This window comes from Lachnellula hyalina (assembly GCF_007821495.1).
Source record: "Lachnellula hyalina strain CBS 185.66 chromosome Unknown contig00054, whole genome shotgun sequence".
Lineage (NCBI taxonomy): Eukaryota > Fungi > Ascomycota > Leotiomycetes > Helotiales > Lachnaceae > Lachnellula > Lachnellula hyalina.
The window spans coordinates 35,310-174,778 of NW_022157168.1; the positions used below are offsets into that span (position 1 = coordinate 35,310).

At 47.8% G+C, this 139,469-nt stretch overlaps 33 protein-coding genes and 1 non-coding gene across 34 annotated transcripts in view; 14 read left to right on the top strand and 20 right to left on the bottom strand.

Moving 5' to 3' along the window:
• The window catches only part of LHYA1_G005264 (uncharacterized protein), a gene marked incomplete at both ends in the record, with an annotated part of 892 nt that extends 193 nt beyond the window's left edge, over positions 1-699 (bottom strand). The window contains one exon of the mRNA XM_031150213.1: positions 1-699. This exon is cut by the window's left edge and continues 119 nt beyond it. Within this exon, the coding sequence (XP_031005939.1) occupies positions 1-699 (699 nt within the window).
• A 12,220-nt stretch (positions 700-12,919) lies between these two features.
• On the bottom strand, positions 12,920-14,526 carry LHYA1_G005265 (uncharacterized protein; the record flags this gene model as incomplete). The annotated part of the gene is made up of 3 exons (XM_031150214.1): positions 12,920-14,226; positions 14,276-14,442; positions 14,489-14,526. The coding sequence occupies 3 exons, from the start codon at positions 14,524-14,526 to the stop codon at positions 12,920-12,922; spliced, it is 1,512 nt and encodes a 503-aa protein (XP_031005938.1).
• Positions 14,527-15,695: 1,169 nt separating this feature from the next.
• Positions 15,696-16,115, top strand: MRPS8 (37S ribosomal protein, mitochondrial; the record flags this gene model as incomplete). The annotated part of the gene is made up of 1 exon (XM_031150215.1): positions 15,696-16,115. One exon carries the CDS (start codon positions 15,696-15,698, stop codon positions 16,113-16,115), a length of 420 nt encoding a protein of 139 aa, XP_031005937.1.
• A 1,452-nt stretch (positions 16,116-17,567) lies between these two features.
• Positions 17,568-18,699, bottom strand: lys12 (Homoisocitrate dehydrogenase; the record flags this gene model as incomplete). The annotated part of the gene is made up of 2 exons (XM_031150216.1): positions 17,568-18,613; positions 18,675-18,699. The coding sequence occupies 2 exons, from the start codon at positions 18,697-18,699 to the stop codon at positions 17,568-17,570; spliced, it is 1,071 nt and encodes a 356-aa protein (XP_031005936.1).
• Positions 18,700-19,388: 689 nt separating this feature from the next.
• LHYA1_G005268 (uncharacterized protein) lies at positions 19,389-21,543 on the top strand (the record flags this gene model as incomplete). The annotated part of the gene is made up of 2 exons (XM_031150217.1): positions 19,389-19,485; positions 19,532-21,543. 2 exons carry the CDS (start codon positions 19,389-19,391, stop codon positions 21,541-21,543), a joined length of 2,109 nt encoding a protein of 702 aa, XP_031005941.1.
• A 3,391-nt stretch (positions 21,544-24,934) lies between these two features.
• LHYA1_G005269 (uncharacterized protein) lies at positions 24,935-26,454 on the bottom strand (the record flags this gene model as incomplete). Its single annotated transcript, XM_031150218.1, has 2 exons — positions 24,935-26,191; positions 26,242-26,454. 2 exons carry the CDS (start codon positions 26,452-26,454, stop codon positions 24,935-24,937), a joined length of 1,470 nt encoding a protein of 489 aa, XP_031005940.1.
• Positions 26,455-36,916: 10,462 nt separating this feature from the next.
• LHYA1_G005270 (Clavaminate synthase-like protein) lies at positions 36,917-38,095 on the bottom strand (the record flags this gene model as incomplete). Its single annotated transcript, XM_031150219.1, has 1 exon — positions 36,917-38,095. One exon carries the CDS (start codon positions 38,093-38,095, stop codon positions 36,917-36,919), a length of 1,179 nt encoding a protein of 392 aa, XP_031005919.1.
• Positions 38,096-38,890: 795 nt separating this feature from the next.
• Positions 38,891-40,348, top strand: LHYA1_G005271 (uncharacterized protein; the record flags this gene model as incomplete). The annotated part of the gene is made up of 1 exon (XM_031150220.1): positions 38,891-40,348. One exon carries the CDS (start codon positions 38,891-38,893, stop codon positions 40,346-40,348), a length of 1,458 nt encoding a protein of 485 aa, XP_031005920.1.
• Positions 40,349-43,969: 3,621 nt separating this feature from the next.
• Positions 43,970-44,859, bottom strand: DSK1 (Diatom spindle kinesin-1; the record flags this gene model as incomplete). Its single annotated transcript, XM_031150221.1, has 2 exons — positions 43,970-44,224; positions 44,287-44,859. The coding sequence occupies 2 exons, from the start codon at positions 44,857-44,859 to the stop codon at positions 43,970-43,972; spliced, it is 828 nt and encodes a 275-aa protein (XP_031005921.1).
• A 35-nt stretch (positions 44,860-44,894) lies between these two features.
• Positions 44,895-45,515, bottom strand: KIN13B (Kinesin-like protein; the record flags this gene model as incomplete). Its single annotated transcript, XM_031150222.1, has 2 exons — positions 44,895-45,224; positions 45,273-45,515. The coding sequence occupies 2 exons, from the start codon at positions 45,513-45,515 to the stop codon at positions 44,895-44,897; spliced, it is 573 nt and encodes a 190-aa protein (XP_031005922.1).
• A 2,816-nt stretch (positions 45,516-48,331) lies between these two features.
• Positions 48,332-49,432, top strand: LHYA1_G005274 (uncharacterized protein; the record flags this gene model as incomplete). Its single annotated transcript, XM_031150223.1, has 2 exons — positions 48,332-48,991; positions 49,274-49,432. 2 exons carry the CDS (start codon positions 48,332-48,334, stop codon positions 49,430-49,432), a joined length of 819 nt encoding a protein of 272 aa, XP_031005915.1.
• Positions 49,433-53,772: 4,340 nt separating this feature from the next.
• On the bottom strand, positions 53,773-55,985 carry nog-2 (Nucleolar GTP-binding protein; the record flags this gene model as incomplete). The annotated part of the gene is made up of 3 exons (XM_031150224.1): positions 53,773-54,759; positions 55,084-55,834; positions 55,888-55,985. 3 exons carry the CDS (start codon positions 55,983-55,985, stop codon positions 53,773-53,775), a joined length of 1,836 nt encoding a protein of 611 aa, XP_031005916.1.
• Positions 55,986-56,214: 229 nt separating this feature from the next.
• On the top strand, positions 56,215-57,108 carry LHYA1_G005276 (uncharacterized protein; the record flags this gene model as incomplete). Its single annotated transcript, XM_031150225.1, has 1 exon — positions 56,215-57,108. The coding sequence occupies one exon, from the start codon at positions 56,215-56,217 to the stop codon at positions 57,106-57,108; it is 894 nt and encodes a 297-aa protein (XP_031005917.1).
• Positions 57,109-58,941: 1,833 nt separating this feature from the next.
• On the top strand, positions 58,942-60,976 carry LHYA1_G005277 (uncharacterized protein; the record flags this gene model as incomplete). Its single annotated transcript, XM_031150226.1, has 3 exons — positions 58,942-59,203; positions 59,260-59,435; positions 59,501-60,976. The coding sequence occupies 3 exons, from the start codon at positions 58,942-58,944 to the stop codon at positions 60,974-60,976; spliced, it is 1,914 nt and encodes a 637-aa protein (XP_031005918.1).
• Positions 60,977-62,182: 1,206 nt separating this feature from the next.
• Positions 62,183-64,015, bottom strand: LHYA1_G005278 (uncharacterized protein; the record flags this gene model as incomplete). Its single annotated transcript, XM_031150227.1, has 2 exons — positions 62,183-62,888; positions 62,940-64,015. The coding sequence occupies 2 exons, from the start codon at positions 64,013-64,015 to the stop codon at positions 62,183-62,185; spliced, it is 1,782 nt and encodes a 593-aa protein (XP_031005913.1).
• Positions 64,016-71,513: 7,498 nt separating this feature from the next.
• On the top strand, positions 71,514-72,988 carry anmK_1 (Anhydro-N-acetylmuramic acid kinase; the record flags this gene model as incomplete). The annotated part of the gene is made up of 2 exons (XM_031150228.1): positions 71,514-71,780; positions 71,831-72,988. The coding sequence occupies 2 exons, from the start codon at positions 71,514-71,516 to the stop codon at positions 72,986-72,988; spliced, it is 1,425 nt and encodes a 474-aa protein (XP_031005914.1).
• Positions 72,989-75,547: 2,559 nt separating this feature from the next.
• LHYA1_G005280 (uncharacterized protein) lies at positions 75,548-76,250 on the top strand (the record flags this gene model as incomplete). Its single annotated transcript, XM_031150229.1, has 2 exons — positions 75,548-75,601; positions 75,681-76,250. The coding sequence occupies 2 exons, from the start codon at positions 75,548-75,550 to the stop codon at positions 76,248-76,250; spliced, it is 624 nt and encodes a 207-aa protein (XP_031005925.1).
• A 487-nt stretch (positions 76,251-76,737) lies between these two features.
• On the bottom strand, positions 76,738-78,585 carry dph2 (2-(3-amino-3-carboxypropyl)histidine synthase subunit; the record flags this gene model as incomplete). The annotated part of the gene is made up of 1 exon (XM_031150230.1): positions 76,738-78,585. The coding sequence occupies one exon, from the start codon at positions 78,583-78,585 to the stop codon at positions 76,738-76,740; it is 1,848 nt and encodes a 615-aa protein (XP_031005924.1).
• Positions 78,586-79,069: 484 nt separating this feature from the next.
• On the bottom strand, positions 79,070-81,622 carry LHYA1_G005282 (uncharacterized protein; the record flags this gene model as incomplete). Its single annotated transcript, XM_031150231.1, has 1 exon — positions 79,070-81,622. The coding sequence occupies one exon, from the start codon at positions 81,620-81,622 to the stop codon at positions 79,070-79,072; it is 2,553 nt and encodes an 850-aa protein (XP_031005927.1).
• A 7,725-nt stretch (positions 81,623-89,347) lies between these two features.
• On the bottom strand, positions 89,348-90,439 carry LHYA1_G005283 (UPF0676 protein; the record flags this gene model as incomplete). Its single annotated transcript, XM_031150232.1, has 2 exons — positions 89,348-90,346; positions 90,401-90,439. 2 exons carry the CDS (start codon positions 90,437-90,439, stop codon positions 89,348-89,350), a joined length of 1,038 nt encoding a protein of 345 aa, XP_031005926.1.
• An 896-nt stretch (positions 90,440-91,335) lies between these two features.
• Positions 91,336-93,035, bottom strand: LHYA1_G005284 (uncharacterized protein; the record flags this gene model as incomplete). The annotated part of the gene is made up of 3 exons (XM_031150233.1): positions 91,336-91,977; positions 92,224-92,274; positions 92,325-93,035. Coding segments are annotated over 3 exons (1,404 nt in total), but the record flags the coding sequence as incomplete, so codon positions are not given.
• A 4,413-nt stretch (positions 93,036-97,448) lies between these two features.
• On the top strand, positions 97,449-99,229 carry mfs2_1 (putative efflux pump; the record flags this gene model as incomplete). Its single annotated transcript, XM_031150234.1, has 4 exons — positions 97,449-97,670; positions 97,727-98,142; positions 98,200-98,954; positions 99,048-99,229. 4 exons carry the CDS (start codon positions 97,449-97,451, stop codon positions 99,227-99,229), a joined length of 1,575 nt encoding a protein of 524 aa, XP_031005928.1.
• Positions 99,230-100,069: 840 nt separating this feature from the next.
• On the top strand, positions 100,070-101,172 carry FUM13_0 (NAD-dependent epimerase/dehydratase; the record flags this gene model as incomplete). Its single annotated transcript, XM_031150235.1, has 2 exons — positions 100,070-100,366; positions 100,426-101,172. The coding sequence occupies 2 exons, from the start codon at positions 100,070-100,072 to the stop codon at positions 101,170-101,172; spliced, it is 1,044 nt and encodes a 347-aa protein (XP_031005931.1).
• A 322-nt stretch (positions 101,173-101,494) lies between these two features.
• On the bottom strand, positions 101,495-103,150 carry gpi17 (GPI transamidase component PIG-S-like protein; the record flags this gene model as incomplete). The annotated part of the gene is made up of 2 exons (XM_031150236.1): positions 101,495-102,826; positions 102,872-103,150. The coding sequence occupies 2 exons, from the start codon at positions 103,148-103,150 to the stop codon at positions 101,495-101,497; spliced, it is 1,611 nt and encodes a 536-aa protein (XP_031005930.1).
• Positions 103,151-103,998: 848 nt separating this feature from the next.
• On the top strand, positions 103,999-105,919 carry FAT1_0 (Fatty acid transporter protein; the record flags this gene model as incomplete). The annotated part of the gene is made up of 2 exons (XM_031150237.1): positions 103,999-104,748; positions 104,795-105,919. Coding segments are annotated over 2 exons (1,875 nt in total), but the record flags the coding sequence as incomplete, so codon positions are not given.
• A 6,648-nt stretch (positions 105,920-112,567) lies between these two features.
• Positions 112,568-113,766, top strand: LHYA1_G005289 (uncharacterized protein; the record flags this gene model as incomplete). The annotated part of the gene is made up of 5 exons (XM_031150238.1): positions 112,568-112,892; positions 112,945-113,022; positions 113,083-113,465; positions 113,551-113,667; positions 113,719-113,766. The coding sequence occupies 5 exons, from the start codon at positions 112,568-112,570 to the stop codon at positions 113,764-113,766; spliced, it is 951 nt and encodes a 316-aa protein (XP_031005944.1).
• A 630-nt stretch (positions 113,767-114,396) lies between these two features.
• Positions 114,397-114,495, bottom strand: LHYA1_G005290. The gene has a single exon. It is a non-coding gene; the product is annotated as a tRNA-Val (tRNA).
• A 1,293-nt stretch (positions 114,496-115,788) lies between these two features.
• Positions 115,789-117,503, bottom strand: LHYA1_G005291 (uncharacterized protein; the record flags this gene model as incomplete). Its single annotated transcript, XM_031150239.1, has 2 exons — positions 115,789-116,841; positions 116,895-117,503. Coding segments are annotated over 2 exons (1,662 nt in total), but the record flags the coding sequence as incomplete, so codon positions are not given.
• A 6,165-nt stretch (positions 117,504-123,668) lies between these two features.
• LHYA1_G005292 (UPF0590 protein) lies at positions 123,669-124,998 on the bottom strand (the record flags this gene model as incomplete). Its single annotated transcript, XM_031150240.1, has 3 exons — positions 123,669-123,975; positions 124,103-124,737; positions 124,795-124,998. Coding segments are annotated over 3 exons (1,146 nt in total), but the record flags the coding sequence as incomplete, so codon positions are not given.
• Positions 124,999-125,609: 611 nt separating this feature from the next.
• LHYA1_G005293 (uncharacterized protein) lies at positions 125,610-127,416 on the bottom strand (the record flags this gene model as incomplete). The annotated part of the gene is made up of 3 exons (XM_031150241.1): positions 125,610-125,758; positions 125,811-127,013; positions 127,170-127,416. The coding sequence occupies 3 exons, from the start codon at positions 127,414-127,416 to the stop codon at positions 125,610-125,612; spliced, it is 1,599 nt and encodes a 532-aa protein (XP_031005946.1).
• Positions 127,417-128,862: 1,446 nt separating this feature from the next.
• On the top strand, positions 128,863-129,797 carry LHYA1_G005294 (uncharacterized protein; the record flags this gene model as incomplete). The annotated part of the gene is made up of 3 exons (XM_031150242.1): positions 128,863-129,031; positions 129,387-129,432; positions 129,572-129,797. The coding sequence occupies 3 exons, from the start codon at positions 128,863-128,865 to the stop codon at positions 129,795-129,797; spliced, it is 441 nt and encodes a 146-aa protein (XP_031005950.1).
• A 287-nt stretch (positions 129,798-130,084) lies between these two features.
• On the bottom strand, positions 130,085-133,421 carry SPT5 (Transcription elongation factor SPT5; the record flags this gene model as incomplete). The annotated part of the gene is made up of 3 exons (XM_031150243.1): positions 130,085-130,755; positions 130,802-133,058; positions 133,176-133,421. 3 exons carry the CDS (start codon positions 133,419-133,421, stop codon positions 130,085-130,087), a joined length of 3,174 nt encoding a protein of 1,057 aa, XP_031005951.1.
• A 607-nt stretch (positions 133,422-134,028) lies between these two features.
• On the bottom strand, positions 134,029-136,432 carry LHYA1_G005296 (putative WD repeat-containing protein; the record flags this gene model as incomplete). Its single annotated transcript, XM_031150244.1, has 4 exons — positions 134,029-134,241; positions 134,396-134,676; positions 134,726-135,335; positions 135,404-136,432. 4 exons carry the CDS (start codon positions 136,430-136,432, stop codon positions 134,029-134,031), a joined length of 2,133 nt encoding a protein of 710 aa, XP_031005948.1.
• A 393-nt stretch (positions 136,433-136,825) lies between these two features.
• LHYA1_G005297 (Uncharacterized protein) lies at positions 136,826-138,058 on the top strand (the record flags this gene model as incomplete). Its single annotated transcript, XM_031150245.1, has 1 exon — positions 136,826-138,058. One exon carries the CDS (start codon positions 136,826-136,828, stop codon positions 138,056-138,058), a length of 1,233 nt encoding a protein of 410 aa, XP_031005949.1.
• Between the last annotated feature and the right edge of the window lie 1,411 nt (positions 138,059-139,469).

Sequence of the window (139,469 nt, forward strand, 5' to 3'; positions counted from 1 at the left end):
CCTCCACGTCTCCAGCGCTCTATGTCGTCTTTGTAGAAAATGCTCCGCCACCACCGAAAGCGCGCTGTCTTTCAGAAGAGTGTTGACTCTGAACCCAAGCAAGTGCTCTTTCGCATCCGCCCATCTATGCTGCCGACACGCCGACCGCCAAGAATCAGCCCACGAAGCGCGCAGGCGCGTGAAATCGAGTTGGAATTTCATATCTGCGCTCAGCAGGGTTCTCGTAACGAGGGTCCGCTCCTCCTCGCCCACGAAATTATCTACGAGGTCGAAGAGCGTCTCGTCCGTGCCCCACCAGCGCGTCCAGTTCATAACTGGGATGGCGGTGCAGCAAGTGCTGCTCTGCACAAAGTGGTGAAGGTATCGCAGGTGTTCGCCGCCGGGTTTCCAGTTCCTGAGGAGGATTTCTAGGGCTTGCGGTTCGAGTTTCGGGGTGTTGGCTAACAGGTGCAGACTCGAGGCGTCGGGACGCGTGCTGAAGAACATCAGGGAGGAATTCACGAGGAGGTCTTCTTCGCCTGTGGACCTGACTTGATCTCCTTCTATGGATGTGCCGTGTGGGGGTTTCATAGCAGGTGGCACCGTGTGACTGCCTGGGGCCGGACTGGAAGGGGTGAGTGGTTGTTGGAGAGTTGATGAATTTTCGGTTTGCGAAGACCACTTCGATTGGGAAGATGAATCTGAGGACAGACTCGCCATTCCACTGGTTGTTACCACTGCTTCAGTGGTACTGAGATATAAAATAAAATATATGTGGTCCTAGAATAGAAGCTTTAGAAGCCTCCCTCTACTCAAGCTCAGGTTTTTGATGAGCTGTTCGATCCAAACTTTCCAGTCAATTGCCCTGGCCATTCAACCAAAAGAGATACAAAGCACCAGACTATATAGCAAAGGTCAGCATCTGAAAACTTCTAGCACGATACTTACCTTACGATACGTTGTTATGTTATCTATCTATCGCCTTGCTTGTGAAACCATATCCCCACGCTGTACGTACTCGTACAGTACATGGCATCTCACGATAGATAGCCCCTCGCCTCGCCTCGCACGTCACCTCGCCTCGCACCACCACCTCACCTCACACTCCAAACACAGCACAGCACAGCACAGCTCATTGTCAATATACATTGTTGAGATGCAAAATTAAAAGTACCTACAAGGTACCTACCTACCTTGCGTATTCCCTCCTCATCAATTTCCCACCGCTCGAATACCATACCATACCATACCATGCCAGGCCATACCTTTACGTCCCACAAGAAAACGCATACGCATGCCGTAGTACAGTATACAGTACCCCGAAAAACGATATCCCGAGAGTACGGTATGTACCGTAGCCCTGTGGATTCCGGCACCGGGGTGATCTGCTGCAAGTTAGTCTGCAACTTTATCTCTGTGCTGTCAGTTGTCGATTCGCTACCCGGCATTCGTCCTTTCATACTCTACAAGGCACCTACCTCTCTGGTAGTCTCCTATACAAGTACCGTGTATTCTTCCTCCCATCCATGCAAGTTAATCTGAAACATAAGGCAGCTAGGGAAGGGGAAGCAAGCTGTTGTCTTATCTCAGTATAATTACTTATGTTTGTCTACCTTCTCCAATGAGAAAGCCGCGTGGCGGGCCATGTCGATGGATCCTCGACAAGTCGTACGAAGCACTGTAAGGAGGTACGGTCATAAGAGAACTTGCCTCTGGGTTCTACCCTAGATCTCGTACGTAGATCTCCGAATCAAATAAACTTTACCGGACTTATTCCATATGCAGCATGGGGAATCCCCACCCCACCCCACCCCACCCCATCCCCATCCCCATCCACTTAGCACACTACGCTACACTACTCACTCATACAGGAAAGGCTATTTAAGTGTACTGTACCTACCGGGCCATCCATCCTCGCCCGGACCTTTCATCTAGAGCGGCCGAGGCCGCCGTGCATCAGATCAGATCAGTGCCAGGTCTAGGTCGAGGTCTAGGGCCGGGTATCAGATCCGCCTAGATCCCATTGTATAATCCATCCTGGCATGACTCCGTAGTCTTACGAATACCCGTCTGTAGAGTCATGGATACCCTTACTCCTTACTCCGTACTTCACCTGTCATGTCACATCACCATGTGGCGTGATTTAATTATAGGCTGACGGCCCGCCTGGCTGGAATTAAGGTTCACGTTTCACCACAATTATTAATCGATCCAATCGCAAGTACCTGGTACTTAGTTAAGTATGGTGACACATTGATTCCTCTGTCACCAAAGCTGCTCTGCTACCACCGAAGGGGAAACTCTGCGGGTACCTGCTTCCCTTCCCCGAGACAAGAGTCACAGAGATCTAGATCTGGCTGCGTCGAGTTATACTTTCCCTAAATCCATTATGATTCGTCTAGATCTTTGTTCTTCTCACTTTGACAGCTGATCGATGAGTAAGCAAGATATTGAACTCATGACAAGCTCTTCTTGCTTGCCACTAGATTGCAGTCAAACAAAAGCACTATCTAAGATAGGGAAGGGTCAATTTCATCGTTGAAACAAATTCGCTAAAATTTCAAAAGCTCCCTCCACGCTAATATCAAGATCAACTCCTTTTCAATGTTCCATATCTGTACGTATACTAATCAAAAAAACATAATCCCAAAACGAAGCACTAGTGATTCAATGCATGCGATCGCCATGAGAGATCTACCTTCAAATTTCGCTCCTGGAACTCCCCCAATATTGCCATATATTGCTGCTGGAGCCTGTTTCTTGGCATGTGATCCCTGGTGTCGTCTTTTCGTGGGTGCTTGGCAATCTCAGCATTCAAAGCCCCCAGAAGTCGTTCACCGACGAGATGAACCGTAGCGTCGAGAACAAGTCTGACTGCCGATAGAGACATAGCCTTTCCAAGACGAATCTCAACCTCCTTGGGGTCGATCTTTTGTTGAAAGTCTTCCCAAGATGGTGACGTGTAGAGGGACATCCACCATTTCAAAGTGTCCGGCAAGTAGCAGCGATCGGGATTGATAGTAGAGAATGTCATCAAAAGGGCCTCGGTAAATAGCATCATTTCGTTTTCTTGAGCCTCCTCGCGGAGCACGTCAAAGAGGTTGTCATCAGAACTCGTAGATTCGAAGATGAAAACTCCATCACTGATCGCGCCGTCCCGTATTAGCAAATCATGAGCAAAACTTTTGAAACCTTTCAAAGATCTCCACTTGCTCAACAAGGCTCTGACGGCACGCCGAGTAGCAGACTGGGGGTCTTTCTTCTTGAAACCAACAAGGTAATCCCGAGATTCTGATTCAGTACCAGGGGTGGCGAAATGCAAACCACTAATTGATTGTGGTCCTGAGGTGAGTGACGAGTGTGTTGAGACTTCGCTGTCCACGGAGCCTAGCTTTGTTAGAAGAATCAAGTACTCCATTGGAAAAAGTCCTACCTTCTCTGGTGTTTTGAGGGCTATCTTCGAAGTCTTCGAAGTCTCCAGCAGGATAGTCCGAAATACTTTCGAGTTGAAGGTATTTGTGCCGGTAATCTTGAACATTTAAGCTCGCGGTACTTTGGTGTTTGTTAGATTGACCGTTGCCTTCTCCAAGTATCTCCAAGGCGTGTTTGTAAAAAGAGGGATGTAAGTTGAGTGTCGAGTGATGGAACTCTCCAAGAATCTTCAGGTAGCTTCGTCGGCACATTTCTACTTCGTTCGGACCATTTGGATCATCGGGAATAATAGACGGAAGATCACTATCCAACCCTAAGAATCTTATTCTTTTGATGAGGCGTTGCAAGAGGCGTTCTGCAATAACCACGCGCGCGCAGTCCAGAAACAAGTGGCCGGCAGTAGAAGAAATGACATTCTCCTCGTCGAATAACAATTCCTTGGCATCATCCAGATTGGTCGCCTGGCAAGCTGCGTGCCATTCTAATAACCACGGTGCGTCGGGGTGGGGGCCGTTGACCAAATGTTGGACCGATAGATCGGCGTGCAGCAGTATCTTCCCAACGTCGGGCTGCTCTTCAGAAGGAACAAGATCCTCGATCAACTGAAACAACAGAGGTCTGCCATCGTCCGTACAACGCATTACATGTTTGCGGTGCTCTTGGTCCTGAAGAAGTTGCGTAAGCGCTTTCAGATACTCTCCACCGGGTTGCCACTTCCAGAGTAGGACTTCAACGGCCCAAAATATGGCTTGCGGCCCTTGTATCAAAGACAAAACCTCGGAAGCTTTCATCTGTCTGGAAGGTAACAGTATACCTGCCTCGGAAAATAAGGTATCGAGTGATTGCGAAGTTGGAGAAGACGAAGACCCCACGCTGCTTGTCGAGGCGGGAATGGGAGAAGGAGAGACCTCTTGCACCGGGTTGGCTTGACCGGCACGCTCTTTCCTTGTTCTATACTTTCGAAGCGTCCATTGGTCGATTCTCACACGGTATGCGCGTGTTCTACGAGGACTTGGTTAGTATATACTTCATCTCGAGGATGAAGGACTGCATACGTCGCGCGGAAGCCATGGCGGGCTTTCAATATATCTCGCACCTCCTCTACAGATCTCCCTTCGTCGATATGCAGCTTCTTGATCTCAGCCTTATGCGCAGCCCAGTCGTTGGACATGATTTGAGGCAGGGAAAAGGCAATCAGACCTAGGGATGGGGATTAACCGTTGGGTTTGATGCGGGGAAAGGGCATGGAGGACAGTGATGGCGATGATGATGGCGAAGGCGACGGCGACACCTTCCCAACCGGACAAGACTTGTTCTTGTACATGAGTGATGTCGGCCCAGATGCTCACACAGTAGCAGAAAGTAATAGTGCAGGGTAACAGGGTAATATTCCGGCCGCGGCTGCGTTCCGGGGGCGCTTGTGCATGCACGTAAGTGTGAACAAGGAAATAGCCAACCGACAGACAGGATGGATCTGGTGGGATGGGGGTGGGAAAAGGTCCAGTAGTGAGTGAGTGGTCAGCGAATTCAGACCAGCTAGGATTGGTAGGATGGTGGTGATCTTACGGAGGGAAGACTGGGACTGGGTAGTCTGGTACAGTACGGTACAGTAGCAAGTACAGTAGCAGTCGCAGTAGCAGTAGCAGTAGCAGTAGCAGTACCTCCCTTCGTAAGCAGTGAGAAAACGGCACGACTCTCAGTAGGGGGGAAGGGGAAAGGGGTGGGGACGGGATGTCGATCCGGTGAACCCCGGTGGACACTCTGACCACTCTGACCACTTTCACCAACCCTGCACCTGTTTACTTGACAAGGGGCATGGCATGGCATGCATGGTACAGTACGGAGTCTAGGAGTATGACATGGAGCAAGAGCAAGGAGCAAAACGAGGCCCGAAGGTCACGGGTCACGGGCTGGCTGAGCGGCGGCGGGGCGGTACGGAGGTACGGAGTACGGCATGGCATCTTCGGCCATCCATACCTACCCTACCCATCTACACATCCATGCCCGCGGACACCAAGCCGAAGAATCCTAATTTAAAGGGGCGACCCGTCCCGTATAGTAGTATACTTCGTAGTATAGTATAGTATAGTACGGAATACGGAGTACGGTACGGTACTACGGATATATGGCGGGTATTGCACTCGCGGCCACTCACTCGCACGGCGCATCAGGAGTCCCGAGTCCTGGACCGTTATTGCTGTTGTTCCATATATCTGAACCCCTTTTAAACTTCCACGCTGTTGCTAACTTTACTCGTAAGGCATTGTATTGAGAACGGCTCGCGAGACATCCTGGCCTTATATATGTAATAGCTGCCCAATTGGGCGCAACGTGCTTCAACTTACACAGGTGGCACGTCACATCTACCGATTCGTCGTGGCCTTGCTTGTACTTGTCTTGTACTCCCCTCGGAAGCTTCTCCTTGGTACCATCGTCCTTCTACATGGTAATACACCATAACATCACATCTCAGAAGGCAGCCATCATCCACGTTTCCCAAGATGACATTTCCTCTTGTCCAACATACAAGGTAGCTTATACTTGTCTCGTTGTATTTATGTCCGCGTTGTGTTCTATATCAGTCTCGGGGGAACTCTATTGCACCAGAGCCGCTGGTGCCACGTCAACGTGGAAGTACAGTACTGTACTCTGTACTTCGTATACTCCGTACTGTTGCAGTCATTTGTCATAGCTTACCATCCCATCATCTCGAACAAACGCGCGGAACATCCGGTAGCTACCGGTACAGTAGGGAGCTCAGGAAAGCCAGGCAACCGGCGCTCACCTGCAATCCAGCACCAGCTGCAATGGTACCCGGAGACTGAGTCCGTTGATTAAGAACTTGAGAAGTCCAAGATGATGCCGTGTGAAGATCCTAGATTCGAGGACTGTAGTTATTTTAAAATTGCTTTTCCACGGCCGGGAGAAGCCGCAATATATATGGGTCGCTCTAGCAACTTCGTCTGTGCGTACACCGTCGAACCTTACTCTTAGTTTAGGACTTAAGCTTTAGCTTATATATTGTGGCTATCGAGTCCCAAGATCGAATTATACAAAGTATGTTACGTCCCAACCCGGACACGAGGACACGTCGAAAGACATCGACCGTGTCCAAGTTTAATGCCTCAGCTCTCGAACATCTCTTCGCATGGAAGTCCTGCCGTCATCCGACCATCTTTTCCCATATCCATGCTTGTTTTTATACTTGTAGCGGCTGAGTGCACAATTTCATATTCGGCAAGGTGAGCACAGTTGTCCCGTTCGCTAGCGTGTGAGAGAATCATATATTCACGTGACTGCTCTTGATTTGAAGAAGTGAGTGGCAGCTAGTGATTGTGCGGATGGATGTGAAGATGCTACGTGGAATCAATCTATCTTGCGGTAGAATCTTGGTTGCTAGGCATCTATTCAAGTCTGGAAGATTGAGGTATGCAAAAGTGTACCTTACCTCGTCTACTGTACTATCTATACGTACGGCCGTATAAACATTTCGAGCTTCAAGTATAGTATCAGTCAGACATTGTTATGATATCCCGGTCCCGATGCTGGCTTCGATACCCATTTGCTCGAGCGAGCGCCAAACCTTCTAAGCGCGAGTGCAGCACCTATATTAATTCCAAGGATGGGACAGGAAGTGGTGGTGGCAGCAGGTTACTCCAGTACCAAGTTGGGATACAGGTGCAGGTGCAGGTGCATGCTCGGGGGTTAAAGTGCAGTTGACCCGCCTCAGATTGGCTTGCGAGTTGCCATAGTCGGTACTGTATTGTACTCCGCATCTTCCAGCTGAGCCAATTAATGTTCTCGGACTTGGTAGATCGAGGTCGAGCTGGGCTGGGCTGAGCTGGGTGCTGCAGGCGTTGTTACACGAGCAAGATAAGGCAGGGTCGTATTTTGCACTTTTGCTTTACAGGCTGATTTCTTTCTTTGATAAGAATGTCCATCTGAAATCCCTTCTGGACTTCCTTTCCATTTGCACTTTTCGATCCGCACTTCTGTCATCTTTCTCCCCTTCGGTTTTATACCTAATGTGGTACTACAACCTGGCCAAAGCGTGTTTACCCCCAAACACATCCTTCATCTCACAGCCTGAGTCGATCTTTCGATTTCTTTCCCGTGTGTTGTGATTCGGCAGCCTCATGTATGGAGATTCGCTGAATTCTGAGAAGGTTCGCCGAAGAGACCCAAAAAGATCGCGTACGGCACAAGGCTGAACTTGAGAATGTCTACATTTCTGAACATAAGCCTCTCCAACACGTCAGTGAAGCTTTGAGAGAACGTCCGTCAGGTTCATTGCATCGCAAGTGCGTACGACTGGCCGTTTTCACAAACAAGCGACTCGAGATGAGACAGGGAGAGCCATGCTCTCTAGGCACTCTTTAAATACTACCGCAACCGCGGCATTCTGATATCTGAAGGGTTTACTTCAATTGCCGGTAAAAATCCATCTATATCCTTCCTCCATTGATTGCTAATGCGTTTCTTCTTTCAGCACCGAGGTACACCGTACGATACAAAACTTGACGAATGAGACTTTCGAAGCCGTACAAAGGTGTGATATTTCGGTTTCGGAAGTATTCTAAGCCTCGGCAACCATTTAAAACAAGCCGCATAGAGAGTGTTATCTCTGCCGTCCTCGAACCGTCAACTCCCTCTTGCGACAAGACCATGACGAAAATTCTTTTTGCGGACAGTTGCGGTGCGGTGCGGTGCCGCATATCAAAAGTCTTGATAGAAGTTTCTCAACACAAGGCTTGAATTCCAAATCATTGCAAGGGCGAGTTGGGTACCTCGAAGCTCTTTTCTCGTTCACAGACGATGGATACCGTTTTGAGAATTGGCTTTAGACCGTCTAGGAGATATGTTGTTCATACTCAACCAGAGGCTTGCTGCATATTGCGAGCAGGAAACTTTGACCAAGTCAAGGCACTTCGAGTTTCAGATCTTGCTATCCCCAGCTAGGGATTATAAGCATATGGGACAAGGAACAGCATGCGAAGCAACTAAACGGGATGATACGAAAACAGTCCTGTGGGAAGAGAATGTGATGCGATACCTGATGCGTCAGGTGGGATTGTATTGGGATGTGCGTTTGCCCAGATGCACCGCGGAGAATCTTCTCGAGAGTCAAGGAAACCAGTTGGCCATAGAGGACCTCAACGCGGTTAACTCGCGTAGACATATTCCATATGGGTTAAGAAATATACATATCCGCTATGATTATGACGAACGGAATGGAACGAGATGATTAATCGCACATGCTTCGCAATCCCTTGTGTGGGTGAGAGAGGTTGGATGCTGCACAAGGCAACCTGGATGCGCCCTCACTCATTGCGTAGGCTCAAAACGAGGCAGATAGACAGTGTTCGCCCTCTGTATAAACATAAACATTTCCCGGAAAGCCTAAGACAGCTCGCCGAGGGAAGTAAAGCAAACCAACCTTCCTGGCTGCAAGATGGCCGGTCCTTTGAACGCGTTTACCGCCGAGAGTGAGGCGAGATGAAGCACGGTTTGAATGCCTTATTCGCCCCCGAAAAATATTATATTGTACCACTTACGATACGTAGATCAATGGCGTATCTTGGGTCGGGCTGATGATGCTTGGTGTGGCCGCGTGGCAAGGTACGGAACAGAACCACAGACTGTGATAATGAATCAAGAATGATGAGTTCCGAATATCCTATCCCGACTGAAAGTAAACAAACGTGCTACAGTAGTCCGCAGAAATTCATTTACCAGATAGCTATAGCTAGTATAAATATGTTAGCTGCAATCTAAACCTGAAATAACGAATGAAATTTATAATAGTAAATCTATGGTATATAGTATAATTTCCAGCTGCAACAGCGTAGCGTTGGGGAGCGGAGAGAAAATCTTCTCCCACATCTTCGGGTGGCCAGGGGGTGGGCACTTTCTCCAGCATGTTGGCGTGCCAGGCGTGGTCGGCGTCGGGGTGGTGAGGTAGGTCTCGCTAAGCCCCTAAAAACAGATTCCCATTAATTTGTTCCTTAAAGTCTGTGCTATGGGTACCTATAAGTGGTTAGTACTTCGAGTAGCTACTGTATTGGAGTCCCTAACAGAACAATAGTAACTTAAATGAAATGAGTTTATGATAGGTTTCGGAGGCATGGATGGTCGCGTGCGTGTCCCTGGTGAAAATAAATAAAGGTGGGGAATTGTGGTGGATGGCATGGCATACTCGATCCTGTACTGTACATGGTTCGCAGCTATTAATCCCATCCCATCCCACGCCCTGCCGTGCCCTATTTGCCGTACTCCGTAGATCCCAACTCACCCTTGCGAATGCACCCTATCAACCTCCTGTAAGTCATACGGATTTAAAGACGCGCAACATAATGGCGGTCGCTGCCGCGCCAACGTGGCAATGCAGAACGGGCGATCTGGAGACTGGAGTTCCAGTAATGTTATTTCCAGCAGACAACCACTTGATGATAAATAGCAGCGGTATCCTCACCGCCATCCCGATTTTAAAATATCGCGAGAGAAGCGGTATGGGGGGTGTGTCTGATGGTTGAAAGAGACCTGCTCGGCAAACTTCACCTTGGTTGCCTCGTCGCTCCTAGGCAAGGTTTGTTCTCAGGTTGCTTCGTCCTGCACAGCGCATATAAGATAACGGCATTACAATCATTGCAATACTGCGATCAGCAACATGCCCTTCCCGTTTGCAGGGTACCTTTACAGAACTCCTAGAACGTCTGCAGCAACTGATAATTCAGCATCGAAAGCATGAACTGTGGAAGCCACGCTTTACGAGTGCTATGCCGTGTTGACTTTTGCCTTACTTTCCTAGATAACAGAGCCGAAGTCCAGAATCCTGCAACGGGAGAACAGTAGGTACTGAGACAAGACGAAATTTATTAGTCGTTCACCTCTCGATGAAAGAATTCTGTAGAGCTTGTTCCTGCATATAACCTTGTCCCCGGCCTTGTTCCTCAGGGGGACCTTACCTGGTGGATGTGGACGGTTACCTGGTAGATGCCGTACAGTACAGCACAGTACAGTACTCGGTAGAGGCTGGAGTAACTGACTGCTCGCCTTCGTACTGTACTGTACTGCAACGAGCCCATGCCACCATACACACCATACATGTGACGCATCCTGTTCATTGGCCGACTTTTGAAGATGATCCTCCGTCCGCCCTAATCCCCGTCAGGAAGCCTTTATAATTGGTTGTGTAAAGCACGGATAAGCCGACTTGCCAGGTACTTCTATCATATTAATATCTGCTGCGATAAGTATTAAAAAAAATGCTATATAAACTAATGCACATTAAAAGTTGGGAAATAGTAGTAGATACGCTACGCGCTCTCTAAAGGTGACTTGATTTTACTAATTGTTCTAGTGGGGCCGTAAGTCACTTTTCGAGTTGACTAGTATACGCGTTGACTTATATACTTTATACTTTATTGGATCCTTTCTTAAATAGGCTAGCATAAATCGACTTATCTTTCCTTTGGGTCGACTCAAGGGAAGCCTTTTCTTTAAGAGATTTAAGGTAGCTAGTGGCCTAAAGACCCGTCTGTTTATGAGGTGCATATGCAGGTCACTAGACGGAGATGGGGTATTTAGCGTGGGGAGTTTTAGGGGTTTCCGGGGAATTTTCTCGTATTCCCCCAAGCTCTACTACAAGTGATACGGTATGTTAATATCCTGATGGTCCTAATGATCCAGGATCTCAACCGTGTTTTCAGACTAGGACGATGATGACCTCTCCTGTCTCCTTCGATTAAGGTTAAAACACTAACATTGCGGATGATTCTTGATTCGCAGCGGCGCGGGGTTGGGATCGGCAAATACTGTATTCCGCCGAGAAATGTGAGGGAGGGGCGGCGAGGGCTGTCACGAACCCGAGTTATTTCCTCCAGTCTTCGACAGGGTAGTTTACAGGAGGACAGGGGTCTGGTCTGCAGAGGGGACCAAAGTTTTAGGGGGTTTGTAGTTCGCCATTTTGCAACCCAGGGTCGATGCCTAGCTACGAAGAACATCATAGTGTCAAAGGCTGCTAATACACACACAATGAGAGCGAAATGTATTTCAAGCTGCCCATCTGGCTGTGAGTAAAAAAATTTGCCATTTGCACTATCATTCTCTCTTGCGCCCGATACGTGTGTATATATTAGCTTGATGCCCCCTCTGATATCTCTCGCAATTCTTGGTTGTCTTCCTCTTCATTCATCTAAAATACCTTGATCTACAGTACCTCCATCCGCAGTACTCTCAGACCCTCTATTTCTCCCAAGCCTTTTGCCAGGACCAAACTTAGTCCAAAGATACTCGTTACGGCCACAACACTCCCACAGTAGACGATGGCGTCCACCAACACAGAAAACAGCGGACAGTATGTCTCGTCAACGTAAGATGTCCCATTACCATCATCCTCTCATCCAGTCACCCTTCCTAACCACGAAGACTAACATGTACCTAACAGATATGCCCATAGTTCATCCGAGCATGTCTCGCCGAGCGAGTATTCCGACATAATCAGCCCTCAGTACACACCCTCATCGTCCCAAGCCAGTGCATATGGCAACTCTGCCACCCCAGGGCACACTGCCAGGGCTGCAGACAGTGCATCGAGCAGTGCTCGAACGCCAGTGCATTCCACCCTCACTCGGCAATACCTCCGCGCCCACGATGCGCAACAAACAACCCGTCGGGAGAGAGCTCACGCTCGTGCTGCTCACCACCAACATGGACGTCGCCATGCTACCACAGACAACGCCAACGCCAACGCCGACATGACACCAACCGAACGTTTCGAAGCTGCGTCTGACTATCCTTATCAGCAACATAGCAATTATCAGCCTCTGGTTAGCAATTCGGTACACTACCAGCAAGTGGACACTTCCCAATATCCGATCACAGAGCCACGTGACTCTTATACTCCTTCATCCACATTTGTCGCTCACACTGGCGTCAACTCGACGTACCGGTACCCCGCAGGGGTTGACAACCAGGATACCACGTACTGGACACAGACTATACTATCGGGAAAAGACACCACGGACTGGGGTTATGACCTCGCTGGTGTCGGGAGACAATTCGAGTATGAGGATCAAGCTTGACAGAGATATACGCGTTGTGGAAACGGCGCTGTATAAGAAGCAGGAAGGTGGCGTTTGAAATATTATGTGTATGTGATGACCCACTTAGGTAAGATAGATATGGCGTTGTATAGGGAACCTGGACACAAGAAAATGGGACTGTAAATGGAGTACTTGAGGGTCAACAAGGACGGGATCTGATGAAGAAAAATGTATCTTGGAAGGAATAAGGAATATGGAGTACTTGAGGCGGGGAAAAGGACGGGAATTGATGGGAAAATGTATCTTGGAAGGAAATAGGAATATGTACCACTCGTAAAAAATACCGCTTAAACACTAAAGGCAAAACTTAGCTCGCTTCTTGGGCACTCCATCTCTCCACCAAGTCATCCAAATCATCAATTCATATCAAATCATTCAAACATACCTCCCCGCCCTTTCCCCCTTCAGCCAATCCTCTTCTCCAACTTCTTCAAGAACCCCCCTACACCCTTCTCCAACTGCCCTGCGCGCTCCTCCAACTTCCCCCTCGCAGGCTTACTCGGCTTCACCTTCCCGATCGCCTCGCCCTCCGTCGGTCGGTAGACTTGCTGATGAATACTGTAATCACCGCCTAGGGGCACTGTATGGCTCAGACTCGGATTATAGTTAAATTGCGAGAAACCGCCTGGTGGGGGTGGCGCGCTGGGTGTGTAGGGTTGGCCGGGGGAGTAGAGACCTGGTGTTGACATCCCTGGTGGAAGACCCGGGGATCCAGGATAGTTTGCGTATTGGGTTACTGGGGGGGAGGCTGGCTGTGCTTGGTATGCTGGCGGCCCGGGGGGTGGAGGCAGGGAGGCGGGAGGTGAGGGGATCCTAGATGCGGGGGAGTGGGAGTATGGGGGTGTGGGTTTTGGTGCGGCGGGTGGTGGCGCGAAGGAGTGCGCGTAGGGTGATTGGAGACCTGCTGAGGGAGGCGCTTGGCTGAATTGTGATTGCAAACCTGCTGATGGTAGAGGCTGGCCGAATTGTGATTGTAGACCTGCTGATGGAAGAGGCTGACTGTATGGTGATTGTAACCCCACTGAGGGAGGAGGCGCGCTTGCTGCTGGCGGGCCTGGGAAATAGCTTTGTTGTGATGCGGCTTGTGGTGGACCGGAGAAGCCTCCGGGATTTTGAAATGGAACGCCATAGGTCTGGCCCTGGTCTGAAGTCGCGGCTGCTACGAGAGGGTTTCCGGCTCCATCTTCTGGAGGTGGTGTCTTGACCCGGTGTTGAATAACTTCAGGGGCTGCTGGAGCTGCGGGGTTATATGCCATTGGGGCAAAGTTGGAGGCTTCTTGGCTTTGTGGGGTAGCCGAGATTGGAGGTCCGGGGAAAGATGTGGGGGCCGCAGTTCGAGAATCTCTCGTACGACCTTGTTGGTACGATGGATCTGTGATGGCCACATTCTCCAACTGCTGTACCACTGGGCTCATTTCGTTCTGGTGTGGGGGAGGGGCAACGGGTTCATCCAGAACTGCTACTTGCTGCTGAGGTAGAACCCTCCGAACCCCGTTTAAAAATTGGAGAGCATCCTCCTTTGTCCAGAAATATATATCCACAGTATGAAGTTTATACATATATTTCCTATCGTTCTTTGGATCGAATGTGGGGAGGTGCCATTCTTGGCTATCGGCTGGAGCATGGGCATAGGTTTGACTTGGGCCATCAACAGTCAATGTGATTAAAGTGCAATGCTTATACGAGTATTGAACGTGTGCGCCGTCGAGATCTGAATATATTAGCAAACTGATGTCGTGGCTCCGACGTAGAATACTAACGTCCATTAAAAGCATCTTGTTCCGGTGTCCCAGCATTATTTGCAACCTCTATCCGTGCCCTTCTCTGCGAAGCGTTTTCAAACAGGTAAACGTATGAACCCTTATCGAATCGATGATGTGGAGGTTTGGCTGTAGGAGAGCCATAGTAATAATGTAAATCGGCGAAGCTGTTTCCTGTCAGAAATGTAAGGCTGAGGGATGAACCAAGCTTACAGTGTTGCCACAAGTTCTTCTCCAGGCCGTGCTGCCATCGTGTCTGCAACCCAGCCGGCGATTACTTGTGCGGAGAAAGAAAGAGATAGCAAGATAAAATACTTTGTCTGCGTTTCAAAGAGGGAAAATTGAGAAAGATATACTTGTAGACGAGAAGTAAAAAGAGCGCGACTTACCGTGTGTGGGATGGAGGGGTCGCGATCTATCTTTACTGAGGTGCACCTTGTTCGGCGGTAAGCTGCATTGACGTTGACCAATGAGGCTCTACGAGTATAAATAGTTTGGAGATATTAAGCGCGTGAGAGAAGTATCCACAGCGGCGGCTCCCGAGTTTCTTCAACACCACGACTCAGACGGACCCCTTGGAGATCTCTCCGTACAATTGGACGCGAGAAGTCTTCAAAACTAACTCTAATGAGGCTCAATAAATTGGGAGCGTCGGCGCCATTTAGAGCACAAAGGGCCAGAAGTAGCCACGTTTGCCGCAACCCGGCGTCAAAATATATGTTGTGTTGTTTGTTGTACAAAGCAGAAGCTTGTATTCATGTGGTTACACTGTGTAACATTCCGATGCCAATACAGAGCAGGTGGATGCGCTCCGCAAGGATTGTTAGTGTGAGCACGCAAAATAAATTATAGTAAAAGCAGAAGTCCTGGAAAACTGGCAAGGAAAGTACGAAGGAGAATATCACCATCACGTGACAACTATATCCTTTGATACAAGCACTATTCTACTTTGGATGAAACGGGTGAAAAGACTTAGAAGAACAAAGATTTAGGTACATCTCAAAAGTTGAAGTTGAAAGTAGATAAGTATAGTTAATTCTTGAAGGCTTTTGACCTCTTTCCTCTCCTCTCCTTCAAATTCTCGGCTCCATGGAAATTCCGATCCGATTGCCGTTCCGTCGGAAGAACTTTATTTTTTGGGCGACTCTACAAACATAACCTCTTCGACATCAAGCCAACAGCCAAGATCAATTGCGAGCTCCACGTTCACTCACTCGACATCTAAACACCAAAGCAATTAAAGGTACATCATCTGCCTCTTCCCAAAAGCTACCAAACCCAGCAGCTAACGCCAACCAGCCGCGCAATCACCATCAACTCGAATCTCCCCATCTAGTGCCTATCCCCCCTCTGCGCCCGCGCGGGCCCCCAACTCCCCACGCAAGGCCAACAACCTTCCATCCTACCTACCTACCCTAAAATGTCCCTCGTACACCTCGCCAACGTGTGCTCGCACCTTCAGAACGCCTCCAAAGCGCGGTTGGGTCTGACATCCATCCCCTCGACCAACCAACTGCTCACCCTCTCGCTGGCGCTCCAATCCGCTGGCTTCCTATCTTCCGTCACCCGCGCAGGCCTCACTCCTCCTCCCTTGAACTCTGCAACTAAATACGAACCCGAGCCTGTCACGCAGGAGAATGTTAGTACTAGGAGGCTTTGGCTGGGACTGAAGTATTGGAATAATCGAGCGGTGTTGAGCGAGATGAGTATGGTTAGTAAGCCGACGAAGAGGGTCTGGATGGATGTTGAGGGCTTGGGACGGATTGTTAGGGGGAGGGAGGCTGGGTTTGTGAGGGGCTTGACGAGGCCGGGGGGAGTGTTTGTTTGTGTCTACGGATAGGGGGCGTAATGGAGGCGAGGGAGTGTGTTGAGAGGAGGGTTGGGGGGATGCTGCTTTGTCGGGTTCTGTAAGGAATAGATGGATGTATGGAATAGAGTGGCAATTCGAGACACGCTAGGCAAAAGAGATGAGTGGAAACGGGGAGGGAAAGGAGGTGTAGGATATGAAGAATGCATGGATGGCGTTTGCATATTGATCCGGAAGAGGAAGTGTATATAATATATGTGTAGAAAGCCATGTACAGCACGCAACATACTTTCTTAGTTGAGAGGCACCAACACCACTCCCATTCGTTTACAGATCCGATTGATTAATATTCCTTGTTTACCATCACATCTAGATCTCATTTTCCCAGCAATCAAGCCCCAAGGGCTACATTCAAATCTTAACTGAGGAGCCACACCACGAGTTCCTATGATCTTGCATATTACGGTAGAGCGAGAAGTTGGGAATAGCTTTACATTTTCCTCTTGATCTTGTAGAATGCAATAAATCTTGAGTACTACTCGGAGAGTGCAGCGGTCAAGCAATATAATGGAATTGAGAGCGGCCAGTCAGGTAACTCTCTCACCTTCAAACCTAAGCATTAGTAAGGAAGGATTTCAGATTAAAGAAGGTAATTGTAGTTGAGCAACATATTCCGATTACTGATACACATCCGTTGCAAAGAGGAGAGTTCAATGCCTTCAAATACTCCTTTAACTTATGCGAAATGCAATCCATATCATATACTCCGTACACTGCCAAAACAGGGCAGCCAGCCACCAGTGAATTGTACCTTATATCATCGGAAGTGTTCGGAATTTTCTGAGCTGGCTACTAAAAATCTTAGGGAATTGGGAGTTGAAGAACAGAGTATGATTGCTGATGAACGTGGTAATTGCTGATGAACGGGTAAAGAGAGGAAGAGTTGGGAATAGCTTCATTTCCGATTTGCGAAGTGCAACAAAACTTTTCGTAATACCTAGATAGGCAGTGCATTCACGGCAAACTATCATCCCAAGTACTGAAAATCCTCTCTTCCAATTCTCTCACCTGGCAATTGGGGTTGGAGGGCGGTGGGCAAGGAACAAAGTATAATTGCTGATGAAGGCGGTAAAGAGGGAAAGAGTTGGGAATAGCTTCATTTTCTCCTTCACGATTTGCGAAGTGCAACAAAAAAGTTCCAATACCTAGATAGGCAGTGCAATTACTGAAGAATATCATCCCAAGTATAGACAATCCCCGATTCACTTGTACCTGGCAATTGGGGTTGGAGGGACCAACGAACAGAGATGCAACAATATATTTGGACAACGTCAAATTCGTTGAGCCTTGCAATCAACGGAGCGGTAGGCAAAGGAAACATTGAGTTTTGCGCAAAGCACTGTAAAAGTCAATACTGGAACTTTTCTCCGAATTTCAAAACTTTTCTATTCCCAACTATATACAACGACGTATATACAAACACATCTATAAACGTCTCAGGATATCTGCAACCACCTCAGTAGTCTTGGCGGTCCCTCCCAAATCTGGACTCAGAAGCTTTCCCTCCTCCAAATTCCCATCAACAGCAGCGTAGATCTTGGCAGCAGCAGTCTCTTCATTCAAGAATTCCAGCATCAGAGCCACACTTCTCAACGTCGCAATGGGGTTGGCAATATTCTGACCCATGATATCCGGTGCGCTACCATGACATGGCTCTCCAATTGCAAACCCTTCTCCAACATTGGCACTCGGGACAAGACCTAGAGATCCAACAAGGGCGGCAGCTCCATCAGACAGAATGTCTCCGTACAAGTTCGGCGCAACGATAACATCGTACGTCTCTGGTTGACGGAAAAGCTTGTAAACCATAGAATCCACAATCTGCTCCTCAACACCAACACTCCCGAACTTCGCTGCAGCCAGCGCCTCTCTCGCCGTAGACCTAAACAGCCCATCCGTTTGACTCAACACATTCGACTTGTGCGTAATCGTTACCAGCGGGCTCTTGTGAATACTTTGCGTACCCGCATCCCTAATCTTCTGCCTCCTGAGTGCAATCTCACCAGCCATTGTGGCAATTCTGAAAGAAGCCTTCTCGCTGATCCTCTTGATAGCCTCCGCGACCTTGCCCTCGGGCGTATCATAAGTCTTCTCCTCCTTGACATACAAATCCTCCGTATTCTCCCGTACGATCACCATATCAATCGGGTTCCTCGCCGTCATGACGCTCTTGACCGGTCGCACATTGGCATACAGATCAAGGCGTTTGCGTAAGGCGACGATAGGGGAAGAGTAGCCTTTCACAGCTTTCGAAGGAGAGGAAACGGCGCCAAAGAGTGCACCATCGCATTCGTTCCTGAGAATTTCGACAGTCTTATCCGGGAGAGCAGCACCGGTTGTCTCGAATGTTTCGAAGCCTGCTTTGAGGTCTACGAATTCGAATTTGAGCTTGAGGGACGCGGGGAGAGCTTCGAGGATGCGACGGCCGGCGGGGATGACTTCTTTGCCAATGCCATCACCGGGGATGAGGCCTGTGAATGGTCAATTAGTTGAGTTGTAAAGCCAACATTGGGCAGTAGGGAGTATGCTTACCTATGCGTAGAGTTCTTGCTGCCATTGTTGCGTGGTTGGAGAAAGAGAGGGATACTGCGATGTCGGCCCAAATTTCTGAAGCTCTTGCTGTTGCTATCTCGGCATGTCAAACCCCTGGTTGGGCGTGGTAAAAGTAGATTTTGGCGTGTGTATATATCTTCTGCTCTCCAAAGATTAGACGGACCTATTATATCGACCCATATCCTCTATACGGGACGCTTCGGCAGCCGGAGCCCCTTTTATTTCTGCATCAAATCTCCCCCGCCAAAAGATGCCGAATTGATTCGCGACGGTGAGCTGCCCCTGCATAATAAAAGTCTCCAGATGTTACTTTCGAGACACCCAGTGTACGATCCACGAACTTCTTCCATCTGAACAAAACAGCCTCTTCTATTCCCCCATTTTTCCAAAGCTTATTCCTTCATCGCATCAGCGAACTCCATATATTGCATTTCGCGTTGTTTACGATATACCGTGTCGCGTACTATTTACCCGTTTGTTGTTTTATCGTCGTTCGTACGCTCCTGGAAATCCGGCCATCACTTTTCCAGGAACGCAAACATAACGCTGCATATACTGTTACTTCCTGGATAGTAGTTACCATCTACTACAGACTCGAGGCTTTGTTACAAATTCGGCATACGGAATATTCATAACTTCCTTGGTACAAGGAAGACACTGTTACATTTTGCCACCTAACACTATACTATCCAAATGTCGGGAGGTGTCCGCAACCTACGCGCCATGTTCGAGATCAAAGATCCGGCAGATCCTCCAGACCGAGGACGTTCACCAGGTGCTAGTTCATTGGGTGAGTGATTTCACTGAGCTTTTTGTACCAGGCTGATAGTCTTCAGGTGGTGCCAGCAGTGGCACCTCGCCTCGACCACTATCGAAAGTCCGGACAAGTTTTGTGGCAGTTGGAGGAAGTGGGCAAGTGGGCTTGGGATTGAAGAGGGATACAAGCGGTGAACCGAGCATGACAAGACGGCGAACAAGTTTCAGTATCGATGAGACAGATAATCCTAAGGCTACCGCCGAAAGGAAACAATCAATTGCTACCGAGTTGGATGCCAGGAAACGCAGCTCGTTTGTGGAGGAGACAATACCGGAGACGGCGGTAGAGACCCCTGCAATCGAAGTGGACAGACAGTTGGGACATGGCAGTGGACTGGTCAAGACAAATAGTACGAAGCCGGTTGTGCCTAAGGAGGAGAAGAAGGCAGGTCCTCCAGCACATACAAATGGGAATTCGATACCTACGATAGCAAAGACAGTGGAGAAGCCAGCAAGCAAGACGGCAAAACCGGCTCCTATAGCTACGGCGAGAACATCTGCGACGGTTAAAGCATCCCCAACAAAGACACCACTTCCCAAGTCACCACTGCCCAAAACGCCAACAACGCCCAGTAAGAGAGAGGCTCCTAGAAAGGTCACGGAGATGAAGGTGGAGAAAAAGGTGGAGAAGAAACCCAGCAAAGCTACATTGGCACCTCGCCATAGCTCGAAACCACCTACAAGTCGAGCAACGACAGCTTCATCCGCTGCAGTTAGTAAGACAAGAATTGCAGCCTCTCCACCGCCCCAGACAGGTTTCAAGAAGCCAAGACCAAGGTCACCAACCAAGCCAATCAAGCTCCCAGCATCTCTCACTGCACACACGGCTTCATCTGGATCGAAGACCACCAACTCGCCTCCACCGCCAGCTCGTCAATCACTAAGCCGTGCCTCCGGCAACGCTCAGCATACAAATGCACTACATGCGCACCAAGCTGCATCCCGCTCCCCGAGTCGAGCAAGCACCGTCTCAAAGTCATCCGTCGGGACCCGCAAACCCTCAACCCTCTCCAGCAGCGGCAGGCCATCTCTCGGCCCTCCTCCAGCTCAAAAGAGACCAGCCTCGCGTCAAAGCCTGGGGCACCAGCCTGCACCGGCCGACGACTCTTTTCTTGCGCGTATGATGCGGCCTACCACTTCTTCCGCTAGCAAGACATCAGCGCAGCCTACGACACCTCCGACTAAAGCGCCGGTTGTTCATAAGGTTGCGAAGGATGGACCGCCGAAGATAGCGAGTATGGCTGCCAAGCCGAAGGAGATTGTAAAAAATGTTGCGAAGACGGCGAAGGCGGTGGAGAAGAAAGTTGAGGCTGCTGTGCCTGTCCCGAAGGCAAAGGAAGAGCCCAAGTCTATTGCTAAGACATCGGCTCCAGAGCCAAAGGTGGAGATTCCGGAGGTCAAGGAGAAGATAGCTGAGACTTTGGCAGCGGAGCCGGCTCCTGTTCTTTCTGTTGAGTCCGAAAAGAATGAGGAGAAGGCAGATATCGAAGAGCCCAAAGCCATCAGGCCCGAGATCGCTGAGCCAGAACACCCGGAGGTCATTGAGGAATCTGTCGTCCAGGAGACTGCCCAAGAGGAGCCAGCCCTGAACAAGGCTGAGAGTGAATCTGCTCCTATTGAGCTTACCCCAGCAGCCGCCGAAGAGGAAGTTTCTACTCCTGAACCAATCGAGGAGGAAATCGTACCGGAGCAAGTTGAGGAAGAAAAGGAGACCGCAATTGAGCCTGAGGTTGTCGAGAAAGAGGTACCAATCGCCGCCGAAATCGAGGACCCAGTCATCGAAAAAGCGGAATCAACCGCGGTTCCCATCGAAGAGGCAGAAGTCACCGAGAAGGAGCCAGAATCAACCCCCATCGTCGAGATCGAGCCGACCAAAGAGGACGAGCCAACGATCATATCAACCCCAAAAGTAGAGCCAGCTCTCAAGTCACCAGTAGTAGAAGATCCAGCAGATGTCAAAGCACGAGAAGAGATCGAGCTTCTGAATGCACAGGTATTGAAGGCCGCATCGGAGGGGGAGGATATCGATTAAAACAATAGGTGTTTGTTTTTACATTTTTGAACGAGATGAGATAGATGTAGGAGGGAACTTCTTTGCATTCACGATGTAGCTTGCCATGTATCTTGTATGTGTAAATTGGAGATTAAAATTCAGCGAAGCATTGCATTAGTTACAAAGAAAACTCCTTTGTTCGCGTTTGTGTGAGGTGTGTGGAGAGAGGACATCTTGAGGGTCTAGTGTTGATTACAGTAAGCAATTAGGCAAATTTTAATACATGGAATGGGTATTCGATTCTGCATCCTTGCTTGCGTTGCTGTACATATATGTTTCATTCCCATGTCCATCTCATCTTATCTTCCTTGCTTACATAGTACGTCGCTCTTTCTGATCCTCCACGGTGTTTCATTCAATATTCTGTCTCTAACCATGTTACTCGTGTGCTGTACAGTACTACAACGTGAAAAGGTACGTACCTTGAATAGCGCTTTCCGTACTCCTTTACTTCTTTCCCCAATCAACTGCGAGCGAGCGTCGAGCGGCGTGGCGTGGCGTGGCGTGGCGTGGCGATTGGAAGTGAAGGGAATTTGTATACAAGAAATTCAAGCTGCCTCAGATCACGCCCATAAGAGAAAAGTAGGAACTTACCAATACTGCGGAAGAAACAAACATCCCATTCCACCCCTTCTTCTCGTCTCCTCGAATTACATTTTCAGTCGTTTTGTATTATTGTCTTTGGTTCCCAGCGAAGAAGTTCGATACTCCCAGATTCCGGGCCTAGAATCCACTTCACTACCAGCGTCCCAATGGTGGAGCTGAGATGTCGAGTTTCGTTGCCGGGTTGTTGATAGGAAATGGAAATGTTGATATTGAAAGAAGTTGAAGAATTAGTCATTATAATGAATTAAGCATCCTCTACCCTAAACAGACTTCCGCAGCAGTCTGACTCTTTGTTCATAGATAAAGTTTTATTTCAGGTGATATGGATGGCGCTGAAGTGAGGTGCAAACGGGGAGCATGTCGGCAGATGGAACGATGCAGATTGACTTGACTACTGAAGAGATGTCCAAAACTTCTTCGACCCCTTCAACATATAAGTAAGCGGCTGCTCAAGGAAACAGTATATTAGAAAGGGTTAAGGGCTCTGAAATTAAGAATATTCTAAACTCTTGGGGTTTCAAACGGGACAAACAACAAAAAGTAATCGTGGTCAAGCCGGCGCAGAATCTTACTCTAAACGTGAAATGAGGCCTAGGGGAGTTACTTACTGATTGCATATCAAGGTCTCTAAGCTGGCGTGTGAAGTCGCGTGCCGAATATTGTCTGTCGCCGTAACCGTGGTAAACATCACTTTGCGGTATGTGCAACGCCGGGATATAGAGCTGGATTTTTGAGGAGTTTAGGAAGGCCGTTTGGCCCAACCGAATCGAACCTGCACAGATGTTAGGAACCCGGAGTGAATCTTAAGTTGAAGAAGTTGAAGAGATTCTGTGCCAGCTTGACTGTTTTGATTGATAAATTTGCTTATTGAATATAATGCAGACGGAACTCCTCGACGGAATTGCGTCTGGAGAGAAAAGTAGCTCGGGTGAATCCTTACCCATCTGTGATAGCAAAAACATTAGAAATTCGGCGAAGTAATCCTTTAGAGTTCCTTTACAATTAATAAAGGATCTTTAGCATATAATATTACTACTTATGAAATGATATAAAGTCTCGTTTGTCGTTATCTTGCAAAGTGTTATAGTAGAAAATAGAGAAAATCACGTGACGTTATATAATCTTGTCAATATCTGATTATCATAGCAATGTGTATTAAGCTATTAATATAAAGTGATTAGGATGATTTTGAGTTAAAAAAAACTGAGGGAGGCCTCTACTAACTTTCCCTTATAAAGTTCTTGGTGAAACTGAATGAAAGTGTCCTAGTCCGCTTAGCAAAGGGCACTCGACTCCACGCTCATACCTATGAAAGCGTGCCGTCCATATAAAAAAGAGCCCCGTACTTCTTATACATTCTAGTATTGAAGGGAAATACAAAGTTTATAGGTTTACGTTTAGAGTTGTGTACATATAGAGCTATTGTCTTTCGGTTTCGCAGCGCGATTTGGATCGCTTAGGAGGAAAAGGGGTAACGAGTAAGGTACTCCATAACTTGCAACGTAATGATTTTTCCCACTTCAGTCTAAGAATAATGTCCTATACAAGACATAATGGCTTTGTACCGGAGGACCTCCTTCCGATAATTCCTGGACTGGCTCTAGAGGCAGATTCTAAGTCATTCTTTTGCATTTCAGGTGGCCCGCAAGTCGGGTGTGCTTAGAGTTATTAGCAGTATTTACTTGAATGAACATATAAGAAAGCTAGAATATATATAACGTGCAAGGAGTGATAGTTCTCCAGACTGAAAACTCGAGAAAGTAGCAGTCTTCTTAGGGTTTGGGGATTGTCCCATATTTATTTACATGAGAAATTCACAGTATTTGGACTCATTAGGCGACATGTTCGAGAATCCTCATATTCTAACATGTACATGCTTTGTCTTCCTCCAATGATTTCATCGCAACATTTCCTTTACTATCAAATCGACCTCACGTTCAACTCTCTCCGGGAAAATCTGAACCATCATCCTTGACCTCCATCTTCCCATCACCCTTTATATCTAATGAAGAGTACTCCATTCTAGATCTCAGGCTTGGAGACTTGTTTGGGATCAGAACCTTGCTGAGGCGGGGAAACTTGTTCAGGTTCGGAGATTTTCTTCTAGTAAAAGGAAGACCTGCTTCTACTCCCTCCACCACTTCCCCTCTAACGCTTACACGCCAAGTGGTAATTCAAACACACAACCTGGAAACACGAGTCATGCTAGATAGGTAGTAAGCACTGGAATCTCCTAGCCCTCGGGTGCAGGTTCGCTTAGGAGACATGCATGACTGTAGATCCGTGACTGACTATTTACAAGCAGCTCCGAGAGGAAAGAAATGTCAAATGAATACTTGATTCGAAGCAAAGAAAGCTCACTTAAGACCCCAATACTTCAGCCGCACGGAACTGCTACATAAAGTCAGAATTCGAGGAGATAACGTAGGCCGCAGAAGAAAAGTTGCCCCTTGGCTAGTATCAGAACTTGCTTGCTTTGAATTATGTCTCAGCTGCCTACCTACCTACAGATATATACAAGTACAGAGAGATGATATAATATAATAGAGATAAATATAAATATGCCTCCCTCCGTTGCCTTACCTTGCGCCATGCCATGCCATGCTCGAAATGAGGGTATATATCAGGGAAGAAAGAAAAGAATCCATCCGTCCTTCTACCATATCATTTCATATCTCTCTCTCCTTCATAAATCATTTCCCCGTATATATCATTTTGTAGATGTTGCGTTGTTGTGAAGTTCGCCTCAAGAGATATGCGTGAATTATTGATGATGTTCTCCTTCCTCATCAATACTCCTTACAACTGGACTTGACGGATCAACTTGAATGCTCGGCAAGTTACTTAACCTCAAACTGGGTAGCTGAGGTGTCCCACCTACACCCCTCGAACTCCGACTCCCACTCCCACTCCGACTTTCAAAAAACGCTCTCCCCTCTCCCTGTTCTGCCACCGGACTAGTATAACCCGGCGGCGGCCCTTCATATTCTTCGGAATGTGGTGTTTCTAGAGCAATATTCTCATACTCCGGTGGACTATTCGGCGGCACATCCTCATGCTCAATCATCTCGGGACTACTGCCCGCCAAGCCCTCACTCTGGCTCTGTCTCGTACTGGCTCTCGTTAAAGGGCTTTCCGCTCTCGCGCGCGGTAATCCTGGAGATGGGAAATCAGAGTTATTCGTATCGATACTGATAACCGAACTCGCGGATCTCTCCCGGCGGTGATAATGGCTGCTCGCTGCAATACTAGCCGCATCGCCCAGCAAGCCCTCACGCTCGCTCTCGATACTGCTAGCACGCAGCCTCGTGCCATCATGCCTCGCAACACCCAGATCCGCGTAGGAAACCGATGACACCGCCCGCGAGCGCTCTTTCTTAACCCTCTCATGCTCCGCCCTCAACTCCTCCAAGCTCCTCCCCGCACTCGCAGCGTTCCCTGCGCGGGCTCTCGCTTGAATCTCCCTTAGCGCAGCAGTATCGCCCCTCTCCCTCGCCTCGCGTCGTTGTTGTCTCCTCTCTTCGCGTTCCTCGTTTTCTCGGCGACGCGCTAGGCGGACTTGGTATAAAGCTTCCATTTCGGCTTCACGCTGTGCTTCTTCCTCGTCGATGGTTTCTGGTTGCTCAACCACGACGTCAATGCCACCGCGCTCGCCTTCACGGCCCAGGACTTGCTCGTTGGAGTTCGGGGCTGGGTTATAGGCGGGCAATGTCATCACGCTGCGCACTGAGGTATTGCGGTCAACGCCGCCTGCTGCTGTGGCTGCTGTTGTAGGTATAGTACTCGTAGGCCCAGCGGTATTGACAGAAGCTCTTGATTGGATTGTTGATATGGGCTCGAGATGCTCGTTTGTGTCGGGCAGACGCCGGTGGGATGACCAGGACCGAGGTTCCCATTTCTGCCAGACTTGCTTGAGGGGTTTGGGGATGTATTTTGGGTTCTTGTGTTTTCGGCGGGTTTGGCGGAGGGCGAAGAAGAGGAGGAGGAGGCCTAGGACGCCAGCCACGACTCCGACGATTATCTACATGTTTGTTAGATGAAGCTTCGACGGTGAACTTTGGATAGACTTACTCCTACGGTTGGTGGTGCTGAGCTGTGCTTTGACTCTGGATTCGAGGTAGCAGAGGGGCTAGACGTAGATGTAGATGTTGGCGTTGAAGTGGGAGTTATCGACCCAAGACTCGTACTGCTTGCACCATCTCCACCTCCACCACCATCATCACCTCCCGCTGATGGGCCATCTCCTTGCCGCTGCTGCAACACCGATGATTCAGGTAAACGCATTGTGGTTGTAGAAAACAGCGCAGGACTCAATCCACGATTGAGAAGCGACAAATAATGTCCACCTTCGTGCACCTTCGTGACGGGCACTGAATGGCTTATATCCTGTGCTACTGGTCCAGGCTGACGTTAAGAGAAATGTTGGAAGGGGATCGGCAGGACTGGATCGTGAGGTGAGGGTGGGAGCGGCTCAGAATCTTGCTTGCATTGTATCAATTGTATAGTAACAAGGTAGTAGGTATATGAAGCAATATTCGAGCAAATGAACGAATTATTCTGTGAGGAGATGTTGGTACGGATCCTGGTCTGGATACTCATCAGATGAATATCCAGGATGGTGAGGCAACGAGTACGACAACTGCGGCCAGGCCGGGCGCTGCAGCTCTTTACAGCGGGGGTCGGCCATCTCATCCAATAGGAGTCGCGGATTGATTACTAACCCCTGCAGCTAGACGCCCGGATAGTATTTAAAGACGTGGCTGATGCCCCCCACTCCTTTCATCTCGTGTGGCTGCAGCTGCTGCGCAAAACCCCCAAGTACGATCTGATCGCAGCTGCCAAACTTCATAAATAGTTACACGTCCTGCCTGTCTGGGGATGGAGTATACACTTCGGACTCAATGTCAGATCAACGAACTGAAGGACGTATGTGTATGCGTATCACCTTGCGGGCTTCTGCATAGACCGAAAACCGTTGCTCCACGCAACCAATGTCTTTTGCTTTCCGGGTCTACCGGTGTTTATCAGCCGTTCACCGTTCTGGCTTACGAGGTTTCTCAGTGGCGATATTCAGCCTCGGATTTGGAATTAGTGTTCCACGTGTCGTGCTTTGGAATTAGAGAATTCTATCAGGGAAAGTGCGCCTTTGACGTTGGTATCCAGGTTTTGAGACAAGGAAGTCCTTCTCTCCCTCTGGCTCTTTGTTGTCCGAGATTGGTAGAATCAGCATCCCGTCTTGTTATTTGGGGTTTATTTAGTATTTGCATTGTCAAGTGTTTTCTGTATTGCTCTAGTCTCTGTTTATGGTTCTTGCTGCTTATCCAAATTCTCAGCATGGATATACAGTGTGGGCATATTGCGAGTACCCATGGCCAAAAACAAACCAAAAATCTCCTCTCACCGGCCGTCCCGCTTCAAGATTCTTATCAATTCGCTCAACTCAGTTGGCTTCCTCCTTAGAACCTCTGTTCAGCATTCTCCATCTTCGCCAATTTGTCCTCTACGGCCTTCCTTGCCTTCGCAACAGCCTTTTTATCCCCAACCAATCCTACCTCGCGTCCCTCCCCAGGAAAATCAAATCTGGACAGAAGAACGTCGCAGCCGGTTCTGCGCTCGATATCGATGAGGGCCGCAAAGTTTCGTCGACCCAAATACTTGTGTTGCGGGATGGTAATTTCAAAAGCCTCATGCACCCTCTCCTCAGTCTCCAAAGTCTTGGCCATGTCAGGCGGAGCCAAACTCACAAACTCAAACGTCGGCTTATTCTCACCGACCCAAAAATTCCGTCCCACGTTCCCCAGAACCAGATCATTCTCAACGCGCTCGATGTCACGCATAATCCGATCCTTGAAATTGATTTGGCCCTTAGTGATCCCATCAGTGGAAGGAGCACGAAAACTCTGAAAGTCAGGATCGACTCGTCCCGGGGCAGGCTCCCAGAGGTGAGAAGGCGTGACCCAATATACCTCCCTTAAACTTGGGCAGCCCGGCCACCGAGGTTTGCCTTGCCAGCTTAGGATGCTCTTATGAAACCCATGGAGAGATTGCATGATGGTAACCCCACCATCGACACCGTACGTAGGCTCGTCCCAGTTGCAGCAGTTAGTGCGGTTTCCGCTTGAAAGTATGGCCACACGCGAGATTGTGAGACCTTCATAGACGGCGCCCATGAAGACATGCAACAACGTTGTGACGCAGGTTTTCTCGCCGAAATAAAGGATGTCGGCTCGTGGATTGAAGTATATGTCGTGGCTTCCCTCCTGGGTATCAAAAGAGCGCTTTTCGTAAATTTTGAGTGCCTGCTCTCGACTTTCATAGTTGATGCTAAAGAAGACCGGAGGCTGACGAGACCGAGGGGCAACGCGATGCAATCCGTGATCTCCGCATATCGGATAGCTTGTTGCCAGTGTGAACCCATTTCGGATGACAGGACCCTTCTCGATCTCGATAATACGGGGGACATCCATGGCCATGCGCCAGATCTTAACTCTGACTTCAGCGGGCAAGTCGCCGAACTCACTATAAATTGTCTGTTAGCCATTACAACAGCAAGAATTTACTAGGGCAGGATCTGATCTTACTTAGGAGCTTCCTCTTCTTCAGCCTTCCCCTTTCCTTTATCATTCTTCGGATTCTTCTTGTTCGACTGTGCTCTGCTTTGGTTAGATTTGGAGTCTACATGTGTAGAGGACGTCGATGCTCCAGTTCGGTTGTTTGCGCTGAACTCAAGTTAGCAAAGCCATCATCCATGACACCTGAATTTAGTTCCTACCTTGACCCGCTTTGGGCAAGCTTCATCTCCTCCATCTTAGCCTTGATGCTAGCCATTGACTTGTCAAGACTGCTGAGTGGAGGTCCCTAAAAACGAGTTAGCATATGTTAGAGAGCATGGGTGAAACACAGGTAGACCTACAGAAGTCTTAGGCAAATTAACCACTGAAGCCATGCTCAAAGGGGAACTACCAGTGTTCACCCCTGTGTTGCCGGTCTTGTGGATCATAGGCTAGGCATCAAAGTTAGCTTGGATCGATGCGAATGGGGTATTTGAACACTCACTGGAATGGTTGGTGTAGCAACAGCTGGATTGGAGGCTGATGCAGATACACTGCCAGATGCTATGGTAGCCCAGGACCTCTGATTATAGTTAGCAAATAGCTGTGGCAGAGAACAGAAAAGGGAGTACAAAGAGGGTCAGATGGAGTTGGAAGGGAAGGAAGCAGGTGGCTTTGGATGAGGGTTGAGACTCGCAAGAATAAAATACTCAGAGCTGATGCAGCCGCAGTTGCAGGGACTTCCTCAGGAGCTTTCCCAAAGCTTCCCATAGCTTGGTTATGGTGCTGAGGCGAATTTCTGCCCCATTCATGCTCGTGTTGTTGCTCGCGTCGCTGGCGCTGGTGCTGGCCATCTTGTTTGCTTTACTCCGTCTAGCCATTCTGGTGCTGGCCACTGCTTAATCGAAGAAGGCTTCGGCGACTAGCAAGAAGAAGGTGTTATTGAAGTAGAATCAAGAAAGACAAGTGCTCGGTCGTACGAAAGACGTTGTGTCCGTCGTGGGAAAGCAAAGATTGAGGAAGAAGTTTTTTCTCGATGTGGAAAACGGAAGTGGTTCGGAGCAATGACAACTTGAATACCGCATTTTACCGCGGGCAGGGTCGCCGTCGTCGGACCACATGAGGCTATTGGCAGGATCAGACCTACGGAAGCTCAATCAATGAGTATTCGTACAGGGGATGGGAATGTGGAATTCATAGATGGGATGTCACGCACATGATCATTATTCCTGCTCCAAAGCCTTCCTAAGACATGCTTGCTTCGAGTGTTCGACTTTCTAGTTCAAATTTCAAATACTCTTGATATAATCATCTATTGCTGCAGGGTGCATGGACGTGGGTATTAATGAAGTCTCGTTGCGCATGCTTGCGCAATGTGCCACTGAGGGATACAAATCAGAATAAAATTGGCAGGTCTAAACGTATGTAATAAAGCATGCGCCTTGACCAGCCTAAGGTGCTCTGGCAATTATGTGTATTGTTTGTGTATAGAATAATGGACTCGTTGTAGAAATATAGTTAAGTGATCTCTAAATAATTTGGCCATTCCGCGTCGTGCTGGGGACTCTGATTTGGAAGCTGGTGCGAAATTATGCAGTATGTAGAGTGAAGAGACAAGCCGCGACATAACACAAGAAGCTGCGTTTCCTATTTCACTGCAAAGAACGCTTCTGCCAGCACTCTGAAGAGAATGCTGTTCAGAGCCCACAAAGCTTGGATCGGTCACGTGCTCGTTTAGTTTCCAGGGGCTGCCGCTCGGGAAGTCAACAACACTCCATCACCGACCCCACGTCCACTGCTCACACAGCATCTAAGACACCAGTAGATGCAGATAGAAGTGCGCAGTAGCTAGGGCAATCCTATGTATATTGTGTCCTCAACTTTGTCTCCCTTTGTTGACCCCCAATCGTGAAGTCGATAGAAGAAGAAGGAGGAAGAGGAAAGTGACGAGGAAGGTCGACGAGTATGTATAAAGTATCCATCCATCATAATTGCAGTAGCCCAGATATTTGTTCCTCTTTGTAAATTGTTTGTGGGAATCGTAGTTGTTTGTGGAAGGAGGTGCGGGCTAGGTGACAATCAGCATGGGTGCTTGCGCGACAAAGGTTTGTGGATTGAGGGTTTGTTCGAGACGGTAGTATCTCTTGTTCTTGCTAGATTGATGGGATAGAGGTGTCTGTGACAGTTTGTAGGTCGGTAGTAGAGGAGAGGTCCTTCGTCGCGTGAGATTTGCCCTATGTTTGTGACAGCGTTTGCAAAGCGGAGGCTTGACTTCTTAGGTATTCCAAGGATCTGCAAGTAAAGAGATGTTGGTTAGCAATCATTGTATGATAAAGTGATTGTAAAGTGAGGTCTTGTTGAGTGTCAGAGCAAACGGCGAAGGTTTGCGCACACTGGAGCCCACCGTCGGATTGCTCCAGAGAGGCCTCGAAATTCAAAGATGATCAAGCGTGCTTTCTAGAAGACACTTCCCAGTGATCTTATCTTGATGATATATTCTAACTCTGTAGCCGTCGTAGTCTGCTTTTTGCTGTCCTGATGCGCGTATTTTTGAAAGTGATTGGGCGAACGATGGGGAAGAAACAAAGCCCGGGCTGGCAAAGTTGAAGGATTTTAAATGTAAAAAACATATACCGAGTCTCTTCTCGGCTTATTGTATAGAATGAAAGTTTTTAATGAGTGTAATAGACGTTATTTGTCGAAAATTCTGCGAAGTGCCATGGATTTTCCTGAAAAGTCTGCATCGGATATGTAGATGAGGGACGGGCGTCCACTTTTGTTTATTCACCAGTAGCTATTTAAGACGCTAAAAACAACTTAGAAAACTGCTATCAAAGCCCAGATATCAATCTCTCCTTGATTCCCATTATCTGAGCTTTTGCAATCCTCGACGCCATCAAGAACAACCTTTTGGCTTACCTTTACCCTACTCGATTATGGCTTGCCTAGAGCTAGTATATCGATGCGCAAAACCCTTGGTCTCAGCCTTGTGTTGTCTAGGTACAAATGTTCCTGAAGACAGTATCGAAATGAAAGAAGATGCTCGTTACTTCGCAACACAAGGTCCTCCTGTACGTACCTACTTCGATTCGACACCTCTGCAGTTGCGGCTCAGCTAACATTATATATCATAGTCTGCAACAAACCCTCTCATGTCTACCAACCCTTCTATTCCTCGCCATAATAACGGCAGCAAAGGTGGCTACATGGCGAATTTAGGTAGACTTCAAATCACAAATGGTAAGATCGTCCCTACTATGTTATATACACCCTTCCAAAATGTCCGAGGCGTCTGCAGACTAAAGGATCTATTTGAATAACGACTTACGACACTTGGGTTGACGCGACATGTCTGTGATTTTGCTAAATAAGAACCAAAGCTAACATACTACTTTTCGCAGGCTCTCCGACCAGAGACCAGGCAAGCAAGTGGACCATTTCGAATACAGCTCTGCGGCGATCCCTTGACAATCATCGGCCGATCTTGAACTCGGAAAGAGACTTGACTGGTTTGAATGCAGCTCTACATCGATCTCTAAACAACAACCAGTCGACCGAGGCTGAGGCTTTCGCACAGCTTAACACGAGCAATGACGACCTCAAGAAGATCGACAATGATACAAAGAGTGACGAAATCGATGAGGAAAGCGATGAGGAAAGCGATGAGGAAAGCTATGAGGACAGGTATGGGGTCTATAAATGCTAGTTACTACTTACTAATAAATTCAGGGGAGAATTTTCCTTCTTCATCAAACTCCCTCCCGAACTGCAAGCATTGATCTGGAGGTTTCACATTTACATGACACCCCCTCGTCTTATCGAACTCGAGAACGAAGATGTCATGCCTGCGGTCCCTGAGAACAGAGGGATTCCTCCATTGCTAAGAAAGTACAACCCCTTACTTAAACTTCAACATCACGAGAGTGGCGAAGAAACACGGAGGCATTACTATCGACGTGTCAGTGATAAGTCACGAGAGATTCCCGCAGTAAGTCAGCTTTTAATAGACGGTCACATATTTCAAATCTTTGGGGGGAAGTTTCAAGACCGGTCGAGCAGTCTCCTAGTTCCGAAGTATACTACGATAGGCAATGCTGACTCGAAGTTATTCTTATTTAGGCGTTCACAATCTGCAAGGGAAGCTACGACGAGGCATACAAAATTTACGACAGGAGAACGTTCGACACCGAAGTCGAGTCAAATGACGCCGAATCTAACAGGAATCCAGTCTATTGGCGGCCCGAGATAGACATCGTATACTTCGGCAAGCTATGCTGTACTGCTACGCTGGTGTACCTCTTCAATCCTATATTTGGACACAAGTGTCGTGATATTCCGAATATAGCAGTCTGGACCGGTGACAGAGAATGTTTCAGTCATAACTTCGAGGACGAACCCGAAGATCCCGTCTATGATTTGTTAGCTCTCCACGGCATCGACCGCGCAAACTTCACCGATGGCCTCAGCACGTTTCACAACGGGTGTCCAGGCGTTAAAAACATTTACATGGTTACGGATACGCAGCAATGTCAACTTGCGGGTGGAGATGTAGACTATGGTATTGGCCTCCGCGCTGCTACCACGTGTGGCCTGACACATAAGCAGACTCATGAAAGATACCTTCTGGAGCGAAGGATGGATCGTATAGGCGATGGCGACCCCATGTCGTCTTATGATGAGAATCGATGGGTCGGCGACCAATTGCCCAAGTTTCATTTTTCCAGCTTAGCACCACAGAGTTACTCTGAAGACTTGGTCTATGACAGCATGGGGATTAATAGCGCGGCCATCGAATATCTTGCTCATCCCGACTTTGATTTCTTAAAGTATTTACAGGAGAACTATCATTTGACTATCGGTACATGGACCTCTCCTGGGAAGCTTAAGTTACCCGAAACTAGGGATCGTCTCCTGGGACAGTATGTATTTGAGATCTGCTTTGAAGGATCAAGGGATGGGATCATTCAATCTAAAAGAGCTATCGAGGAGAAGTTGAGCCAAGAAGGTGGGCTTTGGGTACATACAAACCAGATTGGTTCTGAGTTTAAGAAGTTGGGGTGGGACAAGGACGGCTGGTATAGAAAGGATTCTGAGGTCATAGTTCAGCGGAGATGGATTTGACTATTGACTAGAATAAGTTTGACAGGCCTTTTTCAGAAAATGTATTAAGTACTATATCCAGAAGAACTTCAGACAAGCATATCATCCGGCGCTACTTTCACAGAAAGCTTTAGGGTTCTTTGTACTAAAAACGAGCTGCAGGTAATCCGAATAAACCACTCATCTAACATCTTAAGAGACTGCTACTCGATATTTGTGCTTCCTACCTGCTGTTCCGTCTTCAAAACCTCCTTCATCAAGAATTGCTCGTGGCTAGTTTAGTGCACCGAGAAAACTTGACGCGTTTTTCTACTTAACATAATAGCAATTAATCCTATTATGTTTTATCTCAATCTGAGAAAGTGGTAACTTTGTGTGCCAAAGGACAGCAAACCATGGCTTGATAAAGACTTTCGGCCATAATTCATACAGCGCTCTGATAAAGGCTTGCTACCATAGCTTAGCAACGATGACAAAGCAAATAGTAGCTAGATTTCGTAACCAAATGACCAATTTCTATGGAGCTCAAACGAGAGTTTAGTGGAATGGTGGGCATATATCTCACCGATATAATATATTACAAGGAAATCAACGTTGGAACCTAAAGGACAGCGAGGAGTCAAATATATAGGTCATGGTCAGTCCACTGTATGCTATGAGTTATGTGACGATTTTTGGATTGCCTCGCATTTTGGGATAAAGACTAACTAGGTATATTCATGAAAAGCTCTATATTAGTAAATGTGAAATCGGCGCCGAAATGCCTAAATATCTTCAATACAAGCTCTATATCTACTAAAAGCATAGAAACCATTCAAGTGATACTTCCCTATAGTAGTAAGACTACTTTATCTAGAACTTGTCTGGAAAGATAAAGATTAGTCGTTAGAAAGCCCTATACCTGGGTAGAATATATATTTAGCAAGAGGTTTTCTTAGGCGCTAAGTGCGTTGGAAATTAGACGCACATGAATATGCCACGGTGGAAGATACGGAGCCTGTCATCTTATCGGCCTGCTTTCCTGCATGTTTATTCAATTCCTTTTTTTGCTTCCTTTTGCACTTATTCCCCGCAGCAAGCACAATCTTTCTGGTATCTAATTACTTTGGGAGTAAGTTTTCAAAGAATCAAGGTGCCATCCACTTCCATCAAGATCCCAGCCTTTATCTATTTCGTTATTTCTACTATTTAACGAATACCAAGCCATGAGCGAGCCTAGTTCATCTCCTGGTAGGAACGAACTTTATCAGGTATGCTATTTAAGCCAACGTAGAGCATACTTAGCTGTTAGCTGACTCTTGCAACTAAAGGCAATGAACGATCCCGCAGATAGTAGTCACAATAACACAACCTATTCCGAATTGCAGAGCCACGAAGCTGTCGAGGATGAAAACGACCCCGCCCATGGCCAGTCGCTGCTGCCGCAGGAGACTCAAGCTCAATTCGAAGGACCCGTATGCCAACATGGTACGAATACAGCCCTCGGTCAACCAAACTGGAGTCCCCTTACAAACTTTTCGCCCATTCGGCGGACTTCCAATCGAACTACGACTCATGATTTGGAATATTAGGGTCGAGACTGGGCGAATAGTTGAACTAGAAGACCTGGAGAGTGAGCCGAGCGACCACCGCCGTAGATACACAGTTTCCTTAAAGTCTCGACAAATACTGTCGATGCTTCATGTATCCAGAGAGACTCGCTCTGTTGCACTTAAGGCCGGATACAAGCCACGGACTTTTGGTTCTCGTGGCGATGCCGTCAAAGTATACCTCTTTGATAAAGATGTCCTTTACTTCGGAGAGAAAACTTGCATTCGCACGTTAATCGACTTTTTTGCTGTTCCTGCGCACCAAGAGCCTATTGCAAACGTCGCTTTTATCTGCGATGAGAGATTCCAGCATTGCTGTGATTCCGACTTTGGAGATAAATATGGATTTATCCAAATCCTTCAAGGTTTGGTGGAGCCTACGCTGCCAGTATCTGAGTATGCTCAGGAGCTTGAAGATGACCAGTCTGACGATGACGGACAAGGCTATTTGAGTATCCCGTATGATACCTTTTGGGGGTGTGCAGGACTTGAAAAGGTCTATATTATCGTTCGGTCTGCGCTCTACGAAATTCCCCAGGATCAGATGCCGTCACTACAAGCTTTCGCGCTGCTACGACAAACGGTCTAGGACTTTTGCAGATGGGTTCGCACCTAGAGCATTGGGATGATCAGTCGTTCAGAGCACGCCTGGAATCGGATATTCGCGATGTCAAACGTGGCAAAAGCATAATGACCACATACGATTTCTTCGACGATTCTAATCTCTGGGTTGAGGAAGATATTCCAGAATTCCACTTTGTCAGCCTAGTGTCTCACGTTATATCGCCCACCGAGGGCATGGTCTTTGATGGGATCGCAGTTGACTACATAGGAGGACAATATCTCTATCAGGACGACTGGGCTTTCCTAAAGCAAGAGGCAAATAAGAACCGTGTTACTATTACTGTGACCGAGTTGAATGCTCATTCTGGTTTAGACCAGCGGGAAATTGGGATCGAAGGACAGAAAGCAGGTGTTGAATTAACGAAGACGGCCATCCAGCATAAGGTCGAAGAAGGAAACGGCCATTTCATCATCACTAACTCTGATGGTACCCTTTGGCGCTTCCGGGCTCGATCAAAAGACGGATAGGGAAACATATTCCCTCCACGTGGAAGTCCTCGTGACGAACTTTCAATCGCAGGCGACTATGTTATCCCAGATGATTTGGTGGACCTGATACCAGAGGTCGATAAAGACAACTGGGACAGCTCCACGAAGACGTGGTGGCACGAAAAATTAAATGGTGCGGGTTACGACAGGCTACAGCAGTGATTCTGAGGATAGCGATGAGGATGATGAGGATGGTGAGGACAATGAAGATGATGAGGTTGATAATGATGGCTTATCTGGCAATAAAGAGGGTCATGGCAATTCTCACTAGGATAACTAAGTCGAGTTTCTCTTCTGGATTTTATACCCAAGAAAGGACTGATTAGCCTTGAGTACTACTTCATTCTCAGGAATCACTCACATCCCTTATTATGTGACCTTGCAAACCAGATCCTAACCGTCAAGAGCTTGAACAACTTGAGCCCAGTCCTCAGAATTATATGCACCAGGTACTTCACCATCAAAAAGACTTGCAAGGACAACACGATCTGACTGTTCGCCTTCCCATGGCTCTCTTCCATGTTGGGCGATGATGTTATCAAAGACCAGTACATCGCCCCGCTGCCATTTGTGAAGCATGCGAATCTCTTCGGTGAGCTTTGCGAGATGTGCGAGATACTTTTCTGGGATAGGTGTTCCATCACCAAACAACTGGCTCGTAACGTTCTTTCTCGCTGTATTGTTGCCGTGAAGATACTTGTAGTAAGCCGCAAGTCCGGTGAAAAGAGTGGGCAGCTTAGTCTCAGGTTGGGTACGGATTGCGGGCAGCCTATGTGTCAGAATAACGCCGTCGTCCGTCCATTCCCATGTCGTGTGCTTGCCTCTTCCATACCGTGCGATTTGAGCCTCGATCTTCTTGCGCTTTGTGACCTCATCATCTCCTTCCTCAAAATCCTTTCCAAATGCTTGCTGCAAGGTGGATCCACCTTCGTACTCTTTGCCTACTTTGTAGGTGACCTTGCTTAGGATGCCCTTTTCAGAAAGCTCTGTCACGAACTCTGGGATCTCCTGCTGTGCACGGTGGAATAGTTCAAGTGATGATGAGATAGGAGTCTCACCACCCTTCGCTGGTGCCCTGTGCGAATAGAAGAAGATATATTCGGGAGCGTGTGGGACTTGTGGTGATTCGTTGTGGTTGTAGATAAGTACTTCCTTTGGTGCTTCGTTTGCTGGAGCCACATTTGGGGCAATAATTGGCCGGTCCACCACAATACCAATGATCTCGTGGGGCTTGTAACCGAAAGCATGGGCAAACTTGCTGAAGTCTTCGGCGTTGTAAATCGGAAGGCCTCTGAATAGCAGCGTTCCGTGACGAGCAAGCTTCTGGGTCAATAGCCCTTCCTTTGCCTGGAGAGTCTTTACTGTTTCGACAACTGTATCAAGACTAATTTCAGCATCGTTGGGGGTAGATGGACGCAGAGCCAAAGGGATGACCGTGCCGCTAGGAGCTGGAGCACCGAGTACACGCTGGTTGCTGGCCGGCAAGTCAAAGGCCTCGAAGACGAGTGTTGAGGATGGCGAGTCATCAAGTTTGAGGGCATGAATTGCGTGTTGTTCAATAGCTGTAGACATAATGAAATTATGTTGTTAATTAAACCGATACTATCTGAAATATTGATGTGCTGGTTGATTTACTTAGGAACATTGACAGTATCGCGTTAGGAAAATGCTTCGCAGGTATCTTTAGCTACCTACCTATCTATATCATCGATATCTTTGCAAGCACATGAAGATTTCATCATCCGTGCTAAGATCACGCAGTCCATAATCCGTGTCACTATAGAATCCAGAATCATGGTTCATCGTGCCACCTCCCCACACTCTGCTTTCAAGAGTGGGGAACCCTGGAATTTAGTCTTGGGGAAGAATTTGTTTATTTCCAGCTATCGGTTCTACATTTGTCAATATCAGAGCAATCAACATAAATTACCTCCTCTTACTATTCACAGAGATAGCGGTTCCTCTGCCGTCTCCCAATTATCATTCTTTCTGCGGAATGTTATCTTCAAGTAGACAGGGATAATTCCAAAGGCTTCCAATGAGTGAGTAGTTTACAGGGATCGCTTTTAAGTGTTTGGAGGAAGTACGTACTGCGTATCACGTCTGAATTGCTTTACTTGCGTGCTCCTGAGTAAAATGGGTCAAGGTGAAGTCGTCCACCTCGGCGAGTCTTCGAGTAATAAGTACATATACCAGTGGCCTGCATATCAAATCTTGTCTTGTTGAATTTCATCTCCTTTTCTCGCGGCTAGCAGCGTATACTTTTTCATTTTCGTTGAGAGACTTTACTCAGCCCGTGATACGTTGTCTCCTTTTAACATTTTGTTGACAAACTGACTTGACCAATATATCTCCATCTCTGTCGCCATGTCGAACGTTTCCGCGCCAGCGCAGGCAAAGACAGGTTTTGTCATCGGAAAGGAGGAACTCAGCGAAGATTCGTCTGGATCGAGGTATAATCCCCCAGTACCATTGAAGAAAGATCGCCCACCATTTTTCCGGCGTACGCTCTTCCAAATTCTAGTTGTTGGCCTCTGCGCTTTCTGCGCGCCTGGAATATGGAGCGCAATGAATGGCCTCGGTGTTGGTGGTTCTCAAAGCCCAAATCTTGTCAATGCAGCCAACGCCTTACTATATGCATTTATGACTGTGACATGCTTCACTGGGCCATGGCTCACGAACCTCATCGGTTTCAGATGGACACTGGCTATCGGATCCTTGGGCTACCCGCTTTATGCCGCAGGATTATATGTCAATAATCGGTATGGGACCACGTGGTTTGTGTACTTTGGGGCAGTTGCTTGTGGCATCACTGCGGGATTTTTCTGGAGTGTTGAAGGAGCTATTTCCGTAGGCTACCCCGAACAACACAAGAGAGGTCGCTACCTTGCAACTTGGTTCACGTTCCGAAACTTTGGAAACATTATTGGGGGTGCGATTTCCCTCGGTATCAATCATAACGTCAATAAAAAGGGGAAGGTCGGGTACGGCACCTATCAAGCGTTCATCGCCATCCAATGTCTCGGCTTCTTCATTGCATTCCTGCTCTCAAATCCTGACAAAGTAGTGCGCGATGATGGCACAATGATTGCTGCACCCAGGGGAATCAACTGGCGTGTCCAAGCTAAAGCCATGTGGCGACTCGCCATAAGCAAACCAATTCTCCTGCTGATTCCTCTTTTCTGGTATTTTGGCTGGACACAAGCATATCCAGGAACATATCTAGCGACCTATTTCACAGTTCGTTCTCGTGCACTCGCTAGCTTCTTGTCTGCTATTATCGGGACTTTTGCTACCTGGCTAGGAGGAGCTCTCGTTGATCTGCCATGGACCAAATCCCGCCGAACACGGGCTATTGTAACCTATATCTTCATCGCCAGTCTCAATAGCGGGACCTGGATATGGGCTGTCTACCTCCAGAACGAATACCGTCATACCCTACCTGTACTAGACTGGGGTGCCCAGAGTTCTTTCGGGCGTGGATTCGGACTCTACATGATCGAGCGTGCCAGCCTGAGTCTCGTTGAAAATTACATTTATTGGTGCATTGGCACTCTTTCAGAGTCGCCTGGGGATCAAATACGCTACAGTTCTCTACTTCGGGGCATTGAGACCGCTGGCGTCGCTGTAGGTTTCGGAGTTCAGGCTGTCCCAACGGTCTTAATCGCAACAGCGAGCATTAATCTGGGGTTCTGGTTCTTTGCTCTTCCATTTGGATACTATGCAACTTTGCAGGTTGTTCGTAAGTTTGATAAGCTTGATCAGAAGCATGCGGAAGTAGCGGCTGGTGGGGAAGGTGGGGAAGGTGGTGTGATAGCAAATTAGGAGCCTACGGTCAGGGTGTTTGCGAGGACAAGCAGAATGAAGAAGTATCTTGTGCTGCTGGCTTTGTCTGGAGAAGACTCCTGTTTCTCGTCCAAGCTAAAAAGGTTGATGCCGGGGCACTCTGTGGTACAGCGGAGAGAGCAGCTACATGATACTGATCAAGGAGTAAGTATTTTGCAAGAGCATTGGAAAGAGCCAGGTTTCGTTCAAACGGAACTCACTCTTCCTACAAACCGCTTCGATTGAAAGAACGGCACTAGAAGCTGCCTAGGTAATCAAAATACAGCTCTCCCAAGCGAAAAGAGAGCCGAACAATGCGTGGGACTCTGATTTCGGCATCTCCTTGAGATGGGTAATGTTGAGTTTTGGATATAGTAAAGTTATAATTTGAAAGGAATTGACAAAATGCATGCATCAAGTGTGACATAACTGAAGCATGGTATCAAGCCCCAGAAAGAATTCAAGGAAAGTCTTTTGATGTGACTTCTAATGGCCGGTAAGTGTAAATACTCGAAATCCAACACCGTAAAGAGCGCTATCTGTCATTCAAACCGAAATATAATAGTATCTCGTCGCAGCGTTATACTCTGTATGCACTTCTACATCCATCCAGTCGACATCAATCACAACCTGCCTCCACAATACCGCCCCCCGTTATCAGCACTGCTTTTCCCTGTGTTGACATGTTCAGTTTCCCCAGGATTGTCCACTTTTTCAACAGCATCTTTGGCAGTCGTTTGGATAGCCTCTGCTGGGCAGAATACGGAGTGCTCATGAAGAATTGCGCCACAGCGCCCCATGATATAAGTTAGGATAGAAGACTCATCACATGATACAGCTCGAACCATTATTCCTCGGCCCTTTTCGGAACTCGGAATAACCATTGCCTGCGCCAAGCCCTGCCATTTTCCAAGATCCTGTACAGAGTCACTAGTGAAATCCCCCTATCTACTAGATGCTTTCAGATTGATTGATCAACCGCCAATTGAAGGGATTGAAAAACCTAGCTTGCTGCCTACCGATTACTAGAAAGTGTGCACCTTCACGGGAATAGGGAATAGGGAACAGTATGTCGGCCGGAACCATTGACCTGTCGCGCGACGGCTGGAAGCACGGTTTCGAACTCCATACCTGCCGGCATTGCCTGAAGATAATCCTTCGGCAAGATCACATGGAACTTGACGATGACGGATATGTAACTCGAATAGCATAGAGTTTATACGCCTTCCTCACACAAAGTCCGAAGTCCTTGAAGCAGCCCGGGATGGTTGTCCGGTCTTTACGGGTATTTGCAAGGCCAAACTAAAGCACAGTCGTTGGAAATTGTTGCGTATAATTTTTTCAAATACCTTTGGGCTTCCCAAGATGAGCAAAAGTGGGTGGAAAAGCGCAACTGGAAGGGTGTTGGAACCCTTGCAAGAGTGTTCTATTGCGAAGAGCGACGCTTTTTCGATGGGGTATTGGATAATATGCGTAGCCTGCATTTCTACCTTGTCTTGCCATTATCAGGAAACCAGCTCGAGATTTTCTATTCCCTTCGTCGTGTCTATGAATACGACATTGGCTGTGGTATCGTTCCTCATGTCCCATATGGCACGTCTACTAACAAGAATATTTGAGAATTAAATACAAGGCCGGCTAACCTGCTGTAAAGGTTCTATTTGCGACAAGTCAATGTTCCGCACCTTCACGGACAACGATATTGCTTCAGATCAAACCATTGCCGTGATTAAGCAGCTGTTGGATGAATGTCGCTCTTCACATACATGCTGTCTTATGCCAGCAACGAATTTTGTTCCCACAAGGTTACTCGAGCTAGGTGCGGATGGTGCGGTGCGGCTTGTTGAAACAAACCGTGTCTCGGCGAAATATAACACCTGGGTCTCCTTAATCTATGCATGGGGTGGCGAACAGCACTGAAAGACAACACTAGACCGATTGGATACTTACCATGAAGAGATTCCTGTCAATGACCTGCCACAAACAATCTCAGATGCTATAACTGTATGTCGATGCTTTGGAGCCTCGTACTTATGGATTGATAGCTTGTGCATCGTTCAAGATGACCCTGAAGATATGTCGAACGAACTGTCAACAATGTAGGCAACTTCCAGAACTCTGATGCCATTGTCTATCAAATTATTACTAATCCAGGATCATACCGCATCTAGGGCTTCAATATACCGATATGCTATTTTCACAATTTCCGCCGCATGCAGTCGTAGCAGCAAAGACGGATTTCTTCATCATCGCCCGTTCTACTACAAGGCATTTCCTCCTACGGGTCTGCAATATCGTACATCTGACGGAAAGCAAGAAATGACAGTTGTTTTTTCGGAACATAGCATTTCCGACCAGATCCCAGATCCTATCAATGAGAGGTCATGGACGTTCCAAGGATCCCTACTATCGCAAAGGGTTCTGATTTACTCTTCACGGGAATTAATATGGTCTTGCCGAAAGAGTTACGGTACCACGACAGAAAAGGAATCATATCGACAATCGCAAGGACAGGAGTGGAAGTATTGGGATAGGAAAGTTGAAACATATTCCAGCACTACAGTGACATTTCCTTTGGATAAACTTGTTACTCTTTCCGCTATAGCATCTACATACCACGAACAAAATGAGGATTGTAAGACGTACCTAGCCGGGCTGTGAAAGGAACAATTACCCAATGGCCTTTGCTGGTCGGTGCAGGAACAAACTCCACGTCGTCGTAGGCAACCTGAATACATAGCTCCATCCTGGGCGTGGGCATCGGTGGACGGGCCGATTTCTTATGGACACTACTATCCCGACGATCCATACAAGGAGATGATCGAAATCATCGACGCGAAAACAAGACTCACCTTACCAAACGCACCGTTTGGAGCTGTCACTGATGGCTCACTGGTTATTAAGGCAAAGTGCGAGGATATCAAGATCAAAACGGATAGCGAGACCTACCACGAATGGAAAAGTGGAGAAATTCGTGGCATATCATTGACAATTGACGACCATCCTCTGCTCGTCCATCCCGATGCTGATGAAGACTGCTGGACACATGCATGCCACGGGCCCTTGGAAGTTGTGTTACTAAAACTTGGAATAAATTTTGGGATCGTCCTTCTCAGAGTCGACGGCGATACGTACCGACGAGTGGCTACGTATACACTGAGCAGGTTGTATGCTCCCGACTATGAAGAGATACCGCTTGATACTATTCACGGTTTTGAGATGCGGGAAGTCACAATTATATAGATGTCGTGCAGCGCAGACAGACCCATTCCTCGAGGCGGTGTTCTACCTGATAAATGATGTATGCGGTAATCAGGAAAGCTAGTTAGAGAAGACATTTGGTGAGTGTTACCGGAAGACCAACACGCGCGGCTGTATTCTAAAACACCCAGTTCCAGCTATGAAGCAGTTCTTTTAGATCCATCTTCGGCTAATTCACTACCTGCCAACTGCCAAGACCTCCAGGATGATGGAGGATTGTGATACTGACTTATCGTGTAGAGAGCGTTAGCTGCTTCTATCGAATCGGCCTCCCTAACATGCATCGATAGCTGCATTATGCAATTGCCCAGCATCGACTAATGTTCCTTCCAGCTCTTTGACCTGTCACAGCTGGACATTCTACTCTTCAGGTATGGTGTCAGGTTCCGCCGACGCGGTGGGTCTCGATCTGATTATATTCTTCGATGGCTCGCTATTCTGCTGTGAATCGATGTGCATTTGCCATAACTTCGCACGAAAGGCTCTGGCTTGCTCGGGCCTGACGCCGGGGCATTTTTGACATCGGTACTCGAACTCTGAACTTGAGAGAATGAACAGTTGGGCACCTGATTCGCGAGGAGCTAAGACATTTGGTAAGATTGGAGGGGTACCAGACTAGATATATACACATATTAGTGTTTATATATCTAAATAGAAAAAGAATATATGAGACTTACGTTTCCTTTGATCCACTCCTTCAACAGCGCATTCGTCCAATCCATGGGAGCCTTGGGATCAAGATCCGTCTTATTAGTCGCCGGAGCCAGTACGCGCAGCATCTCCGCAAACCGCAGCGTATTCTTGCTCGACCCAACATCCGCAAGACTTGGATTGACACAAGCTATCACGACCGTCTTGCACGCTCGGGTACTAGCCGGATCAAAAACGTGCTTTAAGACCTTTGTGAGGGCACTTTGTCGGAACGGTATATGTGGCAATTTCAGGCCCGGCTTCCGCCTGCCCGAGGAAGTGAGAGTATCTGCTTGGGCCTTGCCACGAACGCAATCTTTTAGCACTGAGAGGCTGATGTTGATCTCGCGCGTCTCACGCATGCGGTCTGCCCCATGCACAGCAACGTCGCGAGCACCTTCAGATCCGGCTAGATCGATCATATACAGAAGTCCATCTGAATAAGTGGCTGGATCTCTGATCCGGATGCGACATATAGCATGTGACCGTGATGAAGCATCGTTTTTGAGAGTTGATGCCGTCCTTCTGAAAGAGGTCGCGTGCTCAATCAGTTCTCCCATCCTTTCTTTGTCGTATACTTGGTACTCTTCTGCCCCTACCATCTGCGTGCTCCAAAGGAGTCCTCAAGGAGTGATATGGGCGCACGCTCATTCAGAAGGTCGAAGGCGGCGTTGCCGGCGAGATCAATGATGGTCATATAAACCTCCCTTTCACCTTTGAGACTTCCGTTCATTAACGTTTCAGTAACAAGTTGCTCTAGTCTGCTGACTGTGAATGTTTTTCCCGAGCCTGTCTGGCCGTAAGCGAAGAGAGTCCCGATACCGCCATCCCAAGCAAAGGGGACTAGGTCGGCTACGAGATCTTCGTAGATCTCTTCTGTGGTTGAATCTGAGTTGAAGAGCCGATCTACCTGGTAGTCAAAGGACTGCAAGTATTCAAAATCAGCAGCTTGTACTAGTGCTAGGCTTCGTACCTTGAGTATTGGAATTCCTCTTGGATGATTGTAGAGATCATGGATGTCCACCACATTTTCCTGGTTAGACCGAGGGAAAATGGCAGAGGGGAAGCCTTCGTCGTTCGACAGAGGTCTGATTCTGGCACTGACAATCATGTTCGGACCAGCCTCTCCTGTTGATACCCGTGGCTTTAGCGTAGGACCAATCTTGTTGACGAGCGAGTGGTATTTCGCGACGTTCTTGAGGTAGAAAGGCTCCATTTTTCTAGGAGCGACTGAGTCGCAGGGCTTGAGTATTGCAGATCCTACTTGGCAGGCTGAAGCTTCGTACGCCAACCCAAACCGAGCATCAATATCGGAGTGCGTCCTTTCTCTTAATGCCCAACAAAACCAAAATGGAGTGCCGGATTACATAAAGAATCAATATTTTAGCAAATTTGATGGGTTTTCTTAAATACGATCGAGTTGTCGTTCATTGCTGCCTGTGTCAATTGTAAACATTCATGCAGGAGCGGGGTTTTGTCAGGCTAGCTCGCTACTGTAGGTAGACAACCACGAATAGGCAACCGCAATAACTTTGAAATGTTGGTGATATTTAAAGCTCTAGCGTGTTTAAGGCCCTCTCAATCGTTTTAAAGATTTGTCGGTACCAGGACAGGAGGAAAGCTCAGGTTTTATTTTTGGGTGAAGACCTCGGCTTCGTAGCGGATGATCTCTTGGGCGGGAGCTGTGGCTTCGAGTCAATTATGCCTTGAGAGGATAGATGGCAGATTTTGGGAGGCTTGTAGTATATGAGCTCTGGAAAGAGAGGGCTGGATAGCCCGCGGTGCGCGTACTGGTGCGCGATGAGGCCCAAAAGCTAAACGTTAAAGGTCCTGAACAGACGAGCAACACGATGGCTAGGAGCCTAACTTTTCGGGAGTCAGAGTCAGAGGCAGCGAGTCGCCAGCGATCATGGGCGAGAGAGCCCTGGGCTTTTTCGCTGGCGGTCCCATCGTCGGAAGGAGACCGGGAGGCCTTTTCGTAGACGAAGTCCGAGTGTTTCGTGCGGATGATGAACAACGTGATGGTGAGGGATGAATCGATGGAAGAAGTGGGGTGAGAGAAGAGGGCCGGGGTGTGAAAATTGTGAGATGGAGGAAGAGAAGAGAATCGAAGAAGTAGTCAAAGAAGATATTGAGTCAGGGAGTGGGAATGTTGAGCTGGAGCTGTGGGAAGATGAATCTCAAGCAATAGCAGCATCGTGCATGGCCAATAGTCAAGCACTCTCAATGTTCACTCACTTACTTCGAAGTAAGATCTTACATCATACTTCCGATCGCCATGGATGTACCCCACGTACTCCACAATAAGCATGCATGGTGGGGTCTGAGTTGAGTATGGAGCATTGATCAGGACTCGGAAAACTTACCACTTCAGGAGCTGCCGAATGTCTGTCCACCATTATCTTGGCTGTAATGACCTTGTAAATACTACCAAAATTGCAGATGCTGTAAGAGAGCGAGGAAACCAGCCCGTTCCATGGCTTGACTCCTACTCTTACACCATACCAATTCGGAAAAGGGGCCACTGGGATCTCCTTGCGGCCCTAGGCCTAGCCACCTCAGCTACCGCCGTCCCAGTGGGCGAGAAAAGACACATACATCACAGTAAGCCAATATATCCTATCTCTCAACCGGAACAGCTCAATTCTCCAATACGCATGCGCAGACACGCACCCCCCTTTGACGAACTCGGGCTCTATCTGGGACGGCAAAGACACGCCCGTCGTGGGTGACGAGAAGAGTAAGAGGGGTGTCGAGGCCTGCGCTCTTATCGGCTAATTCATCTCTATTTGGGACGGCGGAGATGGCGAGGATGCAGTAATTCCATACGAAAAGAAACGATGCGTGAGCATCAAGAACCGAGGGCCAGATTTTCAGGTAAGAAGCTTTTCACGATGTTAGGCCTCAACATTCGTGGCTGATACAGAGACCTCTGCAGACTCACACTCCCATTCGCCATTTCATCTCGATCTGGTGCTGGTGCTGGCGCTGGCGACGATAATGATGATTCTAACTTTATCAATTTGGAGGATGGTTATGGTAGCGATGTTGATGATAGCAATGGAAATACCGCCTTCTCAACCTCATCTGGCAATGGTGAGAAAAATGGCAACATCTTCTGGGATACACCAGCTCTAGGGCTTCTCTTCTAGATTTTATACCCAAGAAAGGACTGATTAGCCTTGAGTATACTTCATTCTCAATCTCACGTCCCTTGTTGTATGACCTTGTGAACGCGTCAAATTATTTTCACAAGAGACTACTACTAGTAATCAAACTTATATCAATCTGCCCTTAGTACCAAAATATTTGGGACAAATGAACAACCAACACTAGGCTACTTCGCCGTCCGTTTGCGCACTGCAAGATTTAAAAGATACGAGAAAAGTACAGTAGGTGGTTAGTGGAAGTTTTGAATAAGTTGGAACAGCAAGCATAAAGGGAGTGCTAGGTAGATATGCAACACGCTTATTGCGGACCGTGATTGACGTTTGGCAGTGCATCAGGTGCATCCGGTGCATCAGGTGCTGAAGAGAGAAAGAGAAAGTACGGTGAGTCTGTAGGGGCACAGTCTGCCGATCCAACGCTAGGCCATTGTGGGCTATATACCTTTTCATTCAGAGTCTTTGCCAACCTCATTTCGTCCCTTTCTAACAAAAAAAAGATCAGGCAAAAGGGTCCAGAAGCTATCCAGATTTCTACTCTTCTATGTAGCAGTATATATAATTTGCGATGGCTGAATTATCTCATTCCAATTATTTACGTGTATCGGACCGAGTCACCCTATGACACCCTCGCACATGCCGATATCCACAATTTATGATAACGTTGTGGGCCAGGAACCACATTTTATCTTCCTAGATTTGACTAGAGTATAGGATGGATATATATTCCCTAGCATGGTCCTGTCTTCAGAGATTTCATTGCTTACCTGTTCATACATGACACCCTCGTCCCGGAAACTTCCTGCTTTGCTCTTTCCCCAAATTCCACCTTGAAGCAACTCCAAACAACAAACATACCAAACACATCATGGCAAAATCCACTCGACGCCCTTCAGTTATCACGAAACGCACCCATATCCGCCAACAAAAGCATGAGGCTACCTTTCCCTCTGACATCTCTGCCCCTCATGGAATCCTCGACAGCGTCATCGTCTCCATAGGCTATGCAGGCCTCGCCGCCTACTGCTATCTCAACCCGCAAAAGTTTTCTGCTCGTGAAATAGCGGCCGTCTCAGTGTCCACCCTCGCCGTATCCTATGGCCTCTACGACTTCGGGAAGCGCAACGGCATGATTCGAGGTGCATCGTATGCTCTTCGCACAGACAACGGCGAGTCCGAGACTGGGCCGAAAGGAATAGACTACATGGAAGATTACTTGCGCAAGGAGTTCAGGGGACAGGAATTCGAGGATTTGAAGACACCCGAGGAGAAGATTGAGTGGTTGAGGAAGGAGGAGAAGAGGATTAGGGCTGGCATGACGGACATGCAGATGAGCTGCGGACAAGCGTATATCGCGAAGGAGGAGGCGTATGCTTCGTACGAGAAGCTGGGCGCGTATGGGGGCCTGGATTGGAAGAAATACAACGATGCGGATAGGGAGTGTCAAGAGCTTTACAACGGGTATGAGAAGGCGCAGAACAGGCTGAGGAGAATTCGGGAAGAGATCAAGGAGCATGAAAATGAGATAGTTTGAGGAGTTGGGGCTTCGTGAGGGTGCTAGGGGCTTGTGCCTCGCAGAGGGTGATGGCGCTTTTCTTTTACCGGGGAACATGATCGCTGTAAATTGTGCAATAATACCCATCCAGGCGTTCCGGCTGACTCGTCAGCCGTACACTTATTGGCTTGACTGAGGCCATTCACACCTTTTCACTAGATTGATTGAGCGGAGGTTGGGGTAGATGAGCATTTAGATGAGTAGCGGTAGATATATTGTGTAGCTAGGGCATTGCTGTTTCGATTCGACAACTAGATATTTCGCCCAATCACTTTCCCTTTTGGTGTCATGGTCCAATTCGAACTTTTTGTCTTCGTTACCACTACCACAGCCATCACGATTCATGGCATGCTGCTTCACGTCATCGAGTCTACAATGGATTGCAAAGCAACCAAGCAATGGATCGAATTTTGACAATGTTCAAAAAGCGTGAATTCAACAGTCAAATTAATCATCGCAGAGAAGCATGTCGCTCTTTATCCTGCGACTTCGAGGCAACTCTTGTCCTGACTGAATACCTGTTGGATAGCTTGCATTTTAATGTAGGCGGCGAAAGCTGCGGCGAAGGTATTCTGAACATTGCTAGCCATCTGTCTGTGTTCACATATGCGATTTCAATTGCTATAATATGTCCCAAGTGGAAGTCGGTAGAGCTACATTATACAGACATCATTGGTACTTTTCTAGCAGCATTCCAACAGTTGATATTCGAGCAGGTCTTGTGATTGCGGCTGCCGGTTATATCGGAGGTAAAGCAGCTCACTCTTTGCTCCATGACTAGTTAGGATCCGGCTTCTACCGAGAAGGTCCTGCTTCTAGCTTGGCCGTTGTACCGTAGTTTTTGCGGCTCTAAAATATGGACGCAATGTCGTATGGCATGGTTCGTTCCGTCTCTCCACATCAAATCTTAGTTTGAGACTTAAAAAGGGGTTTGACTAAGTCAACTTGAAAAATAGCTAAGCCGATTTATGCTGAATAGTTTAGGAAGGATCCGATGAAGTATAAAATGCATAAGTAAACGCACACACCAGTGAACGAAAAGTGACTTATAGCCCCACCAAAACAAATAGCGAAATCAAGTCACCTTTGCATATTTGTAACTATTCCCAACTTTAGATATGCATCAGTCTATATAACATTCTTCCTTACCTATCCTAGCGGGTATTAATGTAAGTGCTATTGCAAAATAAGGATTTAAAGTGCTTAGAATCAATTAATTATTCATAATAGAAGTGGCAGAAAATGTTATTATCGCTACATATAGATGCAGCAATAATGCACTTAGGCTGACCTCGCCGGGTACCTCATCTGCCTCCACATTTGTATGGAGATCGAAGTACCCGGCAAGTCAACGTGCTTTGCACAATTCATACTCCTTTCCCTATTTGACTAGTGTAAGTCGACTTAGTCAAACCCATATTTTGTCATATTGCGTGTTGTATGAGTCGAATACGCTTGGGGCTTATTCTTGGGCCATATAATATGGAGCTCCCTGGATGTTAGTGACACGATGCGAGCTTGCTTAATATATATGTGCATATAACGGGGCCATCTTAGGGCGAATTATGGAGACTTCCTAGGCCGGAAATGAAGATTTTCAGGAGGAAATTACCCTGTTTGAGGAAATCAGCTGAGAATTAGCTTGGGTTTATGCTAGATTTATACTAGGTGATAAATATGTATACTTTGATTATTCTAAGGTATTTATGCTCTCTCTATATTAGTTACAGTACGTTAGTCAAATACATTGGTTGTGAGATAATATCACGTGCCATGTGTCTTGGAGCAGCCACTCCTTCCATCCGTGACCGCACTTGTGTTGTACCACAAGGCTTTTGGGCTTGGAAACCCAATCCTAGCAATTGATACCAGTTGTGAGAATTCTGGTCAGCACAATCGCTACTTGTACTACCAGCCGGGTATTGATGCTACTTGGCCTCAACCTATACACATCAACATTGAAGTAAAAACGACCCAAGACTTAGCCTATAGCCTCAAGAAGAAGCCACGACTTTATCAGAGCCTGTTATCTTTTGATAAATTTAGTAATATCGCTGTGACAGGAAAAGCCACGCACGCTATATACACAAGTCCATTTTATACCTTTACCATCATCAGTCTTTACGACTAAGCACATTTCGATACTCGTGCACATTTGCAGCTTTCTTCCTCGTAAGAAAAATCATTGTAATTCGTTCCTCGAACCGTCCTGTTCCTCCCGGATATGCAAGACCTACCGATTGTGCCTTCTCTTTCAAGAACTTCACAATGCCTCCTTCAGGATTTGTGTCAGCAAGAACAAGGCGCAAGAGCACTTTTACTTACCTGCAGAGAGCAGCGTATCAACGAAGTCCCTCATATTGCACTGCCCTTTCTTCGTCACTACCTCAACCACACCCCCTTCGTTCGCCACCCCCTTAACATGAGCAAAGAAAGCCACAATGTTATGGACCTGCCTCCTATAGTACCGTAGTGCCTCCTCCTTTCCCCCTTCTTTCTGTACTAAAGCACCCCACAACATTTTCTCGGGCATGGCTGTTTCAACGCAGTAATGCGCATACATAGCGCTCACCATCGTCCTCCAGATCTTGCTGAGAGCGAGAGGGCAACCTGGGTTCAGGAGGAAGTACTTCTGGCCGTACCAATCCCAGTTTAGCTCTAAGCACAAACGGGAGAGGCAATGGGTGAGTTGGGGTAGGGTGAGGTTCGAGGTTACTAGCCATGGTGTTTCGAGTGGTGGGCGAGTTGAAGATGCCTGAAGCCTGCACTCTGCTATGAGCCTGTCGATACTCGAAGAAATTGTAGCTTTGTCGTATGAAAACGTACAGGCACTGGTCTTTAAAGCGGGGGTATTTTGGTTGTCAAGGGTTGGGGTTTGGTATGTCGAGCTTGCGCGGCTAGGAGTCGATGGGGGGGTTGGGATTGCAACGGTATATGTTGGCCTCTGAAATGCTGAAGTGATGTTTGGTGTGACTGTGGCAGCCTTCTTTCTCTTAGAGTCGTAAGTCCGAGCCCAGGATTCAAGCGTCGGTACCCAAGAATCTTTCGTTGGTAGGAGGCTCGTGTTTGCTCCCTGGGGACCTAAATTGAGCCCCCTTTCGCTTGGTCGCGTGGCCAACATTTTGGAGGAGTATCGTTGCGGAAGAGACGCCTAGTTTTGAGCAAAGAGACTTTCTTACTTCGAGACTTCGTGGTAGATCTAGGATGTGGAAGCGCTTGCAGTATGAGGAACTGTAGGAAGCTAATACATTGTAGCTGAAGAAAGACTCGAGACTCGAGATATTTTATACTCACGAGGCCATGACTAGTGTATTTCTCTGGGCTGTGAATGTTTTGGTAGTAAACATAATCATCGAACCCTAAGCCTGAAGATGAAGTCTACAACCTGAAATTTGCTAATAACTGGTTGAAAGTCTCTGAAGTGACACAAGGAACGGAACCGCAATAACAACCTGGGGAAAAAACTTGCTCGCTGACGCTGAGGAAATTCCGAAACCCCTGGTCGAGTAATGTGAAATGAGATTCTACGTTATTCACTAACAACGCAGTCACACCTGAACTCACTACCTAGGTATATATTCTCCAGCGAATCCCACAGCACTTTCCTTGAACGCCACCAAACTCACACAAACTACCAACTCCACAGCACCGGCTAGGAAAAGTATTTACTGAATCAAGATGAGCATCTCTGAGAACCAAGACCAATCACCAAGACTTCCTTTCCTCGTCCGCGCCCTCGGATACGTAGACGAGGATTTTCAAGAACCCGCCTCCACACACTCCAGCCCAGATCGCCCATCTTCACCCTGCGCTATAGCCATAGGACACTCCCACGTCCACTCAGACTATACTACCACCGAACTCGCCGAGCTCACATCCGCCTCCATACCCACGCACTACGCACGCATCTTAAGCATCGCCTTCCCCTGGGACAAAATCAACACTCTAGTCAAAGAACAGTATGAAAAAGGCGAGATCAATGACTGCGAGTTGGAGGAGTGGAAATGGCTGTATAAGCTGCAAGCGCTGTCTGGGAGTAATAATGAGGCGTTCGAGGAGGAGCTTGCGATGAGGGCGGTGATGAATGATGTGCTGCTGTGGGGCTTGGCTGTCGATTCTATGACTGGGGCGGTGGAGGAGATGGAGGGGGTGCTGGATGGGTTTGGGTGGGAGGGATGTGTTTTGTGGTTTGAGGATTTCGGGGTGACGTTTGGGAAAAAGTAGGCTCGGTGCTGCCACTTGGGCTAGTTTTCAGGATGAAGTGGACGTGAAACGCGTGCATGGCTTAACCTTCAACGTTGAACTTTCAATAAAACAATTCTCAGACTTATATCTCTCAGTGTCCTAGGCTGTGTGAGGCAAATGACGCAGGCTACTCGAATACTGAATTCCGCCAGATGGCATGGTAAAATAGTAAAATAGCAAAGAAGATCTGGCGGCAAGTGACTATCCTTTTAAGTGGGAAAAGCGTCCGGGTGCAAACATGAAGAAGATGGGATGTTTGAAATAGGTTTGACAAGTGCCTACAGCCTTCAAATCGGCACCAACTCTTGACCACGACAGTAAGACAGAGCAACGAATGATATGATTGCATGACCCCACGCTTCAACTGCCTTGCAGCAACCAGTCATGGCCAAACGAATGCGCCTCCTAACACAACACTACACTACCCCTAGAGCGGCAGAAAAATAGAAAGATATCAATGAAGGAAATAGACGACTGGGTATCTTCTTGCTTTACATTGTTCTAATTGTCTACTTTTGGCGTTTCTTCTTCGGCCGCTTCTCTATCGAATCATCAACATCATGATGCAGCTCTTCTTGTAATTGCTCCCCAGCGGCATCCGCCTCGTTCGATGAATCTGCTTCTTCTTGATCTGAACCAACTTCGCTGTCTTCATCATCAGAATCAGCTCCAAATGCTGCATCGACGGCATCGACGAGATCAATATTGGCCCCGTCTTCACTATCACTGCCAAATCCTTCGAAGCTGTCATCTTCTTCCTCGGCAACAGTTGAAGTGGCATCCATGACAGACGTATCTGCCACTGATTCATCGTCTCGCTTTCGCTTCTTGCCCATCTCTCCGAGTCTGCCGGATCGACCTTCAACACCTGCCTCCTTACTTTCGGCTCCTTCTAGGAGTGGTGGAGGTGTGAACCAAGGGATCTTTCCACGAAGAAAATCATTCAATACCATCTTCGCAACACCATCAACATCTGGCTCTCCACCATGAAGTAATCTTCCTCCCTTTCTTGCCAACAATTCTAAGAACTCAATGTGATCATTGTATCCCTTGATTTGGTATGTCCTTTCAATGTGTTGTGGTTTGGTCTTTGTAAGAACAGCTGGGATGTATTGTTCTGGATTCTCAACGTTCTCAACTCGGACTACACCTCGTAGCAGAATATCCTGTGGTGTATCCGTTACGCTGGGCGGAACCACACCAGGACAGTCGATGAGATAGATTCGCTTCATGAGTGTGATGTATTGCCAGATCTTGGTTTCTCCAGGGATTGGTGCCACTGTACAAACTTTCTTCTTTCTAAGGGTGTTGATGATTGAGGATTTTCCAGTATTAGGGTAGCCGATGAAGCCGACAGAGATCTGCTTGCGGTCTGAATGCAGGGAAGAAAATTGGCGAAGGAGTTGAATGAGAGAGCCTTTGCCAAAGGAATTTGTGATGGATGCGTGGAATGCGAGGGTGGGGTAATCTTTGGATAGATAGCGAACCCAAGAAGCCTGTGATATATTAGGAACTGCCAGCAAAAGTTTGAATGGATATGTATGAATCATTACTAAGAAAACTACCACACAGCCACTAAAGTGGAAGTAGCCTTCAACTCAAACGAAACAGCACCAAACTCTTTACGATAGACTCCCCAAGACGGTGAGCTATCTACTCGAGGTCCGAAGACCAAGAGCGGCGAGAATGGACTCAATCTACCAAAGTTGTAACAGACAGCCTTCCATTGTGAAGAGCACAGAAATGCAGAAGGAGCCTTGACTTAACGATGGAACATGGGAAAGGGATGGGAAATGAGGGAAGCGAGGGGTACTACTTACAGCAACACCGGTAGGTACCAGATCGCACTTGTTCAAGACGAATATCAAGTGCTTGTGTGGTGCCTCCTCCTTGATGTACTTCTCAACACTTCGACATCTCGTTCCCAAGGGATCTCTAGCATCAAGAACATGGATAACCACATCGGAAGAGTCAATGACCTTGTAGAGTTCGTTCCAGATCCGCTTGCTTTGCCCTTTATTGAAGATAGCCTCACGGGCACTTGAAACATAGCCATTATCTATGACACCTGCTTCACCAACTGCTTCTGCGTCACCAGATGTCCCACTCAAGAGTTTAGCTTGTTCAAGGCGATCCAAGTATGTGTCGTGGGACTTAAGGCTATCGTCTGCGAGATCTTCTAACGAGCTAACGTCGAGTCTGACACGCTTCCTCTGAGCCTTGGGACCAAACACTTCTCCGAACGGTGATGCTTCCACGGTCATCTTTGCTTTGTGTTGCTTGATCCCATTCTTACCCTCGCCATCACGGATCAAGCTCATAGGCAACTTGTTGCTCTTCAATAACACAGAGTATGGGTCCGAAGCTCGTTCCGCCATAGCTTCTCTGAAAGAGTTGAGCGCATCTTGGCCAATAACTCGGGAGTTGGTGAACCATTTTCTGTTCGGCTCGACTCGTGCTTGAGGTACTTGCCGACTTTGGAAGGAAGCAGCTATGGTAACATCACCAGCTGCGTTTCTTCGTGCCTTTCCATCCTTGAACATATTCAAGGTCTTCACTTTCTTCGCGGAGCTATAGAGGACCTCGGTCAGCAACGATGATGGTGAGCAATGCGCAAATCATACCGATAGAAATTCTCGCCCTTGACTTTGACATTGGCCATGCCATCGTCAGCCTTGCCCTGACGAATCTTCCTGGCGCCTTCTTTCTTTGCGGTACCCATCTTGAATGTAGTTGCGCAGTACGCTGTTGGTTGATTATTTGGTGTTGGGGTAACAAAAGGTGGGCAAATATTTTTTCTTGAGACGGTGAAAAAAGTTCCTGTGGCTGGGGCTCGCGTGTGGCTTGATCGCGCTAACATCAAGAATACGCTAACATTTTCATCAAGAGCTTCAACTGGAGACCACTACGCTGCATCTGCGCATCTCGACGCAGCGCAGGTCATATTCAAAATGCCTCATTTATTGTCTACAGGCCAGTTGCAGTCTCTCCCCCGCTTCAGGTGTCTCAATGCCGCCAGTTCACGGCTATTCAGCACTTCTACACCCCTTTCAGCCATCGGGCCAGAGAACCCCAAGTTCATAGAGATTCCCACGACACGCCAGCCTCAGGTGTTTCCGAAACTAGACATCAAAGGTGTCCTTCCACCTCCTCGAAACCTTTTCCCTAAACGCGCGGGCAACAAGACTTCACCAAAGTACTTCAAGAGAACCACCCCCTTTCCAAAAGACCGAACCGTACCAGCGAACGAATACGCAGCATGGAAGAAGAGCCTCGCTACAAACAGGCGAAGCAATCTTCACGATGGATTGAGATCCCTTCGACGAAGGAAGAAGATCTCAGACGAACGTATTGCCTGGCAAAGCCGGATCACGAGCGAGGAGAGAGCGAGATTAGTACACGCACCACAACGAGAAGACGAGCGTCTGACTAGCCCAACCATCACCGAGGCAGTGCGAAAACTGCAATTGGGACCAGTACCCGACCCGCAACGTGAAGAACGTGTTGCAGCAAAAGCACAGCGAGTCAAGGCCAAGGAAGCAAGGCGGGAAGAAGCCAGGAAAAACGCGCTGCATACGTTGTATATGCATGCGCGGTCCTTCATTACCACGGAGGAGCAGTTGGACAAGCAGATTGAGGCTATCTTTGTGCCCCACCCGTTCAAGGGAGCAGCTACTGATAATATTTGGGATGCGGTGGGACCGCCGCCTACCGTGCAGGCACTGTTGTCGACGGTCAAGCATACCGAGAGGGAGGCTGTGAGGTATCATGGTGGGCCGGGTGCTCTTACCGGACAGAGGATGAAGAAGATTGCGGAGGAGCTGACGGGTGGGAAGATGGATTAGATGGAAATTGTATGTTAGGGAGAGCTCGAAAGCATCTCAGTGTATGAATGTTCATAATGGATTAGTTGAATGTATGTTACAAGACTGAAACTGTTTTCTAAGCTTGCATGTAGTCTGTCCAGTGACAGGCGCAACAAGTATCCTTCCCCTTGTGCTCATTGACATAGTCAAGGCGTATTTCCAAGGCACTTCCTCTAGCTCTCTTCCATTCCCTCCTGCTCTAAGTTTCGTTTCGCCCTGTAATACCAACTAAAATCCCCCATCCAATCATTGCCTCCTCAACCATCTCTCTACTGGGGCCTAGTGGTTCCATACACAAACCTCTTCAAATCCCCCAAAATTTCATCGATACCCTCGTATTCCCTACCATTCGACGCATCACAGAGAAACGACTTCCACGTTTCGAGTAAATTAGGCGGAAGAAGGTTGTTTGCTTGTGCTACGCCAATAGCGAAGGCTAACTTTCTGTTTAGGTCCCAGAGGAGCGGTATGTCGGTGGGTTTATGGTTAGCCATGGTCGTCAAGATTGGAGCAAGCGGATGTATGCTTGGAGTGGCAGAGCTCTATTATATCAACAAGCGTTGATTTTTCCTCGCCGGGTCTATGACCATTCACAGCAAAAACAGCGTATTGGATGGGTCGGCCCCCTAGAATGTCCTCGGCCGTTTCTGGTCATGTGGTACCATTGGCTTGCATCATTGATGTAATGGGACATCTGGTGACTTCAATTACCACTAAGCACCGTTCGAGTTCTACAGGACAAAAAGAATCCTATAGAATGGGCTGAAATGCTGAGGAAATTAATCACTTGTATCAAGGGAATTTTTCCACATTAGGCAGCCCGGCCACCTGGCCCAGCTAGACAATAAACCTGCTCTTCAGACGCGTGTGTCGGATAGGAGCAAAGGGCTACCAAAGCCTTCTTTCTAGGGGTTGTGAGGGGGAAAGCATGTTGAGAAAGAACAACAGAGTCATCTTTGACGTTCGCCAGCCTCCCTATTAGGAGGAAGCCATCCGCACAATCATATTATAGATATCGGGGACCAAGTCTTTATGTGAAGATATTATAATTACGAACCGAAAGGATCCGCACCGGCCAGCCCTCAGGGTTTAATGCCGTTCTATATTTCTCTCGGGAAGAAAGCCAACGAGTAACGATACCAGGTACTCAATTCCGGACTTATTATGATCCCGTCACCGCGGGAAATTGCAGGAGATACCATTAACCAACTCCGTCTCACTTCACATGTATATCCGCCTGATAGTTCTCAGAGTTTGTTGCGCAAAACCTCAACGTTCAAACTTTAAGAAACGTTGAAGTCCGCCTGAAAACGGGAGTAGCGAGTAGTACCTCGTGGCTTTTTTAAGCATCTTTTCGGATTGATGTTCGGGATCCATACCCGTTTCAATGCATCCGCTTGGCTACCTTGAATAGGTAAGTTCGAAGGCAAATTGGCCCCCAATCCCCAAATAGCTAAGCGATGCGGCTGAGCGGTGCTTTATGCCTCATTAGAAAGTTGTTATACGATGTACGATGAGCCCCCTGTATTTCGTCAATATCATTCCGCTTCATCGTTATTCTAGGACCAATTAAGATGACGGCGTGCCAGCGTGGTCGCCAGATTTGTCATGAGGCACAGTACTACGTAAAACTCTCAAATCAGAATCCGACGTAAAATCCGTGGTGGATATAAGATAATTATATCTTAACCACGAGATGCCTTCGTAACTTTCTACCACCGTGAGTCCTAGGTCTACTTACGCAAATTAGTAATCAGTATATCTATACTTGATTGGCAACAGCACGACATAAACCTTCCCTGCCTCAAAGACATGAGATACTCTGGAGTCTCTGGTTCTGGACATGATATTCCTCTCACCGCCTATCACGATATTTCTCAACCACAGACACAAAATAACACGTTCGACAAATCTTCCTCTCCGTCCGTCGACATCAAGAATGACCCCCCACCCGAAGATGTCTATGAGAACCAATATCAGTCGTATCCGAAGCCTCTGGGAGAATGGAGCCGCAGTCACTGGGTTTCCTTTCTCGTTGACTTCATTTTCGTAGGACTTTCAGTCCTCTTCCTGAGTACGTTCACTTTTCTGTGAACAACATACACGATATAATACTGACATTTCTTTTAGCCCTGGCTGCCATTTCAATTTCCCTCGATAAGACGCCGGCATCTTCTCTCGGGTATCACACACAAAAGGCCATTACTTTAGCGCCTACAATTTTCCCTATAGTATTTGCGGCTATAACGGGGAAGTTTTTCAGAACATTGGGTCTGCATTGGGCAGAACGCGGGGTCCAATTAGGGGTGAGACACCCATTCGCATGCTGCACCTGAACTTGTGCTGGACCAATTAATGCTGACTTTTGAAGACCTTAGAACGACTCATTGGATGCCAATCCCTGTTTGCTGCTATTGAGAGGCAAATTGCACTCCGGGGAGCTAATTTTTTTGGCCTTGGAATCATAATAATCTGGGCTTTGTCTCCTATAGGAGGTCAAGCAGCACTTCGTCTCCTTGGCGAATCGCAACGGACTGTCTCCTACAATTCAACGATCCGATTTTTGCCTATCGAGCTTGCACAGCAGGATACAGCCATGAGTGGTGCTGATGGCGTTGTCGAAGGGTGGCCTTCGTATGGACCTACATTCATGACTGCGCTCAAAACCACTCGAAAGCTACAGAACTCGACGCAAGATCTGTTTGGAAATATCAGGATTCCAGTCCTTTCTGAATTGAACTCGGTTTCCAATGGATCTTGGGCCACTGTCGATTACAGCAAAGAAGTCCTTTACTCGTCGCTACTTGGGATTCCAATCGCCGGCATTCCCGGTGATGGAAACTCATCATTCCAGATACTGAGTAGATATTGGACCGTCAATTGCCCAAAACTAACCTATATTCCCAACTTCAACACTAGGCCTCACTACAACAAATCGAGTGCACTTTTGAAAACGTCTGTGAGCACCTTTATAATGCAGTCGACTAGTACATCAAGTGATACTGATCATGGATCCTTCAACTTGACATCTATATCCTCAGAAGAAGACTCTGACGTTAGTGTTGCTTACTGTGACCTTACTTACCAAGATGTCGAGTCAATGGTCAAATGTCAAAATCAAGATTGCTCAGTCATCGCCATGAAGAATGCAACAACAGCTGCAAGCTCGAAACCTGTAACCGTCACTCCTATGATAAACAGTCTGAGCGCCCTTCCTCAAACGACCATTGGATATCTACATCATGCTTCGAAAGAAGAAAGCACTTTGCTCGAGCAATGGCTCGCGGACCCTATTGCGGACTTTGTTTCTTTCAAATACTCGAACCTCTCAACACTCGATCCAGGCACATTCAGTAGGAACATGGAGGTGGCATATAATACGTTCTGGCAATCAACATACGGAGCGGCATACTTGACTGGCAATCTCAGCTCTAATCTAAGCACTTACGACAACATCAGCACCAGCTATGAATTACCGCTGTACTTCAACTCCAGCCAGGCCAGTATGGTTCGATTCGATGGGCAAGAATACCACAGTAACAAGGCATTTGGAGGCATTTTATTCATCATCTCCTTTTTGCTCCTCTGTGAGGCAGTGGCATCAGTTGCCCTCAGGATAACGACTCTCGCTCCCGATATCCTCGGATATGTATCCTCTCTCACAAGGGATAATCCGTATGTGGGAGTTAGTGGGGCCTCGCATTTGGATGGTCTTGAGAGAGCCAGAGCATTGCAAGCTCTGATGGTTACTCTTGGGGATGTCAATGTTGGCGCTGAAATTGGGCATATCACGCTGACTGCGTCTGAGAATGTGCAGCGTCTAAAGAAGCAAAGGTTGTATGACTAGATATGGTTATATACCTATACTTAGTTAAAGAACGACATCGCTGGTAGCTAAATGGTTTCTTCCCCTTAAGCCATACTCCCGAACTTCTTGAAATCCGAGTCTTAGCTACACCAGTGCTGGACTACTGGGTGAGTGGCACCTGATGAAGCAATGTTGGCTTTTCAAGGACCAGATTTTAGAATGATCCACGTGTGATGACTGCAAGGTTTGGGAAAACAACAGAATGAAGCAGAAATATGGAAAAAGAGACGGATAAGCTGAGGTAACTTGTTGTAGTTCGGTGCGAAAATAGATGGGAATGAAGGAGCTTGAAAGTGGCCGCTGGATCAGGGGCATCAAACCTGTATTCTAGTGGACCTGATATATTCTTCGGAAGCCAGCGTACAGAAGACAAGAAAGACATGGTCTATAGATAGCAATCAGACCTGTGGCTCAATAGAGCACGTTAATCAAGAATGCAAGTACCCGACACAGTGCCGTTCCGTATGAGACCCAGCGGATACCGGCAGGGATGGAAACCATGGTCCATGGGCTTGGGACGGCCCGACAGGATCGCTCTCAGCTAGGATCTTTACGATCGTGCTATCCGTAACATATATGGGACTGAGAGCTGGAACTGTGAGAATTTCGCTTCATGGCCCCGTTCTAGACGAGCCCTCCGAACCCTGTTTATTTCGCTACCCCTGAAGACCTCTAACCAGGCAACATTTGCTTGGGCACGTGAAAAATGTCTGAGATGGAAATGAGATAGTGAGTAAGAATCGTAGTTTCTAGAAATCTACCTATATTGGACATCTTTGCATATGGAAATTAGACAAGCCGAGAGAAGATTCCATTTGAATTTGAAAGTGTTTGTAGGTACATTGATCGCTAAATTTATAGCGAGGATACACCATCTTGCCAGGCTTTGCCTCGCTAAAAGGCCACGCTGGGCCTGTCGGGATTTGAAGTTCAAGAATACAAACCCAAAATATCATCCAAAAGCTCTGGATGCAGAAAGTGAAGTACGAAGACGGATTTTACCGTCAGAATAGTTCAAATCAAAAATTGTTATATCAAATTAAGACTCCCTTTCATCGTCGCCTTGTCTTAATGAACATGAACCCCAATATCTACTAAACCCCCGGACAAGAAAATAAATAACATAAACCTCGATCTACTTGGGTTGACCTCACCCTCTTTCATCATCTGCCACACAATGATCGTCTACATTCCAAATAGCTTCTTCATTCCAAAGTCCTTTTTGGCAAGCACATTGCCTTTCTCGACCTTATTCAAGCTCCTCAACACGCCTCCACTCCGAATCTTACGCTCCACACGCTTCTTGGTACCCATGATCTCCAAATCCGCATCTAAATCTCGCTTCTGGATCTCTTGGTCCTCATCAGACGACGGATCAGGTGTTGACGCCGAACTGGTGCTTGATGTTTCGTCTGACATTGTTGAGGTAGAGGTTAGAACAGGGCATGAGTATACATCATACAGCCTGTTGCCTCCAGATACACGACCGCGAATTCTAGCACCCATAAAGTAACCACCACACATCTCAGCTTTGTTGCCTAGACACGGGAGGTTGCAGGATTCGCCGGCTTCCTCAGAAGAGCCGAGAGTCGACGCGCAAAAGCAATCGCCTTGGTACAGGCCTGAGTATGGCTCGCCAGATGCAATGCATTCTGATTCGCAGAGCTCGATGGTCATGGCACCTGTAGATGCAGTGAGAGAGAAGTCTGGGACGCCTGCTGTGGAACTGTAGCAACCCACATACTCGCAATTGCTAATTGGAGTGGCTCGGCTACCGCTGGGGGATATACTTGCAGTCATGGATGCTGACGAAGATTTCGGTGCTAAAGCTTCAGTGGAGCCCCACGAAGTTAAAGTCGAGTTCAAAAATGGGGCTTTTGGAGCAATAGTTCTATTCTAGGTTAATTTATAGAAGCCTTTGAGGGGTTGACATTCCACTTACGTTCCGCTCACAGGAGTCAGGGTTGGAGATACTGCAATTTGTGTGAAAATCACCGTAACTACAGTCGTACAATCGATATTCGTCGGGGCATTAGTGACGGTGGTCTTGTAGAAAATAGTCGTAGTTATGGGGGCCGTGAAGGCTGGGTTGATCGCTGTGAAAGTCTTGGTGATTGGGATCGTGTATTGACCGTTCGTTGGGCAAGAAGCAGTTGTCGAGACCTGAGCCGACGAAATATATGAGGATCCACTGATAATCGGTGCATTTCCAACGAGTGTGAAAGTGATCGTCTTGGTAATTCTAACTGTCTGGGGACTTGGTACTGAAGTTGTCACGACGAATGTTGATGTGATAGGTGCTGTAAACCCTTGTCCTGAAGGAGTATAAACCGTGGTCATGGGAATAGTGTAGACCCCCTGAGAAGAACAATATGTTGTTGACGAAAATGGAACCGCCGAAGTTGAGGTCGAAGCTGGCTTTGTCGACACCCAAGTCTCAACGTAAGTGGAGCAATTTCCATTCAAGCACTTCACCACATTGACTTGCTGATGTTGTGATCCATTTAAGTCTTCTGCACATGCTTGACAAAGTCCGCTTCCTGAGTAGCCTTGGATTCCCAGAGGTCCGATCTGGTTGAACGGACATGAAGCATCGATTACCATAGTTTGGATTTGGGTATTCATGCAGGCTAAGACGGAAGTAGTTCCGTTTTGACCCCGTTTTGGCGCAACTGTTGGGCAAGGAACCGAGGATGTAATGACAGTTGAGAGATGAGATAGCTGCAAGATTTGATCGGTTTTGGTGACTGTCATGCTAGTATTTCCGTCCATGACAGTGATTACAGTAGAAACAAAATCGTAGCTGGAGCAGGATGGAACAGTGTTGTTACGTGAATTTGAAGGTGTGCAAGTTGAGACTGGCTGATACTGCTCAGTGACAGTGATAGCGGCAGGCATCACGTCGGAAGGACAAGATGGACATGGCGAGATAGTTGCCAATACCGAGGTCGCAGAAACTAATGTAGAAAATCCGATAGCCAGCAATAGAGCAGCATTTCTGCCGATACAAGACACCATGATTATGAGAGATATTGAGAAGAGAATTAGTCGGGTAAGATGCAAATACTGAATGAAACAAAAGAGTATGGGATTTCAGGAAGACATTTAACTGATATAGCCAAAACGTAGATTAGATAAATGGACATCTCAGTAGATCGGAAATAACAAGACCATGAAGACTTTCCAGACTACCAGACTCGGTAATTAGATTGTTGTGAACGGTCAAGTCGTTCTAGTTCTTCCACCCTTCATCATCTCCTCTTTTGCTTGTGGCTGTCTCTATCAAGATCGATTCGGATGATTCAAATGACTTCTTCTGGACGAGCCAGGATGGTAGAGTCTAATACTATCATAACAACATTGGTCGTATAAACCACAGGTAGCAACCTTTCATTAGACCATCATCGAAATGTGGAGTTACAATACCGGTATCCGAGACCCGAGACGGAATGTTGGGTAGCCCGTGAACAAAATGGCAGCTTCCGTCCTAAGAAGCCTTCACTGAAGAAACAAAATGCGCTTCATTTGAGTAAATTGGCGGTTAAGCGAGTAGGGTTGGCTTGTTGACGGCTGAAGTTGTAGTGAGGTTGATGTTGAAGGAAGCTTTGACCGCGGCCGAGATCGACTTGTGGCCGATTAGGCCGCACAATACTGTAAGCTTCTGGCCCCTCCGTGTCGGCTCTGACAGTACAGGCTTGACTTGAAGGGGACCCAGGGCTCGAGCCACAGCACTTCGCTAGCCGAGTCCTGAATTTTGACACAAAACTGAACCAAGCCACAGACATCAATGGGAAATAATATCCGTGGATGCTGTACACCGACGACCGGGTGTCAAACCCAGTGGCCTGTCAACGTCTCTAGCAGTGGTCTCGACCACAGGATTGGAATATGGCAACGAATGTAATAAATGTGTTGGCTCATAGACTCCGCTTCAGGCTGATGCTGAGCAATCAGAGAGGCTTGTAAATACCAGGTCATCCATCCCGTATTTTGGCACCCAATATTGGGCGTCACGCCACACGGGGACTATGCAACAGTGTTTAAAGAACAGTCACCATGGTATATCGGAGTGCCTCTTTCCGCTCCAGAGTACTATTTTCCCCCTGAAGAAATACTGAACCCTACCCGAGACACACAAAGTACCGTCAGGAGAGCGTTCCTGATTGCGGGAGATGGAATTCTTGTTTTGAATATGTTCTGTTAGAGCATTATTTGATTTTACTGGTTTCCACTACGTGCTGTCTATCGACCTTCTCTATTCTTCGTCTCCCTTCTCAAGCTTTGCAATGCACTTGTACAGGTCACCATCAAGACTTCCGCACTGGCAAAAGGAGTCACCTCCAACATACCGCCGAACAATCATCAGTCGAATGTACGGATATCGCCTACTCATTATTCTAGTGACTTGCGTGTTCGTGTGGCGTTACTATTCGAAAGCAACTATTCCAATTCAACATCAAAACGTCATTTCGAAACCCCAAAAGAGACATGAGGTTCGGGAGATGGTTGCCGCTCAATTCCCTCTTCAAGAACCGCCCGCACCTGGCAGGGTGGACTCAAACCTCAATTCAAAACCCGAGAGTAAAGAGTTTGGTGAGAAATTTGTATCTGTATTAAGGCACAGCGCTCTCGACAATGCGCCTCCGCCTCTGGTGAAGGCAGCATTCCATGATACGATCGGGCAGCGTTTAGCACCAACAATCAAAGAGTTTTCGGAGAGGAAACTTCCACATTCTTCCGAAACCCCTGGAGCTCCAAGAACATTTCCATCCTATTCTGATTCTGTCGCACTTGACGAGCAAGCAGAGGCTTTGCCAGATATCATTCATATTCCATTGGAAGAGTCCGTCAAAGATGTCGTTCTTGAAGGTTGGGAAGATCTGTGGTTCTCAGAGGCCCAATGGGATACCAAGAGATGGGGTAAGCTCAACGAGACAAAAATCGACTTTGTTTACACTTGTAAGACCACCATGATGAGCGTACGGCTAGCTTCTACTAATTTCTCCAGGGGTCAATGGCTCAGATGTTGCATTCCAGAGAACAATGCATCCGTACGAGATGAATTCGACTCTGAATGACGCGGAAAGCAAGTGGTTGGAATCCCATCGAGTGAATCGGTATCGAGATTGGGACGAACTGAGATATTCGATCCGGAGCATTGAAAAATACGCGTCCAGTTTCAGGAACAAGATTCAGCTGCTTGTAAATGCACTTGCCACCCCAAAAGAAGCCGCTTCCGCAACTGTGGAAAAGCCAGCAACTATCAATGGAAAGCAAAGACCTTCGTGGTTGAGTGATGATGCGGCAAATAACGGTGCCGTGGAAGTACTATCGCAGGAGGACTTCTTCGACGAGCACGAAAAAGGATGTCTCCCAACGTTCAACTCCTTGACTATCGAGAACCAGATCTTCAATACAAAATCTGATACTGACCGGGTATTGTTTTCCGCCAGAAAAACCTAGCTATTGTACTGACCGTCCCAAGCTGTTCGCTCTTTCCGACGACATGTTTCTCGGCAAGCTCCACGCAGCATCCGATATTTACTCTCCCCTTTTCGGCCCAACAATGGGATTCAAATCAAACTCCTACAGCACTATTAGCCCACCCACGGACTTAGATGCTCGCAGGTTTGGCGAGAAGCCCTTTCTCATCTACACTTCATGGCTGTTGAACCGCCGGTTTGGAGAACGAAAACGCAAAGGCCACATCCACTTCGGTCACTCACTCTCTCGGTCTGTTACTCGAGAAGCAATCCATTCTTTTCCCCGTCCGGCACTTCAAAGTACCTGCCAACGTTTTCGTGGCGAGACAGGCTTCCAGCTCTATTCATGGTATGTTGCATTCCACTATACAATTGAGAGACAAAGGGAAGCATTGCTATGGAGTTACATCATGCAACGAAGTGATATTGACCAGAATGGGAACTTGGGATGGATCGAACGACAGAAGGTTATGGACGATCTGGAAGAAGGCATGGCAAAGGAGGGCCAGCCAGGCTTCCGAAGAAGGATGTTCTATCATATGAGCGAAGCACTTGAAACCGCCGGGCTCGAAGCACCCAAAGTCAACGTTGATATTCAATGGACATCACTTGATGGTCCCGCCGCAGTTAGAGATATCGAATGTTTTGAGTTCAACGTCAACGAATGCTTAGCTCCAGGGTTCTCGACTCCGGATTCTGACGAGGCGCATACAAATTATGTCTTCAGCACTGCTACGACTTTTGACCGCGTTTCTAGACAGCAACCCAAGTGCGGGGATTGTCTTTTAAAGCTCTTACTCAACCGTGCGGAACAAGGTCTTTCGCCATTGCTACCCCATTCCAAGACGCAATCCGAGGCCCGCGAAGTGGTCATCAAGGCACTGTGGAAATACCAATACACCATCGTCGACCCAGACGCATTCTTCGTCATGATTACAGACGCCGAGCAGGTTGAGAACGTCCTCTTTAAGAGGTTGATCAGAAGAAAGGGGAAAGTAGGGCAGCTATGTTTAAATGATGATGTGAGCACAGAGGAAGAAACGGAGGTTGGAAACGTGAGGAACGTGATGTTGAGACTATTGGAAGCAATGTTCCCAAAGCCGAGTGCGTTTGAGAAGCGTAGCACTGATTAGACAAACAAATAGCGCCTTCCAATTTCTATCTACTAAATTTTGTGGTTGTGGGTTTTTCGGGATGCGGGCTTCTGCCTTAGTGAAAGTCTGGGGCTGAAGGTGTTTTATTTCATTACCTCATTTGAACTGATTTGAAAAAAAGCCATGAAAGAGGCGCCAGCATTCTTTTGCAATCGAAGAATCGGTAACCTAGGTTCAAAATATCACGAGGGGATATTTTGGGGAGTTTTTGTGCAAGTGTATGATTTTAGATGGAGCTAATTAAGGAAATGCGAACGGGATTTTGTATCATGGATGACTGATTATACATTATCTCCCTGGCGATGTAAGACTATGTCCACCTCTATCAATCTTACAATACTCACAATATCTCCAGGTGCTAACCCTCCGGGACGTTCTCGTTCACGCTCTGCATTTCGAATACCAGCGAGCAGTCTTGCAACCAATCTGGATCGTCTTTCAACATCCCACTGATCCACCACTGAAGTCTAGCACTAGCAGCATCTGTGTCTCCATGTGCAGCAGCTGCTATGTCCAGCTTTATAATCCCCACCAAACGGTTGAAATGTATGGCTCTGAACTTTTCTTCCGCGAAGCTCAAGGTCCAGGTCGCACTAGACAGTTGGCTAACGATACCTCCCGCACCGGTCAGCCCCATTCCGAATGTGACTGACGACGACCCACATTACCGACCATGTCACAACTTACTGATACATATTCAGACTTAAGTTGGAAAAAAATCTCGTTTTGTGTTCATAAACATGATGGTACGCGATCCTAGACCCTCCATTTTACATAGGTTTTCTGCGTCATGGTTATGTACTAAAATAGTGCAGACATCAACTCCCCAAGTAGTAAGTACCAGAATGTAAAACCCACCCCCAGTGTTCTTTTATCTTATTGACCATTTACCTATCCGTACCATCCCTAAATTAGTTACCATTCTACAATTGCAGACACCATAACCCATCTCCGAAAATACTGAAGTAGTTGTCGGAAATGTATGCTCTGGATTGAGATGATTGGTTATCCAAGCAATTCATATATTGAATTTGCTGAAGAACATGGTTCTGTCCCAACTCTCGACGAAGAGTAGGGGGTTCGGTGAGGGATTCTCGCTGCTGATGACGGGAATTTATAAGCTGTTTGTCTCGGATATGTAGCTTCGGCCTCTGAGCGCCTATTGCCCCGAGCATCGTGTTCCTGTATATCTCTCGTAGATCTAAGCCTCAGCTCATGTGGCCCCCTCGAATGACGGGAGTAGCCCAAGGGTGAAGAGTTCCGCCTCATCGACATTTCCGGAGCTGGTGACTCGAATCGGGTTGGCTCATTTCTTGTGTTATCAGCCCGTTGAACATTCCTTTCTATGAATGATTCTGGTGCAGCAGGCCCTGGATTACGGTCCAAGGCATGATAAGCTGGAGGAGGATCAACCTCGCGGTTGCCCTCCTCCATCTCAAATATAGCTTCCGCATTGTCTGCTCGTTGTCTCACCACAGCTAATTCTGCTTGTAATGCACGCTCAGTTTCTGCTACTCATTAGTATCCAGTTGTAACACGCCACCCACTCAAGACCAAATGCTTACCGAAGTGGATTCCTGCTTCCAGTGCCAGCTCCCTTTCCCTCATTTCTCTAAACGGAAGCTCAGGCTCTTGATACTGCATCCCCACTGCTCCCAGCGCCAGCTCCCTTTCCCTCAATTCTCGAAACGGAAGCTCGGGCTGCTGATACACCATCCCCGAACCAAGGACCTGATGAACCGATCGGAGAAACCGAGCCTCATTGATATCGAGTCTTGGAGCCTGTAAGGCAACGTCGATTTGGTGGTCTATGTAATCCAGACTCATTCCTTGGGCTATTCTGTCGGCGACGAACCTCTCTGCTTGCTCTCGGGCATCGCGATAACTAGGAAACCTCTCTACTAGCTCTCGGATATCGCGATGACTGCGTGATGAATCTGGGATGTTGCCGCGGCGGTATGGGACTAATTTTGATGCTTATTAGTGGCAAGAGGTTGGAATTGGGAGGGGGATATTTACGAGAGGTGGCATGATCGTCATGTTGTCTGCTGTGTCTGTGTCTGTGTCTGTGTTCTCTTGGGGCGGTGGCATTGTTTGTCTGCTTGCGTCCAAAGTTGAACATCTTCCCGGATCAAAGAATTGATTTCGGAGTTGTATGCACTCGAGGTAATTGTTCAAGATGTGGAGTTGTATAGCAAGAATATCAGCTGGGATTCTAGACTTTTATATTACCTGTAGATGGCGGAGAGGGGAGCTCGGCTTTTCTAGGAGGCCTACATATCTCGATTTACTGCTGACAAGTCTCTTGACTAGCTACATATCTGAATTCACTACTAGAAAGTCTCTAGACTAGCTTGATTTGGTAATGATTATGACTTCACCAGGAAGATTTACAATTGAATGAGTCTAGCATGCAGCTCTTGCTGTCACTGAACCAATTTCATCGTACTTTTAGTGTGGATGTTGAGTGGCTTTCCTTTCAAGATGATAAATATTCTGCGCTCATTTATTCACCCGGAAGGTGTTGGCTGTCCATACTGGTGTTTGCTTTTGTTTTTAAACAACCAAATAACACAAGTATCATTTGATAACCTAATGGAATCACCGTCTTCCCCCTTCGCTGCACAGCCCGTAAAGAAAGGGGCTCGCTTAATTCGCTTTCCGGTTCAAGCTAACCTCCTTTTTACCACAACTAAAATATATATCGGCATCGTCTATTGCCATTCCTTTCGTACATTCCATTTCAGGGGAAGTCCCTGAAAAATCATAGATACGTCCAGCAGTTCTTAGACTGTCTACTCTTGTGTAGTCAATGATCTCGCTTGATTTCGCAGCCAAACCCCTTTGCCATAGCTATTACGAATATTAAGTATCCTAGAAAAATCACAAGATGCAGATATCGACTTTAAGCCTGTGCGTTATCAACAGCTGGCATTTCAGGAAGAAAATTAAGAGGACTAGATGACAATTCTTGGTCTTCCTACCATGAGAAGGTATGGTTGCACTATACCGCGTCCTCCCTTCCATACACAATTAGATTATAGAGATCAGAAAATATGAAAATTGGGGCGGGAGCTAATTAGGTCTCTTTTCAAACTGATAGAGGTAAAATTTATCCACAAAGATAGATATGAAAGTATTGAAACGTCAAAATTTGTGCATCTTTGGAACAAAAGAAATTGACCAGGAACAGGACCACTGATGGATCCATTGATTCTTAATTTCTTACTTTATAGAGGGGAAAGATGAGGCCAGTATTTATAGCCTATACCCACTTGAAATCCCGGACTTCCAAGCATTTATGGGGGGTTTCACCCACAATCACCTAGTTCATTACTGAAATCATTGACTGTAGTCCAAGCTCTAAATTTAGCAATAAAGAGGAGGAAGAAGAGCCGAGGAGTGATAGCAGTAGGACTTACCTTCTGATTGTAGCACCGGGACACGATTGCCTTAAAATATCCTAGACGATTACTTTGATTTCCATATCAAGTGCCATGTATAAGCTTTGAGCAGAAGGTGGCTTCGCCTTCGGACAGAGGTGAAGTCTTTTATGGTGGCGCACGTGACGTATGCGATTCCGCTGCGGGGGTTGGCTTTGCCGCTTCGGGGTATGTTTCCCTGAGCCTACGCCCACTCATGCTAATCTACATACAGCCTTACAACGGTTGTGAAGGACGCAGATCTCACGACATTCAACCCACCAATTCGCCAAAAGTGGAGAGCACAGCTAGTCCTATATCTAGCACGATGCGGGACATCTTTGCAGTTGCGATTGCGATTGCGATTGTGAAAGGGCGTATATGAGGCTTGTATCACCTCGATCAGACGAGTAGAAATGACCCAGCGCTTCTTCAAGCCGAAATTGTACGCATGAGGATGGTAATGAAGGGCCTCATCCCCGCACCCAAGGGGCGAGTTCGAACGCAGGTCGGACACAAGTACCTCGAAGCACTACAAGCCAAAGTCCATTCGGATTCGGATACCTCGAGCTCACCGTCCCCTTCGGATGAACCAAAGTCCCCGGGTTTGAATCTGTTGATTCTCGGGATCACTTCTGGGACGGCTATGGATGATATCGACTTTGCACTCTGCAGGTTTACACAAGAATTCCCAGAAGCCCCTCTCTGTCTGGAAATTGTCCAGGTAATGGATTTATCCCCAACATCCGTTGCAAGTCTGATTGGTTCTCATAGTACGACTCGGTGGTTATGCCTTCCAAAATCCGAACCGATATCCTCTCCATGCTTCGAGAAGACGCTGCTCCACCAAGCATGTTATCGCAGATGGACGCGGAGATGGGCCATACCTTTGCGAATGCCATCCATATCTTCACACACAAGCACGGAATTGCTGTTGACGATATAGACCTGATCGGCTCCGGTGGGCAACTTGTGACCTTGACGGGAACCCCGCCAAAGGGTCAGCATCGTTCGAATATGTGCTTGGGAGAAGGAGCCGTAATATCAGCCAAGACGGGTATTACAACGGTCTCAGATTACCGGACAGCAGAACAAGCAGTTGGAAGGCAAGGAGCGCCACTGTTCGCATACCTCGTCGGGCTGTTGATACACCATCCCACCAGACTTCAGATCTGCATAACAATCGGCGGTATAACCACTGTCAGTTTCATCCCTGCAGACAATAAAGGAGGCATAGATGCCATGTACGACTGGGATACCGGGCCAGGAACCTCAATGATTGACTCTGCCTTTCGGCAATTTGGCCTCGACCCCGCCACAGACCAGAGCTCACATCTACTAGGTGGGAATATTTGCCATGAAGTCGTCAATGAACTTCTTAACCATGACGAGTTTCTGAAGACACGTCCACCGAAAACGACGGCGAGGGAAATATACGGTGATGCGATGGCAATGCGGATCGTTACAATGTGCAACTTCCGGGGTTGTACTCCGGCGGACACGATAGCTACAATGACACGCTTCACGTCCGCCAGCATCGCTCAGCAAATGCTACTCTACGGCCCAGGTCGAGAAGCTATCAATAATGCGGACATTGTTGTCGATGGACGCGGGATGTGGAATCCGCAACTCATTTCCGATCTTCAAGGCGAGTTCCCCGCTGCGAGGTTTGGCAGTTTCGACAAGACTGGTGTCCCGAGTAATGCAAAGAAGGCTGTGGGATTTGCTATGCAGGCTATGGAGGCATTGCTGGGAAGGGCGCTACCTGTTCCGACGAATGCAGATGTTAGGAGGCCGAATACCATAACAGGGAAGCTGGCTCCTGGATTGAGGTGGAGGGAGGTTATTGAGAAGAGTGTGCAGTTTGGGGGCACGGGTAGAGGATGGGAAGGCTTGCCTGAGGTGCGGGAGTTGATTGTCAGGCGGGCATAGACGGAGGTATGCTGTTTCATTTTACTGGTAGTCGGTGCATTTGGGTTTTGGTGCTTGGGAGGGAGGCGCTTCACTTTAAGATATCATTGCATAGGCGTGAATTAGATATTCTCAGAGAGCAGTGCTCATCAGTCAGAAAAAACCCTTATTCAAATTCATCTACACGGCTTATACTCTCCTAACTCACCTATTTGACCTTGCCCTTGCGACCTAGACATCATCCCCATCCTACCGTACGTATTCCAAAGTACTCACCTTGCGACTCTACCAATTCCCTCTCGAAGTCCTTGCTTGCCAGCACCAAACCCCAACAGTCGTCGATTCGACTTTACATTTCTCCTTCAGTTTATTCCTTCCAGCACTACCTCACAATCACCCCCAAGCCCAGTCCACTAAATCCACCTCCTCACCCACAGGACGAAGCTGGACCTTTAGGACCCAAATCCTGTATCCAGCTACGTGTCGGTATATTCCAGACCCGGCCCTGACTAAAGAACACCGGTCCCAAACCCCTTTTTCACCATCCATCATCCTCTTGATAATTCCCTTGATACCCCCATTAAAAAGATTTCCCCATGTAATTAACGACGTGCAACAAAACCATAAAGTAGTAAATCCCCTGACTAGAGATCTCGGTCCTAGACCCCATTACTATTCTTTGAGAAATTCCTTGATAAATTCCATAAAAAAGATTTTCGTATTGACTAACGACGTGCAACAAAACCCTAACGCCCCCGACTAGAGTTTCCGGTCCTAAGAGAGGGTTTTAGGTGTAGATTCAAGAATCACCTTGATATTATGCCCCTGTTTACTAACGACGTGCAACAAAGCTTCGATTCCCCTGACTAGAGTATCGGTCCTGAGAAAGGCTTTTCGGTCTTGAGCGTTCGTCATCCCTTTAAGAAGTCCCCTTGATATCCCTCACAAGAAATAAAAAGAAGAAGAATACTCCGCCTCACTAACGACGTGCAACAAAAGTTGATTCCCCTGACTTGGGATTCCGGTGTTTTGTGCAGAGCGTCAAGCTCGAACACTAGGGCTTAGACTGTGGTACTAACGAACGAGACGAACGAACATCTACAGTGAAATGTAATGCGCAATGAGAGGTTTAGGTTTCTGGTAGGGGTATCATAGATCAATATCGCATTTGAAGACTGGAAAGGAAGATAGACCGCGCTGAGTTGGATAGATTTGCGAAGTTTGCCAGGTATAGGGACGGTATCGCGATGGTTTGTGCTTGACAAAAAGCTACCTACCCAAGCCAAGGCCAAGAACAAAATGCTTTTGATCTGATCATAAAACGCAAAGAAAGAAAAGCTTTCCACGTTCAACTATATTGACCGAACAATACTAGGCACGGTGCTTGGTGCTGTGTTGGCTGTGCGCAAGGATTGCCGTGAAGCAAGGCAAGCTCTTCAAAGGATGAATCTCCCAGCCTCCCCATTTTCTGCTTGCCTCGGACCACTCAATCCATGTATACAGTACAGTACTCGGTCCAAACCTTTCTTCCACATCAGGGTTTCAATGTTTCGAAACAAGGCCGGCTCAAGTAAACAGGGTTGAATGCAGGAAGTTGGAGAGCAGGAAGCAGAGGGTAAGATGTCCATTTTATTATCTTTTGTTGTTGCGCAAACTTAGGCGCAGGCAGGCAGGCGCATCCAACTTACACGACAGCAACACAGTTAAAACAATGCGCGCGCAAAAGAAAAGGAAGCGTGTCTTGAAGACCAAAGCTTTCGTTGCTTTCTTGTCCTCGGCGATTGTTCATGTAACTAGACTCGGTCATGGAGTTTCGTCATTTCGCGTGCATGGGCAGGCAGGGCAGGCTATTTATTGTATCTACAGTACTGCGTCTCGGGTGGACCAACCACCTCGATTTCACCCCCACCAACCCCTCCATTTTGCAGCTTCAACAGTTGGCGAGAGAGGACTCGCCCGCAGATAAGTATCCATCGCATCTCCTCTGGAGAGATGCAAGTCAGAGACATCTACATGCACAGGACAGGTGAGAAGATCTCATCTTGATTTCACTCTTACTGTACCTTCGTACCTCCCGTCCCATCTCTACTTCCTGTCGATCATTTATTATCCCGACCTTTCTTCACTTCACCTACGGAGTATCGCACCGCATCTCCATCTCCATCTCATCTCCATCTGGATCTCCAAGAATACACCTCATCGACGTCATCCGGTATCCAATCATTCTCTCGACTTGACCCAAATCATTTGATTGAGCCGCGACGGTTCCCCGCAGCGAAACCAGGAAACATCCTTGTCTATAACAACACGAGCAATACAACAAGCAGGGAATCCCCCAACTCAATATCGCCAGCGCAATATAAGGCTCGAGTCTTCCGCCTGTTGAAATTTCTTCCTCGCAAAGTTTTTGTACATTGTCAGCCATTACAAGTGTGAATACCGTCAGCCAACCAGCGATCCGTTCGCATTGCCATTGGTTGATACAATCACCAACCCCCTCGCATTTACCCAGCACATATTGTCGCATAGCAGCACAACACACTTCTTCTAATCGCATCACCAACCCAAGTCTCGCTCGCAATGCTCTTCGGAATCTTCTTCGCCTTCTGGCGCATGATGCAAATCCTCACTCTGGTAAATCCCCTTTCCCCCCATCCCTATCCCTATCCCCCTCTCCCACCAACACAAAAAGCTAACCCGCTGCCAACAACAGATCCCAACCCTAGGCATGCTCGCCTACTTCGTACACATCTACGCCTCCTCCAACGCCCTTACCCCCAACTACATCCTAGTCCTCTTCATCGTCTCCGTCCTCGGCGCCGTCTGGGCCATCGCGACGCTCTTCACATACCACCGCGCGAAATCCAACGCTCTCTTCGTCTCCTTCATCGACCTCTGTTTCGTCGGCGCGCTGATCGCCAGCGTCTACGAGCTGCGCATGATCGGCAAGTACAACTGCAGCTCTGTCGACAAGAGCGGCTCGCCCTTCTTCGCCGTCAGCGTGGGGGATGGCCACGGGTTCAGCGTGAGTGGTGTGGATGTGCAGGTTGATAAGACGTGTGCGATGCTGAAGGCGTGCTGGGCGTTTGGCATCATGAACTGTATTTTCTTTTTCATTACCAGTTTTCTCGCGCTGTTGGTCGGCAGGGGGAGCGGGAGGAAGGAGAAGGATGTTTATGTTAGGGAGACGCATTATAGCAGACATGGGCATCGACGTAGTGGGAGCCATCGCAGTCATAGGAGCTCGCATTCGGGGGGTGGGAGACGACATGCGTATGTTTAGAGGAAGAAATGAAAAGGAAAGGAAAGGAAAGGGGGCGTGACGGGATGGAATGGGATAGGGGGGATATGGAGTTTACGGCCGAATTGAATTGGATTGTTTAGGATACGGATACGATATGATACCTGGATTGGCAAGAAAGCATACATATTGCGATAAGGGGGAGGCAGGATATGATCTTCTTTGTCAGATGATTAGATATTGATACATGGATCAAATGTTCATAATGATGAAATTCTACGAAAATACATATACACACCACTTTGAAATATCTGCCATTGTGAATGAATGACCGACCTTTGTACAGATTCCGAAATGGTATTGGAGTTCTTCTCCTTCCGTTACTTCGTGTTGATTGCTATTCCTTTTATGCTTTGGGTATCATTCCTTATATCCTTAATATACCTACACCACCCCACCCCATCCATCTATTTTCATTTCATACCAACATTTACCCAACATTCCCTTCCTTCCACAACATCACTTCACTTCACGTCCTCTCCCCATTCTTGCCAACAGTATAGCCCCTCGCTACACCACTCCTACCCTCCTCAATAGTCCCACCCCCACCCCCACTTCCTCCCTCTCTAATCTCCTCAAAATCACTCCCCAGCCCCGTCCACGTCCGCTGGCTTCTCAGAAACTCGGCCCCAGGACTCACTGCTCCATTGATAGAGGCTAGTTCTTGTTTCGGTCTTCTTGTTAAGATTTGTGAAGCTGCTGATGTGGATGTGGATGCTGATGGAGGGGGGGTTGAGGAAGATGTGGTGTTTTTGGTGGGATTGGTGGTTCGCATGGGACGGGAGTTGGAGACGTATCGGCCGGTCCTGAGGTCGAATTCAGGGGGTGCGGATTCCTCTTCCGAATCCCCATCCTCATCTTCCACATCTCCCACATCTCCCAGCTCCCCATCCTTCCCCTCTCCATCCAACCCAGCTTCCTCTATCCCTTCATGCCCATTTGTCTTCTCCCCTATCCCTGTCCCCGTCCCCGTACCCGTATCCAGACCCCCGAAATCCCCCCTCCACTCCCCACTCCAAACCCTCTCACCATCGCTCTCCAGCGCCAGCCCCAGCTCAAACGGCGTCAACACCGGCGCGTAAAACTCCTTGCTCTCCACCAAACTACTCTCCCAACACCCCACCACAACCCAACCCCCCACCTCTGCAAAATTCGCCATCTTCGCTGCATTGACCTTGCCGACCACAAACGTATAGCTCTTCTTCCCCTTTCGCGCGATCAGGGCTTTTAGGGCGTCGATGCTGGATAGATAGTTGGCGACGGAGAGTGTGTTGATGAGGATTCCAATTATGGGGGTTGTGGTGAGGCGCGTCAGGAGGGCGTAGCGGCGGCGGAGTTGGAGGGATGTGTTGGAGCGGATGATTTCTTGCCTTGTACTTGAATTTCTATTTGCATTTCCATTTGTACTTGTGCTTTGTGGTGTTGTGCCGGGATAGATTAAGAGTTCCTTTATCCGAGAACTTAATGTCAAGAGGAGCGCGGCGGGCGGGGAGCCAATATGCCAGATACTCCATTCTTTCAAGTCCCCCTCCTCTTCCTCTTCCTCTCCATTTCCATCTCTCCGCCATGCTATCCGCCGGTTGGGTATCGAAGCTGTAGGATCATGCACCACGTCCGTGCCCCTCACCCCCTTCCACCCCCTCTCCCTCAACCGTTCCACCAAAACAGGGACATGTTCCTGGAACGTCAAATCCGCCATCACCACAACCTTCTCCTCTTTCCCTCCCCCTTCCCCTTCCCCTTTCCCGGAAAAGCTTTCCTCAAACCCCTCAACCACAAACGCTATATCCAAAGCCCTCCTCGTGAACACATACACCACCGGCAGCCGACTCGTAGGACTCAGACACGCCCGTCCATAATGCACCACGGCCTCGGCATCAACATGCTCAGCAGCCACCTCATCCACGCAACAGGAGCCATAACTCGTATCAGCGAGTATATAAAGCCTGACTCTATTCTCCCTTGCCCCCTTCTCCTTTTCCTTTTCCTTTTCCTTTTCGTTTACCCCTAGCCCTACTACCCCTTCCCCTTCTCCTACCCCCACCGAGTTTACCTTCGGTATCTGCTCGGAAAGTAATTCTTCTAGCACAGCAAACACCCTCGGCGCATCAACCAGCATACCATCCGGGAACTGCAACGCGACTTTCGTCCACCCGCCGTCTCTTATCTCCCGTGCTGTGCGCGACGTCTCATATACATCTCTGAGTTCCGCATCCGATAACCGGTTTTCCTTTGCGGGGATTGTAGAAGGCGCGGGCGTTTCGAAGAGATTGGATTCCGGGGTTGAGAGGACGGGGGCTTGTGTTTGTGCTGTCATGATTTTTGGGTCTTGGGCTGGCTGCGCATGGTAGGAATGTTTGTTTGCGAGAAAGGTTTCTCGTGGTTGGGTGAAGGAAGGATGGAGGGGTAACTTTTTTCGGGGAGGCGGAGGAAAGATATTCCTTGCCGATGCCAGTAAAAGGAGGGGCAATTTCAAAGCATGGTGGGGCAGTCAAAAGTCACTGAAAAGTAAGCAAGGTGCTTTTGTATGGTATTTATTATCGTCTCTCTCTGATCTGATCTATTACTTGTCTGCAAAGCCACTTCTTCCTCCCTAATATGTAAGCTCTGCAGGCCATGCTCTCTATGGTATCTATCGTATCGTATCGCATCATTATCGTACCACCACCAGCTAGAAAGCGAAGCCAGATACACCCGAACCCCCTGTATAAACACCCCTATATGTAACTCATCGCGAGCAAAATATGCAATGAAACTCAGCAAATTAGTTGCCAATATACATCTCTTCCACGCAAAGGAGATCAAGAATGATATTCATCATCATCAAAATCCTTAATCATAAAAGCAGTCGGACTGCCCCTATCCCTACCCCTGCCTCTATCCAGACTCTGCTCCGTCATTGGCCATTCATCCAGCTTCTCGATACCTGGCGCATATCCACTGTAGCTCGTATCGCTTCTCCGAATCATTGGGTTCCTGTGTCTGCCTCCGCTTCTCGTTGTTGTGCTACTAAGTGTGTGACTGCGGACCGATGATGTGCCGTCGCTTTCACTCATGATTGATGGAGTGACAGGAGGAGTAGAGGACTTCATATACAGCGGCTTGACTCTGGGCATTGAAACCGGTTGGTCGATTTGCCAGGTCTCACGAACACTCCAGCAGTAGCTGCCTCCATGGTTGGCTTCCTCGACGTACTGATTTGCGCCTTTCCATGGTGGCGTGCCGCGGAGACGTGGGCTCAAGTGGTACGAGACCTCATCCGTGTAACGAAGGTTGGGCGTATCAACTGACACGGATGCAAGGGTTTGCAGGATGCCGTAGATTAGGACCCAGCGACCTCTTCGAGCTGCACAAGGATCAACGTCACCTGCTCGGTCGCCCTTCTCAAACCGTACAAATTCTTCGACTAGGTCATTGGTGACGAAATCAGAGCTAAGAAGGTAGATGTTGGTGGATTCGGTGTAGGCTAGAGCTGCTTTTCGCCCTGCCATCTTATCCTCTACAGACTTGTTCTTCTTGGCAGGCTTAAACAGGTTCTCTCTCGAGTTCGGTTTCGCGAGGGTCGGCTCGGGTGTCAAGGGGTACGGGTGAGGGATATGTGGATATCTATGTCTGTTGTCGAATGCAACCAGAATATCTGTGAAGGGTATATCAGGGGTATCGGCGTCAAAGGCTTTGTTGCCAGGATTGACAATGTTCCACTTTCGTCCACTTCGCTCCTCAGAACAATCCCATGTAACTTCTCGGCTGACGAGATAGTCATAAAGAGCACCAAAGTCCCTTTGTAAGCGTTGTGCTATATCTCTAGTGAGCCACTGTTCGGCGCCATGGGGAATGGCTGGAGGCCATGTCTCGTATGAGGATTCATAGTGTTGAAGGAAGAACTTGCGTAGTCTCTCGAAGGCCGAACGCGCAGGAGGAGGATGAGAACTCATCATCGGCCACATGTCCTCAAAGTCAAACTCCGCGAATCTATCCTCGCAGTGCTGGACTCGGACTTGCATATCCAAGCTAGCTCGCTCGAGGAGGGCTTTTGTAATAGGTGTGACGAATTTGAATTCTCCACAATTATCCAGTCGATTATACATTCCAGCGCTGTGCACATAAGCCTCTCTCCATCCTTCTTCCCAACGCACACCTTGGCTTTCACTCCATGCAAGTAATGCTGCAGCAGATGAAGGATCCCCGCGAACATCATCGATTCCCTTGGCGACAAGGTAGTCAATAAGCATACCTGCTGCATCGGTATCAGGCGGCATGTAAACTTCAAGGCGTTCATGAAGATCATTCAGCGCTTGAAATAGATGCACGCCAACCAGCGAGGCTTGGTAAAGAAGGGCGAACACATTTCGTGTGGTGACCTGGTGGCGAATTATGTCGGTCTTGGAACCATTGGGCGCCGGAAAGTAGATTCCATAAGAGATTTGTCCGTCATATGTACCCACACCGTTCTCTGACACCGGAGGTGTTGGCTGATTTCTGCCTCGCCCAGTCGGTTGTTTCGGATACACGCCAGGTGAGCTGACAGGAGAGGGGGGCATGCTGAACGAGTTCGTATCATCGATCAAACCTTCTCGTAGCAGGGTTATCAGGAATCTAGACTGCGTGTCCTCTAGGACGTGGGAGGAGATACGAAAGGATGGCGGAGGCCTCACATTTTGACGATCTTCATGACCGAAGAAGATTAGAGTGTCACCGTTGGGGTCCCAGAGCTCAGGGTCTTTCCGAAGCTTGTTCCATGGCTGAGGAGCGCTGCCAGAACCTACCCAGCGCTTCAATTGCGGTCCTTGGGGAATTGGAGGAAGCTTGCCCAGGGGTGGACCTGGTCGGCTAAATTCTTGCGTTTCCTGTAGCGGCTGCTTTCTTGGTCGCAGACTTGGTGGTTGGTAGGCATATTCCCCAGCCTCAAGTTCATGTGAATCGGGTGGCCGGACTGTGGATGATGATCCTGGTGATTCGGGTCTCAATTCTTCCGTCTTCTTCTTCTTGCCAAACGTCTTTGCCAGTCCTACCCGAATTCCGTCGCTCCTCTTGTCCATCAACGACCTAAACGATGACTTCTCAATGCCAGATACGTCGATCACAGGGGTAGCGGGTTTTCGCACGCGTGCGTAGGCTAGGTCGTCCGATCCTTCCGATCTAGTGGTTCTCGAGGATGACCGCACGTTGAATTGTTTCAATTCACTTTGGAGGGTCATCTGGTGCCCATCTGGCACAGGAAAGTCTCCGTAAATGGAGGGTGTCGTTTCCGATCCATGGTCACTCTCGACAAATCGCTGTTGTTGCGGCGATTGTATATGTCCATCCTTGACCTTGGTTTTCTCCTTGCGCACATGCGCACTTCTACCTGACATATTGGCTGTAGGGGGGCTCTGATAAGCCGGTGGACTGTGCTACGTGGTGTATGCAATGGTGGAATCCGAGAGACCGACCCTCTTCGCTGAATAGAGGGGCTTTGCGTAGATCGGCAGCGGCTTGAGAGCCTTCCTTGTTGAAGGAGTGGCAGACTGCGAACTTGAATGGTGTTTTTGAGAGAAGAGATGGGTGTTTCCAGAGTTGAGAATATTTGTTGAATTGAGTTTGTAGAAAAGGGTGGGTTATTGTGCTTGTGCTTGCCGAGAAGTGAATGTGTTTTGGAGAAATGGTGGTCTTCACCAGCGGTCGAGGTTGGCAAGGCTATCGCAACCCTTTAACTTTTCTGCCCTCCTGATTCACCGGGTAAGCAAATATCCAAAAATAACGCGAGGTGAGGCTGTAGTAGGATGCAACACATACATACTTGTGCGACTATTAAATCGGCAGCTGATGCCAACTGTCGGAGAAATGTAACCAAGGAAAACAAGGGCCGCGAAGACGAGAGATGAGGTGGGGGAAGTACAAGTAAACAAAGCAGGAACGCATCAACGGCGGGCTTTATTTCTTTTGAACGATGGGCTGACTGTGGATAGTCAGATCTGATATTAATTGCAGGACTGGCATTAACACGCGTTACTGCACGGATCGCAACTGCAGGCTTTCTGGGGAAACTCTTCTTGGAGACCCATGCGCGTGAAGACAAGGATGAAGTTGGATCGGAGATACGATTTGATTTTGTATGGGTTCGGAAGTCAAAAGTGGTGGAGTAGTGGCATGGCATAGGGGGGTTGAGATCCACCATGGGCCATGGCATGGCATGGCATGGCATGGGCAGGCAGCATTCGACCATGTCCACAAAAGTATCCCAAGGTAGGTAGGTAGGTAAGGTAGGTAGGTACCTTAGGTAAGTATTCATGGAATTATTTGCAAGCTAGGGATAGGTAACGTTCAGTGCAGCTTCAACGCTTCGCAGCGCGGCTGTGAAAGGCTGATGACATGCATGCAAGGGCGTCGAACCAGCCTGGTGGAACAAAGAACGTGCAACAACGTCGAGATCACAGACAAGTCACCACAGTAGTGGCTTCGGAATACTCACCTGGAAGAGAAGAGCGACTTTACTTCTGGGAGCAGGAGCAGGAGCAGGAGCAAGACCATGAGATAGAACTATTAGTCACAACTACTGCTTTCAGAGAATTCTCTACAGTAGTAGTAGTAGGTGGTAGAGCAAGCGAATAGCCTCCTCTCGAGGTCGTTCTTCCATGCTCGCGTGCCTGTGTGCCTGCGTGAGTGGGTAGTGTACCGCCAATAGTGGAGAGGTCTAGGATCCAGGTTCATAGCCTTTCCTAGGAGCGGCAGAAACGGAGCAATAGGCTTTTGCAAGCGCAAATAGTGTTTACTGGGTACGGAGTAATAGTTCAAGAGATAAGACTTAAGTTGTGGCCGTGCAGCGAGCAGGCGAAGTTGGACTTTCTTTTCTCCTCACAGTATTACTAAGACTTCCCCCCGCTCCAATGATAGCAATGATACGCTTTGATAGCGAGCACCCCATGGAGGGGCTTCCTTTTCCATAAGCCCCTATATATTCATTCGACCCAGACCAGAGCTATCAAATATTGATTTTATTTTGAGCGCGCGTCTTCTTTCCGTTTGCTCCCGCTATGGCGTCCACATGTCGCGCTTCTCCCCGTTTTGTTTTTCATCCCATACGTATGTCAAGGACAGCGTGTAGTAATACCGGATCACGCCCCGAGGCAAACAAAGTATCAGGAGTTCAAGCCTCAAATATTATACTTCGTATGCGACACAACTTCATGCGAAAGCTTGGAGACGACGGCCCCTGAGCAAAGTGCGGAAAAAGTCGTTCCTACCCTATCACTGCTATCTCTCGGCTTTAAATGCTGACGGATAGTTCAATAACTTTAATGGGGGAAATTCCCCTGCTCCCCGGCGTTGGTAAATAAAGTACTTGACCCGAAAAGATGCCTGGACTCTTAATCCCTATTTCATACTGCTGCTGCGTTATCCTGCGAGCAAGGGCAGAGCTGATTACAATCATGAGTTATTGATGACACTGTACTACCCTCCTAAAGTTGGGATAAATGCCTCCCAGTTTCACCAAAACCTAATCCGGCCTCACAGACGCCACATTCTTGAACTCTTTTCCTAATTTCATCAAACCTCAATTTGTCCATCTCGCATCGCTTGGTACTCTTGGCTCGTTTTCCTTGGCCAATCAAAAGTAAATATAATGTAGAGATGTGTACAGTATCTACTTCGTACCTCGTACTTCTAAACTGGTCGGCTGCACCGAGCTTGCAGTGCTGATAAGGAACTATCGGTACGGAACACGCACCCGAAACTTGATAGTCTACTGTACCAGGTCCAACACGGACTCGCGGAGTCCAAGGCCAGATTGTGCATTTCAGCGGCTGTATACTGTACAGCAACCGGCCATAGCGTAGCAGCCCTAAAAAGTGTAATAAAGAGCGAAGCGACAACGCTAGGTCCCCGTTACTAAAAGAAGCTTTTGTTACGTCCATACTACACCGCATATGCTATAAGTGAGACATTCCATCTCAACGCCTGGGGCCGCCTGTTCTTGGACCTATTGGTGCTCAAAGATTCTGACATCACGGAACAGGAACATGAAATCCCGAAATATTGAGACTCGCTTTTGCTATATATTTTCCAACTACCGTACCATGGTCGATCGTAAAGTAGGTCTCCCGCGCTTGTTGGACCCGAGAAACTATCTCTGTGGGGCTTTTTTCCTTCTAGAAGGCCCACCTCCGAGCTTCCTCTTTCATGGTAGCTTTAAGATCCTGGTGGTGATCTTCCAACAAGACAAGGATATCGGAAGCGGCCGGCATGTGATTTTGCACAGAGCCTCGATCACTCGTATTCGACTTTTGGAAACCTTTTATCGGAGCTGAGAAGTCCCAAATACGTCCGTACTGTGCTCTCTTTAACAAAGAATCATCTCCGTACTTTCGGGACCGACCGACGCGGATATCAGCCACATTAATGAACTGCGAAACCGTTTTGATGTCTGAATGATGCAAGACTTTGAGAGATATCAAATCTGTTGTTTTAAAATGGAAATTCTAGGATGGGCTCAATAACGGAAGCTAACTATCATTTTAAGGTATCTAGCCAGTCTTTTCCTATCAACATTATGTGGTTCAAATCCGAAATTGCCCCTTCACTTGAGACTTTGGGTTTTTACAAAGCAAAAGAGCTTCTGAATGTCAGGACATAAGACTTTCAACTAGGCCTACTAATAACTCAATTTCCACAAAAAGGAAACGTGGTGTAGTTAATAACTATAAGACAGAGCTCTAGAAGGATTTTAGGAGTGTAGTTATGGTTGTTAAGAGATATGTTGTATGTAGTAAGTACAGCAACATGCTGAAATTTGAACGCTGATCTCCAACAAAGAACAAATACAAATCCGCTTTACATATAGTCTAAACCATCAGTCCTACTACACTTTCCAAAACCAAACACTGGTCACAAGTCAAAGTTGGATCCAGGTTATACAATAATAATAGGGCGAAGTATCGGAACACATCCGAACTTTGTCAGGGGTATATACAAAAACCGCAAAGAACCATTGGACTTTCTCGACCTGTCATATTCTTGTTGCATGTCGTCGTCGGCCGGCAATCCGAACATTCTTTCTTGTGAGGGTAGTGAATGGCTAGGGGGTTTTCGTTGCATTTCGTCAATGTCGGCTTCCATTCCGAAGTCCTACCAAATACTCCGTAAACTGCGGGATTTCAGCGAGGAGTATAAGCGATTAATATTTAGCAAAAGATTCATGCAAAGTAATTATTCTATCTAACATAAAAGGACCACAAAGAACATTCATCAGCTACGAGTCTTCCATATTATTGTTTATGGGCGCGATACTGCATCCCCAGATTGCGGAATACAACAAGGTTTCTCTACTGTACTGTATCCCCCCACTTCCGCCTCAATCCCATGCCCTCAAAATTAAGTTCTCGGGACTCTTTAACTTTAAAATGCGAAGCGCAACAAAAGTCCTTTGGCCCAATCAACTAAATGTCTCCTACTCGCGCGCATACTGGTGCTCATAAACGTACGAGTACGTTTGATCTCATTCTTGGAACCAAAGATTCGGTGATCCCATGGATTCGTGTATTTCGAAGGCTTGCGCCACGATTGTCTCAACCGCAGCTCGCAATACTTTGCTCCAAAGATCATGGAGTGTGTGCTGAGCTCCGCTCCGAGCAATTCTGGCAATGGGGCTTTGGTGTCAAGTGTCTATTAAAGTACTTGTTCAAGAGACTAGAGGCTTCGGAATTGCTAATGTGAGCCAGGATGTCGAAGGGATTGAACAATCCACTCCGGCCTCGGATTTTATATTTATGGTTTGATTTTGGCAGGACATGCCACAAAAGTCGGAATATCGTAAACATTTCCATGTACCATGATGAAGATGTGGCGGTCTTAACGATAACCCGTATGCCAACTGGAAAGCGAAATCGTGGGAATATTGCAAGGCGATGGCTTTTGCGTCACGAACACATCCAACATGAAGCGTCTTTCTGCGAAGGCCTTTCTAGAATTATATCCGGCGACTCCATGCTCGATCGAAGATGGTTGTCAATAGTCCTTTGAATTCTGGACACGATAGAGTCAAAGACAGAAATGGAACCACAAGCCAAGATATCCTCCCAAGCCGCCTTGCTTCTTTGATATTACAAGGTCTTGAACAATTTTCTTTGCCTGCCCTGAGTAATCCCTCTCCCGGTCAGATCTTGCCAACATCTATCGTAAACAAGACCCTCGAGTCCCGCATGAACGCAATGTGGATTTCCAGAGCCAGAAACAACGTATCCCCTAAGCTCACCCTTATAACGAAACTTATTTCTAGACTTTATACCAAAATACAAGATATTCTCCTCCACTTTCCAGCGCGGGACTGCCAAAAGCTTGGGAAAGACGCGATGCCTATTGCTCCAGCAAAGAATGTACAGGGCACTGCATCATCGATCGGGAGCTGGAATACGAGGGCCCGGGGACGCCAGTAAGAAGTCTTTCGTAGTCGGCAATAAACTCGTCTTGGCTCGAAACAAGCGGGTTGCGAAAGCTGTTGTTGACTCCATTTCCGAAATCAGGCGATTTGCCGGTGAGCACGGCACGAATATTGTATTCAGATCCTGAGATGGTAAGATCTACAGTGCTGGGAGAAGCTCGTTGGAACAATTTGAGATGCTGTAGGCTTTGGGGCCACCATTAGAACGAGCTCAGATAGTGATTGCAAGCTGCCTAAGAGGTCAAATGCTTGGTCCCAAGTGTGAGGTAAGGTTCCATTGGACGTATCTGTTCCATGTCAGTGGTTCCAGCCACTGTAGCGAGGAAAAACCCCGAGAAGAACCTACAGTTGAATCTTCTCGAAGTGGCCCATCTACGAAAAGTGTGAAGAAAGACAGACTCGCAGACGAATTCGACCATTTTTGTTGTTGGATCAAGAGGATGCCTGGTAGGACAACAGAACCCGACATTGGGCATGGTCTGCTGACATTACGACTATAGCTCTACTTTAAGAAGGTCGGTCTAGTAAGAGTGATAAAATCGAACCATATGGGCTTCAAAGCTGACTGCGCTGCAGGAAATAAATGAATGCGAGAGAAAGGGGGTGAAAGTCATTAAAAGAATGAGCACAACAAACGGACGCCTTCATCTGGTGCGGCATACAACACGGTGTATATCTTCTCGAGAAAAACAAACTAAATGCTCAACACTTATTGCTAGGCGCGCCAACAGGCTGAAACGGGCACCATCATTAGGATGAAGTTCTCGGCAAAGTGGATCTTTGCAGTTGGTTGAGGTGTTGAAGTCTGCCACGTCACTTGAGTGTCAACAGAAGCTAGGTTCTTCCCGGAGAGGTAGACTCAAGCAATAATGCCTTCCAGCTCTTGGTGCTGTTACACCGCCAACTTCGTACCTAAGAGATCGCTCTTCTCGCGTGAATCGAACTCGTGATGTACAAAACATCTTAAAATCAAAAGTATGGGAGTATAGATCGGAGGGTAAGTTTGAAAGGGAGGAAAGATACTCCTTATTATAAGGGCAGACCCTTTTATATCGTGCGGGTTGTGTGAAAGTGGCATGCGGGGACGTGTATTGAACTCTGCAGAGCTAGGTGCCATCTGAATGCCTCGATTTGAGTGCTGCTCTGTCTGCTGGAGATGACAAGAGAGCTTTCAGCACTTGCTTCTTGTTTCAAACCAAGTGGTCATTCATTGGTGGCTGCGTGCGGAACCAAATGTCTTAGTCTTCGTTTCAAGTAAAACAAGCAGAAATTGAAATGGATTCATAGATGAAAATATTCCCTTGGCCTCAATGTCAGCAATGAATTGGATGAGCGCGTCGCACACGTGGATAGATGGTACTTTCTTGGAAGAGCTCTTGGGGAAATGGAGAAATCTTACCTGATGATGACCTTCTTTCGTGCTGGTTGGAATCTTGAGATCCAGTCGAGAATTGGAACCAAGGTCACTCTTCAAGTGTAATAAAAGCACTGCTTTGATTATCAGCCAGATAAAGAAGTGTTGTCCCAGCCTTCAATACATCGCTTGCGCTTGCTCTAACTCCATCCTTCCCACTTTCCGTCCATCTTTCCTCTTTTCCATCCATCACTTCCTCGTTCATATCCCAACTCATCATCCCCACACATTTTGATAACCCCACCATAAACATTCCAGCCTAACCCCATACCAACTACTTCTGCTTTGGCCTCTTCATCTCCCTCTTGTAAGCCGAGAACACGAACTCAAGAATCGAAAGTATTCTCCAGAGGAGCACCGCAATTCCAGCAAGGGCAATCAAAATGAAGACCATGAGTACTATGGAGGTCCAAAGTGCCATCTGAAGTTTCTGAACATTCTGGCCGAAACCAAGAGCAAAGATTTTGCCAAAACCGAGAGCGTCATCCGCCGTTTCCTCGAGCTTAGAGAGCAGCTGGGAACCCATGGTTGATAGAAGTAAGGTGATGAAGTGTATGCCCGTGCGATTCTTGGCGTTGAACCAAACTTTCTCTGGTCGAGAGCTCTTTTGGCGTAAACGTCTACTATGAGCAGGCGGTATTGCGTTTGAAGGCTTTCCGCTGACTGGGTTGTCTGTATTTTCCTTGGTGACTCGTGGAATGAGGAATGATGCTCAGAATATTGTAAAGATTCTTAAATTGGACTCGCTTTTTCTGGGAGAAGTGGCGTGGTTTGGGAAACGTCTGTTGAATACAGTAGTCATTTAGCTAATTCTGCTAGCGTGAAAACATGCTTACACAGTGCCCCTCTATTTTAAAAGTGATATTTTCTGTAACAATGGGGTGGATTTGGATATAAAAGCATTGCTGAACGATTTTGATGTTGGCTTTCCACATTCAGTGTCCCGCATATACCGGTACCAAGTACAGCCAACAACACGTAAAACTATTATGCCATCCTGTCGCGATAATACCAACCTATTTGACATACTATATATTATTGTTAACTGCTAGGTAGGGAAACAACATTTACCTAGGTGTCTCGCTCTGTGTTCTTGAATTTTGCAGGCCTAAATTTTGATCAACGGTCTAAGAAGATTTTACAGAAACCTTGCTTGGTCACATGGAAATAAGAACGGCATAAGAACTTGCATAGCCAATGAATCTATCCCATTGAAGAGAACTGGAGATTTCTACGGAACGTTATCCGTCAAGCACCAGCGGTGATAGAAGTTGCAGAGACAGGCAAAGAATTAGTAGAACTGGTTACCGTGGTCTCTGACTCTCTCTTCGCATTCAAAGCAGCGAAGTACGTCTTCATAGCATTAGCAGTAAACTGCTCCCCAGTCACTTCTGAGTATTTCTTCTTCGGGCCCTGGATTATCGCATCCTTGCACGGTTGGTTGAAGAAGGCAATGCTGTATCTCTCTCCATAGTAGTCACCCGGCTCGCATGGTGCCTTTACACGATGAAATGTCGACTTGAACCTATCATCTGACCAGGACATGAGAAGGTCCCCAATGTTGCATATAATGTCCCCAGCCTTCAAGTCAACCTTTGTCCATTTATCTCCTAGCGCGAATTTGGTAACGACATCGCGGCCAGGACAAATCTCCAGTCCACCCTGGCCCTCGCGCTGAAACAGGACGGTGAGAAATCCCCAATCAGCATGGGCGCCAGCCCTATGGTGGATAGTTCCATCATTCGTCTCTGGTGTAGCATAGTAGTGAAGCAATCGCATCACAGATTGGGAGTTTGGACGCGTCGTATCGTGGACTTTAATGAAGAAGTCATCAGGGAAGCCAAGTCCGCGAGCAAAGCAGACCATCAGTCTCTCCGATACCTTCTGCACCCTATGCATAAAAGCAAGGCATTTCTCCCTGAAGCCAGGGACATGAGCGTCCGACATCCACAAGCCCTCCATGTTCTCCCCAAACTGCAACTGATATGATTCTTTCGTATCCGGGGCGCCCGTAGATGGCCGGATCTGGGACATCTTCTCCCATCCAACGTTCTGTGGGTTCCATGGCACTGTTGCTTTCACCTTATCCGGCAGCGAAAAGAATGATTCGGAGGTTCCAAACATGGTCTCGATGTCGTCCGCAGATATGCCATGGTCGGTGATGGAGAAGAACCCGACATTTTCGGCGGCAGATACGAGTTGGGCTGTGATTTCGTCGATTCGTTGCTCGAAGTTTGCAAGGGAGATCTGTTGATGTCAAATGAAGCCAAGCAAATGGATGACTAATGAACGGACACAAACCTTTGGGATGTCGCGCTCAACATACTTTGTCTTTTCCATCTTCTTTTCGTTTGCGTTGTGTTCTTAAAAATAGAGGACGATGTCGAGTTTATGGCGTCTATATATATGAGATCTAGGAGATTCGTTGAACATTGTACAGCCAAGTCTGAGGTCGTCAGCGCTCCAACCCGAAAGCTCGGCCGAGCTCCAAGAATGGGCTGGCAAGAACCGATTTTTCGGAAGCTGCCTATCTGTCAACGGTATCTGTTTCTCCCCAGCTTCTAGTGTTTATCGTACCGCATTCTATGCTTTGTTATGTCCTACCCCGATCTGCACTCTTGTCTTATAGTTCCAGACAGAACTCTAAAAGTTACATAGCTACTTTTTCCTATATTCGGTGTCTTTCTTGCTTCATCTATCACTTAAATATTGTATACCAAGTGGTTCTTTCCAAGGATCTAGCACAAGAGTTTCTGATTTAGTGTGTCTCTTTATGGCGACCCTTTCTCATCCCGCCGTCAGACTATCCTCATCTGAGACGATCTTAACCATGATTTCTGAAGTCTTACTCTTCTATCAATACAAGCAAGCAGTCTTCAACGTACCGAAGGACGTTATTAGTCAATGGTTCGAAGTGCATGCATCAAACAACCAACCCAATACAGTTAACAAAGCACCTAACATGCCTTTTCCTGGAAAGGGGATGAAGTAGATTCAGCCCGCAACATCTTTACCCTGAATCTCTTAAGCTAGCGTCCGCAGTTGCTACATTTCCTTTTCAACTGTGATGCTTCGTAGTCGTTTGCCTACCATTCGAGCTAGCAGATGGCGAAGAATTGTCAGTGAGACGGCAGTTGTGGTCAAAGGCTTGTTTTGTAGTAGCTTCCCAAGTCACGGGGTAAATGAAGGGACTCCTTGCTTGAAATATTATTACATTATTATGCTAATTTGGACCTTTATGATTTATCACTGTTCCTATCATCCTTTCTCAAAACAAGGCTTTTCATCGACTCGGTCTTAGGCTTGCCAGCCCGACCATAAAGTCCATCAGAAGCTCCGAACGATTCCTCGCTCATGGTAATAGACTGCGACACCACAATTACCCCATCTCTTGCCGGTTCATCACCATCCTCCGAGTCCAGTTTTGAGTGGCCATCCATTCTACCATTTCCATCGCCAGGGAATCTGGTCCGTAAATTGGGAGTCTGGATTTTGGTGAGGCGATTGCCGGCTTGTTGTGTGTTTCCCCTCATCCCGATACTGGTCTTCAGCAACGACTTTCGAGTGTAAATATAGAGCGCGACATCGACAGCACCACATGCTGCCATGAGAACCCCTGCTACACAGTAGAAAGTGAGGGATGGGTTCTTGTGGGCCATTGCTGATACTCGGCCGACAGCAAGCGGGAGTGTCAATGCCACGTATGCACAGGGGTAGACGACCATATAGCCGGCTGTCCGCATGATTCTATTGCGTGAAACAGCGAAGGGGTCGCGAACAGCTTGGCTGACAACAGTGGTTGTGGTCAATGCTTTATGCCCTTTGGCGAATTCATTACTGCGATCAGTCGAAGCGATTTGGTTGGGGGCATTTGGAACCTTGGTGTTTGCCATTCGTATCCGAAGAAAGAAGAAAATAGCCGTATAAATCATCAGCGAGCCGAGCTGCGAAGTGAAGATCCACTGCAAATTCTCGAAGTTAGAATTGACTAATCAAGAGAGGTTTTTGAGTTCCAAAGCATATTCCAAAACATCCACTTGGGAGTATTTAGGATCTTCCAAAGGACACTGGGGCTCTGGAATATGCTTAAATGGGTAAAGACAATTCTCGGGGATTTTGCATACCACATAGTGGAGAGTAAGACGATCTTCCTCATGCTCATCGCCGATCCAACACTAAATTATACTGTTAGAATATGGAAGCAGAAAGGTAATGTAGAACTTACCCAAGCTCCTGCAGGAACAAAGAAGCTGATTCCATGCGAGGCTGGCCCGATAAGCGTCAAGGTTATGGCAAACACCCAGATCCCCGCCACAGCTGTGAAAAAAGCTCCCAGTGGGATTTGCTTCTTGACAACGATATTGATGAATGTGTGGATGGCAATTGCCAGAACCCAGAGTCCAGAACTGAGATCTCCGATCTGTATTAACCAGCCCTGGGCAAAACAAGCGGCGCTCGGTCCCACCAGCTTGTCTTGAGAGATCCAGTGAAACGCTAAGAGGAAGGAGAGTGCTTGCTGGAAGTCTGCGAGAAGAAGGTTGTAAATCAAGACGAAGATCTGGTTCGTTGCAATAGGATGCTCGTAAAATCTTCGCCAGTAAATCATGCGGTAGGTAATGAAACCAAATAAAGTAAGTGTGGTAGTGACCGATATAAGTCCTATTGTACCCATGACCACCATTCCATTTCGAAGATCCGTAGGGAGAGGATCGAACGAAGTGCTTGCATACACAGACTGTGAATGGCTACCAGTACTAGACCTGGTGGCCAAGAAACTGGCAACGTCTGGAAGGAGGGGCATCATGGAGACTGAAGTTAAAACGGCTGCAGGAGGCTCGTTCACGACGTAAGACGAGTCGAGATCGGTGGTTCCGAGACGGAAAAGAGAATGCGTTGTATAGAAAGTGAATGTTTGGCATGAAGTAGCACAGGCGAAGCTAGAAGTCAATATAGATAAATTACTTCGGAGCCATGTCTTACTTGTACATGAACGCTGGGAGACTATGCTTGCTTGCTTCACTTCTGACAAAGACAGGGCAAGGATCCTGCCACTAAATAGTGGACAGGTTCTAGAAGGCGAGACGCAATTGGGGAAACTACTTGATGGTGAAATATCCAGAAACATTTCACGCCGCATGTAAGCTTGTTATCTGATTGGGTATGCTTACATGTGCTTTGACATCTCAGGTACCATGTCCATAGTGATAACGTGGGAGTAGGGATGGATCCCAGGCTTCATATGAAGCAGCTCGGCGTCGTGTGGAGTGTTTTTTCAAGGCTAAGAAAGTGAAGAGGGGAGCGAGCGACTCGTGCCGTGCCATTTTGACAAGCTTTCAGCCTTCAGGTCCCAGGAGCCCCCAAAAGGTCTCTAGCGAGCTCTGGTAGCAGATAACGGTCGATCAAGGCTGCGTTTTACTCCTAGCTTCTCCACAAGTGACAGATGAAATCTACAAAGTAGGACAGGAGCAATAGATCAGGTCCAATAGCTGGGGGCGGATCTCATCAGTAGAGAAAGTCTGCTCCAGGATCTCCAGCATCTAACCAGATGCAAATACCAATACTCCACCAAAATCACCAACTGCATACGGCAGATCTGATTCAGTTTCCATGCGGACATGGGAAATTCTTTCAAACCTAATGATTCCTAGAAAACGTGAGCCCTAAACTTTACTCATGTGTTTGTGATGTGCCGGAGTATATAGTCCAAGCGGCTGAAAGGACTTTGATTTCCTTTTTGAGTCTAATGATACGCTTTGAACAGTGCATATCCTATTCACCCAGTCAATTAGCTAGGGTCAGTATTTACAGAGGTCCAACCCCTATTGATTGTACAGCCACGAACGCCAACAACCCCACTAGAAGTTACTCCGGACTCCAGCTACTCCGTATTACAAGGCGGGCAGCTCAGTAGATCCTTGGTGGCGATCTATAGTACTATATTTTACGAGTAGATCGCTCGATTGGTCTCGGAAATTTTCATGAGTGGACTCAAATTACGTTTCCGCTAGGCATAAACTTAGTCCGGGAAGCTTATTACTAGCCTGGCCTGGAACAGACGGGAACTGATACATATAATATACTCCGTCGTAAAAGCGATCGAACCATCAATCCATCGAAATGGAAATGCAAGTATCTAGACCGAAGCCGAATCAGGTCAATTTCAATCTCCTAACCATCGTTAATGATAGTCGTTGAGCGAAACGCTAAGTACACGTATATATATTAAGTATACGACTCGACTTGTATATTATACGAAATATATAAAAAAAGGGGGGCTCAAGCCAAAATCCGGACTAACAATAACACTAATTCTACATTCTACGGAGTATAGCCGTGGTAATAGCGGTCATTGAATAAGCTAGTTGGTTTTGAATGGGACAGAGCGAACAAGCCACTAAATACCCCTATGTGGCGCATACATAATAGGCGACCTCTATGCTTGCTTCAATCAGCTCTGTACTCTTGAACCAACACTTTTGTTTCGATTTTCCTCTTTCTTACCTCGACACCACTATTTCTTACTCAACTTGCTCGTCGCTGTAGTATTGAGTTAAGATTCTTGCAAGTCAACGGAGGGCCAAACATGCTAGGACCGGATTGTTATTCCGACTGCGACTACACACGGGGTCTGTGAAGGTGGATATCTGACCGCGATAGCTGGGACGGGATCTTTCCCCACAATATCGCCAACAGACCTGCCTCGAATAGGCCACGCAACGCAGTCATCAGCAGGGTCATCGTGATTCTATGAATAAGAGCTCAGAAGGCCAGCCGGGGCAAATCCTTGAAACACCCCTAGCGGAGCCAGCTCTCTGTACGAAGTACTTGCGTTTTGCTGATTGGCTTTTGAAACTACCTAGTGTCCCGAATGAAGATATGGCAATATCCGCTGTCAACTATAGAAGTCTCCGTAGTATGCGCGAATATAGGCAGACGGCTCGACCCCTTAGCATCGTCCGCACTTACGTACCCCGCGTGTGATTACAACCAGTGCATTTGAAAGCACAGGCCCAGTCCTATTTTTCTTTATTGTTTTCGGCTTGTAAGCTGTTTTATAAAATGGTTAAACCTGTTCACCAACAAGGCGCCCGTGCTCAACCAAGTCAAGTGGCTCTTTTGCCAAACCGGTAGTGAATGTTTCTTGTATTACCAAAGCTTGAGACCTAAACGTTTTATGGTAACAATAGACTCTGCAAAGTTTCGGCAGTTTGTAGAGCGCTGGAACGTGGACGTAGGTTGACTCTAGGGAAACTTAGTGAAAACCTATTGGAAACCTAGCAGAAGCTTATATGGTTGCATATTGGATAAGCTATTTATCATTACCAACAGTAACTATTTCCGAAATCCAACCCTGCCCTTTCTCCGGGAAACCCCCCCTGTGTGATGTTTGTTTGGAATGGGACGAAGTAACATGTGAAAAGCGGCTGGAGAGCGCATATAGGTCTGGATAGAGTAAATAATTTCCAGGTGTCAGGAATATTACTTTAGTCATTCATTAGAGGAGTGAAAACGGCCTGCAGTTATACAGTAGATTGACTTTATTTTGAACTATCTTCGATCATCTAACGTCATTCTGCTAATGGTCGGTATATCTCTCATTGCATTCAAATGATATACTCAAGTGGTACTCCTTTCTCTCTCTTAAGCTTGACATTCTCCATATAATTCATTTCCCAAGTATATATTCCCACTATTTAAAGAGTCTAACTTCAAGCTATGTCTAAGAATCTCGCCTCAGACTTAGCTTGATCGTTATATTTCTTGCAGTTCTGAGATGGAGTGCCACTTGCCGGTATACATGCCGATATACATGCAGGTCGGATATTATCTTTCCCCCCGGGGGATAAATTACCCGAACTCCATGCACACGAATCACATTGAATGTTGGTTGCTGGGTAGATCTTACCATGTAAAAGGGAGTTCCCCAGGACAGAAACCCACTTCCCAACACTAGCAGGGTGTTCATTCGATATACGAAGGTAGCCTCTCCCCTTTAGTAGAGAGTGCAGCCCAACTCCCAGCCTTGTACAGAGTACACGAACCTGGTCAGCGATTCAGCGGTTTTAATTGGTAAGTTTAAAGGATAGATCACTAGTTATAACTGCATTTCTAGCAAACAAATAGATAATGAGCTGGAACTAGTCTATTATAAGACAGATAACTATGTCTTATGTGGTTGCTTATAAAGGCGATTCTATCTTGATAACAACCCTTAAAGCAGTCTTTAGCGGGTTATTTGAGCATTTAGCAAACAATTGATACATACATTAAAGAACTGCTGGTTCTAGCTCTAGTTATGTACAATTTAGTGTTGCTACACAAGCGTAGTTTGAAGACGGTCCCATCCCGCAAGTTGCGGTAGCGTCGTGGTGGACGAGGAATGGCGCCGTCGAGATCTACTTCGTACATACTGTAGGAGATTTCGTACAGATAGCGTAATTACCATGTTGAAATCACCGGCCCGACTGCGACTGACCATCAACGGGCTATGGCGTTATAGCGCTCAATTAGGAATAAGAGCTGAATCTGGGATATTCGTATCTGCGGCTCGCAGCTCCCTCGTGGATTGGGGTTGTTTACCTAATTAGCCTCGGCCAAGGAATATCCTCCGTACCCCGTACATAAGATGATGGCTCGACCCGCTAGAGCAAAACCTCGTCGTCGATGAAGATGATGACCTTCTTTTTGGTAAGTATCCCTTCATGAGCAGAATGGCGGGGTGGAGCGGAGCGGATGCTAAAGTTGTCGGATCTTTACTTCCCCGAAGTAGAAGGTGCCGTTGGCGTTACTCCATTACTCTGCTTCGTACCCTCTGTGCCCCGATCCACGCATTCATCACAAACAATGCCGGAGTGGACTCCGGATGCGATACCAGCTTCCCCGTCAAAACATTTCGCGGGTCTCTCTCCCAGTCAAAATAGAGTTGGGACATCGAATTCAGCCCAACCCTCCGTTCACCGACCTTCTGCAAATAACGGCACTTTTTTCTTGCCACACGGTCTCCGATTAGTTTTCCGCCTGTTGCATGAGATTTATTGAATTTTTTGTACGGCGCCGACTTATAAAGCATGTTTGCTTACATCTCAGTCCAAGTTTCGAGGCCAACGGTAAAAATTTGATGAAGTAAGTGGAAAGTATAAAGTATGTACTCTCTGTATGGTCCGAGGCACACATCCGGCCCCACTATATAGCTTCCTTCCCCTCAATGTTACCCCATACGTACCCATGCTCCAAGTGGACGTGGATTGTGGAGTCTCCGTACCCCCATCACGGTTTTTACTTCGTACATATTTCGCCACTTTTGGGCTTCATTTTCACATAAGGTTTGTAACCCGACGAGATTGCTACAATGGAGTCAAAGCCAACCCAACAAGCCGAGGCCACTCATGATAATGGGGTGGCTGAGAAAGCCCATGCCGCTGCCATAGACAGCAGCCATCTGGAGAATGGCATCGGAGGAGATCTGAGTTCCCAGCATAGGGAATACCTGATGACCCGGCATGGAACAATTGATCTGAATCCATTGCCATCGATGGATCCAGCAGACCCTCTGAACTGGCCTACTTGGAAGGTATTGCAGCTCCCTACAGCTAGTCGGAAGAGACCTTTTTAATTGAGATACAACAGAAGCACTTAAATCTCATCCTTGTCGCGTTCCACGCGATGATGACCACCTTTACCGCTGCGGGCATCATTCCGGCCTTCGAGCTGTTCTCCATCGACCTGGGAGTGTCTCTAACGAAAGCTTCTTACCTCACCAGTGTCCAGATCCTGATCTTGGGGTTTTCTCCCCTGTTCTGGAAGCCGATTTCGAATCGTTTTGGCCGCAGACCTATTTGGCTCATCTCCACGATAGGCTCGTTGGTGTGCAACGTTGGCTGCGCAAAATCCCATAGTTATGCTTCTCAAATGATAACTAGGATTTTGGTAGCCTTCTTCATCTCCCCTGCCATTGCCATCAGTAGTGCAGTGGTGACAGAGACATTCTTTGCAAGTGAGAGAGGACAAAAGATGGGGATTTGGACATTAATGGTAACCCTCGGGTATGTTTTGCCTCCCATTTCCATTTCCTTTCCCCACCCAAAAGCTCACATCTCCAGTCCTCCCATGGGTCCATTCATAATGGGATTCGTAGCTTATCACACACATGGATGGGAGTATATTTACTGGACCTTCGCCGTAACCAATGGTGTCCAATTCATCCTCTACTTTTTCTTCTCCCCTGAAACTCTCTACGTGCGCAGCAGCCACGTCCCCCAAAATGACCATTCCTCGTTCCGACGTCAGTATCTCAACTTTGGAAAGCTGGGCCCGAATCCCCTAGGATGGAGAGATTTCTGGATGCCCATCAAACTGTTTGCTTATCCTAATATCCTATTACCAACAATTGCATATAGCATAGTCTTCGGCTTCACATCCGTTCTTCTCACCGTTGAAATTCCGCAAATCTTCACCCCAAAATTCGGCTTTAACGCCCAACAAATCGGTCTGCAATTCGCCGGCATGATCATTGGTTCTGTTCTAGGTGAGCAGCTTGGAGGGCGCGGTTCTGACATCTTCATGCGACGGCGATCGGCTAAGCTCGGTCAATCGAAAACTGTGACACCCGAGCACAGACTTTGGGTTTCGTATCCGGGATATGCGACTGGGATTTGTGGACTGGTTGTATTTTGTGTGCAAACCGATAAGTTGAAATCCTACAATGTTACGCCGATTGTGGGGATTGCGATTGCTGCGTTTGGGAATCAGATCATCACGACGGTGCTAGTTACTTACGCCGTTGACTGCCATCATGAACATGCGGCCAGCATCGGAGTGTTCATCAACCTTGTGAGGAGTACATGGGGTTTTATTGGTGAGTCTCTCGTCGCTCAATCCTGTTTGATTTCAGTCATACCCAAGTTTTGAGAGAGCACAAGGATAACGGCTAACATATTTGTTCAAAAAGGTCCGTTCTGGTTCCCGGACATGTTCACCAGCATCGGTCTCAGTGGCAGCGGGGGGCTTATGGTTGGCATCATGGTTGTCTTCTCTATCCTGCCCACGATGTTCATCCAATGGAAAGGAGCGCCAATTCGGACGAGAAGGGCAGATAAAGAGCTTGATCAGGTAAATACCACCGCTCAGTGAAGTCATTTTGGACTAGAAGAAAGTTCCTGCAGAAAGTAGTATATGATCTCAAAGCTCTAAGTAAATATACATGACTGAATAACTTTGCCCGTTGATCGGGTATTTTGAGTCCGGTTTAGTAATCCCACCCAAAAATCTACCTATACCCTTCATGTATAAACAACCAGCACATTACATAAAATACTAAAGGAGAAAATGCTGCGACCAATGAACAAAAAACTCTTAGTTCGTCCCGGTTCAGCCCCCTTCGGTTCCTGCATGCCTGCAGCATTGCAATCGAACTGACTATAGCCCCATCTTGTCCAGGACATCAAGTAATATAGAATACGCCGCAGCCTTCACATAGCCCATCCTAATTCCACAATTGTACCATTGCATTGCATCACTGCGTAAGACTTTACAAAGATAGTCGGCTAGAAATTGGATTACTCAACCACTTGCAGTCGCGATCAGTCAGCAGTGATTACTGATCCCTCGATGGACTCTTGGTGCTTTATTTCTCAATGTCTTGATTCGCGAGCATCACGCGAAGAAGGCCTCAGCTATAGTAATCATACAATAGGCATAACAATAGGAAACGTGCTTTCGGACTTACAGATACGCAGAGTAGGATGGAAGAACGGAAGAGTCGGCATGAATTGAGGGAGGAGAGAGAATATATAAGGAGCGCTGGTGTTCCGGGAAATAAGTTCGAGAGATAGAAAAGCATATATACATACATACTTCCAAACGTCCAAGCCAGCTTCAAGAACCCAGGTCAAAGTCCGCTTCGAATATCAAACCCCATTCAACATCTACAAGAATGGCAGGAGAACTTGTCTTCGTATGACCTCCCTTCCCATGTACTTCTCCCCACAGCAAGCACTCATACAGCATCTCCAGATCACAGGAGCAACAGGCTTCATCGGCTTCGCCGTCCTCCACCAGGCCCTCGAATCCGGATACCGCGTGCGCATCTCCATTCGCAAGGAGCCGCAAGCCCAGACCCTTTCTTCCCACCCCCTAATCGCCCCTTTCGTAGCACAAGGCAATGTCTCCTTCGCCATCGTGCCCGACATCACGGTCCCAGGCGCGTTTGATGAAGCGTTAAAGGATGTGGTTTATGTAGAGCATTTGGCGTCGGCATTGCCTAGTCCAGTGAGTACTTTCCTTTCCTCAAGAGAAAGGGAGTCAGCCGTGCTGATAAGGGAATGAAGACGGAGAATCCAGAGCAGGATATAGTGCAGCCCGCAATCCACGGCACGACATCCATCCTGACCTCCGCACTCCTCCACGCCTCCATCAAACGCATCATTATCACCTCCTCCATAGCAGCCATCCTCTCCTCAGCCGCCCAAACCGACGGCACCCCAACAGCGCCCTACACGTCATCCTCGCGCGTCTCTCCCCTGCCCTCAGGACCCTGGGCCAACGGCGTCGTGGCGTACCGCGGAGCCAAAGCCCTCGCTCTCGACGCGACGGATCGGTTCGTCGCTGAGAAGGCGCCGCGCTTTAGCATCGTCAATATCATGCCCGGCTACGTGATCGGGCGCAACGGGCTGGCGACGTCTGCGCGCGAACTGCAGAATGGGAGTAATAATGTGGTGCTGTCGCTCGTGACGGGGAATGTGGGCAAGGAGCCTCAGCCTGCTACTGTGGTTGATGTGCGGGATGTTACGAGGGTGCAGGTAGAGGCTTTGGATGAGCGGAAAGTGGTGGGAGCGTATAGGAGTTTTGTAGTTGATGCGGGGAAGGTGGATTTGAATGATGTGGTGGGGATTGCGAAGAGGGAGTTTGAAGGAGCATTTGAGGAGGGGATACTGAGGGAGGGGGGTACGAATAGTGTTAGTCATGATTTTGATGGGAGCGAAACGGAGGGGGTGTTTGGGAAGTTGAAGGGTTTGGAGGAGATGGTTAAGAGTGTTGTGAGGCAGTATGTTGAGCTGAAGGAGAAGGAGGTGTAGGTGGAGGATGGATGGGAGGACTTGAAGTGAAAAGAAGAGATTGAGCTGTAAAATGATGGTAAAATGAAATCGTACGTTGACTTCGGATACTCATCATACCTAATATAACCAACTCTTGAGAAGGGGAAAACTCCACCAAGTTCTTAGCTGAGTACGGCTCAGGACTACCTTTAAACCTCAGGCCGTAAAAACCCCCAATTAAAGAAATCAAGTAAAGAAATCAAGCAGAAAAATCAAGTAGAGGAGAATACAGTGGTAGAACTAGTCTCTGCTGGAGATGTTGAAAAAATCCTAGATGAATTGTATATCCGTAAAATTCATGCTACCTACTCACCCTTCTTCTTTTCCTCCACGCCTTGACCTCTTTCAACACGCCCATCACCAGAGGTACAGCTACCGGACCCAACAGTGGCAAGTAGACGGCAATCTTGTGCTCATCTGGGAAATAAACCTGTCCAACCATACTTTTCTCAAAGAAAGCCTTTTCCGCAGCTTCCTCAGCAATTATCGCGTTTTCCAATCCCTCCGTCCCTCCTAACCCATCACACGCTTTTCGTAAATGCTCAATTGTTGTATAAATCCCATCAGCAACGCTCTTTGGGATGCTGATTGAAGGCAGCGCAAGTGTTAATCGCGCCAAACTACCCATAGTGCCGCTGGCCTTCAACAACAATCCAGCACTGCGCACACGCACCAGAGTCATCAATCTTAGAGGCAGAGAGCCGCTCTCCGGGGCCCCAAGTAAAGACATCAACTGATTCGAGAAAATGAGCATCGCTGGCCTCAGATCCGAAATATCAGATTGGATAACCACGCCTCCCCATTGAGGAATCAGCCAACTCTTTCCTCCCCCCTCAACTTCCATATCCCCCACGTATATTATGAAGTTCACAGTGGGTGCTCCACCAATGCTGGGGCTCAGAGGCCACTCTGCAGCGTTTATAAAACCGCTCAGATCTTCCTTTTTCAGCACATTTCCATTGACTCCTGGGTTTGCGTAGAGTTGGACCTGAGTGTCGATTGTAAAATTGCTGATTGAGGAGAAGCTCTGAAGCAGGGGCTTCATGTGTTCCTCGAGGGCTGCTTCAATGTCCCAGGACGAAGGTGTGGCGGATGGGGTAAAGAGGGAGAATGTGAGATGGTAAGTTCGCGAGTACTTTATTGATCTCGTTGTCCATTTCGCAAGAGATTCTGCTACCTCCGGTACCAATGCCTTCGGACTGCGCTCTGGTGGTGCGGAACTTGTAGATAGAAGGTATGAAATCATGGCCTGCTCCTCGGCAAACATCTCTCGCAGTGTATTCGCAATGTATGTAGCTAGGAAGGAGGAGGAGGAGGAGCTCGACGGTATTTGGTTGGGTGTATAGTGGACGTCCAGTATGGGGGAGTATGATTGCAGATCTGCCTTGGACTCTGTCCCTGGTAGGAGCCTAATGACAAGAGCTACCTCCTCGTCTGACCCTCCCGTAGGCAACCCATCTACTGTTATTGATGCATTGGCTGGTGGTGAGAGCTGTAACCGCAGATGATGCGCCGAGAAATCGTTCAAGTCGTCCAATGCATGCTGAGTAGTCCGCAGAAGATGCTGAGCTTCATGATCTTGTAGCGAGTCTGCCTCTATAGATATGCGAAGTGGAAAGACAGGCCGGCATGCCTACTAATATCAGCATTGGTCCCTCAAAGAACTAGGAACCATTACCCTCCCATCAGCCCAATCCATCATCTGGTCCAGCGGCAGTTTCGCCCTGTATATTGCCGTTGTCCTCCACCATATTGGCAAGCCTAGAAATAAGACAATTGCCCAGAAAGACAATATAACGAAAAGTCGAAGTCGGATGCTCTCTGGCGTCTCAGGGGGTGGCTCCTTTTTCTTGGGCGCGACCGACACAGCGTGTGCTGGCGCATCCTCCCCCCTTTCTATCTTGCCATCCTTGACTTCAGCCTCGGAAATTGCTGGAGCAGTTGGAGTTGAGGACATGGCAATGTTGTTGCTCATCACATCTGGGAGTGGATAAAGACAACTCTCTCGACCTCAACCCCGGAAACTCGTATCCGGGTCGCATCGCGATTTCCAGGCCGATTTATTTTGCGCCCGGGCCGCATTCCGGGCCTTATGATGGATGCCATGCATTTGCTACGCCGCAGGAATTACATAATGAAAGCGTGGGCGTGCAACAGCGTGAATGATTTTATTTTATCTCCCCTTATCTCCTTTCATATCTACAAAGAAGCTCGCATACAAAGTTCATATAGATGTACGAAGTACGAAGTAACCCCCTGACAACCTTTCATGGGATCACGGGTGCTCGAGGTAAACCACCAGAGCCAAGTGATTAAGTAGTTTTCACAAGGCGGAGAGCGGCTGAATACAACTAAAGCCAAGCCCGCAACATCAGGATAATGCCTCGGCATCTCCAGGTGCGGGCATTGCTGCGAGTCGCTCTCAACACCGAGTGGCTTTAGACGCGTATTAGAGGCGATTGCAACCAATGTGAATACCTCATGGTAGTACCTGGGAAGCCGCCAATTGGATTCAGACTCCATGGCGCTGTTGTGAGCTTCTCAACTCTTTTACGGTAGCGTCACTCTTAGATAGACCTGCTTCTGCCCCTTCTCTGAGGCTGCTTTTCGTCACTTTCTTACCTTCAATGAGAGCATCATTGCTTCTTTTTCTGTTTTCTTCTTGATATTGACGAAAGCTGCTGGCGAGCGACATATGGGACATCTCTCTCAATTTCGAGCTCCACTGTCGATAAGGCATCGCAATGCCAGGTGAAACCATCCTTATCGACCTTCCGGAATATATACTGATCCCTTTCTACAGTTCCATTGGCACTCGTAGCCCCAGCGGTTGCTACTAGCTTGGCATACATCAACGCGAAAACGAGTCTCTTCTATGATTACAGTATTCTCAGCGCTGCAATCAAAGGCGCAGTCTCGACACGCCATCGGGAGAAGAAAGATAGGCTGAGCCCGTTCTATGACATTGAGCAACATGCACAAGGAAAACTGGCAAACAAAACCTTGTTATCCTTCGAGGGTCGACAATGGACATACAAGGAAGTGTACCAAACCGCTCTAAAATACGGAACGTGGCTCAAGACAAAGTACCACATCAAGCCCAAAGAGATTGTGGCGATAGACTTTATGAACTCGGAGCACTTCATATTCTTATGGGTTGGACTATGGTCCATTGGGGCAAAACCAGCTTTCATCAATTACAACCTCACGGACAAGGCGCTGGTACACTGCATCCGAGTCTCAACGGCCCGGGTCGTATTTGTAGATCCACGGGTGCAACATAATGCTACACAAGACGTCCGAGATGAGCTACCCAATGTTCAGTTTGAATTCTTTACCCCGGAATTAGAAGTAGAGCCAGTGACAACAGAAGGTGTACGGGAGCCTGACACAGCGCGATCGGAGGACAAGCCCACTAATATGGCGATACTCATCTACACAAGCGGTACTACTGGACTTCCAAAGGGTGCTATTGTCAGTTGGCAAAAAGTGTTAGGCCTTGCAAAACTTGTCCCTAGTTGGACATCTCTCAACCAGAATGATGTCTTTTATACTGTAAGTACTCACACAAGCGAGTAGAATCTCCCACTGACAACCTCAGTGTATGCCTCTGTATCACACGTCTGCCGCTCTACTTGGATTTTGCACCGTAGCCATTCTTGGTGGAAGCCTTGCCCTTGGCAGAAAGTTCTCCACCAAGACTTTCTGGGCAGACTGTCGGTCAACGAATGCTACCGCAATCCAATATGTCGGCGAGACTTGTCGTTACCTCCTCTCCGCACCCACAGAAATTGACTCGGCCACAGGTCAGAACCTCGACAAGAAGAACAGCGTCCGACTAGCAGTTGGCAATGGTCTACGACCCGATATTTGGAATAAGTTCAAAGAGCGCTTTGGCATTCCTGAAATCGCAGAGTTCTACGCTGCAACAGAAGGCACTAACGGATCTTGGAACTTCAGCCGCAACGATTTCTCCAAAGGCGCAATTGGGCGTGCCGGTACGCTCCTGAAATTTCTCTCCCGAAAGGTCACCGTCCTCATAGAATTAGACCTAGAAACCGAACAGCCCTGGCGGGATCCAGAGACCGGATGCTGCAAACGAGTCGAGCCTGGCGAACCAGGAGAACAGCTATACAAATTAGACCCGGACAATATCTCGGCAAGCTTCCAAGGCTACTTCAACAACCCCTCCTCCTCAGACAGCAAAATCTTGCGTAACGTGTTCGAGAAAGGCGATGCCTGGTTCCGAACCGGCGACATGCTGATCTCTGATTCCGAAGGCCGCACTTATTTCAATGACCGCATTGGCGACACATTCCGTTGGAAAGCCGAGAACGTCTCCACCAACGAAGTATCCGAAGCACTCGGCCACCATGCCTCTGTGAACGAAGCCAACGTCTATGGCGTAGAGCTTCCGCACCATGATGGTCGCGCGGGCTGTGTAGCGATCGTGCTGGCGCATGAGCCCAGCGAGAAGCTGATGCGTGATCTTGCATCGCATGTTCATGAGCGGTTGCCTAAGTTCGCGGTGCCGTTGTTTTTGAGAATTACGAAGGCCATGCAAACGACTGGGACGAATAAGCAGCAGAAGCATGTTATCAGGGCGCAAGGTGTTGATCCGGAAAAAACTAGTGGTGATGAATTTTATTGGTTGAAGGATGGTTCTTACGTTAAGTTTGGACCCAGGGATTGGGATGAGTTGAATGGTGGGAGGGTTAAGTTGTGATTGTATGATTATTAAATAAAGGCATCTACTAGGATGGGCATTCGCCCGATATTTGTAGTAACGAATTAATGAAAATTGGACTGGCAACTAGAGGGGGAAAAGTGCTAGTTAATAGGTGTAAACATCTACACTTGAATTGATGAAGAGATACGGTATTGTGGTCATTATGGTCGCTATGTGAAGGATATATAGTCCCCCTTTCCCCTAGGATATACCAGTATGGTACGCAAGGAACGTAGACGTAACGTACCAATGTTCCGCTAGCTACTGTACTGTAACGCAGAATCTTGGATTATCCCAGTGGGCTGGTGAGACATTCGAACCAGAAGTCGGGTTCACTGGTTCGCCTGAAGACTTCAAGGCTGAAGTTCCCCACAAGATGACGAGTCACATTTACACTACTTAAAGTATAAATACATTCCAAACAACGTCGCCGGTGAATTTTACTTCTTTCTTTCACACAGATTGTAGAACGTCTTCCTCAGCATCATATCTCATTATCCCTTATCCTCTACTTCAAAAGCATGGACCAAGTGTGTCTAGAACGGTGAGATGCGATCTATGTGCTTTGTCCTTTTCTTTCGGATATAGCGGCATACCTCTACAAGGTACATGCAGTACGAAGTTCAGCAATTGATTTGAACCTTTGCTATTTTTGATGCTTAGTAGAGCGCTGTTTCAGGTCCGTTGTTCGGTTACTATAATACCGTACTGTACTGTACATGTTTAGTTAGAGTAGCCGGAAGGATTTCATGTATGAGGCTTCCTTGGTTTCTTTATTATGCTTCTCGGGTTTTCGTTCTATTTCCAGAGTCGTAATTACTTACTTAGGTAGGTAATCCGTGCCACCCCCACCCCTATCTTCTCATCAAGTTCTAGAGACGCGATAGGACAAAGTTGGGATTAAAGTGGTTCAGCGGCTCAGCGACCTAGCGCCATTTTTAGTTTTGAAGATACCTGACAGGCTCTTCTGCAACGGCGTGAAGGACGAAGGACGAAGGACGAAGTAAAATATGCAATGTAGGAAGGTGTGTCAGCAGTCCCAAAAGGCTCCATCGCCAAGGCTCTTATTCCTAAGATCACGTACATTGTATCTTTGTCTGAAATTGGGCGGGATGCTTAGCCGGCCCTTATCATCTATTGCTTTCCCCACAGTCCCTCTCTTCTTCTCTCCGCTTCTTCTTTTCCTTCTCCTTCTCCATCTCCATCCCACTCTCACCATCTTTATAAGTCCCCAAGGTGTCGATGGCTAGCGCCTGAAGTCTGCCTCCATGATTGGCGTCAACCGCAGCCGCCTGTTTCCCCTTGCCTGCCTCTCTCTCTTCTCCCTTATGGTCCTCTTCGTGCTCTACTATCGATTCCCCGCTGCCGCCTCGTTGAGAAAACCTCTGCCACCGACAAAATTGCGCGTTGACCTTGGGCCGACGGATCAGAAATCAATCACCGGCTTAGCATGTACTGGCCCGCGAGGGAAGTTGCTGGATGAGAAGGATGTTGAAAGTCTGCCGCGACCCGTTCACAATCTTGACGTAGCGTACCCAATACCAACCACCGGGTCGTACGTAGCGCTAGGTTTCAATCAGTCGTGGTTGACATTCGAAGGACGATATGGGCCCTATGGATTTGGCGAAGAGAGTCCTGAATACCGTTTCTCGCGAGCAGAATGGGATAAGGTGAACTGGGGGAACCTCCAGGACGACTGTCTGGTTACAAACGAAGGGCGCTTTCATGCCAAGAAGGATGGCACACTACACTTGACAGCGAAGCCTCGATTTCGGCTCGTGGGCGAGGGCGAAGCGCACGATCCACCAAGGTCAAAGACTGGCAGGCAAGCGATTGTGATAAGGGCATGGAGCACGTATAACTACCAACCAGAAGACATGTGGAACCTGCGATCGATCATCAATGAAGCGAGCTTGGCGACTGGAGGGGAGTACACGGTAATCTTGCTGGTTGATGTCAAAGATGAGAATGGGCATATGATTCACAAGGACGACGATTTCTATCAGAAGGTGCTAGAAGAATCTGTTCCGCCAGAATTTCAGGAAATCGCGGTCCTGTTTCATGAGACCTTGCTTCTAAATTGGTACGAAAAGGTCGGGGAGTCTCAGTACGTATCTAAATAGTCTACCTGGATATTCACGTATACTAACGGCTTTGCAGCACTTTCTGGCAGGTCATGCAACCGCTCCAACTTTTCGCCCACTTCTACCCCGAATTCGATCATTATTGGCAAATAGAGATGGATACACGCTTCACTTCACACGTTGGCTCTATGCTACAAGGGTTCCACTCATTCAGCAAATCTCAACCTTACAAACAAGCGCGAGAGCGTGCATCTTGGGCCTACATTCCGAAACTACATGGCACGTACGCTGAATTCAGTCGTGCTATCAATGAGACTATGGAAGGCGAAGCTACGGTGTGGGGGCCTATCAAGATCGAAGAGTTGGAACCAAAGGGCCCCGTTCCACCTGTCGAGAATGGGAGAGATGATAATTTCGAGTGGGGGGTTGGACGCGATGCTGATCTCGTCATCCTCGACCAACTCAACGAGGTGGGCCGCTTCGAAAGGACTGAGGATTGGGTTTTCAGGGATTGGATTGGTGGCGGGCTCCCAGCAGATACCCCCCGCTTTGTTTGTGTCCCTGCGCAAGCGAGAGCATCCTGGGATCTCCTCAGAGCCGCACACCGTGCCCAGCATGATTTGGGGCTTCGAGTCCCATCCGAAGCCACACTGCCCTCGTTCGCGGCCTGGCATGGACTCAAGACAATCAGTGTCCCCTTGCCGAAATTCCAATTCCATGAGCGAGACATCGGAGAACTTGCTTATGTCTTGAACGGGGGCGGTCTCGACCAATTCAAAGATGGCATCGCGCATGGTCCAGGAGTGTATCGAGGTAGCTCGTTTAACTTTTTTGTCCGTCCGATGACTTGGGGTTGGGTACCGGGGCTGCCCGACACAATTTTTGACCACTGGATGAAAGGTCCTAACGAAGCTAAGGGAGAACGACCCCTGTTTATGCCAGAGAGTGGAGGCAGCGTGTTCGCACCTGGACTCATAATCCACCCCAGGAAGACGAATCCAGGATAGGTCGAATATGAATAAATGTGTATGAATGCCTGGAAAATTAAAACGTACTATACCTTATGGGCGCTCACAACGGCTTTCGACTTCCCTATTCCTCTCGAGGCATGTCTTAGAGGTCGCTCCTTCGATTTTTGGGTATCCGGGGGACCATGAGATAAGGAGTTGCGACAGGGGCAACGAGAAATCCCGCCATTTGAAAGAGTTGCGATAAAGTCGACGGAGTTGAGATTGCAAGAGTCTCATTGACATCTCGCGGACACGAGTAGGATTACTCCGTATTAGGTCTTGCATTATGGGTTGAGAAGCTTCCCACGGATATGTTTTGGTCGAGGTTCATGGAGCTCGGCCCCAGGTTTCGGGGGGCGAGATGGCGAGATGGTGGAGGCTTGAAGATTCAAACAAACTTATCAGATTAGTGATCCATTCAATACAAATTATAAGAAACCAATCTATGGTGTCAGGAGCACCAAGGGCAGAACAAATCAAACTTACCTCTTCTTACATAGAAAACAACACAACAATTCCAAGTAACGAAGTAGTGCGGGTTTCGACGATTCTGATATTCAATAGAACACTTTTCAGGACTGGAGCTCTGATAGAACTACAAAATGACTCTGCTAGACGGGTATGGGAGGTAGATATCCAACAGTGTTCTTTTGTGAACGGAGACTGTCCTAGACGGGCGTTGGAGGGTTTGTTAATATTAAGGGAGCTCTAGCTAGCTAACGCGGCTGCAAATCCATAGTCTCATTCCTGTTGTATTGGGAGCTGAAGGCCGAGGCTTGTCTCAGACATATACCTATATACTACCCAGCCACTGTAAAGCTCACACCTAGAATAGTGTGCGGGGTACAGTAGCGGTGGGTTGCGTGGATTACAGAGGCTAGAGGGTCTCAAAAGGTCGGTCTAGAGCGGGCGGTATGAACAATATGCCTGCGCATGTCTGAGAACTGGCTTGCAAAATAACCTAAGCGAGAGCCCCGGACTATTGGATCCAGGGGTACGCGTATGGTCCAGCCCGCCCGCTCTGATTCTGGGACGGACCGCACGCTTCGTTCTCTACAGAGCCAGTGCTTCTCGGGCGCCAAACCTCAAACCAGATGCGTGGTGAGTGCCCACTCCGCAGCTAGGCATTTCAGCTCGCAACTGAATCAATCGTTGGAGTCATGGTGGCTAAGCTGAGATCATCTTTCTGGGAAAGACTAATGATGAATGTTTCGGGAGGGGAAAACTATATTAAGATAGTTCTCAGAGGATAGTACAAATGCTCCCACAGGTCCTCAAACGCAAAGGTCGAGAGATCAACTTCATCAGCTTGATTATATTTTTTTGAGATACCTTAGAACTTACTCGCACTGCAAAAGCATCATGGCATTTGCCCAAAGTGGATTCCGTCCAGACTACGAAACTGTCGACCAGCAAATTAAAACAACGACCATCCAGAAATGACTCATTGTATGCTGCGATGGGACTTGGTTTGCATCAGATAAAGGCACCCAGAACTTGCCATCAAATGTTGCTAGAATCGGACGTCTCATAGCAGCAGAAGGCACAGCATGGACAAATGAACGTGGAAAGCAAGCAGAGATAGTTCGAGTACCCCAAATCGTGTATTACCAGAGTGGTGTTGGTACTGGCAACCTTACATGGCTCGATAAACGAGTTCAAGGTGAGTCGCATTCCGAGTCTTCATGGAAAGACAATGGCTGAATACAACCATAGGTGCATTTGGTCATGGCCTAGATGAGAGCGTCTGTTCTGCCTATAGCTTTCTCTGCAATAACTACGCAGATGGGGATGAAATATTCCTGTTTGGATTCTCCCGGGGCGCCTATACCGCCCGAGCTCTTGCTGGTCTTGTCCTTGCTGCTGGGTTCATTCCTCCTGGATCCATGACGGCGTTTTATGGCATGTATCAGGCCTACAAGAAGAAAGAACGTGGGCAGCATTTCCAAGACACGGAATAGTGGAAGGAAAATGAGGAGAAGCTGAACATTCGCTACAAGCATGTCAGCGTGAAATTCATCGGTGTCTGGGATACAGTGGGCAGTCTGGGACTTCCTGATAGCATGTTATCCCAAGCGACGAATTGGAACAAGGGCTATCAATTCCACGATACGGAACTGAGTGGAAGTGAGTTGCTAATACCGTTGTATATATTGCCTTCGTTTGCTAATACTTCCAGGAATACAGAAAGCTGCACATGCCCTCGCCTTGGACGAGTATCGCGGCACTTTCTCACCCACCATGTGGTATCATAAAGGCGCGGATCATGGCTATGCTTCGGAGTTGACCCAGTGCTGGTTTCCTGGCTATCACGCACATATTGGCGGTGGTACTGTGAACGGCGAATTGGATGAATCCTCCATAGATGACCTCACTCTCGCTTGGATGATCGATCAAACGGGTGATACTCTCACCTTTGACGAAGCCGAGATCAAGAAATTCGTCGAATCGCAGGCGGATTCGCACAAATGGGGTGAAGGCAATCTTACCGACAGTGCGTCGGTTGCATTTCTGGCACCGGGCGCTGGTGGTTGGAAGACCAGAACACCAGGCGAATACAAACTCACAATCCCCGAAATCCAAAAACAGAAAGACGATCCAACGCGGCCGGTGTGCCGTACAGAAGAATTTATTCATCCGTGCGTTAGGTATCGAATGGGCTTGATGCAGCACAAGCCGAAAGAGCTGGGAAGTGTACCCGGACGGGTATGGGGCCAAACGCCAATTGAGAAGTATGAGCCTGCAGCGTTGAAAGGCTTCGTTCCCACTGTACCAGATGACCTATTCTACAACCTGTTGTGGAAGAAGCCGGCGCAGAAAAAGGGGGGCGAAGAAGTTGAGATTAGGGAGTACAAGATCTCGCCATCGTGGGACGGTTTCTGGCATCATTCGGCTGGAGTGGAGAGGATGATTGTGCCAGCGGATATTATGAAGGAGTTGGACGCGACGAATAATTATGGAGAGAAGGATTTCATCAAGCAAGCTCCTCCACCACCTCCAAACAGAGGTTTCCAACCAGTTGAGTGATAGGGTGGTAATCACCAGGGGAGATATCAATTTTCATTGAGTCAGGGTCTGCCAGCGTGACAATATTACCTGGCCATTGCAAATATTTCGAATACTACATAGGTACTCTCGACTGGTCATATATACACATGATTCTTCTTGTACTATATTTACAGAACACCTTTGAAATCTCCCGTTCTCTATTAAGTTGTTTTGAATCTTATGTGTAATTTCTCGAAGAGCTGGTAGTAAATTTACAAACAGGACATAATGTTATCGTGTACATGAATCTGGGACTGCGCACTAAGGAGTCTAGTAACTGAGTATATTCTTCAGGAGGATAGCAAATAATGTCGAGGCAGTTGGCCATCCATCATTCACCCCACTTTACTTTTCGCCCCCTAGAAAACAGTCGACGGAGTGTCGCGGGGCATTTTGAAAGTGCGGGGAAATTTTAGTCTTAACGTCAGATAAAACACTTAATATTTAGCTCAAATATATCAACTCTATCTCACATATATTGTACCAATCTGGAAGCAGTCGCGATGGCAACCAACGTCCCCTCCTTTTCGTCCCTTCCCTTGCAGAAGAATGGAATTCGCGGAAATGCATGGGGCCTGTTTGGCAAGGACGATGAACTCGGAATGCTCAATCGATTGACCCCTAAGACTACCATCGCTGCTACTAAAGAGATTGTACATGGCATTCGGATTTCTACCGACTGGTCACTGAACAAGCCAAGCGTGCCTTGTTTCGGTCGGCAGCAATTCCATCAGCATATCCACCACAAGGAACCGAGGACTGTCAATGATGATATTTTGACTTTGAACACCCAGTCGAGTTCTCAATGGGATGGTTTTAGACATTTTGGTATGTATTTTTGAAACATATCATCATGTAGAGCTGATGATAGTTCATACAGGATACCAAGATCACAAAGTCTACTTCAATGGATGCAAGCAAGAAGACGTGCACAATTCTACCCAAAATGGAATTCACGGTGCGCTCTTGTTCCTCTTCTTTTCCCCTCTCTCACCTGCTAATCTCATCCCATCCCCAGTGTGGGTAGAAAATGGAGGTATCGTGGGCCGCGGAGTTCTCTTGGACTACTGCTCCTGGGCCGAATCAGAAGGCAAGCTGCTACCAGCCCTTGAGACTAGCAACATCCCCATTTCCGACTTCCAAAAAGTCGCAGAGTACCAAGGCGTTACTTTCAAACCGGGCGATATCCTCTTCGTCCGGACTGGATACGTTCGAGCCCTCGACGCAATGTCGAAAGACGAAGCTGTGGCGTATTCAGCGACTCCGCCGACTGCTATTGGCGTCGAGTCCTGTGAAGAGACGTTGAAGTGGATTTGGGACCACGAGTTCTCGGCTGTGGCTGGTGATGCGATTGCTTTTGAGGCACTACCATTTCAGAGTACAACCCACTGGATACACGAGGTAAGCAACCCAATTTTGTGTTTACTACTCCTCGAGTCTTTATGTTAGAAGTCCTGAAAAGTGTTGAGGTACTAATTTGTTATAGTGGTTACTTGCTGGCTGGGGTCTTCCAATCGGAGAGTTATTCGACTTGGAGAACTTGGCTGCCGAGTGCAAGAAACAGAAGAAGTGGAGCTTTTTCTTTAGTAGTATGCCCTTGAAGGTAAGGTATTGTCCTTGTCTGACTATTGAGAACTAATTATAAACAATCCAGGTTCCTGGCGGAGTTGCGAGTCCACCAAATGGTGTGGCCATCTTATGAAGTAATGGCAAAATCTCTTTTAATTTCGACAATCCCCTAGTTTTCCGTTAATCATTCACTCTCACGACGTCTCTTTGATGAAAAGTGTTTTTATTAGCAGCTTCGTGCGCTCGAACAACCAAATGTCGCGAGGGTGGAAGTTCTTCTAGTACCATGGATCACCTATTCACTTGAGCATATGATAGCGTTAAAAAGGTCCATCGCATATGAACTCTCCCAGCTAGATGCATTAGAGATTGATTCAGTGCATTATTGTTGTCCTACAATATCACTGTTAGAAGTTGGAGGATTATTTTGAAAGACCTAAGACAATGCTTTAAAGACATCTAATAGTCGGTCCTCCTTCTTAGCTCGCTTCGCTCACAGTCGGCGAAAGCAAATATCCCACGCTAAAAACTAAAAGCTAAGGAGGAAGACGACTATTAAAGGAGGAAAACCGTCTCCGAGAAGCTGACTTCCCTTATCTTCTAGGACCTGCCTTTGCTAGTACAAGCCTATATCCACATCCTAAAGAGACGGGTATTCTTTAATCCGCATATGTGTGTGAATTCCCTCCCAAAACATAACAATTCTGCCGCCTAAGCAAAGAAGAACTAAAATAAGAACTTAAACAAAAATATAAAAAGAAAATGACCACCGCAGGGATCGAACCTGCGACCTGCTGCGATATTAGGAACAAACAAATGTAACCATGTAAAGCAGACGTGATAACCACTACACCAGGCGGCCTTTCTTCGTTTAAATTGTTTATTTCAAAATATATCACTAATAAGAAGTATAGTATAAAACTCGAAGTTCAGGGCCCAATTTTAACCGAAGCTTAGGCTATAAGCGCAGACGCTACCTACATTTCAAACCACCATGTTCACATTGTCTCTTTTAGATAGAATCACTTAGATTAGTTTTCGAAATCTATTCTTCAAGTACATCTTTCAGGTAAAGCAACTCCCTTCTTTACAAAATAAATAATTAGACTCTGAAAGGCTTTCCTATGCGTCTACAGCGAAAACATAAGTATTGCTTTAGATAGACGGCCCTTTCGCAATTGTCCCCAAGTCTAGCTATGGGAAAGCTGTTCTCTCACCAAACTTAGTTTCTGCGTCATGTTCTAATATATTGACTATATAATTATTATTCAAAATGGTATAGAACTCCACGCAACATGCCGTCCATTCTAAAGTTTCAGCCAACCCAATCACTCTCCACAGCCAACTTCCCTTCTTCCCACTCCCTACCTCCATCTTACTTCTCCTCCCACATATCACTATTTTAGTGCTTGAGAAGCTTTCCTAACCTCTCTCCGTTATCACTCTCATCAATCACACCGCCATTGACATTAGCGGCACACCCTGCCCATTCACCTCCACCTCCACCTTTACATTTCCCTGCTCTCCCTTTTCCGCATCAGTCTCTCCATACCAAGCCCAGATGAAGCACCCCAGCAAGACGCAGATGCCACACCAGCCAAAGGCGGAGAACATAGCATAGAAAACTATGTCAACCTTAATGCGAGACGAATTAGTGTGGATATGAGGTGGAGAAGCGGGGACGACTTACTGGCTGAGTAAAGGCTTTTTCGATAGGGGAGAAGGAGATGGAGCTGATGTTTGTCGTGGTGGGGAATTGAGGTGGCATTTTGATTATGAACTGTCTTTGACAAGTCGTGGATTTTACAGATGTTTAATAGACGGTAATAGTCTGTGAAATGAGTATTGCATAACTTGCTCTAATGGAAGAAAGAGAGAGTGGGGAGAGGAAAGACGAAAAGTATATAGATTGTACAGGCGAGAAGAAACTGAATATTCTTAGTCTAAATTCTAGTACTGCCATTGTGATGTCAGAAACCAAAAGACCCTTACCGATGTGGCTGGTTCCTATATCTAGCCTCGAAATAGACACTCATGGCTCAAGGACCATCTTGGTGTGTTTTAACCTCTGGACCCTGCACTGGCTTAGTGCCCGGCCTCCCATAGTCCGAGGTAGACTGCAAGTTATGTTTCTCTTCATGCAGCGATAGCTGTCTCATTCTTCACAGTATGCTCGAATAGCAGAAATAACCCTTCTCCTCGAGGAAGGCTTATCGAAAATTTGCGCATGGTCCAGGTCTTTGAACCAGAGAACGTCGATACCAGATCCACGCCAGGGACGAGATTTCCACTCTTCTTTTTCTAGATCCTCGTCGCGTATAATTTCACCGCCTCTCATTCGCACAGATGCATCTTCATCCACGGGCCCGTTAACATCTATAAGGTCTGGGTCCTGGTCACTGTAGCCATTTGCTAGCTCAGACTTCGGTTGGTCACTCAAGTATTTCCCCACTGCTTCTGTGTCGACAATGAGGTCTCTTCCACTCAAGCTGACTGTCGTTTTCCTCCCTACTAGATCTTTTTTCCACAACACGTTCTCGTTCCAGAAGAAGTGCCGGCTGAGTGTATGGCTGACACCCATATCCATGCTCGCGAAGTAATACAACTGGTGCTCGTTTGCATGCTTTGGTTTCCTCCGGGTGAAATTGTAGGCGACATCTGGCAGATGAAGTAATATTGATACCGGATCGATCAAGACAACTGACCCGATACGCTTCGCAATGGATGGTGTTTTGAGAAGATGGGTACTAATAACAGTTCCGTAGCTGTGAGACGAGAGTATGAATTTCTGGTCTGGGCCAAAATGCTTGAGCAGAATTTGATCTATCTCAGCACACATTTCTTGTCGGCTTAACGCGTGGTTTGTAATTCTAAAAGACACTGGCATTATCTCGATGGCGATGATCCCAACCTGCTCTTCTGGATCCGTAGATTTCACACCATCTATCGAGTTGAGCTCCCCCAAGAAGTTCGTGTAGGGATAAAGCCCGATACCGATTCCGTGGATGAAGACCACTGGGAGTTTTGTAGTTGATGTGTGAGGTCTGTACCAATATGTAGTGTGCTTCGCAGGCGATCGATGTCGAGCGAAAATGGTCTGCCATCTAAAAGGAAAGAGGGTGAAAAATCGAGTAAGGCTTGTCCGGTGAAACTGGAAGCCGAGGAAGAGCATTTTCATGGAGGTCAAAAAGTCGACAAAGCCAACACACTATCAAATGTTAGCCAGCTAAGCAGACGAGAGTTGGAATGGGAGGGCCATACAGTATACCAAACCAAGCTGCGGTGCAACATGCCAACTCGATCCAGCGTCGTACGCAAGCACTTCGCATCCCCAGTTCCTTCCTCTATTGGCCTCCCCAGCAGCTTCTCTAACGCAGACACATACTCCTCGAGTTCCTCGTCATCTTCTCCAGGTGGCCCACCACGGTTGAAGAATGCCCAGAGAAGAAACTCCTTCAGATTCTCCCTCTTGATCTCAGACAAAGGTGCCCCCAAAAACCATTTCCGCAAATATGCCTCTGGGTCCGGAATGTTATCGTTGCAAAGTCGGAAGAGCTCTGTTCGTTCTTCGCGCGTTGGGGCAGGTGGGTGAACAGCTTCGCGCTGGAGGTATATATTGTAAGGAATGTACACGCAGAGGAAGAACAGCGTCTCTGCTATGGCGATGCTCTCGATGATGAGCGGGACGCGGTATGTTGCGGCCTTGAAGCCAAAGAGGATGATGCTCAAGACACAGTATAGAACTGCGAGGGGTGCAAGGTAATGCAAACCCACTATACAGAGCCGTATAAAGTAGAACTCTGGGCGCGATGTTCCTATCATGGTGGTCGCGTGGGTACGAGAATGGGGTTGTGGGGTGGAAGCGCCAGTCTGGCGGTATTGGGAAGAATATTTATATTTGCATGTCAACGCGGGGAGTCTTTACTTTGGAGTAAGGTTTTGGAATCCTCAACAATATGGTAGTGTAGGAGCCTAGTCATTTCAAAGGATGGCCAACAGGGTTGAGAGAAGGAGCGGGGTGGTGGATGCGTGGGCTGAGTATTCAAACATCTGGGGTCATAGCTGACTATTTTTACGATGCGATTTCACATGGCATAGCCTCGCCTCGGTCTCACTACAGTTACAAGTATACGAAGTACTCGGCTCGGTATTTGCAATCTGCATAAACTCGTCATCCCGAGATCACGGTGCCGGCAGGGCGATCTGGACTACTTGGCTTGGTACCTGATCTGGTGCTAATAAGGCTTGTGACAGGTATTGTTAGGTACCTAGTTTTCTTAAAGAGAGTCGCGAGGGCTACCATCACATGCGGAAGAAAGTCGAGAATGTGATCCGAGACCTCTACCCTTTTTCCTTATACACTGATTTAGCTAGTATATATTTGTACCTTGGTTTGTTGAGACTGCTGCCTGCCACAGGAAAGCACAGCATTTGCATATGATTGCTGAACGTGAGCATAGCTCATCATACCATCTCCCATCACTAGATGAAGACAGAAAGCCTCGGATAATACCAATAGTCTGCTTGTACTCCATGTTCTCAGAGGTACCGGAATACACTCTCGTAAGATTACCAAACCTTGACTGTAAAGTAATCTATTCATCAACCCAAGTACCCTCCATCAATAGCATGCACTTCTCCCCCAATGTCATCTCCGCTGTTAGAACTTATGTGGATGGTTGAACCGGCCAAACTCAGCTGGCACTCTCCATCTTCCTGCAGGCATTCTTTTCAAGATTTTTGTTTTCGTTGCAGACCCATCTTTGATAGCTTTCGTCAAGTCGGTCTCAATATATCCCGGCCTTTACGTTAATACGTTTCCATTCGTTATTCAACGCTATTGTGAACTTTCCAATGACCCCTTTGCTTGCGGTGTAGGCCGGTATCTCGATGCTTCCTGTGAGAATCGTCATCCTTGCAATGAAGATAATTTTCTTCCTTGCTGCTGCTCATGTTCCCGCGTTCTTCAGTGTAGTATTGAGCCAATAGTTTGCCAGGTCTCTGCTCAATTGGAACCCGCCGTAAGGTTTACGCCTATCACTTCATCCTATGTCTTATCTTGAAAGTCCTCGGTGAGACAGCGGTGCTGAAGACCAGCGCTGTAGCTGAAGACATTGATTCCATGCCCATCGCAAGCAAGTTGGGCGACTAGGAATTGAAGCTTAGCTCGGGATCTAAGATCGCGTTCGTAGACATATAATTCGCGACCTAGAAGATGGACGTCGGTCTGGATTGAGGAAACGTTCTGGGATTTGGGGTCTCGGAGAAGAAGAGCAATCGAGGATCCTGCAGAAGCCCTGTTATATAATCAGCACAGAACATTTTAACATACGGTAGCGACAGGTAAAATACAACTGCAAGAGGTCCATCAATACCTCTTGTGCCACCAGTTATTAATGCCTTCTTGCCTTTCAGCCCAAACATAGTTGATAAGTATGATTCCATCGAGGATATTAATGTGGTTGCGGATGCGGGATAAAGTCCGCCTCGCCCCTCCGCCATGACACTTTGTGACTCGCTAAATATTTGTGCAAGCCCCTGGTATAAATTTCACAAAACTCCATCTTTAAAATTCCAAGCACACATGTGATGGGACAAGGAGAAGAGCCTTTCAATGTCAATGTCGATCCAGGTCAGTAGATATTCCATACTATTACTATTACTATTGCTTTTGCGTTAACAATTTACTTGGCGGTCATTCCTTCCTTGCATCTGCAGCAATATATGTTCGAAGCAAGTTTTGTGGGGGCATTAAACCATCCTCCTAAAATCTACCCATGCTCCTCTGCCAATATGTGCATTTGAATCTACCAATATCTACTCTCAAATGCTGTAATGTCTAACTTGCAATTCTCAACTGACGAAACGCTAGCATGATCACACGCTCAATCCCGTGACAGCCCTTGAATTCTATAGAGACTCATCCAGCACTCTTCTTTTGGCTGGAGAAGGATCTTTCTTGAAGGTCTTTGAAGCCGAGACGTCAAAATTACTTTCCCAGTGTGAGATATTCGACGGGCAAGCTATCCATGGAATTATTGTCGCCGATGAGGGCATCAGAAACGAAGATGAGTTACAGGCGGTCATTTGGGGTGGGCATTGCCTCACTTTGCTCACCAAAAAGGCTCTCGACCAGCTTTTGAGGGGAGATTTGAGCAGTCTTGTGGCACCCACAATATCAGTATCGGATTGGATTCTTGACGTAGCTATAAGTAGCCATGATAGAATCAGCTGTATTCTTGTGACGGCTCACAACACTGTGCTCCAAGCACGACTTGATCAAAATGCCGAGCAAGTTTCGCTTGAGGAACTGCCATCACCCTCGAAATCTATTCTGTACTCTGCACATCTGATCTGGGATACTAGCAGGCGGATTCTCGTCGCAGCCGGAACTGTCTTTGGGGAGATCATAGTCTGGGATTGTGACGTGTCGGAAGACGGCAAATTTGGTGAGAGCAAGGTTCTTTTCACCTTTACAGGACACGAAGGTTCCATTTTCGGAGTCAACATTTCACCTATCATCATTGGCCCTGGTCATGTTCGCACGCGATTACTTGCAAGTTGCAGCGACGACCGAACAATACGTATTTGGGATCTCTCGGAGTCATTGACAATCAATACCGAATTGAACATCATAAATCTACCTCGAGAAACCGGATTTGGGAAGAACGAAGACCAAAAGCCTAGCGTTATATCTCAAGAAAGATGTGTGGCCAGCATAATGGGCCATTCTTCAAGGATATGGCGTGTTAAGTTCTTGGTCCAAAGATCAAGCTCGTACGATGATTTTTCAATCGTCAATATCCTGTCCTTTGGAGAAGACTCAACTGCACAGCAGTGGGGGTTGGAATTTGGTGCACCACACAACCTCTCCGAGTCTAAAGATACTGGCAACCAGAAAACAAAGCCCGTGTATTCAAGGGCTATTTCAAGATATGAGGGTCGCCTTCGCCAGGTCAATACATTCGCATTCCACGGAGGGAAGCACATATGGTCAACAGATCTACTTCCCCCAGAAGATCCGGATACAGATTATACTTTAGTGACAGGAGGCGCCGATGGGAAAATATCACTGTACAACGTAAAGCCGACAGGCAACAACACGACCCTGAAGAGCCCTCACGAGATTGATACCACCTCTTCATCAAAAGAGTGGGACCTCGACGATGTCTACACCTCTCTCCTCTCAAGCTCTCCTACAACCGATTTCAACACCTCCGATATACTGGTAGCATCAATCCAGGAAGAACCTGTACCTGCAACATCCACAAATGGCAAAGCAGCCAAGATAAAGAAGCCTAAAAGGCTACCGAAAGATGCTCTCAACCGGTACGCTTTTGTCTCAGACGACAGTTTCATCGCTACCACCACCTTTGGACGAGTGTTACTTGGCCAAATTGACACTTCTCTCATGTGGAAAGAACTGAAATTCCCAGAACCGGGCAACAAAGACCTGAAGTCTTACTCCGTTGTCGAAGGGTTCCCAGAGCTTGGCCTGGTTCTCCTAGCTGGTGCAAATGGGAAAATATATTCCTACTGCCTAGGGTCGAGTCTTGAGGAGGTGGGAAGTATGGAGAGCAAGGTCGCCGATATGTTCAAGATTGTCGGCCGGCGTAGTAATGCGTTGCTAGTCACTACTCTTGCATCCGGCACTGCTACTCTATTTACAGTTGAGACAAACGGCCGCGGCTATGCTGGGTTTCGAAATCGAAGATTGTGTACTCTGCCTGAGAAATTCGTTGTTACCAGTGCCGGTATGAGTAATGAACTGTTGGTACTGGGTTCAAGGAATGGTTCACTTGCCATCTACGATCCTGAACAGTTGTACAGCCCATTGAGTGTTTGGATTGAAGAGGAATGTACTGCAGGAGATGCCATCACCGCCATTATCCCACTCCCTGCAAACCAACCTGAGGAAAAGACGTACTTCCTAACCACCGGCCGAGACGGACGCTATTCCATCTTCACCACTCTCAACGACAACCAAATCCAACCCATCCACCACGGAACACCACCCTTAGGCCCCAACATCGAAGGTGCATGGTTTACCAGTCCAGGTGGAGAATTAATTCTCTCCGGCTTCCGCAGCAAAAGCTTCATCGTATGGAACGAGACCCTGCAGCATGAAATCAGCAGCGTCGAGTGCGGTGGCGCGCACAGAAGCTATGCCTACTCCCCCCTCGGGCACTTCATCTACACGAAAGCTTCCAAATTCTACATGCACTCACAATCGTCCACATCATCTCACAAAGCCATCAAGCGTGGCGGCCACGGGCGCGAAATAAAAGCCTGTGCCGTATCTCCAGATGGCAACTTCTTCGCCACCGGAGCAGAAGACACAGCTCTCCGAATCTGGCAATACTCGGACAGCTCCTCGCAACTAGAGAACCGCTTCAACTGTCTCTCCGTAACGCAAAAACACACCGCCGGTATCCAGCACATGCAATGGCACGGTGCTTCCTACCTCCTCTCTAGCGGTGGCAACGAAGAATTCTTCATCTGGGCCATAACGTCCATCCCATCCCCCGGCATCGGGATTGGCATCATCTGCGAAGCCAGCTGCCCTGAACAGAGCGCTGAGAAAGACCTGCGGATCATGTGTTTCGACGTCTCGTCGCTGTCTTCCGGAACACTGCTTATCAGCGTGGCGTATTCGGATTCCACAATCAAAATTTACGCGTATGCGAAGACGACTGGGTTTGAGCTGCGGGCTAGGGGCAGGTATACGAGTTCCTGCCTCACACAGATTAGACATGTGGAGGTCGGGGACAGGCGGGTCAGGTTGCTCACTGCAGCGACGGATGGATATCTCACGCTTTGGGAGAGCGAGTTTACTACGACAGCGACGGCGCTTACAGTGCTAGAGAACAAGAGAGTGCACCAAAATGCCGTCAAGGCACTCGATGTTTCCTCTCTAGGTTCGAATGGAGATATGCTTGTCGCAACAGGCGGTGACGACAACGCGCTAGCATTCACGCTCTTCTCTCGCAACAGCAACTCATCCCGAACTTTTATACTCCGCTGCGCGCACGCGGCTGCCATCACCGGTCTTACTTTCGTGCCCCAGTCTAAACATAAAATGCTGAGTGTGGTGAGCTCGGGCAATGATCAGAGAGTTAAGGAGTGGGTGATTCATATTCCAGACGGCGATGGTGCGGTGGAGATTAAGGAGAAAGGCGATGTCTTCACGTCCGTCGCTGATGTAGGAGATGTGGCGTTTTTGAGAGGTGGGGAGAGGGGCGAGGGCAATAAGGTGATAGTTGTGGGAAATGGGATGGAGGTCTGGAAAGTGTCATCTTAGGCTCAAAAGTTATTAGATCAAGATCTTCGCTACCTTGAATTTCCGTTGTTGTCTTCTCTCTACCTAAAGTACCCTAGGTATTTAAACAACGAACATCTACACATATTCCATTCCCACCACAAACCGAAAATCTGCCCAGTCTGCAACAAGAGAATTCGGGCTCCAAGGCTAGCACTTAGCACTTGATTGCCGATATATCACACACTATATCTGTGTATACATACCTTCGACACGCATTCAGTTGCTTATTCTTAACAAAATCTGCTGTCATGGTAATCTTGCTGCCGTTGTTGAATTTCCTTCATTCGTTAAATACCTAGTGAATAAGCAAGCGCATTTGAACGTCTATGCCCATGGCCACTTCTTCGTACGTCTTCGGAAGAACTAATCCATCCAGCTCCCGGTCACTTGGGTACCGTGAAAGCTAGCTTCGGAAAGGCTACTATACCTACTACTGTACGAAAGAGGACATAGAGGACTAAGGTAGGTAGTTGCCACAGTATCTGGTTGCTAAGCGCAGATATGAGTTTTCCTACTAGGGAGTCCATGAATACGGTGAATAGACAGTGGTATTCAACACCCTCTGATCTAACGTATGTTCATCTACCGCTCTACCTCGAGCGGTGGGGTATTTCCATATTCTACAATCCCTCGCTTCTTGAGAACTCCTACTGTTACCAACCCGGTCATATATCATCTCATCATCGTACACATCCCCATAAACCACCATCGCATCAATCAACATCATCATCATCCGTATCTACAACTCCATTCGACGGCCTATTCTGCTTCGCAAGTTCGAATTCATCCTCTCCCTCTTCCTCCCCCTCATCTCCACCAGTCTTCGCCTTCTCATACCGTTCCCGATCAGCACCACTCATAAGATGCAGCGGCTTGCCACCCTCAACACCATCCTTCAAAGTGCCATCCTCAAGCACATCTTCCTTCAAATACAGCGTGAAGAGTACGACAAAGAGCACGGTGTCGGTCTTGCGGTTCTTGAGCACATATCTGAGCGTATGTGAGCGCTTCTGTTGTTTCCTGTTGCAACGCACGTAAAAACAAACGGTTGGTTTTCGCTCCATTACAGAGATAGGGAATGAAAGAAGGGGGTAGGGGGGTAGTCGCTTAGGTAAACGAGGGTAAAAGGAGAGGGAAGGCGACTAACCTTAGACCTTGACCATCCCAGTATTTCATAATACGAAGTTTGAAGCCAGGAAGGTTGAGGGCGAACTCTATGAAGGCCATTAGTTTAGGGGCAATGATGCTGGGGGAAGGGAAAATACCATTGAAATCCAAATAAGGATTGAAGAAATCACATCCATACGTCCTACCCGCCTCCCATTCCCACGCCTTCCTATTCTCCTCGTTCAAAAAGTACTTCTTGCGCGCCGCCGTATCATCAGGAATGCCGCTCTCCTGGCGATGCTCCAATCCCTCCGCATCACCACCCTCCTCAAACACCAATCCCGCCTCTGCATCCTGGTTCTCCGCCATGGAACCAACATGCAGTGTGTTCACACTGCTAGCAGCAGGCCCATACAAATACGGCTTCTCCGCATACACATCCCCATCCAGCCCAGGATCGACGGCCCATCTCACGATCCGGAGGGCTGTACCGAATCCAGGCGGCAAGCGGTCACGGATCGGGTGGTCGAAATCATTGCCGAATACCAAGTCATCTGCTGATATGGAGGTCTTGGGGGTGAATTTGAAGGTTATGCTGTATTGGTCTTTCGTGTGCTCTGGAAGGGAGAAGTAGGGGCTCGTTTGAGGGGAAGAACGGGGGAGGCCTCTGTATTCCTGGCAATAGATGTAAGTGAGTGTATTATATTATAGGGCCAGTAGAAGGGGCCATACTTGGACTCGCACGTTGAGATCAACATCCATAAGCTCTGAGGATATGGTGATGGGCTTGGGATTGTTGACGGGCACAATCTGGTGTTTGGTGATGTCATATTCAGAGCCTGCCGTCACCTGCAGGATATAATTGTGTGCCATGTTTTCTATCTTCCAATGCTCTTGATGCGTAGTATGTGTCTGTTCGTATTTGGGTTGGGTATTCTGTTGAGGGAGGCGGGGTTAGTCAAGAGGCGTCAAGTGGATGTGCCGATTGCTATACTGTACAGTAAGGTATCTTTATCTTTATGCTCCAGAAACAGGCAATTGACTTGTGCTACAAGGATGCTGATAATGTTGGATTTACAACGCAGTGAGGATGGTGTAAAACGTTGTTGCGCTGTAATGACAGCGTTGCGCAAATATTTGTTGCTTGGGCTTGCCCCTGGTGCCCTTTCGCAGAGAATATTTACGGTGACGTAGTCAGGTAGAAGGGTGCTCCGGTGACTATAGCATGTGCTAGCTAGAAGATGTTTGCGAGGGACACCGACTGCACAAAAGACAGACATATGTTTTACGTGCTCCTAATTAATTGCCATAAATTGACTGCCCTTTCTATCGCCTTTCTCAATTAAACAAGTAAGCTGGTTGTTCACGAGACCATGTCCCAAGCCTCTACAGAACTTCGCTTGTTGCTAATTATTATTTTCTAATTAATATTATATTCAACGACTACATACTTCTTGCAGATTAAATCATTGTTTCTAAAGATATTTACAGAAAACAAACCTCATCCCGTTCAGGGGTAAAATGGCAATGCCGATTAAGCGACATGCTTAGGATGTCTCGTTGACAGGATTGTTGGATGGCGAGAGGAACTGGTCTATGTCGACTCGTTCGAAGAAGCTGATATGTCCAAATTCTACCCAATACTGAGCCAGTCGATTATGTGAAATCATGATCAGCTGACTCTCGATGTATTTGTCTAAACATCTGTCAGCGATGGTGGAAGTCAAGGAATGATGTAAAGAACTCACCATCTCGAAACATCCTTGCTGCAACATGCCCTCTACTCTTCACGATCCTAGCACCATTGAACCTCGCCTCTGTTGCTGTACGAATGAATCCATCCTTCCCGATATCATCGGAGATGAATGTGTATTCTCCTCGCGGCACATTCGGGTCTCCGGTTAATTTGATAGCTTCTAGGCTTCCTCGGTAGATCCTTTCTTCTACCTTTCTTGCTTCCCATTCTTCCACAGTCTCGTCTTCGGCCTGCACGACGGATGCTTCGTCAAAAGGCTCGTCATCGGGCTGGTTGATGAGCAAGAATTCGCACCCGTGACCACTGAAATCACCCACCCATATGCCTCTGTATGGCTTCTCTTCTGTGGGAGTATAGACCTTTGGATCCAGGGTGGCATATGTATAGACTTCTTCACCAAGGTGAACGCCAGGACCATTTTGGCTGGTCATTTCCATCCATCGTCTGATTCGGAATGCCTGGGTCGACACTTGGGAACGCTTCTGCGGTTTGTGTCCAGAGCCAACAAAGGCTTCTTGGCTTGCAGTCCGTACACGCTGACGAGCTGGGATGTTCGGTGGAGGCCAGAGTTGCATGTTTGGACGCACTTGTACAGCTCGAGTCAGTAAGAAATTTGAGAATACACCATTTCTTTCGTTGCTCTGCATCGTTATCTCGACGTTGGAAGAATGAACTGATCTGGATTTTGATGAAATCTGAGATGCCGAGGACCTGGCATCGAGGTGAACCACTGGATGGTCTAGATGTAGACGGCACTTTGGGGTGAAAGAGTGGATAAGGACCTCATCATCTGCCTCCCATGGCTCAAAGGCTGGAGCAGGTCGTTCCGCAAGCAATCGATATCCTTCCAAGCATCCACGGCGAGGATCATAGCGAGCGATAATGATCTTACCCGTGAGAAAGTAATCACAGAACCATATCTTGTACTTTGATAAGAACCAATATGGATCATGGGACACGTAAAGATCTCGGTAGCTCTTACACGGAGATGGCGACGTAATTTGGACTCCAGGAACATTCTCCTGGACGTGACGGTACCAATTGATGTCGGATTTAGCGTGGGCATATAAAATGTGGCAAACTGAGGATATGATGGCGAGCTCGGTAGGATCCAGGAAGCCTAGGATGTGATCAATAAGCTCGGAAGGGAGAGCTACCAGGTAGCTCTGATGGGGCTTTGCGGGAAGAGGTGCATCTAGATAAGAGGTAATATGATCAGCCATGAAGTTTACAGTGAACCTGAAGGGGGAGATAGATTGAAAGATGACGTCTTGACAGCTTCATTACTATGGCAATAAAGCAAAGTCCAAGTCGGGTTTGGTTTCAGGGCAAGCTATCAAGTCGGACATACCTATTAAAGGACATAACTGAATAGTTTCACGGCTTAACTTTCCATTTTGGGTCGAGAGGAGGGAGTTGTCGTCTACTCTAGGAAGCTCCCTCTCGGGCTCCCTTGCCTCTACAGATTCCAATCCCCACAGACTCTCATCGCGGCCGGGGTCAAGCCGTCCATGGAGGTAGGTATGATTGTTGTCCATGGGAATATCCAGGGTGGGGATGTTTCCCTCACACGACGTCGAACTTCCGGTGGGGTCCATATTGCTTTTAGTGTTGCTCGTGACTAGGGCAGAGGACGAGCAGAAGTCCTTTCTTTGTATGCCCTCCTTCTCGTATACTTCTCCTGTAAAAGATTTTGAGTGTCCTTATTTTCCTCAAATTGGAAGGTAAGGAAGGATCAGCTAAGTTTTTCAACAGATGTGACTTGATCGACCTTTTTCTCCGACATACATGGGGGACGGACGCACGGATATCTTTTTAAAGGCCAAGCTGGGGCAATGCGGAACGCCACAAGCAGAGCAGAATAGAATCGGGAAAGCACGGTTACCAAGTCGTACTGGCTATGTACGCAGACTTGGCGGGGAAGGGAAGGGAAAGCAAAATTGGTGTACGATATTAATTAACGATGGAGAAAGTTTGGTGAGCTTCCTGATCGAGACAGTGGTGATTAATGCAATGCGTCGCGGCACTTGATCGGCTACACTAGGGGATGGGGAGGGGAGGTTAGGATTGAGTTTAGTACGGGTATAGGAGACGGCGGATTGATATACTATCTGAGGATTAGGTATCTGGCTTGGGCAGAAAGGACCCAGATGTGTTACATAGTCTGACTCGTACAGCACAATAATGGAATAATGATAATAATAATAGTAGTAATAATAATAGTACTTCTATCTTAGTACAGACCGCCTACCTACCTACCTACCTACCTACCTACCTACCTAGTGGCTAGTGGTGTCTGACAGTCCAAGTGATCTAGATGGTGGATGTCGCCCAAACCTCGATTGGCGATGCGATAATCCCAAAGCTGGATGTAGGATTAAGGGCTCGTTCTAGGAAGGTGCCAGTACTAAGTTGAGACAGAGTGCAGATATTTATCGTGCAGACTGCAAAAGGCCCTGCACGGCACGTACAGTACGAGGAAAGTCAAAGTCCTCAAAGGTGGAGGTGGAGATGGACTGAGAAAAAAGCACAGGCCGCCCAGCATACATGGCCTGTAGAGTAGGGCGCCTGGAAGCACAGTTCCGTGTATGCCGGCGCCGGCCAAAGCCCAGAAAGCACGGACAAGGGACAGGTCATGGCAGCCTCGTGGCTTTTGGCATGGGAGCGATTGTACCGAGTATAGCATGGATGCGAATCCTCGAGCTCCTCCATGTAGCAGGCAGGCAAAAGCAAAAGGGCGTGTACTGGCTTGGTGATTCCAAAGCAGACGAGTTCCCAGTTCCATGGGTCTGGGAATTCCCTATTGATCCATCCTCATCTCTACTTATACCTCTCGGTCAAGTGACCTACGGTAGCATCGCAGCTGTGACGGGAGTTGCAGTGCTGTGCGGGGTTCTCAGTCAAGTCCTCTACTCGTAAGGTAACTCTCACTCTCACTCTCATACTGGTAGCCGTGTCATACTCTATACTCTCCTCACAACTTCTAAATCCAGTCCCGACGTTGCTCAACAGTTCCCCCTATATTGCCATCCAAACGTGCATCCATGCGTATGTCTTCCCTCTTCCCCATCATCAAGGACCTCATCCCCATCGTCATGCCACATTCTGTCCACGTTACAAAGACCACAGCCCTAGATGAGGCGACGGGTCAAACAGAAGGCATGATCAGACAAGGAGCCATCATAGGCAAGTCTGACAAGATTTGCGCGTCAGGTGAGTTGCCGTGCCGTCTGATTTTCATGCAATATAAGCTCTGTAAGACTTAGTTGTAACTTCCTGAAGCAAGTGCAAGCCTTGCTACCACTGTACCGTGTTCGGCAAATGCTGCTCAGCCCACCTGCTTTAAAGCACGCACCCGAATTTTGTTGCAGCGTCAAGGGTAACAACAAGTTTGAATTCTTCTCCTATGTACAAGTAAATGCTTCAACCCAGTTTTTGAATTCCAATATCCACTCAATCAGTCCCCAGTTCTATATCTCACACAACACCATACCACCCATCTCCTATCTCTGCTCTTCTACCTACCCCACTATCCCCTCCCCTTACCACAAACTTACATACACCATAGTAATGATAGCAAAACCGCATACATCCTCCGCAGTCCACCATCACGGGTCAGTCTCAGTCTCAATCCATCAAATGATACCTGTCACACCTACCTACCTACCCGCCTCCATCTCCTCCATCCTCTCCCCCTTTTCCACCCCATCCACCCATTCAGCCACCCCCACCCATACAACTAACCCTCCACAGCGAACAAGACACAATAATCTTCGCCAAATCCGGCCACGGCACCATAATATCCAACGACGGCAAGACCCGCCAAGAGCTCAGCCCCGGCGACTTCGCCCTGATTCCAGCCTGGACCGAGCACCAAGAAGCGAACGAGGGCGATGAGGAGGTCGTCTGGATCATTACGCGGAGTGGAGGGAGTCCTGTGGTTGTTAATCTTGAGGGGTGGGGTGGGAGAATGAAATGAAATTAGAATACAAAAAAAGGTTTTGAGGGACGAATCTATCCATTTCAATATGGTATCCTGTGATGGTATTTTGCTCTTCCTTTTAAGACAATGAAGAAGAAAAGTTCCCCTCCATAACACCCGGTGAAAATCAGGCCGTCCTTCCATGCAATGCCACTTTTGCACATATTTCAGCTCGGAAATAAATGTATGCCAATCCGCTATCGTACTAGAACAACGAAGAAAAGTGCCCCCCGTCCAATCCTCGTCCAGAACCAATCCACCCTCCATGCAATATCATATTACGCTCAGTTATCCGTATACCTCGGTTGATTATCATCTTGCCAGTTCGCAGCTGGTGTCTCGGGCATTGCTCCGTACGCTCCTGGCGTAGGCGCGGCATAGTAACCTTGCTGAGCGCCAGGAGTAGGAGCATCCATAGCTTGTGGCGTTGGTGCTCCCCATCCACCTCCGCCACCGCCTCCCCAGCCAGGAGCAGGAGTGGGTGCTGCAGCAGGAGTAGGCGCGTTGTACGGTGCTGGTGTAGGAGCAGAGTAGGCGCCTGGTGTAGGTGCGTTCATTGCCGCAGGAGTAGGCGCGGACATGTTAACACCAGGAGTCGGCGCGTCGTATGAATTAGCGCCCCAGCCATTGTTAGATTGCTGCTGGTTAGAGCCCCAATTGTCGTTTGATGCTGGCTGCTGATAAGCGGGTGTTTTGGAACCCCAGGTATCGTTGCCACCGCCGCTGTAGCCAGGTGTTTTTGAGCCTGCCGCAAAAGCATCTGACATCCCGTATGCTGGAGTCTTGGCCCCTGATGACCAAGCGGGTGTCCGGTTGCCGCCTCCATACGATGTTCGGCTACCATCGTAAGGATTGACGGTGCGAGAGCCATCAGCCCAGCCAGGAGTTCGACCCCCTGCATTGTCACCAGATGATTTCCAGGCTGGTGTTCGTCCTCCATTCGCAACCGCGGGTGCTTTGTTTATTAGTAGGAAGATGCAATGATGGTATAGAGAACTTACTTCTTGCACCCCATGCTGGGGTTCGCTCGACTCCACCGGCTGCTCCTGGGGTGCGTCCGCCGTCCCAACCACCTGGAGTAGCTGACCCGAGTCCACCCCGTCCTCTTGGTGTGGCACCCCCTCTGCCACCACCAAATCCACCTCTTGAGTTGGGATTGAACTCTTGGCCTGTAAGTTTGTCCTTGAATGCCAGATCATCCTTTGAAACATTTACAGTCTTGTTCTTCGTGTGCAGTTCAACTCGAGCGTTGCTATCAGTAGCCTCTTTCACAATTCCAAGCAGACCTTTATAAGGTCCTTTTCGGATGGTGACTGTCTGACCAATAGACCGATCTCGACCAAAGCTTTTCGGTGGAGCCATATCACCACCGGTGGCTGGGTTTCGCTTCATTGCCGGATTCATCGAGGTAAGATCAGGACCGGTGGAAGCTGTGACAGCACCCTTTGCGGCGACACTGGAGACAGCAGTCGTGCGAGTGACGAATACGCCAGCATTTTCATTCTGCGATGGGTTTCGTAAAAAGAGGTAAGCTCGGTGGATGTGAATGATCTTGCCAGATCTGGCTTCGCCGCCGTTCTCTTTAACCGTTTCGTCGAGGCGAATTTCATTGCCATTGCGATCGGTAGCAACTGCATGTCTCCGCTTTTCGAGCTTATTAGAGATCTGAGATGGCATCACGGTCCGAGTTTGGTTGTTCTGGTCTAGGACTACGAGCGATTCTCGGTCCACCTTGACAATACAAGCAACTGTTGATGGATCAAGTTGGACCAGATCCCAGAGCTCAAATTTCCCAAGTGTTCCACTACCGCCAGAATCACTGGCTTCTCGAAGATCCTTGCTGAATACTGTAATCTCGGTATTTCCATGATCACTCAAGAGAGTAACCCTGTCCTCGCTAATTTTGACAACCATTCCAACTTCGTCTCTGAACCGACTGCCGCCAATGACTTTGACGTGGTCACCATTCCTAAACCTCTTTCGGAGTCCTTTTACAGGTACTTCAATTGTCTGGCCCTTCAAATCGCCCTCTGAGACTGCCATTGTAACGATATCAGCTTGTACAGAGATTGCCTTCCCTATGACACCTTTCTGTTCGCCCTCATAAACTTCAATAATATCGCCGGGCAAATATGACGCATTTGCAGTGCTAGCCTTCAGACTGGCAGCCAGAGCATTGAGATCCAAATTTTCGGTGCCGTCTTCCGCACCAGACGCGAATCTCGTTACCTCTTCCAATGTCGGATTGACATCTTTGACAATGAGGGTTTGGAGTTTTACCTCCTTTTCGCAGTAACCGTTGACGTATTCATCCCCCGCATAGTTCCATGACTTGGCACCTGCAGTCCCACCGCCTAACAACTTGCTATGTCTTTTTCTGGCTTCAACTTCGCTGAACAATCGCTGGGGCGGTCGAGGGCCGGCTACTGGTCGTTTTCGCTTCGCACCAAACGCATCCGTAGGTGCATTTACGTCCTCATGTAGACCGTAATCAAGCCGAGGCACAAATCTAACCCGTAATTCAAGGCCCGTATCTGTGACATCAATAACTTGGGCGAGATCCCCGGCGTACTTTGGAGGCCTCTTCAGTCGCACGTACGCTCCTGGTTCCAATGCTGGGGTTTTTGTGACACGAAGAAGGTCCGGCATCTCCTTGATCTCGACAAGCATCATCTTCGTTCGAGGGTATACATTCATCAGGTCAGTCAGGGCAACCATGATATCCGCTTGGCGCTGCGCCTCTACATAGATGAATCCCTTCATTGTTGAATGAGTTCCGCCTCGTTCGAAGGCAGATGTGATTGCCAATTCTTCTTTAGTCCCCATCCTCTCCTCGATGCGCTTCATGATCGCGAAAACGGCCTCTCTCTCCTTGCCTTCCTTACACCTAACAGCCCAAATGCTTGGATCATCCACACTGGGAAGTAAGAGTCGTTTTGGTACCACCGCAGAATCTCCCAGAGCTCTTCCGGTTCGGATCTTGGCGTATCGCTGTCGCAGGATTTCGGCTTGCTTCTCAGCATCTAGGCTTGCTTCCATCTCACGTCTCCTATCCAACTCCCTGTGTCTTCGATCATCTGTCTCGCCGCCCACTGGCAGGTCTGCCAAATCGTCGGGATGTGTATCGGCAATGAAGTTGTCTTTAAGTTCATTAAGCTCGTCTTCGTCATCCTCATTTTCATCTTCATCTTCATCAACCTCAGCTTCCACGTCGAGGAACTGATTACGTCGCTCGCGCCGGCGCTTTCTTCGATGACCCTGTGAAAGTTAGCACTGATGCCTGGAGGCATTCGCGCGCCGGGAGTAGGTTCCAAAGCAGCAGCCCAAGCTCAAGTCCTGTTGATGGGTTCCGATCGGAAGGAATCAAATGCGTACTGTAATCTCTTCTTCATCATCGTCTTCTTCATCTTCTTCGTCGTCATCATCTTCTCGAGGCGCGGTTTCCTCGCCTTCCTCCTCGGGATCCTCATCTTCATCATCATTTCCAGCATCAAGTCGATCTTCGCTCTGTCTCCTAGCAATCGCTGGTGAGCCGTCTACACGTCCGGGCGACGGCATTGTGCCGGATCCGTCAGACGCAGGAGAATCAGGAGGGGATACATCTTCGGAAGGGCTCGCCATGGTTTTATTGTCGAACAGTTGACTGAAATTCAAAGAAAGATATTCTCCCTTGAAGCTCCCATCCACAACAACGGAACTTAAGTCTCTTAGTCTCGCGCTAGGATAAGCGGTTGGGCCTAGCCTAATACGGCTACAGCACCATTGAAAAGTGGACCGCCTGCAATGGAACCATCTGAGACTCTCCTGTACCATTATCTACCCCATCGGCGGGAAAGCTATTCGGACTAGATGAGAATCTGAGAATTTCAAATATCTTGATTATTCCATTGACTTTCGGCCCCCGAAATAAGATAAATGCCAGACCTGACGAAACTTTCGCGTGTCGTCCTACTGTACTGTCTAAGGTAGATTCCAGAGCGACTTAATACATCTGTATTCTTGACTTATTCTCATATTATTTTCTTTCTAAAACAGATGCCACATGTTCATTCCTCTCATGCTATCTTCCAAGACTAGTGCTTTTCCCCTATAGTACATGAGCATTCATCCATCCATCAATCCCAGATGCCCGGATATTTCATGCCACCAATCGTAACCCGAACGCCTGGCTACACAATGCGAGTATTAAGCTCCTCTCTCTGTCGGTCTATGATCTGCTCGAAGAACATCAAAGCTTCACGCCCCATATACCTCTACCCCCGCTAACTCCAAGCCATTCGCTTCCATCATTATTCAGACCACTGTGTGGCGCCCAGCTTATGTTTCCAACTTCATAGTCGCACTGCCAGCTTGATGTTGGTCCACGAGAATTGTCCGCAGCTTGGGCTCCATTGATAGCTGGACCCGGTGGTGCATGTGCAGTACTTTGTTGGAGTAAGTCCTATTGCAACGAATTAGCACGGTAAAAAATAAACTGTCTGAAGAGAGCCAATGGGCCTGGAAACTAAGTACAAGCCAGAATGTACTCCTAAAACAGCTCTTGGACTCCCAGCGCCCTCGAAGATTCAAGTGAAGTTATATGGGAATAAGCTTACCCAGATAAGCACCGACGAATCGTCACCCCCCGAAGCCAGAGTCCCTCTTCGAGAAGGCGACCACTCAATGCAATTGACAGATGCGGAATGGCCTCGAAGCTCTAGTAATGCTTGCCCTGGTTGCCGTACATCTAGTATCCGGATAATATTTGAATCTTGAGAGAACGTAGCCAGAAGATGTGTATCATGTGGTGAAGCAGCTAGTCGCAAAAGTGGAGGTGCGTATGACATTGTTTGCTGGGCGAGCGTTGGACTTATCCTTCCCCCGCCAGGACTGGCATCTATATTGAGATCAGCATGGAGAATAATATGACACGCTTGATTACTAACCTTTGTCATCCTTAGCTGTTGGTTCGTATATGATGGTGCTGTGCTCCAAGCTCCGTAAGTCAAACATACGCACGCTGCCATCTGCACCACAGCTGACGAAAACGTCAACACTATTGGCACAGAACCTCACATCGAAGACCTCTTTATCGTGTGCAATCAATTGGGTCTTTGCAGTCAACGTTGGTATATCCCAGATCGTACAGGTCGTGTCGATGCTCGATGTAATGATAAGACTGGGTGAAACTGTATTCCAATCAAGAGAAGTCAAAGGCGCTGTATGCTCGGGCGTTTTCGAGTTGGACAGCAATGCTAAGGGAGTAAGCTTGCTGGCTGGTAGATCTCGCCCCTGGTTGGAAGATCTGGTAATGGAATTCCCTGGAGAAGCAGATGGTGTTTCGGAAGGCAAAGACCACAACCTTAAATGGTCTCCAGATGTGGCTAAAAGATCTGTCGATTGCTTCTGGGATGATGGAGGTTCCCACAGCAAACGTGTTACCGGGTAAGAGTGTGTTGCTTCAGCAATCTTTACAAAGTCTAAGCCGTACTTTGGAGAGCCCGGCGTGTACGATTCGGCTGGGGTAGGGGTAATTTGAGAATCGAGAATCTGAATCTGTTTGAGAATGAAATATTAGTTATCTGCAAGTCTAGATCCGGAATTTACGGCATATGGAAACTCACAAAATTGTGGCCATCTTCCAAGTAGCTTCCCACAGCCACCTTTCCAGCATCATGACCCTGAGCTGGCCACTTGCACCAATCAAAAGCATATATAGCCCAAGGCGCAAGGTAGTTACTATTCGTAGGGACCGCATTTGCGCCGTCATATGAATAGGGATTGGCTCCTGGAATGCTGTCGTCAAGACCAGAGTCCGCACGAGGACGGATATCAGCTAAACCCAGTGGAGTATTGGATACCGTTCGCTGCGCATTTTGCGGGGTGTACTTCTGGTTTGTTGGAGACGTGTATTGATCGGTACCGCCTGGTGTTGTGGCACCAAATGAACCATAGCCCGCGCCATCAAAGCCTGCAGGACTAGATCGTGTGTAATTGTGCGATAAGCCTACAGTTGAAGATCGAGATGGTGTCGAATACTGTTCTTGAATCGAAGTCTGAGAAGCCGTAGGGATTGTAGATCCTGAGTTTGCTGACATAGGACCCGGTCTGCCTGGTTGCAGAGACCCAGGAAGCTGCGCACCGCCCTGATACTGACTACTTCCAGGAGTGGCTTGTTCAACACCGATACGTGGACCAGCAGGTGTATAATCCCTAGGCGACAAAGGATCTCTTGGGGCACTCATATTGGTAGCGTTGGAGCCCAGGTGAAGCTCATCGAGGTTTCGGCGACGAGGGGTCTCAAACTGTTGTGCGTGGTTCATGGCGGAGGGCGAGTTGGTAGAAGAGATGGGGTGCTGCAGACCGTAGGAGGAAGGGGGCGCAGACTGGCCTTCGGAGCTGTTCATATTCATAGCGGTATTATTGACGTTCCCACTCGCGGGGTAGAGTCTATCAGTGCCAGCTGTCGTAGTGTTGCCCGAAACGGCGTGGGCGTCAATGAGATTGCTCCCAGGGGCTCCAAGAGAACCTAGATTTGCAGCTTGTAGGATGCCAGAAGCAACACCAACCGGCATTTGCTGGGCATTATGTTGCGACGACGACGACGACGACGAGGCAGGATGGCTGGAGTGTGAATGCAAGTGAAAGGTCATTGTCGTGAGATACCGTACCGTACCTACCTATCCCTCTGGTGGCGGTTACTACCGAATTAGGTACTGTACTACCGTACGGCGTACAGTGTAAAGACAATCGCTGCACTACCCAGGCTGCCAGCCCAATGCTGTGCTGTTGCTGTGACCCTTTAACCGAGCACATGCCAGCCGACGAGGACGAGGCTGGAACTACAACTCTGCTACTCGAGTACACCTACGAGCTACAATCAATCTACTGCCGTACTATTTTGTTTACTTCAGCAACTCGGCGGGTCAACTGCACTACAATGATGGTTTCTGTAGTGTAAAGACATTTACAATCCTTCCAAGGCCACATACTCGGTACTACTCCTTCAGAGGGGATACCGGCCCCCAGATTCATACCTGTTCATGATGCCAAGTTCAAAGGCATTGCCGTCCCTACTTCTTTTACCACCTCCTCCTACAACTATCAGCACAACCTCCCTCTCCGCTGCCTATAAACCATCAATAACGGCTACAATCTCAGCTCTGAAAACTCTCTCCATCAGTACCGAATTGCTCGTGGTGCTGCCATGTCCTAGCATCCATGATCGACTACAAGCTCCAAGGGCAGCACTGTACGATGATGCCCAGCATATTCTCGCCGGGCTCTACAGCCTCTTTAGCAGTGTTTGCGCGAGGCTTGGGGCTGATGTTGCATCAGAGTCCCCGGGTTCCATTGATGCTCGAATTCTATTGTTAGACTACAGTGGATCCCAGACGTTCCCAGACAATTATGCATTTGATCCTTTTATCGCTGGCCCCATCATTGATCTTCCCACCTTTGCATTCACCCGATATTCTTGGAATCTGATTTTCTCGGTCGATGGAGAGGAAGGCCAGAAACTGTTTGCCAGCTACTCAAGTCTTGCAAAGAGGACCATGTCTCATGTTAAAGGTCACGTGGAGATCGTCGGAGGGGGCGTGAGTATGGTTCGGAGAGATCTCGAAGCTATTCGACCACCTCCAACTTCGTCCAACGTCCATAGTGCCGTGATTGTTGGTGGGACATTTGACCATCTTCACGCTGGTCATAAGCTCCTACTTACGGCCACGGCCCTCCTACTTCAACCAGCCAACAAAGTGTCGGCCACCAGCCGAAGATTGATTGTTGGCATCACTGGGGACGAGCTCTTGAAGAACAAAAAATATGCGGAATATATGAAAACCTGGATACAACGGCAGGATGACGTTGTTGACTTCTTGCTTTCAATTCTGTCTTTTACACGCTCCCCTCGAGACGAGGCAATTCAAACTTTATCCTTCGACGAACCGGTTCCGAATGGTCGAGCGATACACACCAAACTAAATGCGAGCTCCATCACCATCGAGTGTGTTGAAATTCAAGATCCTTTCGGGCCTACTATTACAGATGAGAGTGTCACCGCACTTGTTGTCTCAGGGGAAACTCGATCGGGCGGCCAAGCGGTCAACGATAAGAGGGGAGAAAGGGGTTGGAAACCTGTCGATATTTTTGAAGTTGACGTATTGGATGCAGAGGGGACCGAAGACGGAGATAGCAAAGCGGAAAGTTTTGAATCGAAAATCAGCAGTACTGAAATAAGAAGACGCCAGGCCGAGAAAGCTCGCAATTCGTCGCTTTAAAATGCTGACACGCCTCCTGAGAGTTTAGGGGTGTTTGAAAGAATACAAATTCTCCCTAAATCAATGGTTGGGTCTTTAACATATCGAAATCATAGGTGAAGTCTTTGCAAGGTAGACCTCGCAGTACCGTTCTTTGGATGAAAGTCAGTTCTGGAAACACTTGCCCCGAGCCTTCTTGCAACGCATTTCCTATGACAAAGTCCCTATGAAGTGATTTCAGGAACTTATCTATTGTTCAAGAACCTTCCTTCCTTTTCTTCAAGAGCTCAATTCAGGGATGGACACGCGCTGACTAATGTAATGCAAATGCAATATTTGAAATGCAGGAGGATCAAGCACCACATTGAATCCTCATGTCAGAAACCGATATTTGGCTGCAGATTGGGGAGAAAGATTCGGATGTGTGATAAGCAAAAATTGTTGCGTCAGTCACAATATGCACATGCACATGCACATTCTAGTAAAGATGACAAGGGTGGACGGGGGAAGATTCCTGCGTTACAACACATAGTCAGGGCTTGGGAAGCGCAGAGCTTAAGGAGAATATTGGGAGTTGGGGGAGCATAATTGCATTGAACCGGTCGACAGGCGTCGCGGCCCGCTCCCGATGACCTTGCGATTATCGAGGATCATCTCAGTCTACTGCAGGTTTTAAGCGCCCTGACTTTCAGCCAGTCAAGTCCTCCTTTTTCCATGAGCATGCGAACCATCATCCATGTCGAGTATCAAAAACCGCAGTAGCCGGCGGCTCCTGTCATCAGCGCCTTCTTTGAAAATGTGTCTGTTCACCATCGAGTTTTGCTTGCTGTGGATCTTTTGCGACCGCTATTTCATGCAGTCTTCCTTCCTTTTCATGTGCATACAGTACGCTATTCGTCACGAGTCCACCGGTGCAACCACCGGATGTGGCCCGCCCTTAATTATTTGCTGGCAAATATGCAGCCATCACTACCGAGATGCTTGCTAAGTCTCTCCCGTCGAATCGAATGACTTCGAGGGCTCTAAACCAGCAAATCAAAAGCCCCGACGATCACATGACTGATCATTCTCCCAGTTGTCTGGATCCCATCTGCAGCCAGGGTATGTTCCAGCGAATGGTGGACATATCTGCCCCGCCCCTAAGGCTAATCTTCTTCCCTTCTTTTGATTGCTAGACGCATAAATAGCTCAGAGAATCTCTCACATTAACCCGGGTTTTGTGGAGTGTGCCTACTCTTACCATGGTAAGCTGTCACCTTCATCTTGGCCCACATCCTGGGTTTATGCAAATCATCAAGAAATGCTTGTCCCAGGTATTGGTTAGGCTTTGCAATAGTTAACAGGTGAGGTTATTCATCCGGCGGAACGGGACTAGTTTTGATGTTCTGAACTAGATCAATGGGCCCACCACGATCTAACCACATGGATTGCA